Source organism: Talpa europaea, assembly GCF_964194135.1.
Source record: "Talpa europaea genome assembly, chromosome: 2".
Classification (NCBI taxonomy): Eukaryota; Metazoa; Chordata; class Mammalia; order Eulipotyphla; family Talpidae; genus Talpa; species Talpa europaea.
In genome coordinates this window covers 100,591,462-100,735,640 of record NC_140068.1, presented here as the reverse complement: position 1 = coordinate 100,735,640, position 144,179 = coordinate 100,591,462, and the positions used below count along the sequence as shown (strand labels likewise).

The 144,179-nt window shown below is 39.0% G+C and overlaps 1 protein-coding gene across 1 annotated transcript; it reads right to left on the bottom strand.

Annotated features, from left to right (window-relative positions):
• Positions 1 to 27,902: 27,902 nt before the first annotated feature.
• On the bottom strand, positions 27,903 to 100,970 carry LOC311188175 (E3 ubiquitin-protein ligase KCMF1-like; the record flags this gene model as incomplete). Its single annotated transcript, XM_084259339.1, has 2 exons — positions 27,903 to 28,602; positions 100,918 to 100,970. 2 exons carry the CDS (start codon positions 100,968 to 100,970, stop codon positions 27,903 to 27,905), a joined length of 753 nt encoding a protein of 250 aa, XP_084115465.1.
• Positions 100,971 to 144,179: the final 43,209 nt, after the last annotated feature.

The following is a 144,179-nucleotide window of genomic DNA, read 5'->3' as shown; positions in this document are numbered from 1 at the left end:
CCTCTTCAAAAAAAAAAAAAAAAGAAAAGAAAACAGTTAATATATCAAATTACAGGAAAAAAGAAGAAAAAAGGAAAATTTTAAAACTATTTTAACTTATTTAAAAACAAATGTTCTCTACCTTGATCCCAATTTCATATAATAGCACACCAAAATATTTGTGAAATAAATTTACTTTTGGACCATTTTACCTATTTTTACATAAAATCACATGGCAAAATAACCAAACAGCAATTTTGGTTGGCTCTGTTGAAATACTCCGAGAGAATCAGAGTGAACTCTTAAAATCCAGTCCATGTAGGCTTTAAAAACAAAGTTGGTCTCACCTGACTCCACCAGGGCTTTTTCTTTTTTGGAGTTGGCCAGTCCTGGCAATGGAGGCAGCTTCCTCATCATTTTCGGAGGTCTCTGGAACCCCACGAACAAAGCAGCAGTTTCTCCGCTTTTTGGTTTAGCTCTATGTCAACTTCCTGGAAGAATTGTACTCAAAGCCACACAAAAGGTAAAAACAAGTTAGCTCTGCTAGAAAAAGAAAAAAAAAAATATATATATATATATATATAACATTGCTGTAGAATCTGGTCAGTCAAAACAAGAAAACTTTGTTGAATCAGGGCAAAATGTGAAAATATTTTCAATATTATGCCAAACAAAACAGTAAAAATCAGGTGTATCTCCAACAGTCTATGCAGTCCTTTCTAGAAAAATTTTTACTCTCAAAAGTATCATTTTGAATTAATTGAGGCCTTTTCTTCTTATTTTGTGTAGAAACAATTCCTGCAGACATTAAGCCATTGAAGGATATAATATTGCAAGGCAACAATAATCATTGACAATTTACATACATATCAGGTATTGAAAGATTTTGTTTTAGAAAACCAATGTTAACACTTTTGTGCATATTAGAGTTTTACCATTTCCCAAGGGACAATGCTTCCCTTGTAGTGTAACTTTACCAGGTAAACCAGATAGGACAAATTTATCCAATGTCTTTCCCAGGAGGAAAGGGAGAAAGTTTGTGGAGTGTCTCTAAAGCTCTACCGAGGTTCCACAAAATCTCCTTTAATCGATTAAATGACAGGCTACTAAATTTTACTTTAATTTAGATTTTTGGGAAGTTGTGTCATAAATATTAGGAAACAGCAACAACAACCATATTTAATCTCTATAAAAATTCCAGCCCTAAGTATAATATTGTCAGTCAAATCATAACCTTTAGGGCTTCCCCTGTGGCACAGCGGTTGAGCGCTGGGTTGCGGAGCTGCCTGCAGCCTCTGCAGGTGCTGATTCAATCCCCGGCTGCTCCCCGGCCACCGGAGGAGGGTCCCACATGGCGCGCAGACCTCTCCTGCCGCCCGCTGCTCCCCTCAGCAGTGTACTTCGGTCTTTCTGCCTGTGCCGCCTGCTGCTCCCCTCAGCAGTGTACTTCGGTCCTTCTGCCTGCTCTGCTCCCCGCTCTGGCTCTGGTGAATTCTCTCACCCTCCTGCACTTCTGACTGTACCCAGTGCATGTATAAATATAAATAAATAAATCTTAAAAAAAAATCGTAACCTTTAATTGTCATCTCAAAAACCTTAGTAATTCTTCAGACACTAAAAGACATTATGTATCCAACATCATTAACCTAGACAAGAGCCAAAATTATACCCAATGCTAGTGTATAAGTACATGTTTTGAAACAACCCATTAGATTACAACTCAGTTACTATTAACAAAAATTATTTCAGCTACTGTGTTCCCAAAACACTAAAATAATATAAATCATTTGAGTATACAAAATTTCTTTTCCTAAAATTCCTTTCTCAGATCTTCAACACTTTCCTTAGCTTTATTATTTTTAATTCTTTTAGACCTTCAACATTTGGTTTAACACTTATTACTTTACTTTTAGGACCATTAAAATATCTATTTTTAATACATGTTTTTCTTTGTAAACACACATGTCTCTTTACATCGATTTAGGATTGTCACATCTTTTTTTAGCAGCAAGGCATTATAATACATTATAATACTGTCATCTCTTTGGACTAGATTACTTAAATGTGAACACACAGGTAATATGACATTAGAATTTTCAGCTTTCACAAATAGGTGCAAAAAGTAAACCTGAAAGTTTAGTTGTAGCTTTAATTTCTGTTATGACTAGAATTCCATTTTGCATGTCTGTTAACAACAAAATGGCACATACCAAGGTTTTTCTAGGCTGGCTAATAATCAAACAAGCACATTAGGCAAATCAATAAAAACAACAACAACAAAAAAAAAACAGAGCACCATATAGATAGTATGTACATTTTTCACATACATGTGACTCAGTAGGAAAGACAAAAGTACCTTTTATACCAGAAATTTCTTTTGAAATAAACATATTTAAACAAAGTAAATTATTAATACTGAGCATTTCTTTAAGGCATATATGCTTTGAATTATATCATAAAATTTGAACTAGTTTTTGTTTATCAAAAAATTGTTTGATCGCAATCTCAAAATTTGTTTTATGAGAATTTATAAAGGTCCATTTATAATTAATCCTCTGGAGGTAAAAAACAAAACAAACACCAAGACAGACAAACAGATACAGAGATCTTTTGATATACATTTAAAATTTTGGCCATGTGTATATATTTTAAGAGAGAGTTATTTTATCAATATTTGTGAAGATACTGAGAAGCCTGTTAATGATTTAATTTTAGTTCTATAACAACTCCTGTAGATCAATCATTTTAAATTTGTATTTTTAAGAGTTACTCTGGTTTTAAAGAAGCCATGCACAGAGAATTTACATTAATATTTTAAGATGAAAAATATAAAAAACGTCCTTTAACATTGTAAAAAAGCCTTTATAAAACATCTCAAACAACCTAGTTTTTGAGATGCCTTAACTTTTCATTTATGTTTGATATTCTCATTTACCAAGTTTTTTCTATACACTTTTATATTAAGAAGGTTTTTAATGAGTTAAAAGCTAAATTCTTTACATAAAATAAGTAGTTAATCTTAATTATTACCAAAGACCTTGGGATCGAGACCACAACAGTCATGACAGTTTTTACTAACTTTTTTAGATAAGAAAATATTTTTTGAGTTTATATTTTTAAGAAATGATCCTTTGGCTTTAGGTTGTCAACACTTTATCACTGAGAATGAACATATTTTTTACTTATTGATTTATTGATTTATTGACTTTATACAAGCACTGGGTACAGTCAGAAGCACAGGAGGGTGAGAGAATTCACCAGAGCCAGAGCAGGCAGAAGGACCGAAGTACACTGCTGAGGGGAGCAGCGGGCGGCAGGAGAGGTCTGCGCGCCATGCGGGACCCTCCTCCCATGGCCGGGGAGAAGCCAGGGATCAAACCGGCGCTGCAGAGTCTGTGGGCAGCTTCGCAACCCAGTGCTCAACCACTGCGCCACCGGGGAGGCCCGAGAATGAGCATATTTTAAAACAAAAAAGAACACCGTTATATTGAGAACGAGAGAAGAGGTAAATTTTTACATTCTGCCCGTTTTTAGGCTTTTATCAATATCTGAGGTTTAGAATTTAACTAAAAAAATGACTGTATTATCACTTCATATTTTACCAGGTTAATTAGTTTTAACCAAAAACTTAACCTTTTACAGGTCTAATAAGTAAATTTAAAAGCTTTTATTCAACCAATAAGCATTTTGTATAGCTTGTTTGCAAGCCCAAAGTAACTCAGCAGTTTTTACCTTAAACAATCTAGACTTTAAAATCAGAAAAACACAAGGAAATAGAACTTTTTTCCTAGAACGAACCAAAATAGTTTTTTAAGGTGGACAATAGAAGAGTCCAGTCCCCCACAACAAGAAGGGAGTAGAGACCTGCCAGTGATCTCAACACTGGAGAAAAAAATCCAGGCAGCTGCTTGTTGAGACCAAGGGCAGCCCCCACCTGTCCGCTGCAGTGGGTTTATACTATTTTAATAAAAACCTTTTAGTCATATTATAGTCATATAGTCATATTTAACCATTTTCTATCACTTGAACAATTGTGAATGAACTTTGAATACTGTTATTTAGAAATGCCTTTTTTAAAATTTTTTCTTAAAAGGAACAAATGGCAAAACTTTAGTTGGGGGATCCTAGCCTCCTCCCCAAATAATTAACAGGAAAAGTTTGAGGCATTTTTTTCCTCCATTTATAAGATCATGTCACATTATCTCTTACTTGTTTTTGAGTTTTTATATTTGACTACCCATCCTATGGAATCCACGGGTTACATTTTTTCACTACTGCTAAACATTCTATTTCTTTTTCCATTTATAAGACCGTGTCACCTTATTTTTATTTGTTTTCTAGTTTTTATATTTAACAACCCATCCTCCATTTGTATCTTCTTTTAAGTCCCATTCTTTGTCTCTAAGGTCTAGTTCAATATCATTTTTCATAATAACAACATAACTTTTTGTCAATTCAGTGTCCTCAGATTAGGTTTTGCATGTACTCTGCCCTGTGTCTGGCAAAGGCACACACTCAGGGAGCTCTTCACTTGAGCCTGTGAATTTCATTTTTTCCTCCTCCTCAGGGAGAGGGTCAGAGGGCATTACTTGGGGTCCATGGCAACCTGTGCCCCCTAAAGTAATTTCTTGTAAGTCTTCTACAGCTGACTTAAAGCCTGGTTGTTGTTGGCAACCTATATGCCAAAGGAGACTGCAGCATGGAATATTGTTCCTCTGGCAACAAGCTTGAGAAGGGTTTGGCAGAATTAGTAATAGGAGCCATAACAAAAGGCTGAGCCCCTTGGTCACTCATATTGGATTTTTCTAAAGGAAATCATCATCACAATCTTCTAAAGATTGCAGAACAGCTTGAGCTGCCTTAGCTAAAGTGTCATCATCAAGTTCATTCTCATGCAAAGATTCTTGTGTAGTTTGCACCAAAGTGACTGTATCAGGGCGGAGTTTTCCATCCACAGCTAACATAGCTACTCTAAGTATAGCCCATGTGGACCAAAACATTACAGAGATTGGCTCCCCCTGCTTATGTTTCCAGACCATTGTCTCTCGGACCTGGTTCCATGTTTCAATATCAAAAGTACCAGTATCAGGAAATCAAAGATTATATTCAGTAATAACATACAGTCAAGAATTTGAGAGAGATGGACTTTTGCCCCGTTTGCAGCCAATAAATATTTCAATGAAGAGAAAGTAGAAAGATGAGAAGAAGAATGCCCCATTCTGTTATTTTCCCCTTGTTTACTCACTACCTTATGTAAACTGCCACCCGCCTCCGTTGTCACCTCATCACTCTTGGTGGGAGGTATGACCTTCAAGTCCCTGTTCGAGCACCACTTGTGGACTTCTAGTGAGTCCTGGACCTGAGCACAACGGTGAGGGAAATCAGACATGGGGGACTGTCATGTCCAGAATGCAGTAAATCTTTATTGTCTTAGTGCTCATTATACTCTATTTTAATTGCAGCAGGTGTAACATCAAAGCATACCATATAATTATAACACATATGAATGATTAGTCTACTTTTTTACTATTATCTATTTACTTCAGACAGTAGGGTACCAGGCGGTTAGTTCTCACGCACATAATCTTATCTCCCCCTAGCTAGAGCTTGGGAAGTTCACTCATTATTTTTGTTATTCTAAGACTGTGGAGATGTAGAGGCTTGACTCCACGCAGGTCACTTTCTGGACATTCAATACCAGGTCCTGTCACTAAGAGGTTTTCCTCTGAGATGCATGTGTTTTCACATGCCTTAGGGACTCATGCCAAGGCCCTTCTACTCACTGCACAGGATCTCTCCCAACACCTAACAAAGGAGATGGAGGTCCTATACAAGAGTAACTATAAAACATTGGTAAATAAATAGAGGACCAAAGAATGGAAAGATATGCCCTGCTCATGAACTGGAAGAATAAACATTGTCAAAAGGGCCATCCTACTCAATGCATTTTACAGAATCAATGCAACACCAATGTAAACCTCAAAATCATTCCTCAAAGAAATGGAACAGACATTACTGAAATTTACACAGAACCACATGATGTTCCAAGTAACCAAAGCTCTCCTAATGAAAAAAGTGAGAAATTATGGCATTACACTCCCAGACTTCAAACAATACTATACAGCCATCATCATTAAAACAGCATGGTAATGTAACAACAACAAAAAAAAAATACACACAGAACAATGGAAGAGAATTGAGAGCCCAGAAATAAAACCACACATTTATGGATAAAGGAGGGAAGCATGTCTACTAGACCAAAGAAATCCTTTTCAATAAATGGTGTTGGGAAAACTGTACTACCACATGCAAAAAAATCAAAATAGACCACTATCTCACATCATATCCAAATTTAACTCAAAATGGATGTATGATCTGAACCATATAACCAACCATAGATAAAACACCGCATAATATCAATTTCAGAAATAATTTTGCAGATTCCTCCCTTTAACAAGGAAAACAAAGAAGAATATAAACAGGAGAAAATAATCATTCAGACTATGTCAAACTTGAAAAATTTGTAGAGTGACAGAGACAGTAACCATAATGCAAGACTCTCTACTGAATGTAAAAAAATAATTATAAAACATAAATTTGACAAGGGACCTGTCTAACATCTACAAAGAGCTTATACAATTCAACAAAAAGAAAAAAGCAACCCAATCAAAAAATGGGCAGAGATCTAAACAGGTAATCTCTGAAGAAGTGACACAGATGACTAACAGATCCATGAAAAAAAAATGTTCATTATCACATCATCAGGGGACTGCAAATCAAAACACATCAGATACCACCTCACCTCACATTTGTGAATGACCCATATTCAAAAATAAAAAAAAAAAGAAAGAAAGAGAGACAGAAAGAGAGAGAGAAGGAAGGAAGGAAGGAAGGAAGGAAGGAAGGAAGGAAGGAAGGAAGGAAGGAAGGAAGGAAGGAAGGAAGGAAGGAAGGAAGAAAGGAGGAAGGAAGGAAGGAAGGAAGGAAGGAAGGAGGGAAGGAAGGAAGGAAGGAAGGAAGGAAGGAAGGAAGGAAGGAAGGAAGGAAGGAAAGTGCTAGCAATGGTGAGGAGAAAAAAAAAAAAAAACACCACAAACCTTCTTACACTATTGCTGAGACTGTATACTGCTCTAGCTCCTGTGAAAAGCAGTGTGCAGTTTCCTGAACAGGAAGTACATGCAGATTTACCATATAATCCAGAAATCCTATGCCTTTTTATCTAACCAAAGAACACAACACTAACTTGAAAGTAAACATTCACTTCTGCTTATTGCAGCACTATTTACAAAAGTCACAATATGGAAAGTACCTAGATGCTCCAAAACATATGATTGGAACAAGATGCGATACACACACAAACATACACACACACACACACACACACACACACACACACACACATATATATATATATATATACATATATACACATATATACATGACTAAGACCAGCCTCGCAAATTGGGTGTCAGGGGTTCTTGAAGGATGGGACGGCTTCAGCGCAATTGAGGAATGAACCAGGCACATACAATGTCTTGTGTTAGTATCTCTCTCCGAGCGTCTCGGTAAGTCTTTATTTATACACTAAGGCAAGCAGTGAGATGACATCATCATATGCATAGAAGCAGAGCAAAAAAAAGCAATCAGTGTATTTTTTCTCCCATAGACATTTGGCTGCTACGTGCTCTCAGCAAGAAGGCAACCTTCAAGGTTAATAGATAAAAACTAAACCTTACACTAAAACTTATTATTTCTGTGTAGGCAATTACCTAAGACAGTGGATAGCCGCCAGTACACTTCTATCAGCTAAAGCCTAAGCATCAAAAGACTCTTCTACTCAAATGGCCTTTAGCCAGAGACCAGCTGCTTTCTGGTTATCAGTTAGCAGGGTTTTCTACCAAGAAACTTCTTAATATAGCTAACTTCATTTAAAAACATTCCTAAGAAACTTCTAAAAAAAGCAAAAGAAGGACTTACTAAAATCGTTTTCCTGGGTTGCTTGTCAGGCATGTTCATGTATAACAAACTCTTTCCCATTGTCAGGCAGGCCAAATTTACAGTGTTTGATTTTTAAACAGGTATTTCTTTGTGCCATTTACTTACAGTATTCTATACATATAATTTATTGCCCAATGTACTTTCCGAGAAGTTTTTTCTTATATGACCAAGAACAAAAAACAAAGGGATGCTTATAGGTTATGGATTAATCTTCAGCCCCACGGTGTGAGGCACAAGGAATCTTCAGCCGCATGGTGTGAGGCTCTTTGGGATCTTCGGCCCCACGGTTGAGGCCCTTTTTCTTCACTGCTTGCCAGTGTTTTACCTTGCTGGAGCAGCAAGGCCCCCCACATATACACATATGATAGAATACAACTCAGCTATCAAAAACACACACATGTCATTTGCAGGAACATGGATGAAACTTTGAGGGGATTGTGCTAAGCAAAATAAGCCAGAAGAATATAGATAATTACCAAATGTTTTCACTTATATGTGGAATATAAAGAAAACAAGCAAAGGGTCATAAAAAGACAAACATTAACCAATCCTTGAAAACTGTCAAAAGATCTATGGCATCCAAGAGAGGAGAGGAAAAAGAAGGGAGAAGGGGAGGGTTTAGAATACGGTGGGGGAGCACAGTGCACTATGGCGGAAAACTGTGGGTGCTTTGGTGATGGGAGAACTATTGAAGTGAAAATGTCTAAAGTTATGATGAAACAAAGCCTCACTATAGACTGAAAGTTACAGGGAACAAATGATATGCACTGCAGATTACCACATAAAAGTCTCCTGCTTCTGTATCCCAGCTGTCTTTAAAGTGATAATGTACCCCCACTTTAGGCAATAAATACCCAGTTGCCTGACTGCTTCGGGCTCAGACTTTGAAGAATAATCTCCTCTGGCCTGCCGGCATTTATAAAAAACTTTCCTTCTCCTCTCTGAGTGATGCTTGGTTTCCTAATGGAATTCTGCCATAACACTTTTGGTTCCCTGACCAGAAAACCGGCTCTGCTGGCCCATTGTACCACCAGCCTGGAGTTGGGGTGGTGGTCAGCAACTCTCCCTGAAAAGAATGAGGTGACACCTGCTGTCTTCTTTTGAGGGGTTTTCCTTCCTAGGGTGGGGGTCTACCAACCACCACTGCTGCAACCCGAGCTATCTCGGGAGGGGCAGACTGTGGCTACAGAGACTGAGTGGGCTTAAAACTGCAATTCTGTGGCATCATCACACAGCTTAACAGTGACTGGCCCACTCGTGGAAGTGGCTCTTGAACATGTGACCCACTTGTGCAGGCTCACCAAAATTAAGATGCACCAAAAGTCAGAGAGAGACACAGCCAGACAAGTGCCTTTGTGTTTTCCCCTTCCCTTGTCATGACACCAAACACAATGGGAGGGAATCAGAGTAAACCTACATTCCTTGACTGCATAACCTCACTGTGCAAGGCAACTGCAGTCCTCAGTTGCCACCACCACCCATCCATCAGGTCAACCTCCCTGCCCCCCGCTCCAAGGATGAGTTGCTGCTCCTTTATTATCCCTGCCAACTCTCCAGGTTCATCAGCCCCATGCTTGCCAGTGCCTGAAAACCCTCCATCCTCCAATTGGCCAAGGCACCTGCTCAATCCCTACAGCTTCCCCTCAGATATATCTGAGGTCCCCTGTATAAACATCATACTCTGGCCTATTTGGATAAGCAGGCTCTCATAGACTTCCTAAAGTCAATTTCTTTTGTCTCAGCATCACACCCTTCAGTCAACCTCTTTTTGCATTTGATAGAAAAAAACATGGATTTGCTGAAAGACTCAGTTGTTCTCATACTTTGTTCCAGGAGGCTCTTGCTGCGAATCTCACCACTTTTCTGGCAATGAGCTCTGGTTCATGCTCCTGCAGTATGTTGATGACATCTGCTTAGCTAGTGAAACCCAACTGGCCTGCTGGTATATTTAGAGTCCTGTAACTCTTTTGAAAACCAGGCTATTTGTTGGCAAGGCTGTGGAAGAAAAGGAAATCTCTTATGCTGCTGGTGGGAATGCAAATTGGTACAACCACTATTAAAAGCTATATGGAGGTTCCTCAAACTACTAAAAATAGAGCTTCTGTAAGAAGCCCCAGCAATTCCACTTCTAGTAATCTAAACATAGGACACAAAAACATTAATTGAAAAGGACACCTGCACCCCTATGTTTATTATAGCACTGTTTATAATAGGTAAGATATGGAAACAACCTAAACTCCTCAAAATAGGTGACTGGATAAGGTAGATTTGGTACATATATATACAATGGAATATTATTCAGCAATTAAAAAGGATCAGATCATGCCATTCGCCACACCATGGATGGAGCTGGAAGGGATTACACGCTCAGTGAAATAAGCTGGAAGGAAAAAGAAAAATATTAGATGATTTCACTTGTAGGAGGAATTAGGGGAACCGAATAAGGGACCAGGGGAAAAATAATGGCAATTAATTAAAAAAAAATAACAGGGAACTATTAATCAGAGATACACTGCAGGGGAGGGAGACAGAGAGATCAAAATGGGAGGGAATGTGTTCTTACACAAGGGACTATGGTGATGGTGCATGGGTGAACTGGTGATGGGAATTTTGCAAGGACTACACCTGAAAGGAGAAAGCATGCATTGTACAAAAAGAAAGACTGATGTAAAATACATATGATAAAAAATATAAATTTAAAAAAATTAAAAATCGGGTTATAACGTCTCCTGGACAGAGGCTCAAATATGCAGCTACTTAGAATTCCACATCACAAAAGGCCTTATATGTTTTGTCTTGATGCAGTGGATAGCAAAACCTATTTAGAACAGGCAGCTTTAGGGGTTCTGGGGTACCCATCTCCCTGTCCTGTAACAGATCTGGTGACTCTGGCAGAATGCAGCCATTCATGGTTAGTCACCCCTACTGAGTCCTAGGGCAAGTTAGGGATAATTAGGCACTTCAGGGGCATTGTGCCCCTGACTTCAGGAGAGTTATGGAAGTCTCCTGAGATAAAGGCAACAAATTCCAACGAGGATAATCAAACTCCCCAGGACTAGGAGCAACAGGAAATTTCAGAAAAAGGATGATACAGAAAAGTATGCTAAGATAAGGACTGGGACACAGAAACTTTGTTCTGGGCAGAGACATTCAGGTCATAAGTGAGACCACTGAGAGCTAACCAATCACAAAGAGACTGGTGGAGCTTTAGAATAATTAGGGAAAAAAGGTCTATATTCCCTGAGGCATGACTCCACTTGGGCTTCCTTGTCCCTCCCTGGCCTAGTTCCACCATCCTGGAAGTCCCAATTTCTGTTCCTTTTCTCCTTAATAAACTTTTTCTCTAAACAAATCTGCTTCTTCTTGCCACTTGCCTGATCATCAGCAAAATTCCTGCTGTGGCTTCATGAGACACCAACCTGTGGTGGTCTAGTGGCCAGGACTCAGCACTGCCACTGCAGCCAGGGATCTGTTCCTGGCTGGAAGACCAGGCCTGAAAACCTGAAATTGCGGTATCACAATAGGGAAAGGTGGCTTCCTCATGTCACTGGCTAACATCATTATAAATATGGTTTTTGATTTTTTTCTAGTGTTTTTGTTTCAAATATGTGTAGATTTACTGTTGAAAAAATGGTTTGGGCCTCATAGAAACTCTATATGTATATGTACAATTTGTTTGCAGTTACTTGCTGATAGGTTTGATTTTTTGAAAATTGTTCCATGTAGCAGTTTTACTCAAAACATCGCCGTAGGTTGGACTATGCAGCCAGATCAAAAGATGGCGTCTGAGGCCACTTGGAGGGCATCTCAGAAATTCAAGTGTTTGTTCTTTTGGTCTCCTACTGAGATTTTTGCTTCTGTCATCTTTCAGTAAATAATTTTATGTTGCTGGGACTTTGGACTTTTGTTTGAGACCTGTAGGGTAAATGGTTTTTCAGGCTTTTCTGCCCTTCCATGATTAGGATTGCCCTGCCTGATGGGGCACCTGCAGTTGTTACATTGTTGCAAGCTGTCTTATTTACTTGTGTGGGCCATGGGCAGAGTATTGAGATAGTCACCAGGAGAGGATGAAGCAGCAGGAGAGGCAGAAGAGAGAAGGGGGAAAAGAAAGCCAGAAGAGAGAGAGAGAAGCCCAGTGTGAAGATTTACCCCAGCGCCAGGAGGCCTGCTGGTACACCTGCCTGCCATGTATCTGGTTGCTATAATGCATGTAAAGCTCAATAAAAGCCTGTGAAAGCCATGGAGGGCTCCAGGACTCCTTCTTTACCCTGTCTGCCAACTCCTAGAAAACCTGCACTGTGCCCATCCTATCCTGCCACTACAAGACCTCTGCTGTCTTACAGGTCTGATTAATATCTCTAAAGGTAATGAAAAGAATTCATAGACTTTAGATAAGTAAGCAGAGAGAAGCAAACTTTATTTAAGAATGTGAAAAAGAAAAGTTTATTTAGAGGAAAATAAACAAAAGCAAAATCTCCAGGGAAGTGATGCCAAGGAGGAGCAAAAAACACCCTTATGGGCCTGAGTTTAGAGAATATTTAAACTCTTTTTTTTTTTTCTATTCTAAAATCTCATCATCTTATTTTGTGATTGATTCTCCTAGTGGCTGTGTCACTCCAGGTAGATGTGCCCATTGTCTCAGCTCTTATAAAGTTTCTCTTTTTACCTCCCCTGTCCAAGGTCTCTTAAACTCTCCTGAAGTCCCTGCATGCACTGTCCCTGCAGCTGCCTAATTAACCCTAACTTGCCCTGGGACTCACTATGACTTTGGTTTTTGATTTTGACTATTTTCTGATCTCTGCTTGGGGTGGGGTTTGCAAGTCAACAATAGAGCAATATTAATTTACATTAGCAAATATATGTGTGGGTGCTAAGGGGAAAAAAAAAGAGTAAGAATCCTTGAGCAGTGACTGATAATTACTGATACCCTTAATGGATTCTTAAAAATAACATGGGCTTTTACAAGGTCTGGATAAGAAAAATTAAAGAGATTTTATTTGAGTTTAAAAGGATTTGTTGCTGTGAATTTTGTCTACACAATTTGTTTTGAACAAATTTACCATTTAAATTCTGAATTTAGGGTCACCCCTGGTGGTGCAGCATTTGAGCACTGGGCTGCGAAGCTACCTGCAGCCTCTGCAGCACCAGTTGGATCCCCGGTCACTGGCGAGGGTCCCACATGGCACGCAGACCTCTCCTGCCGCAACCGCTGCTCCCCTCAGCAGTGTATTTCGTCAGTTTGTCTGTTCTGTTCCCGCTCTGGTTCTGTTGAATTCTCTCACCCTCCCTGCTTCTGACTCTACCTAGTGTTTGTATAAATAAATAAATATATATCTTTTAAAAAAATAAATAAAATAAATAAATTCTGGATTTACTTACTGATGTAAGACAAAATCCTCAGATTCTGCTTCCTACTAAGAAGATCTAACAGAAGTAAGAAAATGATTCCTTTGAATTAAAAGTTAATTGTTGATATTTTGATTTTGTTCTTTTGAGATCTTTTCAGAAAACTCAAGGATTACAAATGGTAGCTAACAAAGAGGGCTTCCTTTTGCTTAAAGTTAACTGTTAATTTTACTCTTAAGAGCTGCTGTACAGGACACCCTGGGATTGACTTTTAATGGGAGACTTAAACATTAAAGTCCTGAAGTGTTATGTAATGCCATGTGACACTTCTGTAATTCACAGAAAATTTTCTTCCTATTTCCAAAGTCTCAGGTTTGCAGGATGACAACCAGAACCTGTGATTACTGCTAACACTCCACAATTTTTTTTTGAAGTTTGAGATTTTTTTCTGAGCCTATGGAGTAAAACTGCAGTTGTGTTGTTGGGGAGAAAGGATGCCCTGAATGAATGCCATAGACACAGGTTTTGTGGACTCTACTCTGACTCTAGACCAAAGAGATCAAGACACTGGTAACTACAAATCCCATAATGTCATCATCATGGAAGGGAGGAAGGTGGAGTTAAGCAGCCAGGTTTGGTATAAAACCAGACATGTGGGCCTTGGGGGAGTCTATTGGCTCTGGGATTGACTCTTGGCTTCTTGCTGGTCTCAGCATGCCATTGGGATTCCAGGGCAGTGAAACTGGTAGGACACATTCATGAATTTCTCTGTAAGGTCAAGGCCAGGACAGGAGGGAGCAGAGAAGGGGAACTCGAAACTGATGCTGCCCCATATCCTGGAGACCACCAGCTAGAGCCAGTTTAACTGGATCTGATAATGCTGGGAAAATGACCAGTTTTGAAAAATGACTTCAGATCCACATTCTTCCTCTCCTGCCATTCTCCACTTCCTGCCAAGGCCAGATCCCTCTCTATAAAAGCTTACACATATCCCCCAACGGGCATGACTTCCCTGACCTTCATAGGAGGTCGGTGAACCTCACCCTGGGAGCATACAATAAAGTTTCTGCTGGTCAGAAACTTGGTCTGTTTTCTTCTTTTTCCATCATGCCAATCCTTTCATCTTGGTGCTGAAACCCAGGAAGGCTGTGACCCCTGATGCTAGGGCTGACTTCCTGTCCCTGGGACCTCTTCTCTTCATTGCAGATGCTTCACATCCACCACTGACCTCAATTGCTGGAGTGAGTCATCCTAACCCCTCCTTCCTAGGAGGCCCTCACCTCTGGCTATTCAGCTCCTCTCCTAAGTCCCTGTTTGGTCCGCTGTCCTGTAAACCGTGGGCCCATGTCAGCGACCCCCCTGTTTACACCTAGACCTGGATTGGGGGTGCCCATCCAGACTAGGTGTCTGGTTTAAGATAATGGGTGAGAGGTGGAGACATCCCCCTCATGTCTGTCTCCTGTCCGGTAGATCAGAACCGAATCGTGGGATGCTGTGATCCTGGTTCTGTGCCCCTTGTAGGCCAGGTCAGGCTTGTGAGATGCTGCATTCCTGACACTGTGCCCCCTGTTAGTTGGGAAAAGTAGCAGGGTTAGCCATGGGGTCTACCAATTCTAAGCCTAATCTGGCTACTCCACTGGGATGCCTCATCTCAAACCTCTATCCATTGGGACTAAGGCCAGATATATGCCCTAAGAATCTCATTTTTTATCTCAACACTGCATGGCCTCAAAACCAATTGGATAATGGCTCTCACTGACTGGAATGCAGCCCTTTCAATTTCACAGTCCTTATAGACCTAAACAATTTCTGTCACCGCAATGGAAAATGGTCAGAGATACCCTATGTCCAGGCTTTTTTTCTCTTGTGCTCCCGACCCTCCCTCTTAAAAACCTGCCATACTTTCCAAGTACTCCTTGCTCGAAACTCCTCTCACTCTTTGCCTTCCTGTGATTCCAGCCAAGACTCACAAAAACAAAAACAAACAAACAAAAAAACAAAAAAAAAAACCACCCTCTCTGAGCCCTTCTTCTGTGTTTTCTCATCTTCTAGATTCTCTGTCTCCACCACCTTCAGCTCCCCAGGGACCCCCACCATACCCAGGACCTGATTGCCCTCCATCCACAGTCCTCACCCAATCCAGCCCCCACTTTTCACCTCCTAGTCACCACACCCACTCTCACAGTTGTCCTTTTCTCTGTTCCCTTAGGGAAGTGGCAGGGGGTGAAGGAGTAGAGTCCACGTTCCTTTCTTTCTGTCTGATTTCTCCCAAATTGAAAAGCAACTTGGTTCTTTCACTAACAATCCCACCGCTTACACTAAAGAGTTTCATTATCTTACCCAAGCCTGTGACCTTACATGGCATGATCTACATGTTATCCTTTCTTCTACCATGACCTCTACCAAACCATATTTATTGGTCTGCTCAAGACCATGCAGATCAGGTACAGATGTGGCCATGCCCCCAGATACAGAAGCTGTTGCCCGCCAAGAGCCGGGGTGGGACTATCAGACTGACAAAGAAGCTGAGCGATGAGGTAGAGCACTCCACAACAGTTTTATCACCTGCCTCCTGGCTGGTCTTCAAGCGGCAGCTCACAAGGCTGTAAACTTTGATAAGCTTAGGGAAATCACCCAGTCTGCCTCCAAAAACTCAGCATCCTTTCTTTACCTCCTCATCAAGGACCTCCAGTGGTACACTAGACTAGATGCTGATTCACCTGGAAGTGCCACAGTTCTGGCTGCCCATTTCATATCCCAATAAGCCCCTGACATCAGAAAAGAGCTTTAAAAAGCTGAGGATAAGGGCCTCTCTGGTGGCACAGGCAGTTGAGTGCAGTGCTGTGAATCTGTCCACAGCCTCTGCAGTGCCAGTTCGATCCCTGCGGTCCTCGGAGCAACCCACATGGCAAGCAGACCTCTCCTGTCATGCCTACTGCTCCACTCAGTGGTGTATATTGACAGTCTGCCTGTTCTGTTCCCTGCTCTGTCTCTGGTGAATCCACTCACCCTCCCACACATCCGGCCTGTACCCAAGTTCTTGCATAAATAAAAAAATAAATAAATAAATCTAAAAAAAAAAAAGCTGAGGGTGTCCCTCAGACCACTATCTGAGGGCCTTTATAGTTTTCAACAACCAGGAGGAACAGGACAGTATAGAGAGACCCGTAGTCACCAGAAAGCTGAGCTTCAAGCTCAGGCCCTAACAGCTGCCTTGATGCCATCATACCCTGCTCCTCCAAAGATCGCAGCGCCTGCTGCCCAACAGAGGACAACAATGGGCTCCACAGCCAACAGAAGCTTCCTTCAAGTGTGGTCAGGAGGGCCACTGGTCCAAGCATGGCCCCAAACCCCACCCTCTGCCAGTACCATGTCCCATTTGCAGCATCCAGGGTCACTGGAAAAGTGACTGCCCCTCCGCGCCTGGCTGTGGTGGGCCAGTCCTACTGGCCCATGCAACCTTGCCACTGGCAGTTTTGGGTTTAGCAGCTGAGGACTGAAGATGCCCGGACTCATCAACCCCAATAAACTTCGAGGAGCCCAGGGTAATGGTCAAGGTAGCAGGTAAGTCCATCTCCTTTTTGGCCAACACAGGGGCTACCTTCTCTGTCCTCCCCTTCTACCCAAGTCAGACTAATCCTTCTCAGACCTCTGTTATGGGAGTTGACAGCCAACCCTCTCTGCCTCGGGCTACTGACCCTATCCCTTGTCAGATAGACAACAAGCCTTTAGTTAACTCTTTCTTAGTCATGCCTTATTGCCCCACACCACTCTTGGTTTGCAACCTGCTGACCAAACTTGGGGCTACTCTTTCATAGTTCTATGACCCTAGTGCCGCCCTCATCTTCCCATATCTCCAAACATCTCTAGACCCTTCTCAGGACTATCCACTATCTCCTTCAACTGTCGACCCTGTGATCAGGGATACCTCTACCCTGGTAGTGGCCACCCACCAACCTATCCTGATCTCCCTTAAAGACCCCCCTTCTTTCCCAGCCTGACCTCAGTTCTCTATCTCCCTAAATTACCAGCGAGGTCTCAAAGCCATCATCCAGCAACTCCTGGACACAGGACTTCTGGTTCCTACTAATTCACCATGCAACACTCCTATCCTACTTGTAAAAAATCCTGATAGCTCATACCAGCTGGTTCAGGATCTGTGTCTTATCAATTACGCAGTAGTCGCCATACATCCTGTTGTTCCTAATCCATTTATGCTTCTCTCACACATTCCTCCCTCAACTACTCATTTCTCAGTCTTAGATTTAAAAGATACGTTCTTCACTATTCCACTTGACCCAAAATGTTACCATCTTTTTGCTTTCACATGGGAGGACCCTGACAGAAAAACATCTAAACAGCTTATCTGTACGGTCCTACCACAAGGGTTTAGGACAAGCACATGCCGCGGACCTAGAAGCCTGTGATCTCAGACCCAGCACTCTCCTATAGTACGTAGATGATCTCCTCCTATGTAGCCTGTCACTGGAACAGTCAATTTCCCACACCACACAACTCTTAAACGTCTTGGGTACTAAGGGATACCGGGCCTCACCCTCAAAGGCACAGCTCTCCTCCTCTACTGTTACCTACCTAGGCCTTAGGGTCCTTCCCTTTACCAAACAACTCACCGTAGACCGTAAGAAGGCCACTCACTCCCTCCTGGCCCCTGAAAATGCTGAACAAATTCTGTCCTTTCTGGGTCTGGTGGGATTCTTTCATCACTGGGTCCCTAATTTCTCCTTCTTGGCCAAACCACTGCATGAGACTGCAAAAGCTACCCCTGAGGGAACCCTTCAGGTGCCAGCTGAAGTACATAGAGCCTTCCTCCTCCTACAGATAGAGCTACTTCAGGCTCCTGCCTTAGCTCTCCCAGATCCAGAAAAGCCATTTCTGCTATTTACAGATGAGTGACAGGATGTTGCCCTAGGGGTTCTGGTCCAACCCACCGGGCCAGTCCAGGGACCAGTTGCTTATCTCTCTAAACAAATGGATTCCACTGTAAAAGGATTGCAGCCCTGCCTGTGTGTGCTTGCAGTGGCTTCTCTCCTTGCTAGACGGGCCCACAAACTCACACTGGGCCAACCTGTAAATGTTAGTTCTCCACATCGGCTCCAAGACCTACTCACTCACTGGGCTCTCTCCCTTCTAACACCCTCTCTTGTGTTAGATTTCCACACTCTCTTTTTTTAAAACCCTTTTTTCACCCTATCCCAATACCCCATTCTAAACCCAGACACTCTTTTGCCAAAACCTAACTCTCCCCTGTCTTCACACTCATGTGTTCAGATACTGGAGGAATTGTGGTCACCTCACCTGGAACTCCCCTTCCACATCCAAATATGATCCTATGTGTAGATGGAAGTTCCTGTATGGATCCACAGGGAAAGTACAGGGCTGCCTATGCAGTGGTGACTGAACACCAGGTCATCAAGGCAGGCCTGCTCCCTGAAGGGGCCATGTCACAAAAAGCTGAGCTTATTGCTCTCACCCGAGCACTTACTCTCCCACAAGGAAAAAGGTCACCATATACACTGATTCAAAATATGCTTTTCCAATAGTTCACAGTCATGTGGCAATTTGGCAGGAATGTGTTTTCCTCTCCACCAAAGGATCTCCTATTATTAACACTAAACTTATTCTCAAATTACTAGAGGTGCTTTAGCTGCTGTCCGAGGTGGCCATAGTACACTGTAAGGGACACATATCAGACTCTTCAGAGGTGACATGAGGAAACAACAAAGCAGATGAAATGGCCAGGGCTCTGACAAACCCTGGTCAGCCTTCTGTTGCACCTGTACTATTTCTCTCTTTGCCCTCTATTTTACCCCTTTATAAGTCTAATAAAGGGACAAATCTTCTTTCTAAGGGTGGCACCAAAGGAGAACAAGGTAGGATCACACTTAACAACACATTGGCTCTCCCTGAGCAGCAAGCCTCTGACATTATCCAAAATGTACCTGAGAGACTACACATTGGACCGTGCTCACTGATTCATTTTCTTAAGCCTTTGTTTTTTCACCCTTCACTGGCTAAGGCCGTCTGGGAGACCTGCTCCCACTGTCAAACATGCTCCAAGGTATCCCCACAGGGGAATACGTCCTTCTTCTTTTGTAGGTCACCAAATGAGGGGACACCTTTGGGGACAAGACTGGCAAGTCGACTTCACCCACATGCCCTCTCACAAGAAAATCAGATATCTTCTTACTATAGTAGATACCATCTCTTCATGAGTGGCAAACGTCTCCTGAGTTCTGGTAATGATGGCTATTATTTTTCCTTGGGCATTGCCCTCCGTGCTATAACCTCTCCTTAACAGATTTAATCTAATAAAAGATACAAAGGTTTCTATCCAGTTTGTTCTCTCATAAGTCTAGACACTCACTCGGAATGAATAAACTTGGGTAATATACTTATTAAAGAAACTATTATTGTAGCTGAGAAAAATTGATATTATGAACGGGGTAGACCTTAACTATTTTACCTATGGTCCTAGATTTGGAACTTCACTCAAAATCCATGCCCTGAAAATAGTGGAGACATGTTTTTTTCTAACAAACTGTGGAGTTTCTTTTGAGAAAAATGAAAGGATACTAGTAGGCAAACACAACATATTCATTTAAAATATAAGCATAGTGGGCCTCCCCGGTGGCGCAGCGGTTGAGCGCTGGGTTGCGAAGCTGCGCGCGGCCTCTGCGGCGCCGGTTCGATCCCCGGCTGCTCCCCGGCCACCACAGGAGGGTCCCACATGGCGTGCAGACCTCTCCTGCCGCCCGCTGCTCCCCTCAGCAGTGTACTTCGGTCCTTCTGCCTGCTCTGCTCCCCGCTCTGGCTCTGGTGAATTCTCTCACCCTCCCGCGCTTCTGACTGTACCCAGTGCATGTATAAACAAAACAAACAAACAAACCAGCAAACAAATAAATAAAGCATGCCTCTATAAAAAAAAAAAAATAAAATATAAGCATAGAAAATATCACTAGTGGAGCACTGGAGATTTCTCATCTAATTATCTTTCACATTGTCCATGGTGTATAATGTAAACCTCACATGTTACTTTGGTGAAAATACTAATGTTAGACCCCTTTCCTCTCTTTTTTAAGTTATTTTTACTGTGGTTTTTGCCACAGATAGGTTCTACTACATGTTTCCCTTCTTTTCATTTTTCTGAGATAGTGAAGCATCTTCTTGGTACTGTCCTTTCAAAAGGACAAACAAATTATTAATATAAACAAACATCCAGTATCAGTTTGCTTCCATTATAGAAAAGAACATATATTAATTTTTATTGCATATGTCATATGCATACATAGATGATTTATTAATTACAAAGAACAGTGCAATGGAAATGGGTAAATCAGAGTAGTTTTAGCCTTCCACACAACACACAGCCCATACCTTGATATGCTATGTTTTCTACCATTCTGACATCTAGCAAACAATAGACAGGCCTTATGTTTTCAACAATGAATCAGTTCTGTGGCTGTAGGTACTTGACAGTATAAAGGGGGCTGGGCAGGGGAGTTGCTGTTCTGCTTCTCTCAGTGTTGGAGCTCTCTTGCTGTCTGCCTTTGTGTACAGTCCCTGTCTCAGCATTAAAGGACTACAAAATTCAACAAAGTCTCCAAATTCTCCTTTTATCTGCGAGAACTTGAAATGAACCTACCTAACCTGGTATGGTTGTAAAACAACCAATTTTATATCAATTATTCCTTTAGTAAATAATTAGGAGAATTCTATCAGAACAGCAATATAAAAATGCATCAAGTAATATAATATTGTCTAATTGGACTCTAAACTAATTCTTATTAAAATAACTGACATTTCTCGTCATAAAAATACTTTACTAAAAAATAAAAATAAAAATCTGTAAAATGGCAAGCAGAATTTAAATATCTACTTGCCTAGGCTCACTGGAAATATTTTGAAAATTATTTTTGGCAGTGATTCAAAATGTTATAGGACAGGGAGAGGGGCAGCCCAAACCCTGTAAACCTGCCTATTCTGAATGGGTTCTGCCATCCGCCGCATCAACACAAAACATATGAGACTTTAACGGGAAGGAACTTTAATACAATTAGGAAACAATACAGGAAAGGCAAAGAATCTAGTTTCTAAATTAAGTACCCAAAGTTACCCATCCCCTCGTGGGTAAAAGTCCATCCAAATAGGATTGGCCCAGAGCAAGGACCCAAAGCCTGCCACAGATCTAAAGCATCTTCCAGTGGGGACCCACAGAAAAGGGTCAGAAACAACCAGACAAGCCCAGAAGGAAAAGAGCAAAATTAACATCAAGATAAAAGTTGCCATTGTCACCTCCCCATGGGTCTCACCCACATCTATGTCACCCAGTCCATGACCAAAAGGCAAGCGCAGTTTCTTCACATGTCTCTAGGCTCCATGTGCCTCCTCCAGGTCTCCTTCTGGCTCCATCCTGCTTCCTTCCTCAGTCTCTTCTGCAGCTTCTTCTCTCCATGCTCAGCTCCACCCTCCCTTGGGTGGGGCAGGGAACCTCCCCCTTTCCTTGGGACCACCCTGTTACAAAACCAACTCTTTTTTTTATCTCAGTGCTCTCAATTAATTATGTACTTCTATATTTTATTTTGATTCTATTTATGAAAATTATTGATTTGGCATCAAGTTGCTTATTATCTTCTTTTGGAAAACATTGCTATTCAAAAGCAGTATTAGTTATCCTTAGTTCATATGTCTTCCTCTTATTGTCAAGAAGAGTTATTTGTACCTGACAAATTGAGAAGCAGTCCTAGTAACCCTGCATATAAATATTCTGCCAATAGTTTATTTTCTGTCTATATAGAAAGATCTGTTTAGATATTTCGTGACAATGGCATTTTACTATTATATGTGACCTCTTGTACATGGCTTCTTTCAAGCAGTATACTGTTTTTCTTTAATACATAGTTCATTCCATTCCATTTATTCAAATCTACTTTCTTATTGTTTATAAGATTTATGGGCCTCCCTGGTGGAGCAGGCAATTGAGCATGGTGCTGTGAAGCTGTCCACAGCCTCTGCAGTGCCAGTTCAATCCCCGCCGGCCTCAGAGCAACCCACATGGCGACCTCTCCTGTCTGGCCCGCTGCTCCCCTCAGCAGTGTATTTCAGTCAGTCTGCCTTTTCTGTCCCCCACTCTGTCTCTGGTGAATCCTCTCACCCTCCTGCACATCTGGCCTGTACCCCAGTTCTTGTATAAATAAAATAAATTTAAAAGACTTATATACGTCCTCCTTACCCAAATTTCCTTGTCATCTATTTTCATATAATATTATATATCACTGAGGAGGTAGCCAAACTGTAACTGGTAGCAGAAGCCAAAAAGTGTTACAGGTTTTGCAACATCCCCCTACTCTACCCCCCAACCCCCACTGTACCCACTACTCCCCCTCCCCCACCCCCTTTCCTTGCCTCCACCCAGGGGAGTGCTGGTGAGGATAGATAGCTCCAGGGAAAATGCAAAGTATTGGTGTGGGTGGAGACTCTGATAAGAAATACAAGGGACTCCAGAAGCAGCCCCCAGTACTCAGTGTTTGGAATTGAGCATTGGAGGATTCAGTGTTTAGGAATTCAGCATTCAGGATTCAGTTTTTGGATTTCAGCGTTTTCAGATCTTCAGTTATTTTGGGGTCAGCAATTTCTTCCCCCATCATGTTGATCTTCCAGAAGGCTGTTGTGGGCCTCTAAATGTTGGGAGGCCTCCAGCAGACAACCTGAGAGCAGAAATGTTCAGAGGCTTTCAAATAGCAGAGAAACTGAACCTGTTCTGTTTTACTGCTGTTACAGACAGACAGGGAAGTCTAAGACCTGGAGCTGGCACTTCACTGAGCTGCGTGAGTGTGGCTTTGTGTGGCTTTGTGTCAGAGGGTTCAGCTGCTGCAGCTGCTTTGAGTATCTCTTGTCTGGTGCTGTGGTGAGGCATCTCAGCAGCTCCATGAGCAACTCCTGTTGTGTATTCTGCTGTCTTCATGAGTTGGATCCCTGCCTATAGCCTGGCTGCTGCATGCTCCAGGTCCTCAGTGGCAGGAAGATGCCATCTTGGGATTTGTGTTTAGTATTTAAAAATACTGGACACTGCTTTGGGTGTGGAAAACAGCCATTTTTGGCCTCAGTAACTCTTTGTTTTTCTCTGGTTTGTTAAATAAACCCCATTATTGTTGTTTTCTGAACCTGCATAGTTTGGCAATTATTCTTCATAGGTGAAGAACTCAGACAGTGACCGATAAAATATTTGGGCAGTGTCCTTGGCCAGAATTAGTGCCCCATGCTGCCCTGTTATCAGAAACATTTGCCACAGCCCCATACATTATTATATAAACTCATGATTGGCTTTTTGTACTATTTGTTCATGTGAAATGAACAGCTGTTGTACTGCTCTAATTTCTACCCATTGGGAGGATTTCCCTTCACTACTGTCCTTTAGGATGTCCCAGAATGGTTCTGTACAGTTGCTAGTGTCCAGATTTTAGGTGGTGCCTACATGTCTCACAGAAATATCTTTAAACATGACCTGAGATTGATCTTAGTCTATCAACTAACTTTAGAGAATTCCCTATGAATTCATAGGCAAAGACTGTGTGTGTGAAGAGGAGAGTGTAGTAGGAGTGTGGACAATGAGCATTGGGTAATTTATTCATATAATTTACCTTTTTCATCAGGGCCTTCTGAATTTAATGTCATATATATATATATATATATATCTTTCATTTCATGATAGAGTGCTTCTGTTTATATCCAACTGTATGTCATTGTGGTTCAGATAACACCCAGTTCAAAGTTAACACATGTCAATGTTGTGGTCTATGGTTAAGTATTTAGTCTCTAATAAAGCCTAATAATAAAACTAAGAATTGCTGAAAAGGACAAGAAGCAAAGATTTGCTCTAACACCTTAAGGTACATACTATGCTTCGCCAATAGGGATCTGACAAAGTCTCAACATCATTCTGTTTCTGGCAATCTAGTCTTGATGCAGCAATTTCTTTTTTTTTTGGTCTCACTCAAACTAGCATTTTTTTCTAGTCACTTGATAACTGGATACTTTAGCACACATAAACGTGGGACACTAGGCATTGTCACTATTTTTTGGTTGTGAAAGAGTCCAAATGCAACAATTTATCCTTTACCTTAGAGGGCATATCTTGATATGCCTTACACCACTAGAATCATATAAGTCTTGTTGAGGTAGAAGGTGCAATGCATTTGGTAAATTCCTCATCCTCTGACATACTAATTAATACCTTACCAATGAATTGGAAGAAAATTTGCCACTTAGCATTCAATGAATCCAATCAGCATAATTTTTTCAATATAATTGATTACATTACTAGTGAAATGCATCAAGGAAGAATATGGTGACCAAATTCCCTGAGGATTAATTTTGACTCAGGTTAGGTAAGTTGATATGTCCCTGAAGGAGGGAAGGAAGGGGCATTGCTGTCCTTAAAAACTTAAAGCAATCTATTTCTAGTATTCTTTATCAACACATTTCAAGAAAAAAATATTTTCAAATCAATAGCTACAAACTAGAGCCTCTGTTAATTTGTTCAAACAATGAAACCACATCTTTTGTAGCAGCAGCAATTGGAGTTACCAAGTGATTAAGATTATAATAACTCATGCTAATTCTCCAACATCCATTTGTCTTCTGCATAGATCAAATAAACAAATTGAAAAGAGGTTAGATGAGAATCAATACCAATATCTCCATATCATTCAAATCCTTGAAGATATAATTAATGTATATTTGCAAATCAGTAGAAGAAAACAAATAATAAAAATCATAGCAGAAATACATGAAACATAAATTAAGAGTCAAAATTATCAGCAAAACGAATATGTGGTTCTTTGAAAAAATAAAATAAACTATGGCTAAGCTGAGTAATAAAATAAGGGTGAAATCTCAAATAAGTAGGATAGAAAAAGAGGGAAAGTTACAACATATGCTGCAGAAATTTAGAGGGTAGAGACTACTATCAAATTTTATATGCTAATAAATACAATAACCTAAAATAAATTGAAAAAATCCTTAAAATGACACAATCACCCAAGATTGAATAGGGAGGAAATAGAAATATGTAGCAAACCAATCACAAAGAAGGAAATTGAAATAGTAATCAAAACTTTCCCCAAAACAGAAGTCCAGTACCAGATGGATTCACTGGTGAATTCTAACAAATCTTCAAAACTAAACTAATACATATCCTTTTCAAAGTCTATCAAAAAATTGAAAAAAACTAGGAACACTTCCAAACACATTTTATGAGACCAATATTACTCTAACATCAAAACCAAAAAAGAAAAGTAAACTAAAATCGGATTCCTCTATGAACAAGATTCAAAAATCCTCAATAAAATCCTGACAAACCAAATCCAAAAATGCAATAAAAAGATCATATATTATGACAAGTAAGAGTCATATCAAGGACACAAAAGCGGTTCAATATCTGAATATCAGTCAGCATAATCCATCACATAAACAGAAAGCAAGATAAAAATCATATAATCATAGCATTAGATTCCAAGAAAATATTTGATAAGATCTAACATTCATTTATAAGGAAAATCCTGTAAATTCTAGGAATATATGGGACATACGTTAACACAGCAAAAGTCACTTACAACAAACCTACAGCTAATGTCAACATGTCAGGAAGACATAGTCTTCATCAATGCATGTGCACAATTCAAAGGAGCATTCATATATATGTTCACTATTAACAAATTTAAAAGTGTCATTGGCAACATAATAGTACTATGGATCTTCAACTTTTTTTTATCCAATGGACTGATTAATCAGAGGGAAATTACTAAGAAAACAATAGCCTTCAATGAAACAAAATTAGGCCAGATAGACTTAATGGAATTTTATAGGACACAGCACCTCAAATAAGCTGAGCACACACTCTCAATTTCACTTGGAACTTGTTCAAGATTAGATTACATATTGGATTATAAAACAAGTGACAGTAAACTGGTGAAGATTAGAATGATGCCCAGTATCTTCTCTGATCAAAATGAAATAAAATTAGAGATCACTCTCAAAAAGGAGGGAAAAACCTCAAATGTATAGAGGCTGTATGACATGCCACTTCATAGCTATTGGGTAAATGAAAAATCTCAATAATATTCTTCAAAGACATAGAATAAATATTGATGAAATTCATATGGCGTCACAATAAAACCTCAAATAGCCAAAGGCCTCCTGAGTGAAACAAATGAGAATGGTGGTATCACACTCCCTGACCTCAAACTATGATACAAAGCCATAATAATTAAAATAGTAAGATACTGGATTAAAAACAGACATGCAAACTAATGGAACCAAATAGCCTAGAAATAAAGCCACACATATATGGACAACTAATTTTCAAGAAATGAGCAAAGAATGTGCAATGGGATAAGGACAGTTTATTCAATAAATAGTGCTGGGAAAAATGGACAGACCACCACAAACAAAAGAATGAAACTAGACTACTACCTCACATCAGGCACAGAAATCAACTCAAAATGCACGAAAGTACTGAACATAAGACCTGAAAACATAAAATAGAGAAAAATATAGGTAAAACACTACCAAGGCATACATCTCTGTAACATTTTTAAAAACTCATCACACAAAGCAAAGAAAGTGAAGGAAAAAAAAAAACAACAAACCGCTGAGACTATATCAAACCAAAAATCTTTTGCAGAGCAAAACAAAGAGACACCCCACTGATTGACAGAACATTTTTGAACTTCATACAACTAATAAGGGACTGACCACAAAAATATAAAAAGAACTCTCAGGACTCAACAAAAACAAAGGAAACAATCCAGTCAAATAATGGGCAGAAGAACTTAAAAGACATTTTTCCAAAGAGGAAATGCAAATGGCCAACAGGCATATGAAAAAATGCTCAACATCCCTCATAATTAGGGAAATGCAAATTAAAACCACAATGAGATACCACATTATACCAGTAAGAATGGCACATATTAAACAACAACAACAAAAATTTTTGGAGAGGATGTGGTGAAAAAGGGACTGTCCTACACTGCTGGTGGGAATGCACACTGGTCAACTCATTATGGAAAGCTGTGTGGAGGTTCCTCAAAATACTAAAAATGGAGCTACCATATGACCCAGCAAGTCCACTCCTGGGGATCTACCCAAGGAAACGTAAACATTAATTCAAAAGGATACTTTCACTCCTATTTTTTTTTAAGGTAAACCATCCAAGCAGTTTTTATTCATTAATATTCATAAATACACACAGCAGCTTCATTAGAGATTTCACTTTTCCTCTTCAGTTTGAATGTGGAGTATTAGGAGAGCCTTTTGCATGTCAAGGTACAGGAAGCAGAGATCACCCCTACACTGCTACCTACATTTACCTGCTAGAAGTAAAAATTAGTTAAGTGGAAATGATTATCATATATATTTTCTCTCTTCCTTTTTGAATGTACACAATGTAACAAGAGTGACAGATCTGAAATTAACAATCACCAAACAAACCCAAGATAGTTGTTGTCCACTTTCATTGGCAAATACAGCACAGAGGACATTGTCTGCGAATTGGGATGTCATCAAAGAGGAGGTGGTGGAGGCTCATTTCCTTTATTACTCTCTTTCAAATTTAGGTTTTCTAAAGTAACATCTAAAGGCATAATATCTACACAGCCCATAGCACCAAAATCTGCCATCTCCCCCCGTTCATCCTCGTCTGAGGACGAGCTCTCTTCATGCACTAAAGTGGACAGAAGGAGCTCTTGGACAAACAGGCTGCGGTCTGCACGTTCACTTTCCATGGATTGGCGCTCTGTTTCATACATTTTAGGATCATTCAACCTTGTTAAAAGAAACTGGGAATTCTGGATAGTTTGTTGACTGCTTTCTGTGTTAGCTGTGTTGGTTGTTGCTGTGGATTGTGTGATTGTAGTGGTGACACTGCTTGTGTTAGTATGCCGGGTTGCGTTGCGTGTGGTCTCCAGTTGTTGCCTTGCTGCCTGGGCATGCTGCCGTTCTAATTGCAGCTGCATCTGCAGTTGTTGTAACTGAGAAGCAGAAGGGCCAGAAGAATTAAGCTGTCCTCCTGCAGAACGTCTCACTCCTGATAACTGAGATAAAAGCTCAGCTATAGGATCCATGACTTCCCTGTTGCTTGGAGAATATGAACTCTGAGAAGAAGAAAGTCCACCAGTAGAACTGCTAGTAAAGCGCATGTTTGATCTACCATCACGAGGACCTCCTAGTCCTCGGCCAGTCACCCCTATGTTTTTTGCAGCACTATTTATAATAGGTAAGATTTCAAACCAACCCAAATGACCAAAAATAGACGACTGGATCAAGAAGATGTAGTATATATATATACAATGGAGTACTATTCAGCAATCAAAAAAGATAAACAAATGTCATTCCTAGCAACATGGATGGAGCTAGAAGGGATTATGCTCAGTGAAACAAGTCAGAGGGATGGTTTCACTATAGGAGGCATATAGGGGAACCAAAAAAGGGATCAGGGGAAAAATTAAAAATGGAAAATACAACGCAAAAAAAAAAAAAATTAGAGAGGCAACTATAAATCAGAGACATCCTGCAGGGAAGGACAAGGGAGAGGGATCAAAGTGAGGGCAGGAAGAGCACAAGGGACAGTGGAGATAGTGCATGGGTGAATTGGTGGTGGAAATTCTATGGGAACTACACCTAAAGAAAAAAAGCAAACATTGTAAAAAAACAAAATGAGCAATGATGTAAAATACATATAAACAGATATTTTTCTTAAAAAGAAAACAATAATATTCAAACTTTCAATGAATTAAGTATCTAAGAATAAAATTTAATATATAATAATAAATTTGATAAATAAAAACCATTAATAAATAATAAAATAAGACATAAAATAAACAAAGAAATAGAAATATGTCACATTGGAAGAATTAACATTTTTAATATGGTCACTTTATAGTATACAGATTCAATGCAATCACTATCAGTTTCATGAAATTCTTCAAGAAATAGAGCAAACATTACTGAAATTTATATATATATATATATATATGTGTGTGTGTGTGTGTGTGTATGTGTGTGTATAACCATAAATGACTCCAAAAAACCAAAACAAATCTCACAATGGACAAAAGTGGTGTTATCATACTGGCAGACTTAAAACTATTCTAGTAAACTATAATAATAAAAAAGGCATGATATTGGAATAAGATTAGACATGCATAACAGTGGAATAGAATACAGAATCTATAAATTAGCAAACTCTTATATGGATAGTTAATATGACCAAGGAGTAAGTGTATGTAATGGAAGATGTAAAACTTCTTGGACAAATGTTGTTGGGACACCTGGGTAGGTAGCCATATGTAAAATATATACATTAAAATCTCAAATTATGCACAAAAAATCTCAACATTTATTAAATACTTGAATGTAAGATTGAAACCCTAAAATACAAAGAAGAAAAAAGGTAAAACTCTCCATGGCATTGACTTCACTGATGTCTTTGGGAACTCAACTCCAACAGCAAAGGAAAACAAGAGCAAAAATAAATAAATAGAACCCAGATATAAAGAGGCTTGCATATTAATTATTCTGAAGTTCAGTCAGTTTTCTTTTGATAGGTTCTTATTCTTTATTATTATACATTTTACTGCTTTATTTAAAATATTGTATCATACTTACAGTATTATATAAATCCCAAGGGTGCCTCTTTACCTGTACATAATTTCATTTCAGTTTCATTTCATTATAATAGTGCTATTTCTGCTATTGATAACCTTTGCCCAAGGATTCCTTTATTCTTATTTCTTATTATTTTATTTTAATCCTTTATTTTATTATTTTATTTTAATCCTTATACTATTCTCTATTTGTATTCTTATTCAAGGTGCTGACAATAAGGAACAGTGGAATTTGAAATTCAAAGAAATTGGAATTGTTAATGAAACTGACTGTACAAAAATAAGGAAATTCAAATAACTGGAGATACAATAGGATAAATACTAGACAGTACTGGCATAAGTTTTGAGAATTGTCTGCAAATGTATAGAGTAATATGTGGCTGACATATATGAATTTTTACTGCAGTTTAACCTATCACAATGACTATATGTGTCCACATTTGGAGTTTTGCCAACTCAATGTGATAGGACAATCACACCAGGAATTTTCATTTATTAATATATAATTACTTGAAATTATTCATAGTAATATCTAGATAGGAAAGGCTAGAAAGTGAAGTCAACAGGGATCAGAGGTTCAGGCAAAATTGAGAGACTCTGACAAGTAGAGGAAAAGGGTGGTTAACTCAGGATTTATACACTTGGTATAGTCTTAATATTCAACTGTGTATGTCACTAATACTATCCTGAGTGTATCAATCAGAGTTAGATTCAATTATAAGTGACACAACCCAATGTGCCAATGGCCTAAAGATATAAAGTTTATTTCTCACTTAAAAGAATTCTGGAATTGAGCAATGGAGTCATTTCCATGAAGTTGTCAAAAACCAAGTTCAATTCTAATTTCTCTGTCAGACATGTAACATTACATGGTCATAGATATTCTTTGAGTTCCAAACATCATGAAATATTCCAGTCAGCAGAAAAAGTATAGAAGGAAATACGGATACAATCTCCTTTTAAGGATACATCCCAGGAGTCATACACAATAATCCGGTTATAATTCATTGACCATCATTCAGTCACAAACAGCAAATGAAACTAGGAAGTCTAATATTTATACCATACTGTAACTGATCAATATATAAGGGAAGGTCTATAACTAAGGAATAAAAACCACTTTATATAGCAGTAAGTCTCCAGTCTGCTCCATAACTTCATCTTGAGAATCATTGAATAAAAAGGAAAAAGACATCAATAGGTTTTTAGGGGAAAATTGTGTCCATTATCAGGGCCCAAAGTAATCATTTTTCATGAAAGTAAAGGCATATTAATTGCAGTATCACTCTGTTCTTTTTCTTCCTCCAGACATATAGTTAAAGGTTTGGAGTCAAAGGACCAAAGCCTAAAAAATGGTCTTAGAGCCTCATTGTATTGGAATTTGTTCTGAGGAAAGGAGAAAATATGGGATTCATCTGTCATGTTATAGAAAGATATCTGCCCAGCTTCATGATCCAAGAATATCCTCACCTTACAGGGTTTACATCTTACACTAAGACAAGTTTCTGGGGAAGTGATGGCCCAATACATCTCTTCATAGAATCTTATAACCCAGAAGCCATTCTGTGGGGACAATGTGACCCTCCCTTGCCTTGTTACATTATCCCTACAAACCCCGAGGTCCCATGATTTCATGTCTCCAACCTCGATGTCCCAGTAAAATTTCCTTGAGCTGATTTCTGGTTTACCAAGCACACAAGGAAGGCAATCAAATCTTTGTGTAGAGGTAGATAGATCTTGACACCTTTCTTGATAAGTTACTTGTCTCCAATTTTCAGACAGGTAGAGGGAAGGATGGGCAGTTTCTGCATCCAGTATCACATTTACTGCAAAAACAAGTGAAATGTCATGTTTCTGAGAAGGGTTTCAATACAACTGGGCGAGAGGGTCCCATTTTGAAGATTCCATTGGTTCTGGGAAAATCCATCTCACCTCCACTCACCATTCTCTGAGACTACCTCAGTAGAACGTATTCCCTACTGTATCATCATGCACTCACCAAATTCAAACTCTTCTTTTCTCCAATCTGCAAGGAACAAATGAACATGAGAACACACCATCTAATTTATATATAAAGCTGCCTGTATTTCCAGAATATTGTGCATATAAATTCCTGAGGTTTAACGCAAGAATAATATCAACCTAGGAAATATTCTTTCATATACTCGAAACTTTCTACAATCCTTTATGTATTTTTTAAAGACTTGCCTCATCCCCATGCTGTCATCATCCAACAGCCCAACAGCCCACAGGATATATATATATATATATATATATATAGATATAGATATAGATATCTCACAGGATATTTTATATATATGTATATATATATCTCACAGGATATTTTATATATATATAATATATTTTGTTTGAGTATAAATAGGAAAGACTGTGAATCTGATCAAATATATACTTATTTTTTGTTTCAATTTTCTCTTACTTTAAAAGATAACTGCCCTACGTACAATAAAAAACAATGTCAAATGCAATTAACAATAACAACTGCTAAAATCTACTGTTTCAAATATATTATTATCTCTCAAATATTGTGCTATCTATGATCTTATGGAATGCAACTTCAGAGTTTCTTTGATTATCAGTATATTTTTGGAGTAAATAGTAGGTGTTCATTTAAAATATTGGATTGGGGGCCTCCCTGGTGGTGCCAGGGGTTAAGATGCAGCACTATGAAGTTGTCCACAGCCATTGTGGCACAAGGTCAATCCCTGGCCAGGGAGATAACCCATATGGCACAGCAGACCTTTCCTGTCTTGTCCGCTGTTCCTCTTAGCAGTTTGTTTCATTCAGTCCACCTGTTCTGTTCTACAATCTGTCTCTGGTGAGAACTCTCAACCCCCACACCTCTGGCTGTACCCCAGTTCTTGTATGCATTAATAAATAAATCTAAAAAAATAAAAAAAATATATTGGATTGTAGGATTTTCTTCATTGAAGGCAATGTTACTCACCAGGATATAATGGTGCATCCCTCCATACTGCAAAGAAACAAAATATGAAAAAGTCTTTACTTTTTCCTTTCCTGTTTTCTCCTTCCCTTTTCTCCTTGTTTTTGTTCCATTTTCCCCCAAATCCCTTAGATTGCCTCTTCCTAACCTGTATTACTTCAAATACCAATTCTTTTCAAACATGATAATAAAATTGATCAGATATATACAGGTAGAAATATGGCAGAAATAGAAGGTCAAAAGAATGGAAACAGAACAGGAAGGAGAGACCTTAAAATGTAAAATAGGAAGGGAGGAAGGAAGGAAACGAGGAAGGAAAGGAGAAGGGAGAAAGAAGGGAAGAAAGGAGATAAAGAAGGAAAGGAAGTAAGGAGGAAGCAGAGGAAGAGCGACATGCTGATCACTTCCAGTTTGCATTTCAGAGAAAATTCACTGAAATTACTAAAATTTACAAAGTTAATGCTAAAAGATTTTTTTTTCTTTTGCCAAACACAGACATTTTTGTTGCATTTCTGCATCCTATTTACTGCTATAGGGACAAGTCCTAAGAGAGATGCAGCAAGGAGATTTCTGAGATACAAACATTACTCACCTGACTTGTATTGAGCCTTCCTTTTGTCTAAGAGAAACACACAAGCACACATATGAGGCAGGTTATATTATTGCAATAAATAAGATGCAATTGAAGATATGCTGCATATTGGCCATTTCAAAAGTGATAACAGAAAAATCTAAAGTTTATACCATCTAAAAACTTTGCCAATTTGATTAATACAATCTGATATATATAGATAGATAGATAAGAATTTAAATAATTATTTTAATGGGGTGCTAAAATGTGGGAATATCTTTGGAAATAGCCTTAGATTTTAGATATATGATATCAGTGAGGTTTACCAGAGTAAAAATTCCTTATATAAAATATTTTGAAGGAAGGTAAATTTGTCAAATGAATAGTTAAGTGGAATTAAAATAATAATAATAATAATAATAATAATAACAACTACAATAACAACCATGACTGGAAAACAAAATCAACCAGCAAAATCATACACATATTTAAGTATATCTTGGATCATTGAGAATATATACAATAAAACAAGTGAACTACTAGTTTTCAATATTATACTTCTTATCAGTAATATACAGAATGTATAAGTGCATAAAACTCAGCAAATGGAGAAACATATCAGTCAGCAGTTTTGGATCTGAAACTTTACAGTAAGATCTGGGATACTATCCTATATAAAATAATCTCTCAGGCAATGTTGGATAACTCAAGCCAATGAAGCACTTTATTAGATAGAAACAACATTCTTCTTAGCCTAATGCCCTACACCTTACCGACTTATAAAGAAATTGTAGTAATCATCTGGAAGACAGTGGAAGCCTAGTATATAGTGAAGGAAAGTGAAAAAGCAAAATAATTCTAGGAACTAGTAAAGATTAAAGAAAAAAATTACCCAATTCTTTATGAAGTTTACCTGAAAAGCAAAGTGAAAATAAAAGTCATATAAATATCAAGTAAACACAAACCACAAAATTAGTTAAAGACTTCCAGGACACAGAAAAATTGTGATGACTATAATCACTATATGTGTGTATGTGTGTATATATATATATATATATATATATACAGAAAGAGAGAGAGAGAGAGAGAGAGAGAGAGACATATGCATATATATGCATGTATGTGTATATATGTATATAATCAGGCAATGTTGGATAACTCAAGCCAATGAAGCACTTTATTAGATAGAAACAACATTCTTCTTAGCCTAATGCCCTACACCTTACCAACTTATAAAGAAATTGTAGTAATCATCTGGAAGACAGTGGAAGCCTAGGTATATAGTGAAGGAAAGTGAAAAAGCAAAATAATTCTAGGAACTCGTAAAGATTAAAGAAAAAAATTACCCAATTCTTCATGAAGTTTACCTGAAAAGCAAAGTGAAAATAAAAGTCATATAAATATCAAGTAAACACAAACCACAAAATTAGTTAAAGACTTCCAGAACACAGAAAAATTGTGATGACTATAATCACTATATGTGTGTATGTGTATATATATATATACACAGAGAGAGAGAGAGAGAGAGAGAGAGAGAGAGAGAGAGACACATATGCATATATATGCATGTATGTGTATATATGTATATAATCAGGATATGGATATATATGTATGCATACGTATATATATGTACATGTATATACATACATATATATGAAAAAATGACAAACAATTACAGTTTCATATAAGAAAAGAAAAATGAATGATATATTTTTAAACTAACTGAATAAAGAATGGTGAAGGTGTGACAGAAAGAACTACAATTTTATCCCATATATGTTTCTCTATTGGATATTTTTTTTCTATTGGATGTTTTTAAGAATATAAATAATTTAAGAGTTAGAACACAATATATATATTTAAAATACAATAAACACTTTAAAATGAATATTCCCTTATGATGTAGTAAAAATTATTTTTAGGTATTCAAATCTTTCTGATTATGACAGATTTAAAAATGTCTTTAAATGAAAATGGTTTTGTATGGTAAGGTAAATACATACTAAGTTCTGAGAAATATTTTTTTATAAGATGTTACAACCATTGAGAAAGCAAAAGACATTTAGTATGTGTAGTCTTTTTACAAATTTGATGTATTTTAATCCTTTGCATTTAACACAAATTCAATAACATTTGATTCAGTAATCAATTGCAGGACATTCAAACTTAGCTTTAAAAATCTGTCCTCATCACTTCCTGGCCTTTTGGCCAAGATCAAGTGTAAAAATCTGTCCTCTCTGATTTTTATTCCTGTTAATTTATTTTTCAAATATTTATTTATAGGGCCTCCTTGGTGGCGCAGGCGGTTGAGTACCGCAGTGTGAAGCTGTCTGCAGCCTCTGCAGCACGGGTTCAATCCCAGCCAGCCCGCGAGAATCCCACATGGCGCAGCAGACCTCTCCTGACTCTCCTGCTGCTCCCCTCAGCAGTGTATTTCCTCAGTCTGCCTGTTGTGTTCCCAGCTCTGTCTCTGGTGTATCCTCTCACCTTCCTGTGCATCTGGCCTGTACCCCGGTTCTTGTATAACTAAATAAATCTTTTTTTTTAATCAGTATTTTTCTAAAAAAAAAGATTTATTTAGTTATACAAGAACCAGGGTATAGGCCAAAGGTGTGGGGGGTGAGAGGCTTCACTAGAGACAGAGTGGGGAGTGGAAGAGGCAGATTGACTGAAATATACTGCTGAAGGGAGCAGCAGGTAGTCAGGAGAGGTCTGCTGCACCATGTGGGTAGCTCCCTGGCTGGGGATTGAACTCATGCTACAGTGGCTGTGAGTAGATTCATAGGTTGCATCTTAACCCCTTGCACCACCCTGAAGGCCCCTCTCTTATTTTTATCATTTCCCTTAGAAGGCTAAATAAGGAATTGAGTGACATGATTTAATCAAGTCCTTTCTATTCTCACTAACTTACATATAATTAGAAAATTTCTCAGCACATGAATGCTGAGAAATATAAACAAAAAAAAATAAGAATAAAGGTGATGTTGATTACTGGCCTATGTATTGGAGAAAAATTTAATTTGAAAAATGAGTTAATGGAGAAAAACAAATGCTTTGGTCATATAAACAAATTGTTAGATGCCTGCTCTTTAAACTCTCATTTTATCTATTTCCTATAATGTGACTTGGCTTTATTGATATTCCTTACAAAATGTTCATTCAAATTTCAAGATATTCATTCATTTTTAATAAAATTAACACTTTGTAAAAAGGTAATATTTGTGAGTTCTTACAACTTCCAGAATTCAAATTTTTATGTGCTACATAACTTTTACATGTCCTTCATTCTTGGAGAAAAGTTATTTGGGGGTTATACCCACTGGGGAGTCCTTTTCTCATATCACTTTATTTTTTTATTTAAATTTTTTTTTAAGATTTATTTATTTATTTATACAAGCACTGAGTACAGTGAGAAGAGCGGGAGAGTGAGAGAATTCACTAGAGCCAGAGCGGGGAGCAGAACAGGCAGATTGATGAAATACACTGCTGAGGGGAGCAGCAGGCATGGCAGGAGAGGCCTGTGCGCCATGTGGGTCCCTCGCCGCCTGGCCAGGGATGGAACCGGCACTGCAGAGACTGCGGGCAGCTTTGCAGCCCAGCGCTCAAATGCTGAGCCACCGGGGAGGCCCTCATATTGCTTTAGTCACCTCACTAAAACATCTATTACAAAGCATCTCATGTCTCAAGTAGTAATCTTCCTAAACTTGATACCTTTACTATAATTTTACCTGCAAATAATGAAAACAATGTTATTTCACATTGATTCTTCTGAGGAAATCTTATCATTTTGAAACTAAATAACAGGAAGTTTCATATGGCAGTGAAAAGACTTGTTAAAAATCAGTATTTCTTGGAGAAAACTTACATGTCAGAAATTTAAAAAATATCTAAAATTGACATATAACTTATTAGAAAACTTCTAGTGACAGAAAGGGACTGTTTCCTTGATTCCAATGCCAAGTGAGCACAAGGTTAGGAAGGCAGGAGAACAACAACAACAAAAAGTTGAAATCATAAGCTTCCAAAGACTCCTTCATTCAAAAGGATATCAATTAGCACATGAGGGAGGTAGGATAGGACTTCTTCTGCATGTTTTGTTGAATTATATGAAAAACAGAGAAAAATCAGAACTTTAAAAAAATCTTTAAAATAAACTTTAAAAATATCTAAAATTGACACATAACTTAGTATTAAAATTTTTGCTACAGAAAGGTTCTATTTCCCTATTGAAATACCAATTGAGCACAAAATGGAGAACGGAGGGGAAAACAATTTTGAGTCTCTTTCACTGTTCACTCACGTTGCAAACTGACCCATGATTTTTAAAATGGGAAGCTAAGTTTCCAAAAACTCCTTCATACAAAGGGATAATAAATAGGACATGAGAGTAGGTAGGACAGGACTTACTGCAAGTACAGTAGCAATCATTTCTCTTTTGCAACTTATTCAGAGTAAAATGTGAAAATACATGCATATATAAGACACGTTCTTTAAAATGATGAAGAAACATTCAGCAAAGGCACCCATCTGTCCAAAAGTACAACTGTAGCAATAGCCATGTGAAACAAGCTATGTACATTATAAATGCATATTCCTAAATTAAGGTCTCAGGAATGGAAATTAATATAAATGGATGTATATATATCCATACATACATAGATAGAGGGATAGAGGATATTCAATTTCAATTATAATATTTGTAATATTATTGTGAATATCACAAGGAAACAATGTTTGTGTCCCTCACTTAAAATTATCTGTAGAGAATTTTTGCAATTTCCTTAAGACATATAATCCTTATAAAATATTTAGCAGTAGTTGTTGTTAGCTGAATTGTCACCTTTGTCTATAAAGATGAAAACAATGAAGGGCAATTAGTGGGGGTAGCTAATTCTTTTAAAGCAAGTAAATTACTTTATTTAATGCAAGAAAACTTGCAAGTAAAGCAAGGAAAATTTATGGGGGCCTCCCTGGAGGCTCATGGGACACTGGTGTAGATGTTTGAGACAGTGTAAGAGTTATATCCATGTTGACACTTTATCAGTGAATGTTGTCAGATATTTCAGAATAAAAAAGAATGAAATAGAAATTTAAGCCAATTCAGATTTTTTTTCTTCCCTTAATCAACTGGGAAATTATCATTTGAATAGTAATGTGTGCACAAACTGGGAAAACTTGACTGAGTTCCTAAATTTAGATATAGAAATCATGTGCCTATCAGCTTAGTCTCATCTCACCAATTTTTAATTGTCCTGTGACTAGTCTCTGCAAGACAGAAGAAGGAAATATTCACAGGAAGGTAGGTATGAAAGCACACAAAGAAGAAATGGTAGAAATTATTGAAAGCTAAAGACATAAAGCATTAAATAACTCACCTCAAAAATTTTGAATAGAAATGATAGAGATCCAGAAGAAGATAGGCTATAAGAGACACCAAGAAACAAGTTGTTTTACAAAAGTAATTAGTAGGTAAATCAGAAACTTACTTTTTTCATCTTGAAATTCTGAAAAAAAATAAAGGGAACATCAATGTGAATTTCAAGGGATGTAACAACAGAGAAAATTCAAATTAATGAAAAATGAATACTTAAAAGTAATCCTATCCATTTCCACATTGTCTTACACACACACACGCATAAATACACACATATACATACTTCTACTGAGATGAATGGTATCATTAATTTCTGTCATTGGATTAATAAATATGGATTAATAAATGATTAATATACATATATAATGAAGATACGTCAAAATAAAAATAAACACATACATCAACACAGAAAAGAGAGGCATTCAAAAAATGTTCAAAGAAACAAAAAACGAAGTGGTCACCTGTCCAAAACTATATCTTTAGCAGTAGTAGTATAAAACCTGCTATGCTTGGGGCCTTCCCGGTGGCACAGTGGATTGAGGGCAGCACTGTGAAGTTGAGGGCAGCCTCTGCAGTGTGGGTTTGATTCCTGGTCACCCCAGGAGATACGCACATGGCTCAGCAGACCTCTCCTGTCTCTCCCGCTGCACCCCTCAGCAGTGTTTTTCAGTCAGTCTGACTTTCTGTTCCCCTCTGTCTCTGATGAATCCTCCCACTCTCCCGTGCCTCTGTTCTGTACCCCAGTTCTGGTATAAATAAATAAATATTTTAAAAAAATCCTGCTATGCATAGTAGACAAATTATGTTTCTAATTTCACTCTCAAAAATAAAATATAATTGACATTTATATTATAAAAGTAGAGTTTAAAATTTAGAATTATAATGTTAGCATTTTTCTTTTGAATCATCTGTAACCATTGCTTCCTGTGTAAACTCATAAAAATTCAGAATTGTAAGATTTATTATTTTAACTATTCTTTGAGTTTACTTAATACTTCTGCAGGCATTTAAAAGAAATTGCATTTTATCATGTGTTATCTGTGTCAAAAAGCAGAATACAACAGAAATGTTTTGCTGAAATATTTTAAAGACAGAGAAAATTATGTCAAATATAAGATAGTTGAGAACTTACATTTTTTAAAGATTTATTTATTTATTTATTTATTTATACAAGCACTGGGTACAGTCAGAAGCGTGGGAGGGTGAGAGAATTCACCAGAGCCAGAGCGGAGAGCAGAACAGGCAGACTGATGAAGTACACTGCTGAGGGGAGCAGCGGGCGGCAGGAGAGGTCTGCGCACCATGTGGGACCCTCGCCCAGTGGCCGGGGATCGAACCGGCGCTGCAGAGGCTGCAGGCAGCTTCGCAACCCAGCGCTCAACCACTGTGCCACCGGGGAGGCCCGAGAACTTACATGTTTAAAGAAAGAAGAGTGATATCCAAGTTCACACTTGACCAATGAATGATTACCAGATGTTACACAGACTTTGAAAGGACAATGGACAGGGAACTTATCCTTGGCTAGTTTGGAGTCTTCTGTCAACTTAAAATTTGGAGAAGTATCCATTGCAGAGTAATAGACCCTTAAGCTATCAGATTATCTAAATTTAGATGTTTTCAATGAAATGTATGTTTGTGTGTCTGTGTGTGTACACAAAAAGAAACACAGAGAATAGACAACATGTGACTATGAGCTTAAAACCCCTCAGTTACCCACTTTTTAAATGAAGCTTCAGCAGCTATTTAATGCAGAAAGCTGTCATGTTTATGGGGGAGGAATGCTATAAAATGAAGAAAATAGTAATGGGAAAGTTGGTACAATGGGAAAAGGAAAGATAGAACAGAGGCCTCCCTGTGTGCCTACAAGTTGAGTCTCACTGCTATCACCACTATGACCTGAGTTGGATCCCCACACCCCATGCCCCCACATCCTCACCATGCCCAGGGAATTAACCCACATATTGTAGAGCGACCTCTCTTGTCTCAAACCCATCTCAGTAAATCTGCCTATCTGCTCCCCATTCTTTCTCTGGTGAATACTTTCACCCCCCTGACCTCTGACCTACACCCCAGATTTTCAATGCAAAAAATAATAAAATAATTTAAAAAATATCTTTAAAAAAAAGAAAAAGATCTTAAGATGGGAAAAGTCCAACACAAAAATGAAATTTTTAGAGTTCCAGCTAAGAGCATGTCAAACAAATGCATATAGATAAAAACAGCATGAGAGAATACAAACACCAAGAAAATGATAATTTTATATGAGATTGATAGAACAAAGATATCAGAAATTTGCATTTTCGATTTCTAAGAGTGTCTATAGATATAAAGGAAATATCAATGTGAATTTCATGGAGCCGAACCATAAAGAAAATTAAAATTTTCTGAAAAATTAACATTTATATTAATCCTATCCATTTTTACATGCAATCTGTCTCTTCTCCTCACACACACATATTTGGCTCAGAGCTCACTATTGGTAAAGCAATATTAGAAGTAGGAAATTTAACTAATTTAGCAAACTGAAAAAAAATTAGAACTATTAGACCAGTAATTCATATTATTCCATTTGTCAATTTTTGCATTGTCATTGATTTCAATCATGGGGTTAACATAGATTATTATCTCTGGAGTAAAGCAAGGAATCTCATTCTGCCTTTAATTGTATTAGGCAGTTCCCTTTAATCTGGTAGCTATACAGCATAAAGTTTACATAAATTCTGCAAAAGAGAATACTGAACATGCTCCCAGAAATATTGCAAGTTCACATTTCTGGAGGCCTATATTCACGATGCTTTTGTCTACCAATTAAGTCAAAACTTTGGGCCTCCCTATGGAGCAAGAGGTTAAGCACAGCACTCTGAAGCTAGCCACAGCCTCTGCAGCACTAGTTGCAGTTCAATCTATGCTTCAGACAGGGAGCTACCCTCATGGTGCAGCAGACCACTCCCGACTTGCCCGCTGCTCCCCTCAGCAGTATACTTTGGTCAATCTGCCTGTTCTATTCCCTGCTCTGTCTCTGATGAATCCTCTCACCTCCTGCACCTCTGGCCTGTACCCCAGTTCTTGTGTGCATAAATAAATAAATCTTTATAAAATAATTAAAAGCATCATGTATTTGAGTGCCTATTTTATCACAAGTCTAAATAAGGTTTCAGTAAATCACATGAAAGGAGAAAAATAATTAAGCGGCACTGAACTAAATTCTTAATCGTTATCTATATCTTTCTTGACAGAACTGGGGAATGTGAGTGTGTGCATGTGTGTGTGTGTGTATGTGTGTGGATGGTTGAATGCATAGGTAGGTAGTTAGGAAAGTAAGATAGATAGATAGATAGATAGATAGATAGATAGATAGATAGATAGATAGATAGATAGATAGAAGAAACCATGAGACAATCAGCTTAAAATCCTTCATAATGAAACTTGGGCAACTGTGCAATAGAGCAGGTAATACAATTTTTAGTAAACAATGATATGAAATGAAGAAAATAATTGGACAGTAGGGAACATAGGCAAACACACAGACAGAACTTAATGGAAAAAAAATTCAATATAAAAAATCAGACTTTTTAAAGAGATCAAAATTAAAGAATATCAGAAATCTTAACTTGTTTTCATTCTGGGAAAAAGGAGAAATCAATGTAAATTTCATGGTCAAGAACCCCAAGAAAAATTAAAATTAACAAGAAAATTCATATTTAAAATTAGCACTATGCAATTTGAAATGAATACTCCCACACACACAGACATTAGCTCAGAGCTCTTTATTATACAGAAACATTCTACAATAAAGTAAAAAAGGGGAAATGGAGACCATTTAATGAATTGCAAAGTTTTGGGAATAATTGATTCTGATGATTATATTTTTTAAAAAATATCCGTGATCATTTTGACTATGTTAAGTCCCTATTATGTAGTCTATTAGCATTAGTATCATCATTGATTACTTCTAAAGAAATTATTCAATCCTCTTTATTGTGGCTGCTATACAACATAAGGTTTCGATAGACATTGGGAAAGGGAATACTGAAATACTGCTTGTATAGGTAACATAGGTCAGGTTTCTGGGAGTCTAGTCACACCATTTCTGTGAAGCAATTAATTCACAACCCTATTGTATGTATGCTATTTATTTATTTATATTTATTTTTAACTGAGATAATGTTGGTATACCCATTCAGATATGATAACCATAGTGCAGCCACCATCAGTCACCCCTATTCCACCACAGTAGACCACTGCACTTCCTTCCCTCTTTGTCCTTTCCACTCCCCACACCCTCTTCTCTTAGTATTTCATTTCTATAGCCAACTATCCAGGGTTAATTTTTCAGCTTGTCTTTATCTATGAATTTAGTTACTTTATAGTCCACATATTCATGACACCATCCTGTATTTATCTTTGGCCTGACTTATTTTATTCAGGATTATCCTCTCTAGTGCCATCCATGTTGCTGGGAAAGGTGTGAGTTTATTTATTGCTGAGTATTATTCTTCTGTGTATATACACCATGTCTTCTTGACCCACTTATGTGCCCTACGGAACTTAGGATGTGAACATAATTTATTTATTGTAAATAGAGCTGCAACAAATATGGGAATGCAAATTTGCTTTCAAATTAGTGTTTTTCATTTTTTTGGCTAGATGCATAGGAGTGGAATTACTGGATTGAATAACAGATCCATGTTTAATGTTTTCAGATACCTTCATATTGCTTTCCATAAAAGCTGGACCAGTTTGCATTCCCACCAGCTGTATAGGACGGTCTCCTTTCCTCCACATCCTCTCTAACACTGGTTGTATCTGGTTATTTGATATGGGCCATTCTCAAAGGTGTGAGATGGTATCTCATTCTGGTTTTGATTTGGATTTCTCTAAGTGATTGTGAACATTTTTTTCATGTACCTGAAGCTGTTTTGTCTTTGGAAAGGTGTCTGTTTAGTTCTTTTGCTCACTTTTAATTGGATTATTTGTTCTGTTTTTGTGGAGTTTTGTGAGTTCTTTGTGTATCTTTTATATCAGTACTTTGTCAGATGTATGGTATGCAAATATTTTCTCCCATTCATTAGGGTGCCTTTACATTTTAGTTATGGTTTCATAAGCTTTTTAGGTTGTACAGAAGCTTTTTAGGTTGTTGTAGTCCCAGCTGTTTATGTTCTCATTTGTTTTCCTTGCTTTTAGAGGTGAATCTCTAAAGACATCACTAATACTTAACTAAATATTTTGCCTATGCTGTTTTCTATCTATTTTATAATTTTAGGTTTTACATCCAAGTCTTTGATCTATTTAAGTTGATTTTGGTGGATGGTGTGAGATTGTGGTCTAGTTTCATTCTTTTGCATTCAGCTGTTCAGTTTTAGTGGGCCAATTTTTGAAAAGGCTATCATTGTTCTAGTGGATGTTTTCAATTTTCATCTTAGAGTAACCATATCATGGGTTTATTTATGTATTTATGGGCTTTCAATTCTATTCCACTGGTCTGTGTGTCTGTTTTTCACTCAGTACCAAGTTGTTTGAATTATTGTAACTTTTAAATATAGCTTGATGTCTGGAAGTATGATACTTCAATTTTCTTCCTTCTTTGTCAAAATTTTTTTTTTTGGTTACTTGTGGTTTTCTGTTAGTCCAAATGAATATCAGCAGTATTTGTTCCAGTTCTTTGAAACATGCCATTGATATTTTATTGGGATTGCATTGAATCTGTATATTGTTGTGGGTAGAATGGATATTTTGACAATGTTGATTCTTTCAATTTATGATCAGGAGTACTTTTTCATTTCATTTTGTCTTCTTCTATTTCTTTCAAAAATGTCTGTCCTCCCTGGTGGTGCAGCAGGTTGAGCGCTGCTCTGTGGAGCTGTCCACAGCCTCTGCAGTGCGGGTTCGATCACTGCCAGCTGGCGAGAATCCCACATGGTATGGCAGACCTCTCCTGTCTCACCTGCTGCTCTCCTCAGCAGTGTATTTCTGTCATCTGCCTGTTCTGCTACCTGCTGCTCTGTCTCTGGTGAATCCTCTCACCCTCCCGTGCCTCTGGCCTGTACCACAGCTCTTGTATAAAAATAAATAAATATTTTATAAAAAAACAAACAAACAATGCCTTATAGTTTTTTTTTTTTTTGCTTTGTTTTTATATAGATCTTTTGCCTACTTTGTTAGGCTTACTCCTAGTCATTTTTTTTTCATGTGTGTAATTGTGAATTGGATAACTTTCTTAATTTCTTCCTCTTTTATTTCATTGTTTGTATTCAGGAAGACATTTGATAATATGTATATTACTTTTACACCCTGCCACTTGACTAAACTTATCATTTCAACTAGTTTTTGCATGGAATATTGATAAAACTATTTATATTATGTCATCTGCAAATAATGATAGCTTTATTTTTATCCCAATTTGGATTCCTGTTATATCTTTCTCTAGTCTAATTGCTATATTTAAAACTTCCAATACTATGTTAAATAGCAATGCTAAGAGTGGACATCGTTGTTTCGTAAAATGATATTAGTAAGAAAGCTTTCAGTTTTTTCACTGTTGAGAATGATATTAACTATGGGTTTTTTTTTAAATGGTTTTTATTATGTTAAACTATGTTCTGTTTATCCCAATTTTTTGAGGGTTTTCAACATAAATTGATATAGGAACTTATCTGATGCTCTCTCAGTCTTAATATAACCATGTGATTTTTATCTTCTTTTGTTGATGTGGTGAATTGCATTGATTGATTTTAGAATGCTGAACCATACTTGTGTTCCTGGTTTGACTCCCAATTGATCAGGTTGTATTGTCCTTTTAATGCATTGTTGGATTTGGCTAGCCAGAACTTTATTCAGTTTGTGTGTGTGTGTTTATTAGGAAGATTGGTCTGTAATTTTGTTTTTGTGTGCTGTCTTTGTTTTTTGTATTGGCTTAATGTTGGTTTCATAAAAATTAGTAGTATTCCTTCTTTCTAGATTTTTTGAAAGCTTTTTTTGTAATAAAGACATTAACTTATCTTCGAAGGTTTGGTAGAATTCCTTTGTAAAATGTTCTGGTCCTGAGCTCTTATTGGTGGGGGGAGAGTTTTAAATACTGTTTCAATTTCCTTGCTTATGAATTTTTTGTTCAGGTTTTCTATTCCTTCCCTATTCAGTATTGAATGATTGTATAATGCTCACAATTTTTCCATCTCTCTAGGTTATTGAATTTGTTACCATATACCTGTTCAGAATAGCTTCTAACAATCCTCTGAATTTCTGCAGTAACTGTTATGATTTCTCTGCTTTTGTTTTTGATTCTATTTATTTAAGATTTCTCCACCATTTTCTTTGTGAGCCTTGATAGAGATTTGTCTCTATATATAGTTTTTCAAAGAATTGGCTTTTGGTTTCATTGATTTTTTGGATTGTCTTTTTAATTTCTATTTAATTTACTTCTGCTTTTATTTTTATTATGTCTATTCTTCTACTGGCTTTTGGATTTGCTTGTTTTTGTTTTTTCTGGTTCCTCAAGTTGAGAGAGAAAATAAACTGTTCCAGCCACTATGGAAAGCTGGGTGGAGTTTCTTCAGAACACTAAAAATGGATCTGCCATATGATCCAGTGATTCCATTCTAGAAATCTACACAAAAGGCACTATAATGACAAATGCAAAGGAAATTTGTAGTCCTGTGTTTGTTGCAGGAATACCAACAATAGCCAGGATATGGAAACAACCCAAATTCCCCAAAATAAATGAATGGATTAAAAAGTTGTGGTATATTTATACAATGGAATTTTACATAGCAATCAAAACAGACAAACTGATGCTATTTGTGTGAACATTGATGTTGCTAGAAGGGATTATGCTAGCAAAATAAGTCAGAAGGAAAAATAAATAAATACATAGTCTCACTTTTATGTGGAATATAGAGAAACCAAGCAAAAGGTCAAGAAAATCTCAAAATTAGCAGACTGACCATAGATCTGAGACATACAGCAAAGGAGGGGGAGGGAGGAGGGTCAAAACAGGTGAAAGAATAACACAAGGGAATATGTTAATTGTTCATGGGTGACATGTGGGAGAACTATGGGGACAACATAAGAAAAATTACTAAAAACATTTTTTAAGAAAATTAATGCAATAGATAATCTCTACAAACCTTCTATTGGATTTTCAGAGGTTCATTCATATTCTAGACTTCTATTTTTAAAAGCCAATAAAGTTGCATATAGAGATTCCTGTAACTTATCATAATTTTTTTTAAGATTTATTCATTTTTATACAAGAGCTGGAGTAAGGCCAGAGGCACAGGAGGGTGAGAGGATTCACCAGAGATAGAGCGGGGAACAGAACAAGCAGACTGATTAAATACACTGTTGAGGGGAGCAGCGGGCAAGACAGGAGAGGTCTGCTGCACCATGTGGGATTCTCTCTGGCCAGCCAGGCTTGAACCTGCACTGCAGAGGCTGCAGACATCTTCACAGTGCTGCACTCAACCCACTGTGCCACCAGGGAGGCCCAGAAATAATTTTTTTATATAATATGTATAACTGTACATATCCTACTTGTTTGAAAGAAATATTTTTGTGTGTACTAATCATTCTGCTTGTATCGTTTTATATCATTTTCTCAGTGTTTAGAACTTCACTCTACTATTAATCACAATTCTATCTCCAAAGTGTCAGCTATACTTCAAATATATATATATATATTTTTGTTTTTTTTTTTTCTCCAAGAAAAAACTGTTTTTTCTCCAAGAAAAACTTATATAAAAAGTAACTTCTACAAAGAGGAAATACAAATAGCCAACAGGCATACGAAAAAATGTTCAGCATCACTTGAAATCAGGGAAATGCAAATCAAAACTGCAATTAGATACCAACTCACACCAGTGAGAATGGCACATATATTAAAAAAAAAAAACTAGCAACAGCAGATGTTGGTGAGGATGTGGAGAAAAAGGAACTCTCCTGTGCTGCTGGTGGAAGTGCAAACTAGTCCAACCACTATGGAAAGCTGTGTGGAGATTCCTCAACCTACTAAAGGTAGAGATTCCATATGATCCAGCAATTCCACTCCTCAGTATTTATCCAAAGGACACAGAAACATCAATTCCAAAGAGCACCTGCACCCCTATGTTTATAACAGCACTATTTACAATAGCTAAGATTTAGAAACAACCCAAATGCCCAAAAATAGATGACTGGATCAAGAAGATGTGGTACATATACACCATGGAATATTACTTAGCAATCAAAAAAAAAGATAAACACATGCAATTTGCAGCAACGTGGATGGAGCTAGAAGGGATCATGCTCAGCGTAATAAGCCAGAAAGAAAAAGAAAAATACTGGATGGTCTCACTCATAGCAGGAATCTAGAAAAACTAAATAAGGGAACAGGAAAAATAATAACTATAAGAAAGAAAAAAATCAAAATCAACAAACAACTATGAACCAGAGACACACTATGGGGGGAGAGGGGAAAGGCGGGATTGGGGTCAAAGTAAGGGAGTTGCAATTGTATGGGATATATAAAAATAAAGTTAAAAAAAGAAAAACATGCTGAATGTTTTCACCTATATGTGTAAAAAAATATATAGTTAATGCCTATATCCATTCCAAGAAATAAAATCTAACAAATTTTAAACAAAATAATATAAAAATAAAAAATGACATGTGACCCATTAATTAGGTTCACAATCAAATAGCAGCATATATATCTGCCAAAAAAAATCAGAATTGTATTATAAAATGTACCTGTCCTAATATAAGTGGTTTTCTAAATAAATTCAAAGTATAGGCAATGTTGCATAAGTAATAATGGGGGAAACTGAAAAATAAAATAAGACTGCAAACTTCATTTGAAAAAGTCAAATAAAGGGGCGGAGCAACATGGCGGCGAGGAGACGCTGCGAGTAAGATCTCCCATTAAAAAAAGTTAATAGGGAGGTAAAGCAGCAGGTCCCAGTGAGAACTGGGACAGATAAGATAAACGGACGACTCCTGCAAACTACCCGAAGAAGAAAGTTGCCATAAAAGAGAACCAGAAGGGAGGAAAGCACAGAACCCTGCTCCCCTCCCCCACCCACAGAGGCGGCACTCTCCGACCAGCAGAGAGGAGGAAAACAACAAACTAAAACGACCAACAAGAACAAACTACGCAGCAAGCGGGACTGTGAGTGGAAAGGAACTATTGCAGCCACCACAACCCGTGAACGGGAGCTGTGGAGAACCCTGCAGGATTCGCCGCAGAGGTGAGCTCCAGGCGCCATTAAACAGAGACCGCCCCCCTCCCAGGAGGAGACCAGCACCAGCACACAGCCCTGGGCTGCCCGGGGGAGCGAGCACCCACAGCCGGGGCAGACCAGGCGCGCAGAAGAGTGTGCCTGAGACTGGACACGCAGGGAGTGTGTCCTGCATCGCCATTCTAAAACAGGGACATTTCTTCAGTAAAGACTACCTGCAGAAGGCTCCCTCAGGAGCCAGAGGTGAGCGGGGGAAGTTCACCCACGCCAGACCCCCTCTGGCCTGCAGTCCAAGCCCAGAGGGGAGCAGGAACCCACCGCCGGGGCAGACCAGGCGCACAGGGGAGTGTGTCCCCACATCGGCATTTTAGAACAGGGACCTTTCTCCAGAAAAACTGCTTGAAACTGACAGATGGCTCCCGGAGGAGCCAGAGGGGAACAGAGAAGCTCACCCAAGATGCCAGCCAGTCCCAGCAACACAGTGTCCCAACGCATACGGCAAATTAGAAAACAGACAGTAGGGAGTAGAAGAACCACACGCAACCTAGCAACTCCTCAGGGAAAAAGCACACCACAAAAAGAAAACCAGCCCCCAGACTGCAACGACAGTAACTTGGAAGAACTTCTGAGCCTTCCAGAAAGAGAATTTAAAATTGCCGTGATTAAAAAACTGACAGAAGTCATAAAGGAAAACAATGATAAGGGAAAAATAATCAACGATCAGAAGAATGAAACTGAGTCCCTAAAGAGGGAAGTAAAAGAAATGCAGGAGATCAAAGAATTCATGGAAGAACTAAAGAATTCTGGGAAAAGCAATGAAAGCAGAATAGATGAAATGGAAGAACGAATAAGTACTCTTGAAGACACAGACATAAAAAGAACCAAAACAGAAAAAGAAAGAGAAGTACAAAGGAAAAAGAAAGAAGAAAGATTTCGGGAACTATCTGACTCCATGAGGAAAGGAAATATAAGAGTTATAGGAATGCCAGAAGGAGAGGAGAGAGATGTAGGAACAGAGAAAATATTCCAGGAGATAATTGAAGAGAACTTCCCAAATGTGAAGAAGGAGCTGAAAATTGATATACAAGAAGCAAGAAGAAAACCAAACTTCCACGACGAAAGGAGAAATACAGCAAGACACATAATAGTAAAGCTCCCAAGAATCCAGGACAAGGAAAAAATAATGAAGCTGGCAAGAGGGAAGAAACAGATAACATTCAAAGGAAAACCAATCAGGCGGACATCAGACTTCTCTGAAGAAACACTACGGGCAAGGAGAGAGTGGAGGGACATAGTCAACAGACTCCAAGAAAACAGATGCCAACCAAGAATACTCTATCCCGCAAAGCTCTCCTTCCTCTATGAAGAAAGAATAAGTACCTTCCCAGACAAACAGAAACTCCGGAATTCATTACCACTTCAAAAAATACAACAAGGAGTCCTAAAGCCAGAACCTCAGAGGGACGAATAACAATGAAAGAAGGCCAAAAAAAAAAAGTTATTAAAAGAATAAATAAATAAAGTCAAAGGAAAGACAAACACAATGGCAAATACAGATGCTAACATATCAATATTAACTCTAAATGTAAACGGACTAAACTCTTCAATAAAAAGACACAGAGCTGCAGCCTGGATTAAGAAACAAAACCCAACCTTTTGCTGTCCCCAGGAAACACATTTAGCTACAAAAGATAAAAATAGACTCAAAGTTAAAGGATGGAAAACAATCCTACAAGCAAATGGACCAAAAAAGAAAGCAGGAACAGCTATACTTATATCAGATAAAACAGATTTCAAACTCAAAAAGATAAAAAGAGACCCCAATGGTCACTACATTATGATCAAGGGGACAATACTTCAAGAAGAAATAACACTCATTAACATATACTCACCAAATGAAGGAGCACCAAAATATATCAGACAACTGTTGTCCTCTCTGAAAACAGAAATCAGAGAAAACATACGTAGTGGGAAACTTCAACACACCACTATCAACAATGGATAGATCAACAAGACAAAAAATAAGTAAAGAAACCAAAGCTCTAAATAAGGACCTAGAGCATTTGGGCTTAACAGACATCTATAGAACACTAAACCCCCAAAAAACGGAGTACACATTTTTCTCAAGCGCACATGGATCATTCTCCAGGATCGATCACATACTGGAGCACAAGACAAACATCAACAGATACACCAAGATTGAAATCATATCAACCATCTTTTCTGACCATGAAGGCATCAAACTAGAAATAAACCATAAAAAGAAGGCAAGGAACTTTCCTACCTCATGGAGATTAAAAACCACACTACTGGAAGACCACTGTACTAATGAGGAGATTAAAGAAGAAATTAAAAAATTCTTTGAATTGAACAACAAGGAGGACACCAATATCCTAATTGTATGGGATGCAGCAAAAGCAGTAATAAGAGGAATATATATAGTAATAGAAGCTCACATCAAGAAACAAGAAAGAACTCAAAGAAACAACCTAATCTCGAAGCTCAAAGATCTAGAAAAAGAACAACAAAAAAACCCCAAAACCAGTAGAAGAAAAGAAATAATAAAAACCAAAGCAGAAATAAATGAAATTGAAACTAAAAAAACAATCCAAAGATCAATGAAACCAAGAGCTGGTTCTTTGAAAAAATCAATAAAATAGACAAACCCCTAGCCAGGATCACAAAGGAAAAAAGGGAGAAAGCACAAATAAACAAGATCATCAATGAAAGAGGAGAAATCACAACGGACACAGCAGAAATCAAAAGAATAATCAGTAACTACTATGAACAGTTATATGGAAACAAGTTTAACAATCTAGAGGAGATGGACAAATTCCTACAACTCTACAATCACCCAAAGCTAGATCAAGAAGAAATAGAACACCTAAACAGACCAATTACAAGCAGCGAAATTGAAATGGTAATCAAAAACCTCCCCAAAAACAAAAGCCCAGGACCTGATGGATTTACAAATGAATTCTACCAAACATTCAGAGACGAATCAGTGTCTATCCTTCATAAACTCTTCCAAAAAATTGAGAAGGAAGGGACAATACCAAACACATTCTATGAAGCCAACATTACACTAATACCAAAACCGAACAAGGACAACACAAAAAAGGAAAACTACAGGCCAATCTCCCTAATGAACACTGATGCAAAAATCCTCAATAAAATTTTAGCTATCAGAATCCAACAATGTATCCATAAGATAATTCACCACGACCAAGTAAGATTCATTCCAGGGACACAAGGATGGTTTAACATCCGAAAATCAATCAACGTTATCCAACACATCTACAAAAAGAAATATAAAAACCATATGATAATATCAATAGATGCTGAGAAAGCTTTCGACAAAGTGCAACACCCATTCATGATAAAAGCCCTTGAAATTCTTGGGATAAAAGGAACATACCTCAACATCATAAAGGCCATATATGACAAGCCAACAGCCAGTATCATTCTCAATGGTGAAAAGCTGAAAGCAATTCCATTAAGATTTGGAACAAGACAAGGATGTCCACTCTCACCACTGCTTTTTAATATAATACTGGAAGTCCTAGCCAGAGCAATAAGACAAGAGAAAGACATCCAAGGAATCCAAATAGGAAAAGAAGAAGTCAAACTATCACTATTTGCAGATGATATGATAATATACATAGAGAACCCCAAAAACTCCACAGAAAAACTAATTCAACTCATCAATCAGTTCAGTAAAGTGGCAGGATACAAAATCAACACGCAAAAGTCAGTAGCCTTCCTATACACAAACAATAAATCTGAAGAAGAAGAAATAAAAAAAAACATCCATTTTTTAGGAACTCTCCTGCACTGTTGGTGGGAGTACAAACTGGTCCAACCACTATGGAGAGCTGTGTGGAGATTTCTGGGCCTACTAAACATAGAGCTTCCATATGATCCAGCAATTCCACTCCTAGGTATTTACCCAAAGGACAAAGAAACATCAATTCCAAAGAACACCTGCACCCCTATGTTTATTTCAGCACTGTTTACAATAGCTAAGCTTTGGAAACAGCCCAAATGCCCAAAAATAGATGACTGGATCAAGAAGATGTGGTACATATATACCATGGAATATTACTCAACATTCAAAAAAGATAAACACATGCAATTTGCAGCAACATGGATGGCGCTGGAAGGGATCATGCTCAGCGAAATAAGCCAAAAAGAAAAAGAAAAATACCGGATGGTCTCACTCATAGCAGGAATCTAGAAAACTTAAATAAGGGACCAAGAAAATGAATAACTATAAGAAAGTGAAAATCAAAATCCACAAAAAACTATGAACCAGAGACACTTTTTGGGGGGCGGGGGCGGGAGGGGAGGGATTGGGGTCAGAATGGGGGGGCTGCAATTGTATGGGGAATATAAAAACAAAATTTATTATTTAAAAAAAAATCCCTTTTTTTTATTGAAACAAAAAAAAATCAAATACTTGGGAATAAATCTAACAAAAGAGGTAAAGGACCTATACAAAGAAAACTAGAAAACACTGTTAAAAGAAATAGAAGAAGACACAAAGAAATGGAAAGACATCCCCTGCTCATGGATTGGAAGAATAAACATTATTAAAATGGCCATCCTTCCAAAAGCAATATACAGATTCAATGCTATTGCAATCAAAATTTCAATGTCATTCTTCAAAGAAATAGAACAATTATTGATGAAATTCATATGGAATCACAAAAAAGCCCGAATAGCCAAAGCTCTCCTGAAAAAAAAAGTAGGGAATGGAGGCATCACACTCCCAGACTTCAAACTATACTACATAGCCATAATCATCAAAACTGCATGGTAGTGGAACAAGAACAGACATACAGACCAATGGAATCGAATAGAAAATCCAGAAATAAACCCCCAGATTTATGGTCAACTAATCTTTGACAAAGGAGCAAAGACTATGCATTGGAGCAAAGAAAGTTTGTTCAATAAATGGTGCTGGGAAAACTGGGTCGCTACATGCAAAAGAATGAAGCTTGACCACTACCTCACACCATACACAAAAATCAACTCAAAATGGATTAAAGAACTAGACATAAGACCTGAAACCATAAAATATATAGAAGGAAATATAGGCGAAACACTACGTGATTTGCACATCAAAGACATCTTTACAGACACATCACCCAAAGCAGTGATAGTGAAGGCAAAGATAAACAGCTGGGACTACATCAAATTAAAGAGCTTCTGCACAGCAAAAGAGACAATAACAAAAACAAAGAGAAACCCCACCAACTGGGAGAACATTTTTGCACCCAACACTAATGATAAAGGACTGATCACAAAAATCTGCAAAGAGCTGATGAGACGCAACAACAACAAAGAAAATAATCCAGTCAAAAAATGGGCAGAAGAGCTAAAAAGAAACTTCCCTGAAGAGGAAATGCAAATGGCCAACAGGCATATGAAAAAATGTTCAGCATCACTTGTAATCAGGGAAATGCAAATCAAAACTACCATGAGATACCATCTTACACCAGTGAGAATGGCACATATTAAAAAAACTAGCAACAACAAATGTTGGCGAGGTTGTGGAGAAAAAGGAACTCTTCTGCACTGTTGGTGGGAGTGCAAACTGGTCCAACCACTATGGAGAGCTGTGTGGAGATTTCTGGACCTACTAAACATAGAGCTTCCATATGATCCAGGAATTCCACTCCTAGGTATTTACCCAAAGGACACAGAAACATCAATTCCAAAGAACACCTGCACCCCTATGTTTTTAGCAGCATTGTTTACAATAGCTAAGCTTTGGAAACATCCCAAATGCCCAAAAATAGATGACTGGATCAAGAAGATGTGGTACATATACACCATGGAATATTACTCAGCATTCAAAAAAGATAAACACATGCAATTTGCAGCAACATGGATGGCGCTGGAAGGGATCATGCTCAGCGAAATAAGCCAAAAAGAAAAAGAAAAATACCGGATGGTCTCACTCATAGCAGGAATCTAGAAAACTTAAATAAGGGACCAGGAAAATGAATAACTATAAGAAAGTGAAAATCAAAATCAACAAAAAACTATGAACCAGAGACACTTTTGGGGGGGCAGGGGGTGGGAGGGGAGGGATTGGGGTCAGAATGGGGGGACTGCAATTGTCTGGGGAATATAAAATAAAATTGATAAAAAAAAAGAAAAAGTCAAATAATGAGAATTCAATTAGAGTAAAAATCTTTGACAAATCCATTAACTTTGATTTTGTTGTGCCTATCCCATAAAATAAGGAATAAATATTTAAAGTACATCCCATCTGAAAATATAACTATAACTTAAAGTATACCATTGTTTTGGATTAAATGTGCTCTGCAAATTCATAATCTGAAGCCTTATTACATATTGAAACTGTACTTAAAAAGGGATCTCTATGAAAGTAATTAAGGTTAAAAGGGGACATGAGTAGATCTATGATCCAATAGGATTCGTGTTCTAGTAAGAAAGAATGCCAAAGAATGTTTTTGTGTATTTCCTCGTCTACCTCTTATACACTATCCCCATGAACACACACACTGAGGGAAACCAATTTCAAGACATAACAAAAAGTGGCAGCCTGCAAGCCAGGAAGACAATCCTCCCATCAAACAAAAAGACCTGGAAAACTGATTTTGGATTTACACCCTCCAGAATTGTGACAAATAAAATTTGAATATTTAAATCACCTAGTTGGTAGAATTCTGCCATGGCAGTCCAAGTAGACTATTATACCATGGGGAAAGTTAGGGACATTAAGCTTTAAATTAGTGATCTAGCACATTATTAAATAAAACTGTTAATAAGGCTAAAAGGAGGTGGGTTTTAATCACAACCTGTTACCCTTCTCAAAGAAGCAGTATAGACAAGTGGGCCACAACACAGAAAGAAGATTAGAGAAAAAGGAATTACACCCAAGGGGTGACTGTATACTTCCAAATCACTTACAATGATATAAACTAATGATACTTCAATTTTTTAAAAGCAACTATAATAACCATTTGCATATAAAAAAGAATTGTCTAGAATTAATGTAAAAGTCCATAGTTTTTTTTTTCATTTTAATGTTCTCACAAAATCAAACATAATAAATTTATATTATGACATTAGATTTCAGAATAAGTAAGGTATATGATTTTTAAGATGGAAAGGAAAGGAAAAATGTGAAAATGTAAAAGAAGGGATGAGAAAGGATAGGCTGTTACTGAAAAGAGAAACATGTCACATAGAATATAAGTGGGGATTTGAAAATTGGAGAACATTTGGAGAGGAGGAAATCAATTGCAGAGGATATAGAATAGAGGGTAAAAGGCAAGTATGACAATAAGGAAAATCGTTTTCAAGAGACAAACCTATCACTGAAAATTTTGCTTGAGAACATTACCAATATATTACCAAAAAATATTTTAAAGGAAAATAGAAATATACTTGTAAACATATTTGATGTATATAAAAAATAAACACTGAAATTTAAATGCACTGACTATGTCAAAGCAAGATTAAATGTACTAAAATGAAATGAATAATATATACTGGAACACAGAATTCCACTTCAGTAAATGGTGCTGAGAAAACTGGATAGTCACTGCAAAAGTCACTATCTTATACCATACACACACACACACACACACACACACACACACACAGAAAAAAAAAAAAAAACTCAAAATGGAAAAAAAAACTCTTGGATGTAAGACATGAATGTATAACAGACAGAGTAAAAAATAGACAAAATGCTCCATAATATACATTTCATAAATAATGTTGCAGCAAAGAAAACAAACGAGAATATGCCATGAGAGACTATATCAAACTAAAAAGCTTCTGTGTGGTGAGGGAGGAATATAACTAAAACAAAGAGACACCAACAGAATGGGAGAAAATATTTGCACACCATACATATGACAAGGGACTGACATCAATGATCAACATACAACTTAACAAAGACAAGACAAATGACCCAGTTAGAAATGGAAAGAGGAGTCAAATAGCCACTTCTCCAAAGAAGACATACAGATGGCCAGGAGGCACATGCAAAAATGCTCATTGTCACTTAACATCAGGGAAATATAAATAAAAACCACAATTATAGGGCCTCTCCGGTGGCGCAGCGGTTGAGCGCTGGGTTGCGAAGCTGCCGAAGGCTCTGCGACGCCGGTTCGATCCCCGGCTGCTCCCCGGCCACCGGAGGAGGGTCCCACATGGCGCGCAGACCTCTCCTGCCGCCCGCTGCTCCCCTCAGCACTGTGCTTCGGTCCTTCTGCCTGCTCTGCTCCCCGCTCTGGCTCTGGTGAATTCTCTCACCCTCCCGCACTTCTGACTGTACCCAGTGCATGTATAAACAAAAACAAACAAATAAATAAATAAATAAATAAAACATGCCTCTATTAAAAAATAAAATAAAAAAAAGAAATTAAAAAAAAAAAACCACAATTATATACCACCACACACCAGGGAAAATGGCCCACATCAAGATGTACAGAAACAACTGTAGGCAATGTCACAGAGAAAAAAGAACCCTCTTATACTGTTGTTGGAAATGTAGACTGGTCCAGTCCCCTTGGAAAATAGTTTGGAATTTTCCAAAAAGACTAAAAATAAATCTGTGATACAATCCAGAATTCCATGTCTAAGTATCTACTCCCCAAAACTCAGAAAACATTAATTCAAAAGGAAACCTGTACTGCTATGTTAATTACAGCACTATTTACAATAGTCAAGACATGGAAACATGCTCATAAACGGATAACTGGAACAAGAGAATGTGGTATATATATATATATATATATATATATATATATATATATACAGTAGAAAATTACTTAGAAATCAAAACAAACAAACACATAAGCTATGCCAATTACAGCAACATAAATGAAGCTGAAAAAGAATAATGTTAAGAGAATTAAGGTAGAAGGAGAAAGATGGTGTCACTAATATGTAAAGCATAGAAAAAGCAAACTAAGAATCAGAGAAAGACAACCTTAAAAGGTAACTCATGAAAGCTGACTATCAAACTGAATTATCCAAAGGGTGGGGGAAAGAGAGAAAGAAGCACAAAGGACTCTGGTGTGGACTATAGGTTATTTGGTGGCAGGTACCCTTTGGTGGTAATACCTGAGGAGAAGAATCTTAATGTTCCTCCAATTAAAGAAATAAATTATTATAAGAAATGTAACACATAACACCCTCTAAATAAAATAAAGTTTTATTATGAGAATAAAAAGATATAAAAGAGGGGCAGTCTCTGTTTTCTCTGACATAAAGTTAACTAAAAGAAAATAAGTAAATATAAATGAATTTAATTAAATGATGGAATGTTTCAGAGATATACTAAGTTGTTTTGTTTTTTTTTTCACATAGTACTTTCGGAGATTTGGGTAATTCAAAATTTCAACAAAAATATATTTATGGAAAACAAAATATAAACATTTTTAACATTCATCATTTTTTTTTACTTATTTCCCTCTGCATTGCTGTTTACTCAAAGTTAGTTTATTAATTTATTTACATGTTTTATTGTGGTAATGGTGTACAATGTTATATATGATTCAGAGGAGTAAGTTCTCATCTCTTCAGATGTTTCCCAAGCATAGTTAATAATGAAACTTGTATTACCTACCTATGCATAAATAATGAATGAGTATAAAGTTGGTAGCATAAAACAACATATATTTATTATCTCAGAGTTTGCATCACTGGGGAATTTATTTTTACTGTATATTTTAACTCAGGGATTTTTATAAAGGTGCAATAAAGATGTGGATAACAACTAGGATCATGGTTAGGAAACATAAAAGCTGTTGGATCATGGCCTCTACTAGCTAACTAGTACCTTAATACTGCTATTAAATCACTGTCATATATGTTTCCTCAGCATGGCAGTTTGCTTGGTCAAAGACAGTATGGAAGAGAGCTTGAGAGCAAGACAGACATCAGAAACTTTTGAAATTTAGTAATAAAAATTATATCAGTTCAAATTTCATTCTAAAAGCCAGCTCTCCAAGGGGGGAAAATAACACAGACTGAACACTGAGAAGTGGATTTTGGAGTAGATGGAAATTAGAGCTTAGCATTAAATTTGCATCAATTTTCCATGTTTCTGTTTTCTCAGGAGTAACATCTTTAACAACAAAAATATATCAATTCTTCTTCAAAAATGCTCATCAGTAGACTGACTGTAAGTAGGTGTTCAGTATAAAGATGTAATGGAAGAAGAACTACTTTTTTAAAAAGGATTTATTTTCATGTATACATACAAGAACTGAAGTAAAGGCCAGAGGGGTGGAATGGGGTGGTGCTGAGAGGATTCACCAGACACAGAGTGGGGAACAGAACAGGCAGAATGACTGAAATACACTACTGAGGGGAGCATTGAACAAGATAGGAAAGGTGTGCTGTGCCATGTGGGTTAGCGCTCTGGCTGTCTGGGATCTAATTCATGCCTTACTCCAGTGACTGCGGATAGCTTCACAGTGCTGCAGCTTAACACCTTGCACCACCAGGGAGGCCCAGAAGAACTATTTTCATTTTGAATAGCATTGTTTTTCCAAAACAACTAGCTTGTCAAGAAAACTTCCCTAGTCTCATCTGTCCCAATCATTCTATTGAGTTTATTATAATTTATTTTGTTTTGTTTTGATATTTTATCTTACCTTCGTTTACTTTTTTCCATTTTCCCCAAAATATATACACTGCAATGACCAGTACACACAGTCCAATGATCAGTACAGTTATCATAGACGCACTAACTCCAAGAACAATTTTAATAGTCTCTGAATCATTTTCTGAAAAACAAAGCAAAATATAGACATGTGTAGTTAGACTCAATTTTCATGTTTAGTCTTCTTTTACCACACAAGAGCCCACTTGTCCTTTTATATTCTCATCTTGGAAGGTTTGAGAATTGTCTCTGTATTCAAAAGAACAGAAACTGTTTTTGAACATCAGTTACTAACATTACATCACATAAATTTCTGCAGGGAACGTATCAAAACAGAAGTTACACTTTCTACCCTCAGGTAGTTTCATTCGAATGATATGATATGGTTGGATTTTCACAGATTATTCCAGTCACAAGATTAGATGCAGTAACAGAATAATGGCTAATACAAGTTTAAGTAATTTAATTTAACCAATGAAAACTGAACTGGAAAAATGACCTTGCAGAGACGTTTAAGGAGAGCTTTCACTACCCATTGTCAAGTATATGGTAACTATCTACGGGATTAACTACATTCTACATTAATATTCTAACTATAATTTTGAGAAAAAACTTGTCCCACTCATAACCTCCCATTCTACTTTCTAACTTTCTATGATTTCTTAATTTCATATTTCACTCATCTCTGTAATGCATAACTCTAGTAGATGTTATAAAAACTTCCATAGCACAATCATATTCTCACTTACATTCAATTCATATATTGTCCTCTTGACTACCCACATTCAATTCATATATTATCTTCTCAACTACCCTTTTTATTTTTGAACCCCATTTGATTACCAAGAAGAAAACAGGTTTACCTATTGTTCACACTAAATAATATTGGGATTTCCTTTAGTTACACATACCTTGTCAAGAAGTAGTTACATGTTAAAAATCTAATTTTTGCCAATCAGAAAGAAAAGATTGCCCCCACGTGGAAGGTTGCTCTCAGAATATTGTATTGACAAACTGCATTCAAAATATTTGTCTTATATTTTCAAATTCAATTTAGTTCTTCTGTGCCATGTTCAGTTTGAATATGCATTAAATTTCTAACCATAATCCCAAATTAATTACATTTTTCTCCTTTATGGCTTGTTTACACCTGAGTGACTTGAGAAAACTCATAAAAAGCACACTTCATAGTTCCTTATCACTTTACTTAGATTACTTTAAGTCCACAATTGATATTTCCAATGTATTTGAGCAAATTAATCACATCATCTAAATTAAATGTTTTCACAATTTGAAATTACTCTTTCCTAAAATCATAGTTAGAATTCATTTACTTTTGAACCAATATTTTATACTGCTGGGTTAGCTATGTCATGAATTCATAACATAGGATACCAAAAATATTGTATTTATTAAACATTTTATTTGGACTCAACATGCTGGGATAGGAAGGTTTGGGGAAAGAACTGTCCTCCAAGCAAATTTAAAAGGAAAAATTAGGGTATAAAGTACTCATAGGAATTTTTAAAACTTCATCACCAGCGACAGGGGACTTTCCCAGAGACAGTTAATGCTGTTTCTGGCTTGTTGTGGGGATTAAGCAGGGAGTGGTAAAGGGATGTATGTTCAGTGAATCAGTCATTCCAATCAACCTGGGGATGACACAGATGGGACAGCCCATGGCCTGGGCACAGTGAATCTATCAAGTGAATTTTTTCAGTGAGGGGTAAATACCAACGGAAAGGTACATACTTAGTAAGTCTTGATTTTTTGCAAAGCTCCTGGCTGCCGACAACATGTTTAGTAGACACCCTGCCCCTTTCCAAGTGGGAAGATCCAACAAAGACCTGTTGAAATGTGCTAACCCATGAATTTGGTCCTATCCCTTTACCTTACCGGGGCCCTTCATATCAGAGATCCAAGGAAAAGGCCCGCAGTTCACCTCCCAGTGTCTGACAGCCCATGCCCAGTGGCACATGCCCCATGCCAAAGAAGGGGCAGAGGGCAAAGAGGCAAGCTCTGTCATGGTGAATGGAGCTTTCTTTGGGGAGAGAGGCCGAACTGAGCTTTCTGGCTGGAATAGCCTCATTCCCAATCGGACTCAGAACAAGACTGTAGGTTTAAAGTTCCTTTTACTCCATCACCAGCAACCAAATTAAACAAGGAATAGAAATAAAACTAAATAAAATAATTCACAGTACCCCAACCATATAAAAGCAAATAAGGTAATGCAATACTGAAAAAACAAGAAACTTCCAAACACAGGATGAAAAACCTGACGGAAAATGATATAACAAGATATAGTGATATCAAGAAAAAGAAATTAGCACAAGAAAGATATTTTATAAAAGCATTTATTTCTTTATTTGTCTTATATCATTGTTAATTTTTGGACATTATTTCATTTCTCCCCTCAGGTGTAATCACCTTAATTCTCCCACCACCATAGCACTGGTGGTCCATCACCACAGTCCCTCCTGCTATTCTCTCACCTGTTTTGAGCACCCATCTTTAGCTTCCCTTGTTGTATACCTTAGATCTATTGTCAGCTTTCAAGTCTTTAACCTGTCCCTAGATTGGTTTCTATATATTGATAGTCTGCATATAAATTAAACCATTTGATATTTATCATTTTCCTTCTGACTACTTCACTGAGCAAAATCCCTTCCAACTTCATCCATGTTGCTGCAAATGACATGAGTTTATCTTTTTTTGAATACTATGTAGTATTTCATTGTGTATATATATGACTTCTTTTTTTTTTAGAGATTTATTTATTCATGTATTCAAGAACTGGGGTACAGGCCAGCTGTGCAGGAGGGTGAGAAGATACACCAGAGACAGAGTGGGGAGCAGAACAGGCAGACTGACTGAAATACACTGCTGAGGGGAGCAGCGGGCAAGACAGGAGAGGTCTGCTGCACCATGTGGGTAACTCCCTGGCCGGCCGGGATGGAACCCGCACTGCAGAGACTGTGGACAGCTTCCCAGCGCTATGCTCAACCCGCTGCACCATGGGGAGGCCCAACATCTGACTTCTTATAAATTCTTCTGTTTGGGAATAATTAAGTTGTTTCCATATCTTGACTATTGTAAACAGGGCTGCAATAAATACAGGATTTTAGGTCTCCTTTTAAGTTAGCATTTTTGTGTCCTTTAGGTAGGTTCCTTGGAGTAGAATCACTGGGCTATATTGTAGATACATTTTCATTGCTATGAGGAACCTCCAAACATCATTCCATACTGACTGTACCAGTTTACATTCCCATTAGCAGTGTAAGGGGTTTCCATTTTACATCACATTCTCACGAGCATTTGTTGTTACAGTTTTTTTGTTTTGTTTTGTTTTGTTTTGTTTAATATGTCCCGTTCTCACAGGTGTGAAGTGGTAGCTCATTGTCATTTTGATGTTCATTTATTGAACAATAAAATATGTTGAATATCTTTTCATGTGACTGTTCATTTGCATTCTTTGGAGAAGTATCTTTTTAGATCTTCTGCCCATTTTTTGATCATATAGTTTGTTTCATTATTGTTGAGTTGTGTAATTGGGGGATCCCCCCGTTTTCAGGGATATTGGCTTGGTGCCCAGAGTTCTTGCTTGTAAGCTAGGTGTAGGTTCATGCAGGGGGCCTCTCACTAAGGGCAAAATTCTTGGAATGAAGAACATACTTGGAAATCAGTATCTGCTGAAAAAAGCAGACAAATATTAGAATAGTGATAATATGCTTTTTCACCTGCAGGAACAATGGAACCCCTGAAGCAATAATATCTCCTTGCCACCCCACTCTAGCTTGCACCAGACAATAATGCATCCCCCATAATGCACCACAATGCATGCATATTCCTCCACATACTTGTATATCTTCTCTGAACCTGGTTCTAAATACATACAAGACTTACCAAACATCAGGCTGCACTTATTTTATGTGTAAGCCCCTCTGGGCCTCTCTCACTTCGACTTTGAAAATTCTTTCTCTCATCCTGCACTGTTTCCAACACTGGTGTCCCATGAGGCAACATATAATCTCTTTGTAGATCTTTGAGACCTACAAACTCCCTTATTAGTTGTATGATATGCAAATACTGTCTCCCATTTTGTGGAGCATCTCTTCATTTTGGTTACTGGCTCTTTCGCTCTGCAGAAGTTGTTTTTTTTTTTTTTGTTTTTTTTTTTTTTTTTTTAGTTTGATGTAGTCCCAGGTATTTATCCTTGCATCTGGAGATAAGTCCTTCAAGATGTTTCGGAGGTTTATGTTTTCTTCTATGTATTTTATGATTTCAGATCTTAATTCATGTATTTTATCCAATTTTACCCAATTTTTGTGTATAGTGTGAGATAGTAGTCTTGTTTCATTCTTTTTCATGTGGCAGTCCAGTTTTCCCAGCACCATTTATAGAAGAGGGTTTGCTTTTTCCAGTGTATGCTCTTTGTTTCTTTGTCATAGATTAGTTGACCATATATGTGAGACTTTATTTTGGGGCTTTTAATTGGATTCCATTCGTCTCTGTGTCTGTTTTTGTTCCAGTACCATGCCGTTTTAATAATTAAGGCTTTGTAATATACCTAGAAATATGGGAGTGTAATACCTATGTTCTTCCCTTTTTTTAAGATTTATTTATTTATACAAGAACCAGGTACAGGTCAGATGCAGCGGGAGGGTGAGAGGATTCACCAAAGACAGAGTGGGGAACAGAACAGGCAGACTGATGAAATACACTGCTGAGGGGAGCAGCGGGCACGACAGGAGAGGTCTGCTTCACTATGTGTGATTCTCACCAGCCAGCCGGAATGGAAGTGGTGCTGCAGAGGCTGTGGACATCTTCACAGTGCAGCACTCAACCGCCTGCACCACCAGGGAGGCCCTGTTCGTCCCTTTTTACTCAGGATGGCTTTAGCTATTTGGGTTTTTTTTATGATTCCATATGAATTTCAGTAACATTTGTTTCATTACTTTGAAGAATGTCATGGAGATTTTTATTGGAATTGCAGTGAGTTTGTACATTGCTTTGGGCAAAATGTCCATTTTGATATTGTTGATTCTTCTGATCTATAGGCATTTCTTTGTGTTTACTTCTATTTCTTTTAACAATGTTTTATAATTTTTCTTCTATAGATCTTTCATTCCCTTGTTAGATTTATTCTCAGGGTTTTTTTTTTTTTTGTTCGTTTGTTTCAGTTGTAAATGTGATGTTTCTCTTAATTTCTTCCTCATCAAAATGACTATGTATAGAAATGTTCGTTACAAATAACTTCTGAAACCATCTGGTCCTGCACTTTTGTTTTTCAGGAGGGTTTTGATTGCTGTTTCAATTTCCTTACTTGTGCTGATTTCCTCAAATATTCTATTTCTTCTTTGTTTAGCAGTAACTGATTTATAATTGTAAGAATTTGTCCATATCACTTGGTTGTTGAATATCATTGCATATAATTGTTCATAGTAATTCTTTTTTTTTTAATATTAAATTTTATTTTTATATTCCCCCATACAATTGCAAACGCCCCATTCTGACCCCAATCCTCCCCTTCCCGCCCCCCACCCCCCCAAAAGTGTCTCTGGTTCATAGTTTTTTGTTGATTTTGATTTTCACTTTCTTATATTCATTTTCTTGGTCCCTTATTTAAGTTTTCTAGATTCCTGCTATGAGTGAGACCATCCGGTATTTTTCCTTTTCTTTTTGGCTTATTTCGCTGAGCATGATCCCTTCCAGCGCCATCCATGTTGCTGCAAATTGCATGTATTTATCTTTTTTGAATGCTGAGTAATATTCCATGGTATATATGTACCACATCTTCTTGATCCAGTCATCTATTTTTGGGCATTTGGGTTGTTTCCAAAGCTTAGCTATTGTAAACAGTGCTGCTATAAACATAGGGGTGCAGGTGCTCTTTGGAATTGATGTTTCTGTGTCCTTTGGGTAAATACCTAGGAGTGGAATTGCTGGATCATATGGAAGCTCTATGTTTAGTAGGTCCAGAAATCTCCACACAGCTCTCCACAGTGGTTGGACCAGTTTGCACTCCCACCAACAGTGCAGAAGAGTTCCTTTTTCTCCACACCCTCGCCAACATTTGTTGTTGCTAGTTTTTTTTAATATGTGCCATTCTCACTGGTGCACCCAACACTAATGATAAAGGACTGATCACAAAAATCTGCAAAGAGCTGATGAGACTCAGCAACAACAAAGAAAATAATCCAGTCAAAAAATGGGCAGAAGAGCTAAAAAGAAACTTCTCTGAAGAGGAAATGCAAATGGCCAACAGACATATGAAAAAATGTTCAACATCACTTGTAATCAGGGAAATGCAAATCAAAACTACCATGAGATACCATCTCACACCAGTTCATAGTAATTCTTGATTATCCTTTGGATATCTGATGTATCTGTTGTAATTTCTCCTCCTTCATTTATTATCTTATTTATTTGAGTTTTCCCTTCTTTGTCCTTGTGAGCTTGATTAGAGTTTCGTCTATTTTATTTATTATTTCAAAGAACCAGGTTTTGGTTTCATTGATATTTTGGACTCATTTTTATTTTTATTTCATTTATTTCTGTTTTAATTTTTATTATTTTCTTTATTCTACTGGTTTATAACTTATTTTGCTCTTCCTTTCTAGTTGCTTAAAATGGGAGATTAGGTTGTTTCTTTAAGTTCTTTCTTGTTTCTTAATGCGGGCCTGTATTGCTATATACTTTCCTCTTACTACTGTGTTTGCTCTGTCTCGTAAGATTTGGGAGCTTGTGATCTCATTATCATTTATCTCAAGGTATTTTTATTAGTACTTTGATTTTATAACTTATTTTAATACTTCATTAATCTAGTGATCTTTTAGTAGTATGTTGTTCAGTCTCCAAGTAATGGGTAATCTCCATGCTTTCTTTTTTGTAGTTGGTTTCTCTTTTGATTCCTTTATTTCAGAGATTTTTGGTATGATTTAAATATCCAGGTACTTGTTGACATTTGTTTTATGACCCAGTATGTGATTGATCCTGTAGAATCATCTGTGTGTACTTGAGAAAAATATGTATTAATTTTTATGGGGGGTTGGTGTCCTTTAAATATCTCTTATGCCCATATGGTCTGGATCTTTGTTTTGGGCCATTGTGTCCTCATTCATTTTCTATCTCATTGATATCCACTGCTGAGAGTGGGGTGTTGAAGTTTCCTACCACAGAAATATTGTCTCCAATATCTCTTTTCAGATATGATAGTGTCTAATATATTTTGGTTTTCTCTAATTTGGTAAGTATATATTGGTGAGTGCTACATCTTCATGGTACATTGACCTCTTAATCATTATACAGTGTCCTTTTGTGTCTCTTTCCACCAAATCTGGGAGAGTGATGCCTCCATTACCTTCTCTTTTTTCTTTTTTTTTTCAGGAGGGTTTTGGCTATTTGGGTTTTTTGGTGGTTCCATTTGAATTTCATCAATATTTTTCTAATTCTTTGAAGAATAACATTTCAATTTTAATTGGAATAGCATTGAATCTGTAGATTGCTTTTGGTAGGATAGCCATTTTGATAATGTTAATTCTTCCAATCCATGAGGAGGGGATGTCTTTCCATTTCTTTGTATCTACTTCTATTTCTTTTAACAGTGTTTTATAGTTTCTTTGTATCGGTCTTTTACTTCTTTCATTAGGTTTATTCCCAAGTATTAGAATTTTTTCTGTTGTTTCAATAATAAAAGGAATGGTTTTCTTGATTTCTTCTTCTTCAGATTTATTGTTTGTGTATAGGAAGGCTACTGATTTTTGTGCATTGATTTTGTATCCTGCCACTTTACTAAACTGATTGATTAATTGAATTAGTTTTTCTGTGGCATCTTTGGGGTTCTCTATGTATATTATCATATTGTCCACAAATAGTGATAATTTGACTTCTTTCTTGCCTATTTGGATTCCTTGTATATCTTTTTCTTGTCTTATTGCTCTGGCTAGGACTTCCAGTATTATGTTGAAAAGCAATGGTGAGAGTGGATCCTTGTCTTGTTCCAGATCTTAATGGGAATGCTTTCAGCTTTTCACCATTGAGAATGATAGACTGTGGGCTTGTCATAGATGGCTTTTACGCTGTTGAGATATGTTTCTTGTATCCCAAGAATTTCAAGGGCCTTTATCATAAATGGGTGTTGTACTTTGTTGAATGCTTTCTCAGAATCTATGGATATTATCATATGGTTCTTATATTTCTTTTTGTTGATGTGTTGGATAACGTTGATTGATTTTCAGATGTTGAACAATCCTTGTGTCCCTGGAATAAATCCTACGTGGTCGTGGTGAATTATCTTATGGATGCATTGTTGGATTCTGTTGGCAAGGATTTTGTTGAGGATTTTTGCATCAGTGTTCATTAGGGAGATTGGCCTGTAATTTTTTTTTTTTGTGCTGTCTTTATTGGGTTTTGGTATTAGTGTAATGTTGGCTTTGTAGAACGTATTTGGTAGTTTTCCTTCTTTTTCAACTTTTTGAAAGAGTTTGTGTAGGATAGGCACTAATTCACTGCTGAACATTTGGTAGAATTCGCTTGTGAAGCCATCTGGGCCTGGGCTTATGTTTTTGGGGAGTGCATTGATTACTGCTTTAATTTCACTGCTTGTTATTGGTCTGTTTAGTTGTTCTATTTCTTCTTTGTCCAGCTTTGGATGATTGTATCATTCTAGGAATTTGTCCATCTCTTCTAAGTTGTTGAATTTGTTTACGTATAAGTGTTCATAGTAATCTCTGATCATTCTTTTGATTTCTACTGAGTCTGTTTTGATTTCTCCTCTTTCATTTATAATCCTATTTATATGTATTTTCTTCCATTTTTCTTTGTGAGCCTTGGTAGAGGTTTGACTATTTTGTTTATTTTTTCAAAGAACCAACTTTTTGTTTCATTGATATTTTGGATTGTTTTTTCAATTTCTAATTCATTTATTTCTGCTTTGATTTTTATTATTACCTTTCTTCTACTGGCTTTAGAGTTTTTTGTTTTTCTTTTTCTAGTTCTTTGAGATGTGAGATTAGATTGTTTCTTTGAGTTCTTCGTTGTTTGTTGATGTGAGCCTGTATTGCTATACATTTTCCTCTTATTACTGCTTTTGGTGCATCCCATACATTCTGGAAAGTGGTGTTCTCCTTGTCTTTCAACTCAAAGTATTTTTTAATTTCTTCTTTGATCTCCTCATTAGTCCAGTGGTATTCCAGTAATGTGGATTTCAATCTCCATAAAGTGGGAGGGTTCCTCATTTTCTTTTCATGATTTGTTTCTAGCTTAATACCTTTATGATTGGAGAAGATAGTTGAAATGATTTTGATTTTCATGTATCTGTTGATATTTGTCTTGTGGCCCAGTATGTGATCGATTCTGGAGAATGATCCATGCGCCCTTGAGAAAAATGTGTCGTAGGATTTTTTTGGGTGCAGAGTCCTATACATGTCTGTTAAGTCCATTAGTTCTATGTCTTTATTTAGGGCTCTAGCGTCTTTGTTTATTTTTTGTCTCGTTGATCTGTCCATTGGTGAGAGTAGGGTGTTGGAAGTCTCCCACTATATATGTATTTTCTTTGATATCTGTTTTCAGAGCCAATAATAATGGTCTAATACATTTTGGTGCCCCTTCATATGGTGAGTATATATTGATGAGTGTTATGTCTTCCTGATGTATTGTCCCCTTGATCGTAATGTACTGTCTGTCGATGTCTCTTTTTACCTTTTTTAATTTGAAGTCTATTTCATCTGATATAAATATGGCTGTTCCTGCCTTCTTTTTTGGTCCATTTGATTGTAGGATTGTTTTCCAACCTTTTACTTTCAGTCTGCATTTATCTTTTGTGGTTAAATGTGTTACCTGGAGACAGCAGAAGGTTGGATTTTGTTTTTTAATCCAGCCTGCTACTCTGTAACTTTTTACTGATGAGTTTAATCCATTTACATTTAGAGTTAATATTGATATGTTGGCATCTGTGTTTGCCATTTTGTGTGTTTATTTTTATGATTTTATTCCTTGCTTTATTCTGTTCTTGTTCATTCTTCTATTGGTTTTGGCTTTAGGATTTCTTGTAGAATTTTTTGGAGTGCGGGTTTAGTTGTAATGAATTTCTGGAGTTTCTGTTTGTCTGAGAAAGTCCATATTATTTCTTCATAGAGGAAAGAGAACTTTGCAGGGTAAAGTATTCTTGGTTTGACATTTGCTGTCTTAACATTTGCTGAATATATTACTCTATTCTCTTCTTGCCCGTAATGTTTCTTTGGAGAAGTCAGAAGTTATCCTGATTGGTTTTCCCTTATACATTATCGGTTTCTTCCCACTTGCCAGTTTCATTTTTTTCCCTTGTGTTGGAATCTTGCAAGCTTTACTATTAAGTGTCTTGCTGTAGTTTTCTTTTCATTATGGTAATTGGGAGTTCTTCTTGCTTCTTATATGTCTATATTCATCTCCTTTATCATGCTTGGGAAGTTTTCTTCAATTATCTGCTTGAATAATTTCTCAGTTTCTTTGTCTCTCTCCTCACCTTCTGAAATGCCTATAACTCTTACATTTCCTCTCTTCATGGAGTCTGATAATTGCCTAAGAGTCTCCTCATACTGCTTCGTTTTCACTTCTCTCTCCTTTTCTCTTTTGGCTCTTTTTATTTCTGTATCTTTGATAGTACTGATCCGTTCTTCCACTTCATTGATTCTGTTTTCATTGCTTTTCCCAGAGTTCTTTATCTCCTCTAGTAATCTTTTTATCTTCTGTGTTTCTTTTCTTTCCTTTCTTAAGGTCTCAATTTCATTCTTCAGTTCAGTGATTATTTGTCTCAAATCATTTTTTTTTCATTTTTGTTTACTTTCTGCCTTTAATCAGAATGATTATTAATTCTCTATCTGATAGGCCAAGATGTTCTTCCATTTCATTGTTGAGCTCTGGTGACTGTGTTTCTTTTTGTGGTGTGTCCTCCTGCTGGCTTGCTTGGTTATTTATATTTTATCTTCTCCCTGTTGTTTGCTTTCTAATTAGTTCTATGCGTTGGGACATGGGTGTTGGGACACTGGTGTTGGGGGGCATCACTTTGAAGTGCTCCTTTAGGGGTGTTGGAAACAGTTTACCAGACTGAGACCAGCACTGGTAAGCCAAAACTCCACCAGGGTGTTGATGCTGTGTTGCTGGGCTCTGTCCCTTACAGTTCCCTCCCTCTATATTTACTCAATTCCAACAGGGAATCAGCTAGTTGGTGATTTTGTTCTGGTCATGAGGTGCGCCAGAGACCGGTACTTGCTGACCTGTGCTTTTTCCCAGTAGGGAAGCGGAGGGGCAGAGGGGAGCACCTCAACACAGGGGCTCTTATTCAAGCCAGGTGCTGTGTCTGCCCCATGTTCACCAGGTGTCGTGCCCGCAGCTGTATGGATCCCATGCCCTGATATCTGCACTCTAGGTCTCAGTTCCAGGGCTATCAAATCCAAAACGCTGGCTGTCACCATGTGCAGTGCCCGCTGCTATGGTGCCTCCCATGCCCCAGATCCTGTGCCTAGCTCTCAGTTCCAGGATAGGGTCCTGCTCCACACCTTATTTCCCTCCTAACCCCCTTTTGCGTGGCCCACCCTCACTCAGCGCCTGAGGGTGTTTTTGGGATCCCTGGTTTCCAACTATGGGGTGTTGGTGATTTTTTATGGTCACTAGGTGGCGCCAGAGATCTTTGCTAGTGTCCTTCGGGAACTTATTCACCTCGTGGGTAGGGGGTACAGAGTGGGAGTGGCGTGGAGAGTCTCAACGGCTTTGGGGTGCTGTGTCTGCCTTGTGCCCCACCATCGTGGGGATCCCACGCCCTGAATTTCATGCCCAGGTCTCAGTTCCAAAGCCCTCAGGTCCGGGATGCAGGCTGTAGCCCAGTTCTGTGTCCACAGAAATGGCGCCTTTTGCACCAGGCTCCAGTGTCTGGGCGCATGTTTCTGATTACTCAGTGAGGGACATTCACCTCAATGAGGGCTCCCACGTGTCTCCCCACAAGCCTAGGTCACAAGTGAGGGGACCCGGGCAGCTGCAATCAGTGTATGCTTTTCAAGCATGCAGGTTTTCCGCAGAAGCTTATTGACTGCCTTAGGATGTTTGTAGGTCTCCCTGGAGTCTTTGTTTTTCTCTAATGGCACCTGGAGCCATTCACTCACCTCCAAGGTGAATTCTGCAGGGTTCACCACAGTTCCAGTTCACAGGGTGCAGTGGCTGAAATAGTTTCTTTCCACTCACAGTCCTGCTTGATGTGTGTTTGTTCTTGTTGGTTGTTTTAGTTTTTTTTTTCCTCCTTTTTGTTGGTTGGAGAGTGCCAACTTTGTGTGTGGGAGAGGGTAGCAGGATTCTGAGGTTTCCTCCCTTCTAGTCCTCTTTTATGCTAACTTTCTTCTTTGGGCAGTTTGTCAGAGTTGCCCGTTTATCTTCTGTGTCCTAGTTCTCACAGGGACCTGCCACTTTCCTCCCTATTAACTTTTTTTTGGGGTGAGGTCTTACTCGCAGCGTTTCCTCGCCACCATGTTGATCCCATCTCCTGTGTCAGATAATTCTCAGCAATTTCATTCTTTTTCCTTTGTATCTCTCTTTTCTTTCTTGCATCTTCAATGTTACTGATTTGTTCTTCCTTGTCTTTTATTCTATTTCTGTGGTTTTTGTCCAGATTTCTTACCCTTTGCATTGATTTTTTTCATCCTGTAGTTCCTTTATTTTATTTTTCAAGTTTCAATCTTGATCTTCTATTTATTGATTTTGTCTCTCATAATATTCTTTTCCTTCTCTGCATCTTCTTGTATATCTCTGATTTGTTTTTCAAATTATTTGTTTCTTAATTATGACAATTTTGAATTCTTCATTTGACAACAATAAATATTCCATGTCAATGTTACTGTGTTCTGGTGTCTGATTTTCTTTCTGAGGTGTATTCTTCCCCTGAGAGCTTACTCAACTATTTGTATTTTTCTTTCTCCACATTGTGTAATTTTGGGTTTTTCTGCTATAAATGGAGTTTGTGTTGAGTATGCATTTGCCTATTCCCCTAATATTGTGTGTTTACTGGGCACAGCTTGTTTCATTTGGGTGGTTGGGACTTGTGGACAGGAACTTTGGCTATTCTTATGCAGGATTGGGTTTTCCACTGGGTGTCCAATCTGCTGTGGTTGTGCACATTTCTTAGGTGAGCCATTTGTGGGGTATCATCAGCAGAGAATCACAACCCAGATACCTCACAACCATAAAGTTTCTGCAGGTCTGAGTAGGTATTGTCTGGGTCCCATCTGGATGGGCACAAGTAGGTTCTCACAGCAAGTCATAAGAACTTGACTGGTCTAGGCATGATCCAGCAGGTTCTTTTCATGAAGCCTCCAGGTGCTCTGGTTCCTTCCCCAGATGGGTCTGGGGTCTCACCTGTCCATGCCAGGGTTGGCAGGGTCTCTATTAAGTTAGTGAGAACTCTGCTGGCCTGAGCATGGCCATCTCTCCCATTAGGTCACAAGGACACTTGGTGCTCCGGCTCCTTCCTAAAGTGGGTCTGGGATCTTTCCTGTCCAGACTGGGCTGCAGTGTATTTTGTAAGTTTGTGAGATCTTTGCTGATGTGTGAACAGGCCAGCAGGTTATCATACGCATGGTTGTCTTCCGCCCCAAGGTGGGTCTGGGGTCTTACCTCTTTGTGCTGAGCCTGGTGTGGTCTCTTGTAAATTTGCCAAACCCCTGCTGCTCTGGGTGTTGGCTTTTAGCTCCTCATGTGCTCGGTTATGATTTTTCTGAGCATTATGACTCCCTCCGAGAGGTTTGTCTGGTGTCTCTTCTGTCCAGACTGGAAAATAGATTTATACATTTAAAAAATAACTTTTCTAAACTAAAATGATAAGACATTAAAAGAAATGTGAAATGAATTAGGACAGATATGTAAAGCATACTAAATACATATATATAGGTAAAAGACTTTTTCTAAAGTTGAAGACACAATATAAAAATGACGTAATTTGAAAGAGAAAGAAACAAGATTTAAGAAAATTGAGGAAAAATTATAATAAATAACAGACTTAAACAGGGCCACCCCAGTGGTGCAGTGGTTGAGTGCTGGGCTGCAAAGCTGCCCGCAGCCTCTTCAGTGCCGGTTTAATCACCAGCCACCAGCGAGTGTCCCACATGGTGCACAGACCTCTCTTGCTGCACCTGCTGCTCCCCTCAGGAATGTAATTTGTCAGTCTGCCTGTTCTGCTCCCCGTTCTGTCTCTGGTGAATCTTCTCACCCTCCCGCACTTCTGACTGTACCCAGTGCTTGTATAAATAAATAAATCTTAAAAAAAAAAAAATTGTTAAAAAAAAAAAAGGTTATTGGGCATCCAGCAGGTGAAGTGATAGAAAAAGGAACAGGAAGCCTATTTAAAGATTAATAGCTGAAAACTTCCCAAAACTAATTAAATAAATGAATATAGATGTCCAGTAAACAGAAAACCTAAATTTCTAAATTGAAACTATATTTGGTCAAGTCATAATGTTAACTTATTAAAAATATCAAAAAATCAAAGACAATACAAAAGTACAGTGGTTAAACATTCATTATATTCTTCCAAAGGAACTATCAAGGCAAAAAAGAGATAGGAATGATGCATTTATCCTTCTAAATGATAAAAACTGCCATAAAGAGAAGGCTCCCCTGGAGCCAGAGGGAGAAGGTTCCCTGCACAGTCAGAGGTGAGCTGAAGGCCCCTACAAGCCTCATCCATCTGGCAGGAAGTCAGAGCCCAGAGGGGGATCCAGAGATTTGGAACTCAGAGTGCAATCAGCTGCCCCACCTCCAGGGAAGTCTGTGGGACTTCAAGACACACTTTTGTAATTAAACACAAAAGGAGGAGATATTCTGTAACAGTGACCTTAACATACTCAAAGTACCACTACTTCACTAGACTTCTGGCATAACAGTATTTAACTTGTTTGGATTGCCAGTTTTTGAAACTCCTAAAAGAACACACCAAAAAGATGATGGCCAATACCAGCGGCACAGTGTCCCAACACATAAGGCGAATTAGAAGACAGGCAGCAGGGAAAAGAAAAACTACAAGCAAAATAGCAACTCCTCAGGAAAAAGACACACCACAAAAAGAAAACCACCCACCAGCTTGCAACAACCGTGTCTTGGAAGAACTTCTGAGCCTTCCAGAAAAAGAATTCAAAATCTCCGTGATGAAAAAACTGATAGAAGTCATTAAGGAAAACAACACTCAGAAGAATGAAATTGAGTCCCAAAAGAGGGAAATGAAGGAAATGCAAGAGATCAAAGGATTAACAGAAGAGATAAAGAATGCTGGGGAAAGCAGTGATAACAAAATAGAGGAAATGGAAGAATGAATAAGCACTCTTCAAGACACAGAAATAAAAAGAACCAAAACAGAAAAGGAAAGAGAAGTAAGAATGAAAAAGAACGAGGAAAGACTTTGGGAACTATCTGACTCCATGAGGAAAGGAAATATAAGAGTTATAATAATCCCAGAATGAGAGGAGAGAAACCTAAAAACAGAGAAAATATTCAAGGAAATAATAGAAGAGAACTTCCCAAATGTGAAGAAGGAGCTGAAAATTGATACACAAAAAGCAAGAAGAACACCAAACTTCCATGATGAAAAGAAAAATACAGCAAGACACATAATAGTAAAGCTCCCAAGAATCCAAGACAAGGAAAAAATAATAAAGCTAACAAGAGAGAAGAATCAGATAACATATAAAGGAAAATCAATGAGACTGACATCAGACTTCTCTGAAGAAACACTATGGACAAGGAGAGAGTGGAGGGACAGTCAACAGACTTCAAGACAACAGATGCCAACCAAGAATACACTATCCTGCAAAGCTTTCCTTCCTCTATGAAGAATGAATAAGGACTTTCCCAGACAAACAGAAACTCTAGAATTCCATTACAAATAAACCCCCACTCCAAAAAAAAATACTAAAAGGAGTCCTAAAGCCAGAACTTCAGAGGGACGAATAACAACAAAAGAAGGCCAAAAAAAAACAAAAAAAAAACAGTTATTGAAAGAATAAATAAATAAAATCAAAGGAAAGACAAACACAATGGCAAATACAGATGCTAACATATCAATATTAACTCTAAATGTAAATGGACTCAACTCTTCAATAAAAAGACACAGAGTCAAAGGCTGGATTAAGAAACAAAACCAAACCATTTGGTGTCTCCAGGAAACACATTTAGCTACAAAGGATAAAAATAGACTCAAAGTTAAAGGATGGAAAACAATCCTACAAGCAAATGGGCCAGAAAAGAAAGCAGGAACATCTATACTTATACCAGATAAAAACAGATTTCAATCTCAAAAAGGTAAAAAGAGACCGCAATGGTCACTACATTTTGATCAAGGGGACAATACTTCAAGAAGAAATAACACTCATTAACATATAATCACCAAACGAGGGAGCACCAAAGTGTATCAGACAACTATTGTCATCTTTGAAAACAGATATCAGAGAAAACACATACGTAGTAGGAGACTTCAACACACCATTATCAACAATGGATAGATCAATGAGACAAAAAATAAGTAAAGACACTAAAGCCCTAAATAAGGATCTAGAGCACTTGGGCTTAACAGACATCTATAGAACACTAAACCCAAAAAAATCTGAGTACACATTTTTCTCAAGTGCACACGGATCATTCTCCAGGATCAATCACATACTGGGACAAAGACAAACATCGATGGATAAACCAAAATTGAAATCATACCAATCATCTTTTCTGACCATGAAGGTATCCAACTAGAAATAAACCATAAAAAGAAGGCGAGGAACTCTACTACTCATGGAGACTGAACCCACACTACTAGAAGACACTGGACTAATGAGGAGATCAAAGAAGAAATTGAAAAATTCTTTGAACTGAATGACAAGGAGGACACCAATTTCCTAAATGTATGGGATGCAGCAAAAGCAGTAATAAGAGGAAAATATATAGGAATAGAGGCTCACATCAAGAAACAAGAAAGAACTCAAAGAAACAACCTAATCTCGAAGCTCAAAGATCTAGAAAAAGAACAACAAAAAAAACCCAAAACCAGTAGAAGAAAAGAAATAATAAAACCAAAGCAGAAATAAATGAAATTGAAACTAAAAAATCAATCCAAAAGATCAATGAAACCAAGAGCTGGTTCTTTGAAAAAAAATAAAATAGACAAACATCTAGCCAGGCTCACAAAGGAAAAAAGGGAGAAAGCACAGATAAACAGGATCACAAATGAAAGAGGAGAAATCACAATGGACACAGCAGAAATCAAAAGAATAATCAGAAACTACTATGAACACTTATGGAAACAAGTTCAACAATCTAGAGGAGATGACTAAATTCCCACAACTCTACAATCACCCAAAGCTAGATAAAGAAGAAATAGAACACCTAAACAGACCAATTACAAGCAGTGAAATTGAAATGGTAATAAAAAACCACCCAAAAACAAAAGCCCAGGACCTGATGGATTTACAAATGAATTCTACCAAACATTCAGAAACAAATTAGTGCCTATCCTTCACAAACTGTTCAAAAAAATTGAGAAGGAAGGGGTAATACCAAACACATTCTATGAAGCCAACATTATACTAATACCAAAACCGAACAAGGACAATGCAAAAAAAGAAAACTACAGGCCAATCTCCCTAATGAATACTGATGCAAAAACCCTCAATATAATTTTAGCTATCAATAAAATTTTATAATGACCAAGAAGGATTCATTCCAGGGACACAGGATTGTTCAACATCCAAAAATCAATCAATGTTATCCAACATATCAACAAAAAGAAATATAAAAACCATATGATAATATCAATAGATGCCGAGAAAGCTTTTGAAAAAGTGCAACACCCATTCATGATAAAATCCCTTGAAATTCTTGGGATACAAGGAACATACCTCAATATCATAAAGGCCATATATGACAAGCCAACAGCCAGTATCATTCTCAATGGTGAAAAGCTGAAAGCATTTCCACTAATATCTGGAACAAGACAAGGATGTCCACTCTCACCACTGCTTTTCTATATAATACTGGAAGTCCTAGCCAGAGCAATAAGACAAGAGAAAGACATACAAGGAATCCAAATAGGAAAAGAAGAAGTCAAACTATCACTATTTGCAGATGATATGATAATACACATAGAGAACCCCAAAAATTCCACAGAAATACTAATTCAACTAATCAATCAGTTCAGTAAAGTGGCAGGATACAAAATCAACACACAAAAATCAGTAGCCTTCCTATACACCAACAATAAATCTTAAGAAGAAGAAATCAAAAATAAACAATCCCTTTATTATCAAAACAAAAAAATCAAATACTTGGGAATAAATATAACAAAAGAGGTAAATGACCTATACAAAGAAAACTATAAAACACTGTTAAAAGAAATAAAAGAAGACACAAAGAAATGGAAAGACATCCCCTGCTCATGGATTGGAAGAATAAACATTATTAAAATGGACATCCTACCAAAAGCAATATACAAATTCAATGTTATTCCAATAAAAATTTCAATGTCATTCTTCAAAGAAATAGAACAATTATTGATGAAATTCATATGGAATCACCAAAAACCCCAAATAGCCAAAGCTCTCCTGAAAAAAAAAAGAAGGGAATGGAGGCATCACACTCCCAGACTTTCAGACTTCAAACTTTACTACAAAGACATAATCATCACAACTGCATGGTACTGTAACAAGAACAGACACACAGAACAATGGAATCAAATAGAAAATCCAGAAATAAACCCACAGATTTATGGTCAACTAATCTTTGACAAAGGAGCAAAGAATATGCATTGGAGTAAAGAAAGTTTGTTCAATAAATGGTGCTGGGAAAACTGGGTCGCTACATGCAAAAGAATGGAGCTTGACTACTACCTCACACCATACACAAAAACCAACTAAAAATGGGTTAAAGAACTAGACATAAGACCTGAAACCATAAAATACATAGAAGGAAATATAGGCGAAACACTACATGATATTCACATCAAAGACATCTTTACAGACACATCACCCAAAGCAATGATAGTGAAGGCAAAGATAAACAGCTGGGACTACATCAAATTAAAGAGCTTCTGCACAGCAAAAGAGACAATAACAAAAACCAAAAGAAACCCCACCAACTGGGAGATCATTTTTGCACACAACACTAATGATAAAGGACTGATCACAAAAATCTACAAAGAACTGATGAGACAAAAACAAACAAAATAATCCAGTCAAAAATGGGAAGAAGAGTGAAAAAGAAACTTCTCTAAAGAGGAAATGCAAATGGCTAACAGTCATATGAAAAAATATTCAACATCATTTGTAATCAGGGAAATGCAAATCAAAACTACAATGAGATACCATCTTACACCAGTGATAATTGCACATATTAAAAAAACTAGCAACAACAAATTTTGGCAAGGCTGTGAAGAAAAAGGAATCCATTTCACCACAAAAATAAAAAAAAATTGAAAAAAAGCAGTAATACAAGAAAAATATAGAGCAATACAGGCTCACATCAACAAACAAGAAAGAACTCAAAGAAACAACATAATCTCACATCTCAAAGAACTAGAAAAAGAAAAATAAACAAAAAGAAACCCTAAAGCCAGTAGAAGAAAGGAAATAATAAAATTCAAAGCAGAAATAAATGAATTAGAAATTTAAAAAAATCCAAAAATCAATGAAACCAAAAGTTTGTTCTTTGAAAATATAAAAAAAAAAATAGACAAACCTCTAGCAAGACTCACAAAAAAAAAAAAAATGAGGAGAAAACACATATAAATTGGATTATAAATGAAAGAGGAGAAATCACAACAGACTCAGTTGAAATCAAAAGAATAATCAGAGATTACTATGAACACTTATACACAAACAAATTTAACAACCTAGAAGATGTGGACAAATTCCAAGAATGATATAATCATCCAAATTGGACAAAAAAGAAATAGAACAACTAAACAAACCAATTACAAGCAGCAAAATTGAAGCAGTAATCAAAGCACTCCCCAAAAACAAAAGCCCAGGCCCAGACAGCTTCACAAATGATTTCTACCAAATGTTCAGCAGTGAATTAGTGCCTATCCTACACAGACTTTCAAAATATTGAAAAAGAAGGAATACTACCAAATACGTTCTAGGATGTCAACATTACACTAATACCAAAACCCAACAAAGACAGCACAAAAAAGGAAAATTACAGGCCAATCTCCCTAATGAATACTGATGCAAAAATCCTCAACAAAATCCTTGCCAACAGAATCCAACAATGCATCCATAAGATAATTTACCACTGTTGGGAGACACCCCCGCGTAGTGAGCAGAAGGGCCTTGACCCGAGTCCCTAAGGCATGTGAAAACACATGCATCTTGGAGGAAAACCTCTGGCTGACAGGACCTGGTGTTGAGTGCCCAGAAAGTGACCTGTGAACATCTCCACAGTTTGAGAATAACAAAAATAATGAGTGGACTTCCCAGGTTCTAGCTAGGGGCGATAAGATTATGTGCGTGAGAACTAACCACCTGGTACCCTACTGTCTGAACTAAATAGTAAATAGTAAGAAAGTAGACAAATCACTCACATGTGTTATCATTATATGGTATGCTTTGATATTACACCTGCTGCAATTAAAATAGTACATAATGAGCACTAAGACAATAAAGATTTGCTGCATGCTGGACATGTCAGTACCCATGTCTGATTTCCCTCACCGTCGTGTCCCAAGTCTCAGACTCACTAGAAGTCCACACACCACGACCACACAGGATTTATTCCAGGGACACAAGGATGGTTCAACATTCAAAAATGAATCAATGTAAAGCAACACATCAACAAAAAGAAATATAGAAACCATATGATAATATCCATAGATGCTGAGAAAGCATTCGACAAAGTACAACACCCATTTATGATAAAGGCCTTTGAAATTCTTGGGATACAAGAAACATACCTCAACATCACAAAGGCCATATATGACAAGCCCACAGCCAGTATCATTCTTAATGGTGGAAAGCTGAAAGCATTCCCATTAAGATCTGGAACAAGACAAGGATGTCCACTCTCACCACTGCTTTTCAACATATTACTGGAAGTCCTAGACAGAGTAATAAGACAAGAGAAAGACACACAAGGAATCCAAATAGGCAAGAAAGAAGTCAAACTATCACTATTTGTGGACAATATAATAATATACATAGAGAACCCCAAATAACTCCACAGAAAAACTAATTAATCAATCAGTTTAGTAAAGTGACAGGATATAAAAACAACGCACAAAAATCAGTAGCCTTCCTATACATAAACAATAAATCTGAAGAAGAAATCAAGAAAACCATTGCTTTTATTATTGAAAGAAAAAAAAATTCAAATACATGACCTATATAAAGAATACTATGAAACAATGTTAAAAGAAATAGAAGCAGACAAAGAAATGGAAAGACATCTCCTCCTCATGGAATGGATCAGAAAAATTAACATTATCAAAATGGCCATCCTACCAAAAGCAATCTACAGATTCAATGCTATTCCAATTAAACTTACAATGTCATTCTTCAAAGAATTAGAAAAAATATTGATGAAATTCATATGGAACCACCAAAAAACCCAAATAGCCAAAACCCTCCTGAAAAAAAAAGAAGGGAATGGATGCATCACTCTTCCAGATTTCATACTATATTACAAAGCCATAATCATCAAAACTGCATGGTATTGGAACCAGAACAGACACATGGACCAATGGAACCAAATAGAAAACCCAGAAATAAACCCACACTTATGGTCAACTAATCTTTGACAAAGGAGCAAAAACTATGCACTGGAGCAAAGAAAGTTTGTTCAATAATTGGTGCTGGGAAAACGGGGTCGATACATGCAAAAGAATGAAACTTGACTATTACCTCACACCATGCACAAAAACCAACTAAAAATGGGTTAAAGAACTAGACATAAGACCTGAATCCATAAAATATATAGAAGGAAATATAGGTGAAGCACTACATGACATGCACCTCAAAGACATCTTTACAGACACATTACCCAAAGCAGTGATAGTGAAGGGAAAGAAAAACAGCTGGAACTGCATCAAATTAAAGAGCTTCTGCACAGCAAAAGATACAATAACCAAAACAAAGAGAAACCCCACCAACTGGGAGAACATTTTTGCACACAACACTAATGATAAAGGACTGGCTACAAAAATCTACAAAGAGCTGATGAGACTTAACAAAAACAAAGAAAATAATCCAGTCAAAAAAAGGGCAGAAGAACTAAAAGAAACTTCTCCAAAGAGGAAATGCAAATAGTCAACAGGCATATGAAAAAATGTTCAACATCACTTGTAATCAGGGAAATGCAAATCCAAACTACAATGAGATACCATATCACACCAGTGAGAATGGCACATATTAAAAAAAACTAGCAACAACAAATGTTGGCAAGGATGTGGAGAAAAAGGAACTCTCCTGCATTGCTGGTGGGAGTGCAAACTGGTCCAACCACTATGGAAAGCTGTATGGAATTTCCTCAACCTACTAAACATAGAGTTTGCATATGATCCAGCAATTCCACTCCTAGGTATTTACACAAAGGACACAGAAACATCAATTCCAAAGAGCACCTGCACCCCCATGTTTACAGCAGCACTATTTACAATAGCTAAGCTTTGGAAACAACACAAATGCCCAAAAATGGATGACTGGATCAAGAAGATGTTGTACGTATACACAATGCAGTATTACTCAGCAATCAAAAAAGGTAAACATGCAATTGTAGCAACATGGATGGAGCTGGAAGAAATCATGCTCTGCGAAATAAGCCAGAAAGAAAAAGAAAAATACCGGATGGTCTCACTCATAACAGGAATCTAGAAAACCTAAAGAAGGGACCAGGAAAAAGAATAACTATAAGAAAGAAAAAAATCAAAGTCAACAAACTACTACGAACCAGAGACACACTATGGTGGGCGCGGCAAGGAGGTATTGGGGTCAAAATAAGGGGGTTGCAATTGTATGGGGAATATAAAAATAAAATTTAAAAAAAAAGTCCAAAAGACTATTGAAAAATCATAAATATAATAATTCATAAATTGGCAGGATATAAGATCAACAATAAAAACATATTGAAATTTTATATGCAAATCATTAATTTGAAGAAAAAGAACTTAAGGAAAACCCTCATATACAATCAAACCCAAAAGGAAGAAATACCTAGGAGTAAACTTGACTAGGAAGGTGAAGGTCCATTACATTGAAAATTACAAGACAACATTAAAGGAAATCAAAGATAAAAAAAGAAATGAAAAAATATTCTATGTTTATGGACTGGAAGTATAAACATTGTTAAATAGGCCATATTACTTAAAGCAATTCTTTAAATGATACTGTGAAACTTGGACAGCAATGTGCAACAAAATGAAACTAAATGTTTACCTAAATTCATATACAATAATTAACACAAAATGTGTTAAATATGTTGAAATCATGGAACACATAAAAGAAAACACAAGTGATATACTCCTGGACATAACTGCAGACATTTGTAGCTCCAACAACTGGGGAATAAAATAAAAACATAACAAATAATATTATATTAAATTAAAAAGAATTTGTATTGCAAAAGTTACCATACAAAAACAAAAATGCAACTGATGGACAGGAAGCAAGGCTTATAAATTACACATCTGACTAGGGTTTAATTTCCAAACTATATAAGGCACATATACAGCTCAATAACACAAAACAAAAATCCAATTCAAAAAAATCAGCAAATGTCTAAATTTACATGTCATCTAATAAAAATTCAAATATTTAGTATATAAATACATGGGAAATGTTCAACTTAACTTGTTATGAGGAATTCAAATTGAAATAAAAACTATATATCACCTCACTTGTATAAGAATGGCCTAGGGCCTCCCCAGTGGCGCAGCGGTTGAGCACTGGGTTGCGAAGCTGCCCGCAGCCTCTGCAGCACCGGTTCGATCCCCGGCCACCAGAGGAGGGTCCCACATGGCGCCCGCTGCTCCCCTCAGCACTGTGCTTCGGTCCTTCTGCCTGCTCTGCTACCCTGGCTCTGGTGAATTCTCTCACCCTCCCGCGTTTCTGACTGTACCCAGTGCTTGTATAAATAAATCTAAATAAATCTTTAAAAAAAAAAAAGGCCTATATCAAAAAATACTGGAAATGGCAAATGTTGGTAAGAATGTCTAAATAAAGGAATACTCATTTACTATTTTGAAAATGAAATCTATGTAGCTTCTTTGCAAAATAATGATTAATTCCTTACAAATATGGAAATGCCATATGATCCAGCAATATCATTACTTGATATTTACCCAAAGTTTAAGAAAATACTAATAGAAAAAATGTACTCCTATGCTCGCAGTAATCAGTAATATTATCACGCTAGTTAAGTCATTAAACTAAATAAATGCCTAATTACATACAATTGGATAATAAGTCAGTAATATATACTTCATGGAATGACTATTCAGTGATTACATTTAGGAGATATATATGTGTGTGTGTATATATATATATATATATATATATATATATATGATATATAGGTTTAGCACAATACCTTTGAAAATTCCAGTGGAATTATTAAGGACATAATACAAATAATATTAAAATGTGTATGGAACCACAACTTTCTCTGAAAAGTTAAAGAGATTCTGTGAGAAAAGAAGGAAAATGTATCACACTAACTAATTTCATACTTTATTCCACAGCAATAACAAACAAAATTGTAAGGTGTTATAACAACAGCAGGAAAAAAATAATAAAACAGATCAGTGGAATAGAACAGAGAGCCCAGAAATAAACTTACAGAAATATGGCGAAGATTTTTTGCTTTTTTTTTTTTTTTTAACAAAGGAGTCACAAATACAGAATGGAGGAAGGAAAACCTGTTTAACAACTGACTTTGAAAAGTTGAACAGTTGCATGCAATAAAGTCAACATAATTTCTTCTTAACTCCATACACAATAATTAATACAAAATGGATGGAAGATGTGAACACAACATATAAGAGTATAGAATACACAAAAAAATACATAGGTAATACCTTCCTGTAATCAACTGCAGAGATGCATTTGGGAATGCAATCCAATGACAAGGGAAACAAAAGAAAATATAGTCAAATGAAACCTATCTATACTACTAAGCTTTTATACACAAAAGCAATCACCACAAAAAGAAAAAGGCAACATATTATTGGAAAAATATATTTGCACATCATACATACAAGAAAGGGGCTAATTTCCAAAGATATAAAAAACTCATATAACTCAAAAATTAATAACACCCAATCAAAAACTATGGGGGTGATATAAATAGACATTATAAATAGATGTTGAGACTCCACCCACATAAAGTGGGATAGAGAAACAGGAACACTCTTCCTTAAAAACAACTATACAAAATAATATTGGCTTATAAGAAAATTCACATGCTTATTACAGCTATAGAATATTTCCCAGAACCTTCCCAAGAAAGGTAAGAAGGGAGCTGTGAAGGCTGAGGAGACTACAGAAAAGAGAAAAGCCCATTAAAGAAATCCTGACTGGAAAAGAAGTGAAGCTGTCACTATTCGCAGATGACATGTTAATTTACTTAGACAAACCAAAACACTCTACAAAAAATCCTAGAAATAATAAATTAATACATTTAAGTGTCAGGATATAAAATCAATACACAAAATCAGTAGCATTTCTACAGTCAAACAATGTATCAGATGTCAGGGAAATGGAGAACACAGTTCTATTTACAGTCATGGTAAAAAGGCTGTGAAGTACCTGTTCATTGAAAACTATAAAACTTGTTAAAGGAAATAAAAGAAGACACAAACAAATGAAAGATATTTTATGTTCATGGATTGTAAGAATTAACATCATTAAAATGGTGGTATTATCCAAAACAATTACAGATTCAATGAAATACCTATCAAAATACCAATGACTTTCTTAAGTAAATAAAACAAATATCAAATTTATGTAAAACAATGAAAAGCCTGAATAGCTAAAACAATCTTGAGAGAAAATAACAAAAATGGAGGTATCAATTTCCAGACTTCAAACTATATTACAAAACAACATTAAGCAAAACTATATAGTACTAGAACAAAAGCAAAATTCAGATCAATGGAATAGAACTAAAAGTGCAGAGATAAATTAATACAAATAAACAAATAAAGCACTGCATGGGAACAAATTATTTTGATTAATTTATCCATCACAGTGCACCTCATGTGAGGTAAGAGGAAAGCAGGGAGTGAATTCCTGCTTATCTCAGCTGGAGATGATGTGACAGGAGAAGCCCATTTCTCTGCATCAAAACAGAGAACACAGGTGGGGTGTTGGACTATGTAAGAGAGAGGATGTTGGGTCAAAGGCAAATAGAATTTCAAATGATGTTAAAATATTTCACTGAGCATGAAGTGCACAGATAAACTGAATCAAAAGAAGAAACAAACATTAATGGGATCTATTTTTAAAAACAAAAATGAAACAACAATCAAAAGCATTCCAGAAATAAAAACACTCAGGGCCAAATGACTTTACTACTGAATTCTAGCAAACTTTCAAAGAAGAATTTATAAGTATCATTCTCAAAATATTACATAAAACAGAAAAGGACAATTCCTAAGCATATTTTTCATGAAGCCAACATTACCCTGATTCTGAAACTACAGAAGGATGTTGGGGAGGAGGAGTGGGAAGGGGAGGGAAGGGGAAGGAACAGTAAAAGGGACAGAAAAATAATTATCCCTAAAGTTCTGATCCTTGCCTCTTGTCTGACGATAGAATCTGATCAATAACTTCTCCAATGTGTGATTATCCAGAAAGTCCCTAGTAAAGAAGAAAACAGTCTTCCTGCATGTGTAGGCATGCATTTTAGGCACAGTCATTGATCATAATCATAATCATCAGAAAGGGTTTTTATATTTGAGGTGGTAAATTTCACATAGAATAGTCTAAATTTTTCGTTTAGAAAAATTAGTTTAACAATTAGTTTAACATCACATCCAAATTATTAGTCCTAATATATTTGAAAGTAAAACGACTATAACCTCTCACAAGGTGTTCCATTCTACAGACTAAACATATTCCATTTATTTAATCATTCTTCCCCCATCGGAGTTTGTGGACCCTGTAGATTCTGGAAATTGTAACCTCATGTCCTTATCAACATTGATTCTCAGGGTTTTATGTGATACTGAATGATGAAATGATAGAATAAGATGATCAGATGCCCTCTGAAAATTACTTTATAGATGCACTAAAGCTGCCTAAAAATTTTATTGACACTATACAGAAGTTCTCTACAAAAATATCCAGATCTATCACTTTACTCATTATTAAACTTACCATTTCCGTTAGCCTCATCAGATGTGACTTGATTAAACAAAGTTGATACCATGATTAGAAGGGCAACTAACACAATCTTGTATAAATTAGTCATTTTGGTGCAAGTTGTGAAAACTGGAATCCCAGGGGGCTTTTCTATTGATTCTTGTAAACAATGTATTTCTTCACTTCTTTCCTGCAAGCAAACAAGAGAATTACAGTCCAGGTATGTTTCCCTTAAGAACCCTGACCTCCTTCACTCCCTCGGGATATAAGAAAAGACTGCTATCTTGTTTTGTCCATGGTGGAGAAAGTTGAGAGGGCTGTGGTGTGAAAGAGCTTTGCTCCTGGATCTGGTGTGCACTTTGAGCAAGGTAATCTCAAGGGATTGAAGGCAGAGCTGCCTGGTCACAGGCTTGCTCTCATCCTCCTCTTTCTTCCTGAAGGAGAACTGAGAAGCTAGAAGAGATGGAAAGATGCCAGTTCTTTAGAGGATTTGCCTGAATGAATTCTTTTGTGTTGTTACTGATTGAGGTCAGGGTAAGAGGTACAGGGAAGAATAAAAACTTGAGTGTTTTCATCAGATAGGACATAAATGTTCCTGCTCTATAGGTCATGATGGAAGGAAAACTAAGGGATATAGCTATGAAATAAGCACCATGGAATGAACTGAGAACATTATGCAATAGTGCTAGAGAAGTTAAGAGGACAAGAAAGAATAAGATTTAAGATCCATATGTAAGGTTGGGGAGGATTAAAACTTTTGTAGAACAATCCTTAGGATTTTCTAACAAGGAAAAAGAATGAATTAGGAAAAGGAATAAACAATGATGGACAAATCATGACTGTCAAAGATCCTTCTTCCTAGATTATTTGTCATCTCCATTGACTTTTTTTAAAAGATTTATCCATTCATTTATACAAGAACCGGGGTACAGGCCAGATCTGTGGGAGGGTGAGAGGATCCACCAGAGACAGAGTGGGGAACAGAACAGGCAGACTGATGAAATACACTGCTGAGGGGAGCAGCAGGCAAGACAAGAGAGGTCTGCCACACTATGTGAGATTCTAACCTGCCGGCTGGGATAGAACCGGCGCTGCAGAGGCTGTGGACAGCTTTACAGTGCAGTGCTCAACCACCTGCACCACCAGGGGAGGCCCTCCATTGACGTTTTCAGGACACCCATAACACCACCACACCACTACACACAGAGAACACAACCCTGCTTGTCTCCATGAATAAAAAAAAAAAATTCTACTTACCTCACTTAACAGTAAAAATATCAGTTTTCTGGATATATTAAACAGCCCTCTTGAATTCTTAAGCCCCCTAACATTACTGAGCACTAAACCCTGACCACCCAGTTGTCTTCCTTCTTGTACTGCAACCAACAGAGATATGAGTAGCACAAGGAAATGAGATAGCAGGGAAGGGGACTATAGACTGCACTTTGCTCTTCTATGTCCAGTTGACGGCAATAAAGATAGTACACGAAAAAAAAAAAAAAAAACTATTGCAGATTTTACAGTCAGCAAGTTTGTTTTCCAAAGATCCACCCATGCATTAAATATTTTCAGACCTTGAAACTACATTAGAAATTCTAATGACTGGTGTAGGCAAGAACTCAGGAATCACCCATGTTCATGTGTTGTTGGATCAGTTGCATTCAATTTAATCCGTAGAGACATAAAACTAAAATTTAAGGTTAATTACCTGAATTAACTAGCTCTTTCTTGATTCTTTGGATTTGACCTCTGATGAAAGATCCAAACTGAACTTCCATACTCTCACTTCCTCTCATTGATGTTAGTATCATATACTTTTTGGTCCTTGAGATAGTTTTTTTCATGCCTGAGAACATCCTACTAAAATAATGGTCATTTGAGATTGAAAATTTGGATGCCTTAGTAAGAAATGTTCTTTAACCTACCCTGCCTTCCCATTACCCAGTCTTTAGAAAACATGATCACACTCCTCTGCACAAGTGAGAAATGCAGAATGGTGTTATTTGAAGACTTATCTTTTAGATTAATGGACAAGATAAGAACATCATTTAATGGTCTTGCATGTACCAGGGACCACAAAAGATCAAGCTATTCCAAAAACTAGCCCCCCTTTTTGAAGAATTTCAGGAACATGAAAAAAAAATATGGCTTGCAAACACACAGACACAATACATCCAAGTGCTGTTTTCTCTGTTTCTCTAAATTAGGAGACTAATAATTCCTAGTAATTCTTACTATTGTTGAAATTGTTAGGTCCATGGCCAATGTAGAAAAAACAAAAATGAAAGTGAAAAAGTGTAGCAAAAAGTAAAAAGCAAGCCCTACCACAAAGGCTCTATTAAAAGTATCAGGAATGTCTAACAAGTAAATCATTTATAGATGCAAGCTGCTCAGGTGAGACTTTGAACACTGCTAAATGAAGCAGTGTGGATGGGTTGGTTTCTCCACTATTGACATTTGCTTAGCTATTTATTTGGCAAAAATAAATAATAAGGCATTTCTGGAGGCCCTTCATTTTAAGTCCTCACCTTGTATAGTAAAGACAACTGTTTCTGATTTACTATATTAAGACTAAGTCTCAGTGAGATATATAAATTCTCTGTACAATTCCTCTTGTATTTTAGATTTTGGCAATTCTGCTGATCTGTATTATTTTCTTCTTGATTTAGAGTTTATACTTAGGTTTCCTTTAGTGTGAATCCCATGATCTGTTGGCACCAGACCTCCAATAGATAAAGGAAATGCCATGACATGTACAAGGTATTCTCACAAGGCTTATTTTCAACAATATAATTTAATAATATATCAAGGAACAATAATTTATCCCTTCAAATATAAAGGAATAATTTCCTTCATGGAGAGCTTGCTTTAATTTTTTAGTCTCACTATATGTACAATATGGAAGATAAAATCTTACTAAATAGATTTAGAACAAATGAGCAATTAAATGAAATCCCTACTCCTTTATATTTATTAGTGTTGTCATTCTATTGTCATATTTTAGTGTAATATAGAATAATCTTTCATAAAAATAAAATTATTACTTTTTTCAAAGTTTGCTATTGATAATTTTCACATTTCCATTTGCTTTCCATAAATTATTTCCTGAGTATTATTAGCAGGTTGCCTCTCTGTCATCCTCTCTTGGAGCTCTTCTTGGTGTAATGTTGATCTTTGAACATGTTATTTCAGATAGCATGAGAAAGTCATGCAAAGTTTTTATTGTCTAGATAAGAATTATCATAGCAATAAAATTTGTTAGAGCCAATGACAAAGACATAGGAATATAAATTGGCTAACGTATTTATTCAGTCCACAGGGTTAAGGAAGGGAAGACATAATTTTCATTGCTGGAAAAGTAATTTGATGTAGAAACTATATGTGTTCCCATGTTGAAAACTTAGAGAACCTTGGAATTCACCAACATAAAGATAAAATATTGAATCATTTCAGAGGCAAAATTATGACAAAATGATGCAGAAAATTACAGAAAAGAACCTTACAAAAGATTATACAGGTCAGAAGAGCTTCAGGAAGACTGAAGAGCACTTACCTGGGTGGAGATGACAGAATGTATTTCTGAATATGACCATTTATCCACTTCAGAATATTATTTCTGCACAGATAGATCCAACATTGACTGTTGAGAACCTAACGTTGTGCCAGCATGCACATGGCAGGTTCTCTATTGATTCGAGCAAAGGAGACTCCTGGAGCCTGCAGTGGCCTTTTCAGGCTTTAATGATCTTTCTACACCAATTGGTTTGGGGCAAGCCCACAGGCTGACAAGGCTGGCAGACCTTCCAGCCCCCGGCCAGTCTTCACTCTGGGCTCTCCGGCCTTCACTCATATTCTCTCTGCTCTTCTCATGGCTTTGCTTCTCTCTCGGCTGTTCATTTGGCTTCTACTCTCGGCTTCTTCTGGCATCCCCATGACGCCACCCTTAAAAACCCAGTCTTAGCCCAGGTGAATCCCATCTACATACACCCACACCCTACTCCAGGTGTCTGCCATCAAGCATGCATTCAGGACCACAGAATTCCGTCATCTATCATCTATCCTAACGGCGGGAGGGCAGAAAAGCCTGATACTTTTTACCTTACCCTACAGTCCACCCCCTCAGGGTTTTCTGCCAGACAATCTACATATATACAATTTTGTTTCTTAGCAAACATAAACAATGCAGCCATGGCCCACAAAAGCAAATACATCACAATATAACAACAAAATACAACAGAACACAACTAAGTCCAGGCAGGGCACCAACCTAGTGGCAAAAGATAATTATCGGCACCAGCATGATCCACCAAATCTGCTGCTGAAGGCACTGCTCATACGAAGGAAGGGAATCTCTCAGACATCTCTGTCACATGCCAGGAGCCGTCAGGCTTCCTGACCTTCTCTGGCTGTAGTCTCGGCTACAAGCCACACACTGCATCCATCCACCCACAGGATGCACTCACTCCTGGATTGGGGATTCTCTACTCTTTGGGGGAAATAGCCCAACTCTCAGTGTTTCTGTCTGCAGTTGCTCCAACACTCGGCTTTCACAGCCACCAATGCGACTCGCAGACCCCTGCACTCAGGCCAACCTATTGCACAAGCACATGGGTCGGGATTTAAACTTCACATGCGGCCTCTCTTGGGTCCCCTCTTCTGCTTGGGCTCCACCCCAAGCCATGTTCCCCACCCATCCCCCAAGGATGGGTTCCTCAGCTCCTCACCCTCACTTGACAACAAGTGGGACATACCCACAGGTGATTTCACGAGACTCAGTGTCCTTCCTCAGCTTACTTAGTGCTTAACAGCCACTCAGGGCTCCCAAACTAAGCATCAGTACTAGTTTTTGCCTTCTCAGTTGGCTTTTCTCCTCTGCCTAGCTGCTGGGCATACACAGGCTGCTTTTGGCCATCAAAGCTCCACTGGCCAATCCCAGATTCCCATCTCCTGGGGTGTACAAACAATAGTACCCTCCCCCAGGGTCCCAAAAACTTAACTTGCCAAAGTTCCTCAACCTTCTGGCGGGATTGTCAGTCCAAGTCCATCAGTTCAAGTCCAATTAGGCCTCTCCCTGCCATCAGCACCGTCGAGCTCTCAATCATGGTCCTGTCTTCCCTGATGATTCTGTTGCCTCAGAGGTCTTTGGCTGGTCCTCTCGGGCGTCTCCTCCTCCAGCTGAGGTCTCATGCCACAGGTCCCGGAGCTTGTCCATCTCCTGTGTTGCCATGACATCTCCATCGTCATCACAAGCAAACAGTCTGTTACTCTTTAGTCCCTCCAGGTCTTCAGAGGGCTCCAATACCCATCTGCATGATCATCTTGCTGACTTATGCCAATTGTAAGGGCAGGACTGACACAGGGCAGGTTTTCTGATCCAGCAGTCTGGGTAAAGGAGGAGTCAGAGTCCTCAGTGGCTTTTGCAGGTATTTTTTATTGGGATTACCAGGTAGATGGCAGGCAGGGGTTCTGGGGGGCCAGTAGGCTGGTAGGCCTCCCAGCACCCAGCAGGTCTTCAGTCTGGGCTCTCCAGCCTTCTCTCGGCTTCTGCTTCTCTTGCTTCTCTCTCGGTTTCTGCTTCTCTTGCTTCTCTCTTGGCTTCTGCTGGCATCACCATGACGCTGCCCTTAAAAGCCCAGTTGAATAACATCTACCTATGCCCACACCCTACTCTAGGTGCCCGCCATCAGGCATGCATTCAGGACCACAGAGTTCTGTCATCTATCCTAATGGTGGGAAGGCAGAAAAGCCTGATACCTTTTACCTTATCCTACAGCTTCCTTCCCCAGGGTCCCCAAAAAATATCAAACTTGTCAAGGTCCTCCGCCTTGTGGCGGGATTATCATTCCATTTGTCCAAGTTCATAGGCTTCTTCACTTTGTCTACACTGGGGAGTTCCAAATTATAGTCCATCCTTCCCCGATGATTCTTGCTGCCTTGGAGGTCATTGACTGGTCCTCTCGGGCATCTCCTCCCACGAGGAGGAGCAGCCATGGCCCACAAAAGCAAATACATCACAATATAACAACAAAATACAACAGAACACAAATAAGTCCAGGCAGGGTACCAACCTAGTGGCAAAAGACAATTATTGGCACCAGCATGATCCACCAAATCTGCTGTACTGCCATAAAGCCTCTGGCAACGTCACAGGCTCACAGTCTGCTCCTTTCTCAGTCCCTCCAGAGGTCTTTGGAGGGCTCCATACCCATCTGCATGGATCATCTTGCTGACTAATGCCAATTGTAGAGGCAGGGACAGGACACAGTGCAGGTTTTCTGATCTAGCAGACCGGATAAAGGAGGAGTGAGTCCTCAGTGGCTTTTGCAGGCTTTTATTGGGATTTACCAGGGATACAGCAGCAGGGGTGCTGGGGTGCCTGCCAGCCTCCCAGCCCCCAGCAAGTACTCACTCTGGGCTCTGCGGCTTTCTCTCATATTCTCTCTGTTCTTCTCTGTTCTCTCTAGGCTTCTCATTCAGCTTCTACTCTCGGCTTCTACTGATGTCCCTGTGACACAACCCTTAAAAACACAGTCTTAGCCCAGGTGAATCCCATCTACATATGCCCACACCCTACTCCAGGTGTCCGCCATCAGGCATGCATTCAGGACCTCAAGAATCCATCATCTATCCTGATGGTGGGAGGGCAGAAAAGCCTGATTTTTTACCTTACCCTACACCTGGTAAACCCCAATAAAAGCCACAAAACTACTGAGGGCTCCAGGACTCCTCCTTCATCCTTCTGCTTAATCCTAGAGATCCTGCTCTTTGGCCTTCCTGATCCCACAATTGGTGTAAGTTGGCAAGATGGATCTGATGTAGACAGGTATGGAGCCCTCTGACGACCTTGGGAGGGACTGAAAAACAGACTGAAACTATGACAACACTGGAGGCATCATGGCAGCACCAGAGGTGGACAAGATCTGGGAGCTGTGGATGAAACCTTGAGTGGAGGAGGAGACAGCCTAAGAAGACCAACCCATTACCCCCAATGCAAGAGAATCATCAAGGAAGAAAGGACCATGATTTAGAGCCCATCAGTACTGATGCAGGGAAAGGCCAGTGAACTTGGACTACTGGACTTGGACTGACAGTCTTCCAGAAAGTAGAGGAACCTTGGCAGGTTGTTACATTTTGGGGACCCTGGGCAATGGCCAGAGTAGAGGAAGGGGCAGGCGTGAGAAGAGGCCAATATCGCCTGAGGGAGGAAGCTCTCACCAAGTTCTCTGCAGCCAGGCAGAGGAGATGTATCATAAAACCAACTCCTCAAGCCAAAAGCTGGTGCTGAGATTGGGAAGCCCTAGTGGCTGTTAAGCAGTTTAAATATGTTGAAGAAGGCCAGTGAGTTTCTTAAAATCATCTGTGGGTGATGCCCTGCTCACTGTTGAGTGAGGGTGAGGAGCTGAGGAACCCATCCTTGGGGGATGGGTGGGGAACATGGCTGTGGTGGAGCCCAAGCCTAAGAGGGAACCCAAGAGAGGCCACATGTGGAGCTTGTGTCCACGGATCCCTGGCCCATGTGCTTGTGCAGTGGGTTGGCCTGAGTGCAGGGGTCTGGTGTAGCATTGGTGGCTATGAAAGCCGAGTGTCAGAGATACCGCAGATAGGAAACCCGGGGGGTTGGCGATTACCCCCAACAGTATAGAATAGCCAGTCCCAGAGTGAGTGCATCCTGGGGGTGGATGCTGTGTGTGGCTTGTGGCTGAGACCACAGCCAGAGAAGGCCAGGCAAGTGATGGTAGATGCTATGAGTGGTTACCCATCCTCATATGAGCAGTGCCTTCGGCAGCAGATTTGGTGGCTATAACTGGTGCCATAATTGTCTTTTGCACTAGGTTGGTGCCCTGCTTGGACTAACTTGTGTTCTGTTGTATTGTGTTGTGTTCTATGTACTTTTATGGGCCATGGCTGCAGTGTTCATATTGCCAAGGGAAACATATATGACTTGTGTAGACTGTCTGGCAGAAAACCCTGAGGGGGTGGACTGTAGGGTAGGTAAAATGTATCAGGCTTTTCTGCCCTCCTGCCATTAAGATGGATGACGGAGACCTGCGGTCCTGAATGCATGCCTGATGGCAGGCACCTGGAGTAGGGTGTGGGCATGCATAGGTGGGTAAACCTGGGCTGAGAGACTGGTTGATAAGAGTGGTGCAGCAGAGTGTGGTGTGGTGGTGCGGTGTCAAGGATGGAGGAGTGTGGTGGAGTGTTGTAGGGTAAAGGAAAAATGTCAGGCTTTTCTGCCCTTCCGCCATCAGGATAGATGATGGATCCTTGCAGTCCTGAATGCATGCCTGATGGCGGACACCTGGAGTAGGGTGTGGGCCTAGGTAGATGGGATTCACCTAGGCTAAGAACTGTGCTTTTAAGGGCAGCGTCTCGGAGACGCCAGTAGAAACCGAGAATGAACAGAAGCCGAGAGAGAAGCTGGAGAGCCCAGACAGTGAAGACTTGCTGGCGGCACAGGAGGTGGACAAGGTCCAGGAGCTGCAGGACGAGACCTCATCTGGAAAAGGAGATGCCTGAGAGGACCAGCCCAAGACCTCCGAGGCAGCAGAATCATCAGGGAAGAAAGGACCACAATTCAGAGCTTGCCAGTGCTGACACAAGGAAAAAGCCAATGGACTTGGACTAATGGACTTGGACTGACAATCCCGCTGAAGATGGGGAAACTTTGGCAAGTTAATGAAGTTTTGAGGACCCTGAGAGTGGATGGTACTGTTTCCCCAGAAGATGGGAATGTGGGGGTGGCCACTGGCCTCAGTGGCCAAAAGCAGCCTGTGTACTGCCCAGCAGGTAGGCAGAGGAAAAAAGACCTATTTGGAAAGGCAAAAGCTGGTGCTGAAATTAGGAAGCCCTGAGCGGCTGTTATGCAGCCTCAATATGTGGAAGAAGGCCAGTGAGTCTCTTAAAATCACCTGTGGGTGATGCCCTGCTCACTGTTGAGTGAGGGTGAATTGTTGAGGAACCCATCTTTGGCTGTGGAGCTCACAGACAAAGAGAGGACCCAAGAGAGGCTGCATGTGGAGCTTGTATCCACAGACCCACGACCCATATGCTTGTGCAATGGGTTGGCCTGAGTGCAGGGGTCTGTGTGTCACATTTGTGGCTATGAAAGCCCAGTGTTGGAGCAACTGCAGACAGAAACCCTGAGGTTTGGCGATTACCCCCAACAGTATAGAATCGCCAATCCAAGAGTGAGTGCATCCTGGGGGTGGATGCAGTGTGTCGCTTGCGGCCGGGACTACAGCCAGAGGTTAGGAAACCTGTCAGCTCCTGGCATGTGACTGCAGAAGCCTGAGTGGTTCCCCCCTTGTATGAGCAGTGCCTTCGGCAGCAGAAGTGGTGGATCATCTGCTGGTACCAATGATGTCTTTTGCCACTAGGTTGGTGCCCTGCCTGGATTTATTTGTGTTTTGTTGTATTTTATTATATTGTGAGGTATACTATTTACTTTTATGGGCCAAGGCTGCAGTGTTCACATTGCCAAGAGAAACGTGCATGACTTGTATATAGACTGTACGGCAGAAAACCCTGAAGGGGTGGATTGTAGGGTAACGTAAAAAAAGTATCAGGCTTTTCTGCCCTCCTGCCATTAGGATTAATGATGAATCTGCGATCCTGAATACATGCCTGATGTTGGGCACCTGAAATAGGGTGTGGGCATGCGTATGTGGTACACCTGGGCTGAGAGATTGAGCTTATAAAGGCAGCATCACAGGATGCTGGAAGAATCACAGGAAGAGCAGAACCATGATGCAGAACCACGAGAAGCAGAGCAGAGAAGCAGAACCATGAAGAGAACCACGAGCAGAGCAAAAGAGAAGCAGAGACCACCAGAGGATGCCAGAGAGCCCAGAAAGAGTGAAGACATGCTGGGGGCTGGGAGGCCTGCCAGCTTCCCAGCCCCCTGGGACCCCTTACCAGCCATGTACCTGGTAAATCCCAATAAAAGTCTGAAAAGCCACTGAGGGCTCCAGGACTCTCTCTAGGACTTCTCCTTACCCCATCTGCTCGGATCATAGAGAACCTGCTCCGTGTCATCCTGCCATTATACCTCCCCAGTATTGAACAAAATTGCGACATCTTTACATCTGCATTTTGTTTGATTTCCCTGAAGTAGCACTCTATGTTCTATGGTTCTCTATGGGTGTAGTGGCAATGATGGGCCACTGAGCAGGTTATCTATGATCCCACAGACTGAGTAAAGGAGGAATCTTGGAGCCCTAGGTGGCTTTCTCAGGCATTTATTGAGCTTTACATGCATTGCAGCAACAAGGTACATGGCATGCAGGGGAGTCGGGGGGCCAGAAGGCCGGTAGGCCTCCATACCCTGGGCAAGTCTTCACTCTGGGCTTCTCTGACCTCTTTCCTTCTCTCACCTGCTTCTCTCCTGCCTCTCTCCTGCTTCTGCTTCTCCTGGTGACTAACTCAATACTCCTCCCATGGCCCACAGAAGTAAACAAGATAGTTTGCAACAATGTAACAACTACAGGTACCTCATCAGGTGGGCCAATCCCAATGGTGGGAGGGCAGAAAAGCCTGAAAACCATTGACCAAACCATTTACCATACAATGGGACGCAGAATTTTTCTCTTTAATCTGATCCTTAAGCTCCTTCCCTCATCCCAATGCCTCTTACTTAGTGTTATACCACCATCCTGGCCTGGGTAGGTCCATTGTTTCACACAGACGAAAACAGAATTTTGGAGTCTTCAGTATCTCCATCATGCCTTTAATGCTGAATCATGGGACCAGGTACACTGGCAGACCAGGCAGGGAGTCTGCGCCTGAGCATGCTGGCCTCAAAGTGATGCTGCTGCCATGATCACCAGGGTTAAGCAACCCTTTTGATCCCTCCCTTCTGGGTCCATATTTACATGTGCACATGCCCATGCCCTCTAGACCCAAGTGTCCATAATTACAGGTGCTTGTGACCCGTGCCCATGTTTCTCTGCCCCAGTATCCATGGAGCAACCTAAGAGGATTACAAGGCTGCAGGTGCTATTCATAGAAGCTAGTAGCAGGAAGGTAGAAAATAGCCAGATCAATTACACTTTCCTTAAACTTAGACTCAAATTTGTGCTGTATTTCTCAACCTGTATGATTTCTTTTAGTTTTATCTAGCAATCATCTATATTTTATATATTATAAACATATATAATTTATACATTACATGTCTTAGCAGACATATTCAACTATCTCTAGGGCATATCCTCTTGGTAATCTTCTTCATTTAAATTTCAGCATAATCAAACATGAATTCACTACTGCTTCTCAAATTTTCTTCTGTGGTTGTAAATTACATTTTCAAAGAATGCCAAACCATTCGTTTATGTTATATCTAGCACTTTTAATATTCTCTGAGCATGATTATTGTAGGGCAAATATTTATGAGGCTTTTCTGACCTCCCGCCATTAGGATTGATTATGGAACACTGTGGTCTTGAATGCATGCCTGATGGAGGGCCACTGGAGTAGGGTGTAGGCACATGTAGTTGGGTTCATAAGGGTGCATCACAGGGATGCTACAGATAAGAGCAGAGAAGCAGACCACCAGAAGAAGAAGAGAGAGAAGCAGAGGCGAAGAGAGAAGGCCAGAGAGCCTGGAAAGAGTGAAGACTCCCCAAGGCCTGGGAGGCCTGCCAGCTTCCTGGCCCCCCGGCACCCCTGCCTGCCATGGACCTGGTAAATCCCAATAAAAGCCTGAAAAGCCACTGAAGGTCACCGAGGACTCCTTCTTTACCCTGTCTGCTCGAATCATAAAATCCTGCCCTGTGCCCATCCTGCCACTACATTATTTAGAGAAAAAATGTGAAAAATATTTTTTTCTTTTTATTTATACATTTTAATATTTCAATAGACTATGTAATTTCAGAGGATTGTTTCAGGGAGTGTGGGTAGTTTTACAACATATCTCAATGTTGCATATCTGCAACCTGATATTTAAACATCCATAAAAGTTGGAATTGTCATGTTCCTACAGGCTTAAAATCTTGTAACACATGGTTCAATAACCAGAAAATATGTATTTGATAACAAGCATTTTCTTCTAGGAAGAATTATCTTCCCAGCACCTCAACATTCCAGCAAACTTACCCAATCATTTTCTCCCATTTACAAGCTTCTAGGGCAATGCAAAAGCAGGAGGGAAGAAACCTTCCCAAGTATGGGAATCTGCACTTTCTTACTCATTGCTCCTGAGGCACAAATTAGTCAAACCTGCTGTGACTTGCCTCTTTCTCTCACCAGTATTGTACTTATAATAGAAGTGGCAAACATGGATGGGGGAAAAAAAATTAAAACACCAATGATGGCAGGAGAAAATGACTATATCCTTGCCCAACCACAGAGGTGAACATTACTTTGATCAATGCACCAGAAGCAGGCATGCAGTTGAGATCACAACTGGAAGAACTTCAGACCGCCCCCCCCCCAACTCCTTGTGTTTATGCAGAGAAACTTGCACTGCTCTTATCATGATCCCCACTGGAGGCATTAGAAAGCTAACCTGGGTATATTCCAGGTATATGCCAGAAAATTTCCAGGGTGCAGACTCTAAAACTACCACCTAGTTGGAAGAGGAACCACAAACCAGAAAAATAGAGGAGCATTCTATGGCAACCCCACAGCCCTAAAGTTTCTATTTAAACTCCAGAACAATAGCTTCTTTGAGAGATATCTTTTGGGAGATCTGTCTCTCATTCTTTCACTTTCAATAAGCTATTGTAGTGCCAGCAAGGCACAGAGAAGGATCTCTATGATGCGGGAAGATGGATAAAGGAGAGTCCTTTAGACCTCGGTGGATTTTTCAGGTTTTTTATTGAGTTTTTATATGTAGTGTGGCAACCAGGTACATGGCAGGCAGGGGGTGTCAGGGGTCCAGGTTAGTGGCAGACCTCCCAACCCCCAGCAAATCTTCATTATTTCTGGGCTCTCTGGCACTCTCTTCTTGTGGTCTCTGCTTCTCTGCTTCTCCTTTGCTGCTCTACTGGTTCTGCTCTCATTCTTTGCTGCTTCCACCACTGCTGGCATCCCCCTGATGCCACCCTTATATGCCCATTCTCTCAGCCCAGGTGCGCACACCCATGCATGCCCACACCCTATTCCAGGTGTCTGCCATCAGGCATGCATGTTGTTCTGCAGGTGTCTATCATTAATGCTAATGGCAGGAGGGTGGAAAAACCTGACAATTTCACTTATCCTACAACTATAATGCTCATACTCATCTTCAGTATCTTGAGTTCTTATTGCATTCTTCTATGGGACACACAAAGACTCTCTGGAGTATACTAGTAATACTAGAGCCAAATCCTTTCCCTGAATAGGGAAAAATCCCAGGAAAGAAAATATCCTGTAAATAAGTCCAACTAGTTCACCAAGTTAATATATGTTCCTCAGCTTTTTCACTTTCTAAAACATATTTTCATGTTGTAATTTTACTCAGTTTGTAATTTCTGGATTAGGAGTACTATCTCCTGTTAGCACATTCTGCCCAGAAATATAAGTCAGTAAATAAAAATATTTTTAAATGAATTAAAGTGAATTTTCTCCTTCAAAAGATTTATATTGCATGAAATAGAATACAAAATTTGTGATTCTTTATATAAAAATTTTGAAGTATCAGGGAAATCTTTATTGAAGTATATATGCCACATTTGTATTCTAATTAATAAATGCCACACATATTTGCTAATTAATAAATGTTAATTACTAAAATACCTCTCTACCCCAATCCTCCTCTGTCTCTCTATAGCCCACTTGCAAACCTTAATGCCTAACCTCCTCACCTTTCACTGTACTGATTGCTGATCTGTTCCTGATGTTCTGACCTCTTGGCCATCTCTATGAAAATGCTTGTTTAATCAGTCTGGAACACAGTAAAGTGAAGATCTTAATAATTATCAATACAGCTTCCCGAGTCATTGTCCTTTAGGATTTCCTTTCCTCCATAGTTAGTTACCAAGAAATTCAAGCCACTAGCATTACTACTAAATATTGCACAGGAAAAAGGAATCTCATGGTCTTTATGTCAAATCCACTACCCCATGATTGCTGCCATCCTTGAGAAATTGTCCAGCTCATTTAACAAGCTGCTTGAAATTACCAGTTCTCTTGTGGCAAAGGTTCTTAATGTGTTCCTGTGTATAGTGTTTTCCTTTGTTAGAACACACACTGAGGTGAATCAGTGAAGTGGGATATTGCATTTATAACTTTGTGAGCTGGAACACTTATCTGCCTTAACTTCTATACCTAGAAAATTCTGATAATCTGTTGTTAACTAGGATTTATGTATCATTTGTTTTAATTGCTTAGCAATACTACATGATTAGTCTAACCAATTTATCCTATTTTTTCAGCACTCATTAAAGGACTATCTTTTATTTCAAGGAGGTCATGCCTCATATAAACATCAGACCATAAAAATTAAGATATGTTATAAGTATTACCACACTAACTTAACAAATATTAACAATGCAAAAGATTATATATCAAAGAATATTGGAGTAAAGTGTGGAGAATTACACCAGGAAATCTAAAAAATGAAAGAAAATATTACATTTATATAGGCTAAGATTATAGAATGTGGGTGTAAGTGTAGAGAAACAGTAAAAGAATGATAATCCTATATAAAACAAATTAGGTCTGAAAGAGATTACTCCAAAGAAGTCTTCAAGTCTTTGAGCCCCAGCAAAGCTGAGATAGAGCATGCAAATTTAGATGAGAGCAGAATTCTCACACTCTTTCCTCACAATTTATTTCAATGGCTCATTGTACCCCTATACCTAAGATATGGGACCCGCATACATTCAACTTAGAAAATCAAGCTGGAGGCTTACCTCTTTACAAAGTGAAATATTATTTTAACCTTCTCCAGGACAGGAAGTAATAAATTTTAAAATTACAGAAGGTCTATGAGAATTTTCATCTGATCTCTTAAAGGACAACAAAAATAGGCACTGGTAGAAAAATATTCTCCACATAGTTCAGGCACAAAGAATTATGTATTTTGTCTACCACACTGTTTACATACATGTAGGTAAAAATATTGGCATGGACTAAATGTGTATCCCCAAAATTTAATGTTGAATTTCTAAACCTCTGATGTGATATTATTGGAAGTAGGACTGTAAGGGCTAGGAAGGACATGGAGCAGGTTTTCTGATCCAGCAGACAGGGTAAAGGAGGAGTGAGTGAGTCCTGGAGACCTCGGTGGCTTTTGTAGGCTTTTATTGGGATTTACCAGGCACACAGCAGGCAGGGGTGCAGGGGGCCGGGAGGATGGCAGGCCTCCCAGCCCCCAGCAAGTCTTCACTCTTTCTGGGCTGTAGGGTAAGGTAAAAAGTATCAGGCTTTTCTGCCCTCCTGCCATTAGGATAGATGAGGGAACCATGTAGTCCTGAATGCATGCCTGATGGCAGGCACATGAAATGGGTACACCTGAGCTGAGAGACTGAGTTTATAAAGGCGGCATCACAGGGACGCCAGTAGAAGCCAAGAGAAGAGAAGCAGTAGAAGCAGAGAGAATGCCAGAGAGCCCAGATAGAGTGAGGATTTGCTGGGGTCCTGACCCCCCAGCACCCCTGCCTTCCATATGCCTGGTAAATCTAAATAAAAGACCTGCAAAAGCCACTGAGGACTCTGACTCCTCCTTTACCAGTCTGCTGGATCAGAAAACCTTCTCAGTGGTCAGTCATGACCCTACAATTGGCGTAGTCGGCAGGATGATCCATGCAGATGGATATTGGAGCCCTCCGAAGACCTGGAGGGACTGAGAAGTAACAGACTGTGTTTGCCTGTGATGACGCTGGAGGCGTCATGGTGGCACAGGAGATGGACAAGTTCTGGGACCTGCGGGATGAGACCTCAGCTGGAGGAGGAGACACCCAAGAGGACCAGCCAACAACCCCTGAGGCAGCAAGAATCATCAGGGAAGAGAGAACCACGATTCAGAACTCACCAGTGCTGATGGCAGGGAGAGGTCAAATGGACTTGGACTGATGAACTTGGACTGACAATCCCACCAGAAGGTGGAGGAACTTTGGCAAGTTAAGTTTTTGGGACCCTGGGGGAAGATGCTACTGTTTGTACACCCCAGGAGATGGGAATCTGGGGGTGGCCAGAAGGCCTTGATGGCCAAAAGCAGCCTGTGTATGCCCAGCAGCTAGGCAGAAGAGAAAAGCCAACTGAGAGGGCAAAAAATGGTGCTGATGCTAAGTTTGGGAAGCCCTGAGTGGCTGTTAAACGTTAAGTAACCTGAGGAAGGCCAGTGAGTCTCGTAAAATCACCTGTGAGTGATGCCCTCCTCATTCACGAGTGAGGGTGAGTAGCTGAGGAACCCGTTCTTGGGGGATGGGTGGGGAACGTGGCTTGGGGTGGAGCCCAAGCCAAAGTGGAGACCCAAGAGAGGCTACATGTAGAGTTTGGATCTGTGACCCATGTGCTTGTGCAGTGGGTTGGCCTGAGTGCAGGGGTCTGCATGTCTCATTGGTGGCTATGAAAGCCGAGTTTTGGAGTGACCACAGACAGAAACCCTGAGGGCTGGCGATTACCCCCTACAGTAGAGAAGAATTGCCAATCCCAGAGTGAGTGTATCCTGGGGGTGGATGTGGTGTGTGGCTTGTAGCCGAGACCATTGCCAGAGAAGGCCAGGAAGTTTGATGGCTCCTAGCGTGTTACAGTAGATGCCATGAGTGGTTCCCCTCCCTCGCATGAGCAGTGCTTTTGGCAGCAGATTTGGTGGCTCATCTGCTGGTGCCAAACAATTGTCTTTTGCCACTAGGTTGGTGCCCTTGCCTGGAATTATTTGTTTTCTGTTGTATTTTATGTATTTTGTTGTTCTGTTGTGATGTTTTTGTGGGCCATGTGTAGGATAAGGAAAAAATGTCAGGCTTTTCTGCCCCCCACCGCCATCAGGATAGATGATGGGTCCTTGAAGTCCTGAATGCATGCTTGATGGCAGACACCTGGAATAGGCTGTGGGTATAGGAAGATAGGATTCATGTGGGCTAAGACTGGGCTTTTAAGGGCAGCATCACGGGGACTCCGGCAGAAGCCGAGAGAAGGCCGGAGAGCCCAGAGTGAAGACCTGCCGGGGGCTGGGAGGCCTGCCAGCCTCCCAGCCCCCAGCACCCCTGCCTACCATGTACCTGGTAATCCCAATAAAATCCTGCAAAAACCACTGAAGACTCAAACTCCTCCTTTACCCAGTCTGCTGGATTATAGAAAACCTGCACTGTGGTCATTCCTGCCCCTACAATTGGTGTAAGTTGGCAAGATGATCCGTGCAGATGGTTATGGAGCCCTCTGAAGACCTGGAGGGACTAATGAGTAACAGACTGTGTTTACCTGTGACAACGCTGGAGGCGTCATGGCAGCACAGGAGATGGACAAGGTCCAGGTGCTGCGGGACAAGACTTCGTGTGGAGGAGACGCCCAAGAAGACCAGCCAATGACCCCTGAGGCAGCAAGAATCATGGGAAGAGAGGACCACGATTCGGAGCTCACCAGTGCTGATGCAGGAAGAGGCCAACGGACTAAGACTAATGGACTTGGACTGATGAACTTGGACTGACAATCCCACCAGAAGGTGGAGGAACTTTGGCAAGTTAAGTTTTTGGGACCCTGGGGGAGGATGCTATTGTTTGTACACCCCAGGAGATGGGAATCTGGGGGTGGCCAGTGGGCCCTGATGGCCAAAAGCAGCCTGTGTATGCCCAGCAGCTAGGAGGAGGAGAAAAGCCAACTGAGAAGGCAAAAGCTGGTGCTGATACTAAATTTGGGAAGCCCTGAGTGGCTGTTAAGCACTAAGTAAGCTGAGGAAGGACAGTGAGTCTTGTAAAATCACCTGTGGGTGATGCCCTGCTCGTTGTCGAGTGAGGGTGAGGAGATGAGGAACCCATCCCTGGGGGACGGGTGGGGAACATGGCTTGGGGTGGATCCAAAGCCAAATGTAGAGTTTGTATCCAAGGATCCCCGACCCATGTGCATGTGCAGTGGCTTGGTGTAGGGTAAGGAAAAATGTCAGGCTTTTCTGCCCTCCTGCCATCAGGATAGATGATGGATCCTTGAGGTCCTGAATGCATGCCTTATGGCGGGCACCTGGAATAGGGTGTGGGCACAGGTAGATGGGATTCACCTGCGCTAAGACTGTGCTATTTAAGGGTGGTGTCACGGGGACGCCAGTAGCAGCAGCAGAAGCCGAAAGAGAAGCAGAAGCCTAAAGAGAAGCAGAAGCAGAAGCAGAGAACGCCAGAGAGCCCAGAGAGAGTGAGGATTTGCTGGGGGCTGGGAGAACTGCCAGCCTCCAGGCCCCCCAGCACCCCTGCCTGCCACATACCTGCTGAACCCCAATAAAAACCTGCAAAACCAATGAGGACTCTGACTCCTCCTTTACCCGGTCTGCATGGGATCAGAAAACCTGCACTGTGGTCATTCCTGCCCTTCTATTGTTGGTCTGAGTGCAGAGGCCTGCAAGTCGCATTGGTGGCTATGAAAGCCGAATGTTGGAACAACTGAAGACAGAAACCCTGAGGGTTGGCGATTACCCCCAACAGTATAGAATCATCAATCCTAGAGTGTGTGCATCCTTCAGGTGGATGCAGTGTGTGGCTTGTGGCTGAGTGTAGGTTAAGGAAAAATGTCAGGCTTTTCTGCCCTCCCGCCATCAGGATAGATGATGGATCCTTGTGGTCCTGAATGCATGCCTGATGGCGGGCACCTGGAATAGGGTGTGGGCATAGGTAGATGGGATTCACCTGGGCTAAGACTGTGCTTTTTTTAAGGGCGGCATCACGGGGATGCTAGCAGAAGCCGAGAGAGAAACAAGGGAAGCAGAAGCCCAGAGAAGGCCAGAGAGCCCAGATAGTGACGATTTGCTGGGAGCTGGGAGGACTGCCAGCCTCCTGGCCTACCAGCACCTCTGCCTGCCATATGCCTGGTGAACCCCAATAAAAGACCTGCAAAAATTCACTGAGGACTCTGACTCCTCCTTTACCTGGTCTGCTGGATCATAGAAAACCTGCTCAGTAGTCCTTCCTGCTCCTACACTGTGACTACACCCAGAGAAGGCCAGGAAGCCTGATGGCTCCTGGTGTTTTACAGTAGATGCCATGACTGATTCCCCTCCCTCGCATGAGCAGTGCCTTTGGCAGCAGATTTGATGGCTCATCTGCTGGTACCAGTAATTGTCTTTTGCCACTAGGTTGGGGCCCTGCCTGGATTTATTTGTGTTCTGTTGTATTTTGTTATATTGTGATGTATTTGCTTTTGGGGGCCATGGCTGCATTGTTAATGTTTGCTAAGAAACTTGTATATATGAAGACTATATGGCAGAAAACCCTGAGGGGGTGGATTGTAGGGTAAGGAAAAAAGTATCAGGCTTTTCTGCCCTCCCACCATTAGGATAGATGAGGGAACCCTGTGGTCCTGAATGCATGCCTGATGGCGGGCACCTGAAGTGGGTACACCTGGGCTGAGAGGCTGAGTTTATAAGGGCGACATCATGGGGATGCCAGCAGAAGCCAAGAGAAGAGAAGCAGCAGAAGCAGAGAGAATGCCAGAGAGACCAGATAGAGTGAGAATTTGCTGGGGGCTGGGAGGACTGCCAGCCTCCTGGCCCCCAGCACCCCTGCCTGTCATATGCCTGGTACATTTGAATAAAAGACCTGCAAAAGCTACTGAGGACTCTGACTCCTCCTTTACCCAGTCTACTGCATCAGAAAACCTGCTCAGTGGTTAGTCCTGCCCCTACATGGGCTCTCCGGCGATTTTTGCTGCTCACGTGGTTCTTCATGCTTCTCTGCTTCTATCCATCTTCTGCTGGCAACCCCGTGATGCCAACCTTAAAATCCCAGTCTTAGCCCAGATAAATTCCATCTACATATGCCCACACCCTATTCTAGGTGCCCACCATCAGGCATGTATTTGGGACCACAGAGTTCCGTTATCTATCCTAATGGCGGGAGGGCAGAAAAGCCTGATAGTTTTACCTTACCCTACAAGGACCTTCCTTAGGGAATAAATGAGCCCTTATAAAATATGATAGGTGGAGCCCTCATGATGGGATCAGGGTCCTCAAATATGGTAGAGATAGTAGATAGCCTCTCTCTCTCTCTCTCTCTCTCTCTCTCTCCCCTCCTTTCTCCCATGTGAGAACATGGCAAAAGGTTATTTTCAAATAAAAAAGAAAACCCTTACCAGAAACCTTGACCTGTCCATGCTCTAGAACTGTGAGTAATAATTTTATTGTTTACAGTCTCCTAGTCTATTGTACTTTTTTAAGCAGCCAAAGCAGACTTAAACAAATAAGCTTACAGAATATTGAACAATATACTCAGTAGGGAATGAAAGTAAATGGCATATTTTTTTTTTTTTAGTAAATATAGAATGAATATTAAATGGGATAGTACTGTCAGGAAGATACAATATGAACTTTCTCAATATTACAAGATCTGTTAAAACATACACACACATACACATTAGCACACACACAAAGTAAACATAGTCAATGATGAAACATTAGATAATCATTTCCTAGCATCAGAAACATGTCAAGGATGTACCTTTCCCTACTGCAACTTGATAATATTCTGATGCCCTAGGTGGTACAATAGCGGGGAGGCCCTAATATACCTAAGTTCATTGAACTCTTAACACTATCACTGAGCTATTCAAATTTGAAATAAGAAACAATACTGGGCCTCCCTGGTGGTGCAGTGGATTGAGCACCATGCTGTGAAGCTGTCCACAGCCTCTGCAGTGCAGGTTTGATTCCCAGCCATCCAGGGAGATACCCATATGGCACAGCAGACCTCTCCTGTCTCTCCTGCTGCTCCCCTCAGCAGTGTCTTCCATCCGCCTGCCTGTTCTGTTCCCTGCTCTGTCTCCAGTGAATCCTCTCACCCCCTGCACATCTGGCCTGTACCCCAGTTCTTGTATAAAAATAAATCTTTTAAAAAAATAAAAAATGAATAAATTTTAAATGGGAAGGTAAGATAGCCAGAATTGCTAATACAATACTGAAAAGAAGAAAAATATTTTAGGACAGACACTGCCTGATCTCAAGATTCTATAAAAAATGCAATTAATACGACAATCTGATAATTGTGAAAAAATAGACATAGAATTTATATTAAGCATATACAACTATAGGACAGAAATAAAAGATACCCAGGAATACACAAATATGGCAAACTGATCTTTAACAACATTTCAGTTCAAGGAAAGAAGGGTAATCTTTCTAACAAAGGTGCTAGGAAAAATGGGCATACACGTGAAAATACTAACATCTTTATGAAAATTAACTCACACATTAAATCTATGAACCATAGATTGAAATGTAAAAAAAAATTATAAAACTACTCAAAAATATGAGTTTGACAATGAGGTTGATCAGTGCACATCAAATTAGTGCCATCAAATTAGTACCAATAAAAAAAGACATATTTGAAAACATTTGACTAGTTTTTTACAAAACTGTTGAGATCATCAAAACAAAAAAAAATATTAGGCATTGCCACAATATCTAAGAGCCAAAAGAAATATGGTACACAAACATGTAATATGCTATTTTAGAAGAAAAGGAGACATTAGATAAAATTAAAGAAATATGAACATTCTCTGAACTTTAAGTTAACATAAGGAATCAATATAGGTTTGTTATATGTCTCTCTCTCTCTCTCTCTCTATATATATATATATATATATATATACATGTATAAATGTATCAAAACATAATTGAAAAACATGTAAATAATTAAAAGTATGATGATGACATATATCAAGTAGCGAATAAAGACAGAAAATGAGGTGTTCTAAGATGGCAATGTAGGAAGATCCTGAACTCAGTTTATCCCATAAACACACCAAATTGAAGTGACATATGGCAAAATTCCCTCTGTAAAAAGTGAAAACTAACAGAACAGCTGCTTCATCTCAAATGAGAAAGAAGTCATATTGACAATAGGTAAGAGAACCTGAGACTTGATCTCCCCCAAACACTGTTCTAGATATGGTAACTCGTAATCAGGTATAATTTCAAAAATCTAATACTTTTCCCTAAGAAGCAAAGAATTTTCACTCCACACCAGTCACCCCAACTCTTATGATCTGAAACTGGAAGATGAGTCCCCCAAAGTACCTGTATTTAAAAATCAATGGGGTTGAGACTATAAGAAGTAGGGGTCTCTAGCAAAAATTAGAGAGTGTTCTTGAAGTGCTAGCACACAGTCTCACTTTTCCCAGGATCCAGCACAGAGTTTGAAAAAAATCCCTAGGATATGAGAAGAAAATTCATTTGTTAATCTTAAATCTTATGTAAAAGGAGCTTGTGCCTATTAGGGTCCTTTCTGCAAATGGAGATGCTGACACATTTTTACACATTTCTTCCGTCTCTCTCCACAGTGACGTTATCTACCTGAGGGGCGTTTTAACACTTCAGTGTCCCAGATTATACCATGGCAGTCCAGGAAACAAACTTTAAGCCAGAGAAGCTAACATTCCTGGGTACCATGGGGATATAACAATTAGAGGCAGTCATTGGGAGACTACCACACTCAGGACACTGCACACATAGCAGATCATAGCATAAGCTGAGTTTTTCTGACGACTAGTTTTCTGTTTAAGAGTTTGGGCCTGGGACACAGATTTCTAGTCTTACATATTTCTAGTGGCGGACAACAATGCAATCAAGAAATGGAGGGTGGGGGACTCGATTTTTGTGCTCTCCTTCAGCCTTCTTCCAGATCATCAGCATCTCCCAGAAAGGAATATATTCTCTTTTTGGTTCCTTATTTTTTTCAACTTGCTTCTGGGGTCTCCACTATATCACCCAGATCTGATGGCCAGTGGTACTTTTGTTTGTGTATGCCATAAGACTATAACCAAGGGGAAAAGTGTTTTTAAACAGCTAACACCCTCAAAGTGAACAAGAGACAGTAACTCAGGGACTCTGTGAAAGAGGCTTATAATTTCATGATCATAGGTTTAACATAAGGGGTAAGTTTCCAATTAAAGACAAAGCTAAGGAATGACTGTAAACTTTTCAGAGACTATGGACATGGATGATAGTCTAACACACTCTCTACCATCCTCTAAATCAACTGTATCCCTTGAAGGGGCACTCTTAAATATGTCTGGTATTCTGGATTTTGTGACCACTACTGAGGTGATGCTCCTTCATCACCTGGCCCTGGAAGATAAAGTGACTTGTGTTTCTGGGCAATAAGGAACTGTAACAACTAAGAAATCATTCTTGGTGGATGCCACCTTTATACTCTCACGTTGTGTTGTTCACTAATATCTCCCATAAAGGAGCATATGTACATTTTGACCCATTCTTTAGCAGCAGTCACACAGAGAGGATCTTAAGAACTCCTGGTATAGGGACCAGGTGGATTTACAGTTGCAGTCCCATGAGGCGTGCCAGGCTTCTCAAGTTGTCTGACAAAGGCCCGGGCATGGGGCAGATTCCTGAAAAGTCAGGAATCTTGTTAGCTGACTCCAGAGATAACAGTTAATTGATAGTTGAAGTTAGAGACAGTTAATAGAAAATTGAAGTTAGAAACAACAGTTGACAAGATAAATAAAAAAACAAAATATGGAGAGGACAAGATAAATAAAGAAGCAATAGGTAAAAGTATTTCCTTGAGGAAGTAAAAGGAGTTTCCCTTTAAAATCTTGGGGTTAAAAAAAGGTCAGTGCAACTTTGGGGTACTGAGATTCGTTGGGTTTTTTAATTCATTTTAATAATGTACTACTTTTATTAAATCAGAATAGATTAGTTATAGGAATAAGAAGTTTTTTTATTTTAGCAGTAATTGGGCTTGATTACCAGTATATAAGGTGATTATGTTTTTTAATGTTTAAGATTTAGGAATTTTATACATTTTGATTAATTAATAATTTAACAGTTATAAAGGAATTAGGTTTTAGTCATATAAGTTTTTTGTTGCTTTGCTCTTTTTTAGCATTAACAGAATGATTAATGGGCAGTGGAAAATAAATGATTGTTAGTGGACATTTTTTGTGGTAATTGTATTTACTTTTATTTCTTTTTTTTTCATTTTATTTTTACAGACCCCATACAATTGCAACCCCCTTATTTTGACCACAATTCCACCTATGCCCCCGACAGTGTGTCTCTGGTTCATAGTTGTATGTTGATTTTGATTTTTTCATTCTTATACTTATTATTTTTCTGGTCCCTTATATAGATTTTCTAGATTCCTGCTATGAGTGAGACCATCCGGTATTTTTCTTTTTCTTTCTGGCTTATTTCACTGAGCATGATCCCTTCTAGCTCCATCCATGTTGCTGCAAATTGCATGTGATTATCTTTTTTGATTGCTGAGTAATATTCCATTGTGTACATGTACCACATCTTCTTGATCCAGTCATCTATTTTTGGGCATTTGGCCAGCAAAAGAGATAAAAACCAAAACAAAGAGAAACCCCACTGACTGGGAAAACATTTTTGCACACAACACTGATGATAAAGGACTGATCACAGAATTCTGCAAAGAGCTGATGAGACTCAACAAAAACAAAGAAAATAATCCAGTCAAAAAATGGGCAGAAGAGCTAAAAAGAAACTTCTCCAAAGCGGAAATACAAATGGCCAAGAGGCATATGAAAAAATGTTCAACGTCATTTGTACTCAGGGAAATGCAAATCAAAACTACAATGAGATACCATCTCACACCAGTGAGAATGGCACATATTAAAAAAACTAGCAACAACAAATGTTGGCGAGGATGTAGAAAAAAAGGAACTCTCCTGCATTGCTGGTGGGAGTGTAAACTGGTCCAACCTCTATGGAAAGCTGTCTGGAGATTCCTCAACCTACTAAACATAGAGCTTCAATATGATCCAGAAATTCCACTCCTAGGTATTTACCCAAAGGACACAGAAACATTAATTCCAAAGAGCACCTGCACATCTATGTTTATAGCAGCACTATTTACAATAGCTAAGATATGGAAACAACCCAAATGCCCCAAAATAGATGACTGGATCAAGAAGATGTGGCACATATACACAATGGAATATCATAAAGGCCATATATGACAAGCCCACAGCCAATATTATTCTCAATGGTGAAAAGCTGAAAGCATTCCAATTAAGATCTGGAACAAGACAAGGATGTTCACTCTCACCACTGCTTTTCAGCATAATACTGGAAGTCCTAGCCAGTGCAATAAGACAATAGAAAGACATACAAGGAATCCAAATAGGCAAGGAAGAAATCAAACTATCACTATTTGTGGATGATATGATAATATACATAGAGAACCCCAAAAACTCCACAGAAAAACTAATTAATCAATCAGTTTACATTTACCTTTATTTATTTATTTTTTAATATTTTATATAATTCTTACATCATTTTTTTTCATCTTTGTACAATGTTTGCATTTTCATTTTGGTTATATTCCCCATACAATTGAACCCCCCCCTTATTTTTTTTCTTTTTAAAGAGGCTTGTATTTATTCATTTATTTATTTGTTTGTTTGTTTGTTTGTTTATACAAGCACTGGGTGCAGTCAGAAGCGCGGGAGGGTGAGAGGATTCACCAGAGCCAAAGCGGGGAGCAGAACAGGCAGACTGATGAAATACACTACTGAGGGGAGCAGCGGGCGGCAGGAGAGGTCTGTGCGCCATGTGGGACCCTCCTCCGGTGGCCGGGGAGCAGCCTGGGATCGAACTGGCGCTGCAGAGGCCGCGGGCAGCTTTGCAACCCAGCGCTCAACCGCTGCAGGCAGAAGGACCGAAGTACAATGCTGAGGGGAGCAGCGGGCAGCAGGAGAGATCTGGGCGGCATGTGGGACCCTCCTCCGGTGGCCGGGGAGCATCTGGGGATCGACCCAGTGCGCAGAGGCCGCAGGCAGCTTCGCAACCCAGTGCTCAACCGCTGTGCCAGCTGGGAGGCCCAACCCCCCCCTTATTTTGATTCTAGTTCTTCCTCTCCCTGCACCCTCCTCCCAATTGTGTGTCTCTGTTTTATAGTTGCTCGTTCATTTTGATTATTATTTTGTATTGATCAGTCTTTTTCCTGGTCTCTTATTTTGGTTTTCTAAATTCCTGCTATGAGTGAGACCATCCGGTAGTTTTCTTTTTCTTTCTGGCTTATTTCTCTGAGCATGATCCCTTCTAGCGCCATCCATGTTGCTACAAACTGCATGTGTTTACCTTTTTGAATGCTGAGTAATATTCCATTTGCATATATGTGCCACATCTTCTTGATCCAGTCATCTATTTTTGGGCATATGGGTTGTTTCCATATCTTAGCTATTGTAAATAGTGCTGCTATAAACATAGGCGTGCAGGTGCCCTTTGGAATTACTGTTTTTGTGGCCTTTGGGTAAATACCTAGGAGTGGAATTGCTGGATCATATGGAAGCTCTATGTTTAGTAGGTCAAGAAATCTCCACACAGCTCTCCATAGTAGTTGGACCAGTTTACACTCCCACCAACAGTGCAGGAGAGTTCCTTTTTCTCCACAGCCTTACCAACATTTGTTGTTGCTAGTTTTTTTAATATGTACCATTCTCACTGGTGTAAGATGGTAGCTCATTGTAGTTTTGATTTGCATTTCCCTGATTACAAGTGATGTTGAACAAATGCCATGAGTTTTCATATGCCTGTTGGCCATTTGTATTTCCGCTTTGGAGAAGTTTCTTTTTAGCTCTTCTGCCCATTTTTTGACTGGACTATTTTCTTTGTTTTTGTTGAGTCTCATCAGCTCTTTGTAGAATTTTGTGATCAGTCCTTTATCATTAGTGTTGTGTGCAAAAATGTTCTCCCATTTGGTGGGGTTTCTCTTTGTTTTTGTTATTGTCTCTTTTGCTGTGCAGAAGCTCTTTAATTTGATGTAGTCCCAGTTGTTTATCTTGGCCTTGACCACTTGCTGTGGTGATAGTAGCCATTTTACGTAGTTCTAAAGGTAATACAGCTGAAGGCAAAGATAAACAGCTGTATTTCCTTTAAAACTAAGTAAAATGGATATTATCACTGCAGCAAGTGGTCAAAGGTACCCAGGGCAGTTTAGCAGGTTTTGAAAAAAATGCCTAAGATGTTAGCCTTTCTTCTTCTTCTTCTTCTTTTTTTTTTTTTTTTAACATGAAAGCACTTGCTTATGTACTCCCATGGCTTGCTTGCTTGAGATGTATAAATAAAGAATTGCTGAGACCCTCAGCAGAAGATACTTGCACCAGACAGAGTGTCTGTGTCTCCTCCTTTCCCTCATCCCCCTCGTGTTGCCGACTCCGTCCCATCCTTCAGGAACCCCTGACACCCAGTTTGCCGAGGCTGGCTCCCAGAAGTCCCAAATATTTGCCTATTTTTCTTAAGTTTTAAAATTTTTCTTTCTTTTTTTTTTTTTACTGTATTTGGTTTATCCCATAGGTGCAGTTCCCACAGTTCTCCCACAACCACATCACCCATGAAATATCACTGCAATATTTTGTGCTTATCCATACCCTGTCTTGACTTCCTGACCTACTCCTACCCTGTTGCATGCCTCTGATCTAAGGTCAGCTTGAAACCCTTGTGTTTTATTTTTTGACCTTTTGTTTTGTTTATCTATATTCCATATATAAGTGAAGCTATCTGATACTTATCTCTTTCTTTCTGACTAATTTTGCTTAAAATAATCCCTTCTAGCTCTATCCATGTTGCCACAAATGCCATGAGTTTATCCTATTGATTGCTAAGTAGGATTCATTGTTTATATACACTGTAACTTTTTTGATCCATTCATCTGTTTGGGGGCTTTTAGGTTGTTTCCGTATCTTAGCTATTGTAAATAGTGTTGCAATAAACATAGGGGTGCATATTTCCTTTTGAATTAGGGTTTTTGTGTATGAAGCATTTGCCTACTTTAAATGCTACTGCGCAGTGTTCTTGATTTTTTTTTTTAAAGATTTATTTATTTATTTATTTATTTATTTATTTATTTATTTATTTATTTATTTATTCAAGCACTGCGTACAGTCAGAAGCACGGGAGAGGGAAAGAATTCACCATAGCCAGTGTGGGGAGCAGAACAGGTAGACTGAAGTACAATGCTGAGGGGAGCAATGGGTGGCAGGAGAGGTCTGCGCACCATGTGGGACCCTCGCCGGTGTCCGGGATTGAACCGGCATTGCAGAGGCTGCAGGCAGCTTCGAGCTCAGTGCTCAACCGCTGCACCACTGGTGAGGCCCTGTTCTTGATTTTAATCAAAGTAAAACTATGTTTAACTGAGATCCATCCCCCCATTTGGGACACTAACAGGTCATGGCATGGCACACTTTAAATTAGTGGAGATATAAATACATAAACACATTCATACATACATACTTTGCTGAGAAAATCAGAAAAGTCTAAAGGACAACTGAAAGATCAGTTAAGGTTGAATGATGATTCACCTACTATACTGAGGCTACTCCATCAAGAATGGTGAAGTACTATTTTGAATGATGCATAGAAACAGAGAGTCAAGCAAAACAAGGGAAAAAGTGGATACATTTCAAATGAAAGTATAAAATTAACCTGGGGGAAAAATAGTGAGAAATGGAGATAAGTTATTTACCCAGTAAAGAGTCCAAATAAAGGTCATATAGATACTAAGCAAACTTGGCAAGGAATAAATGAACAGAGTAAATACAAAAAGTACCAAAAGGTAGTCACAGAACTCAATAAAAAAATAACTGCACTGAAAAATTCACAAGAGGGTTTCAATAGCAGACTAAATGAAAATGAAGAAAGGATCAATGATCCAGAAGACTGGGCAATGATATTCATCCAAACTTTGGTAAATGTGAAAAAAATAAATTAAAAAAATGTAAAGTTAGCACCCACACAGACCAGCAGAGGAGTAACAACCTCCCAAGAGACTGAGCCAACACCCTCACAGAGAAGCAGAGGTCTTGGGACCTCCCTTGCAACCCCTCCTGCACCTGCCAAGACCAGCAGAGGCCTCACAACATTACCCAAGATCCTGCCACCACCAATCCACACTGGTGAGACCCCAAGCCCATGACAGAGGAGATGACAGAATGGTCAGAGGACACACAACCTCCTACAAGACCCCATCAACAAGAACACAGACATACAGAGACCTTGTGTTCTCTCAAGACACATGGAAAGTGGACCTCAGACCAATGAGACACCAGACTTATGTGGGGAAGGTGTCAGAGTGGCCAGAGGCCTCGTGATCTCCTGAGAGACCCCGCTAACTGGTTACACAGACAGGTGAGTACCCTGACCAATGAGGGGCATGGAGTCATGCCCAGAGAAAATACAAAATGCAGCAACTGGGTCCAATACATATGACTTAATAAAAATAAAGCAAATAACACAATTTAAAAATGGGCAGAAGAACTAAACAGACATATCTCCAAAGAAGACATACAGATGGCTAACAGGCACATGAAAAAAATGTTCATCATGACTTATGATGCGGTAAATGTAAATCAAAAACAAAATAAGGGGCCTCTCTGGTGGTGCAGGAGGTTGAGCGCTGCACTGTGAAGCTGTCCACGGCCTCTGCAGCATGGGTTCGATCCTGGCCGGCTGGCGAGAATCCCACATGGCACAGCAGACCTCTCCTGTCTTGCCTGCTGCTCCCCTCAGCAGTATATTTCATCAGTCTGCCTGTTGTGTTCCCTGATCTGTCTCTGGTGAATCCTCTCAGTCTCCCATGCATCTCATCTGTACCCCGGTTCTTGTACAAAAATAAATCTTTAAAAAAAAAATAAGATAATACCTCACACATTTGAAAATGGAGGTTTCTCAAATGATTAAAAATGGATCTGCCAATTAGCCCAGTAACCCCATTCTGTGTTATGTACCCAAAGAATACAAAAACTCAAATTTGAAAGGAAACTTGCCCTCCATTTTTACAATGCAATCATAAAGATAAAATCATGCCATCTGCAGTAACTTGGATGGAACTGGAAGGGTTTATGCTAAGTAAAATAAGTCAGAAGGAAAAAATATACATTATCAGATGGTTTCACTTTATTTGTATATATTTTTGAAGGTTCATTTTTATTATTTATGCATGCAAGAACTAGGGTGTATGCCAAAGGTTCTATATGATTCATTCTAAGATTTCTGGGAATCCTGTTCAGCTTGAATATGTTTCATTTACTTCACACAAACCAAAACCACAAACTGAGACTAAGTGTGTGTGTGTGTGTGTGTGTGTGTGTATTTCCTAGGTAGAACATAGGATTAAACAAAATAATAAAGGAGAATTCTGACCTTTCTGTCAGCTTATAATAAAATTGGAGGAGAGAGCTGACTTAACCTTTCAATGACTTAAAAGTGTTAAACAATAAGGAACCAGAATTTAAAAATATAGAAAATATTTCAGTATATCCATGTTGAAAAGAATAGGAGAAAAACACAAAGGTCATTTCCAAATAACAATTTGATAAGGGAATTAGTCATCTATGTTAACAGAAGTCAGGAGTTATTTTTCAACACTATGGAAGAATAACCCAAAGTAAATTCAAACATCATTAGGGCTGTCACTCCCATAACAGGTTCAGAGTACAAGATTCTGGACTGTGACTTGACAGAGTGGTTTCAAAGGGTGGGGTTACACCTCAGGTTCAGGGATGCCAGAATGCCCCTCATGTTACATGAGTGGTGCCCTGATATAGAACAGTATCATAGGCTGCACTTCACAGAGATGTAGGAACATGGCTGCCTCTGCCAAGATTTAAAAAGACAGAGCTATTTCTCAGAAATGTAAGCCTAATACGGGACTTCATCCTGAGAGAGATGTGATCCATGCTCAGAGAAAGAGAGAGCTGCTGTGGGTCAATCCTACATGATCATGAGGATTATGTAACCATTTCAGAGAACTTGGAAAATAACATGGAATCAAACAGGACAAGAATACTTAAATGTTTAAATCACACAAAGTAAGTAATTTAAACTTCAGCTGTATCTCTCCTGATTTTTCTTTTTTGAAATGAAATGTGTTTACTATGTATGTATCTGTACCACTAACATATTTTGAAACCACCCAACATGTCTTGTTTCATATTTGGAAAACAGTTTGCCTTGTGATTTATATTGATAGTTTCACCAATATCTGATTCATATGACATTTAAAAGGACTTTAAATTTTATTTTTTTTAATTTATTTTTATTTATTTATACAAGCATGGGTACAGTCAGAAGCGTGGGAGGGTGAGAGAATTCACCAGAGCCAGAGTGGGGAGCAGAGCAGGCACAAGGACCGAAGCACACTGCTGAGGGGAGCAGCGGGTGGCAGGAGAGGTCTGCGCGCCATGTGGGACCCTCCTCCGGTGGCTGGGGAGTAGCCAGGGATGGAACTGGCCCTGCAGAGGCTGCGGGCAGCTTCGCAACCCAGCGCTCAACCACTGCGCCACGGGGGATGCCCGACTTTAAATTTTAAACTTTAGCATTCATGCAACAACTTCTGGGATTTATGAGATGAAATGAATAATTTTGCATGTGAAAAGGACATGGAATTGAGGGAACCCTCAACATTTATTTTAAAGTAGCAAAGAACAATTATATCCCAATAAATATGATTAAAGAAAATAATAAAGATCACAAACAGAAATTAATAAAATGCAAAACAGAAAAGCAATCCATTATAACAGATTTTAGAGGAATAAAAATGAATTTTAAGATATTATTGAACACCTGTAAGTCAACAAATTGTATAACCCAGATAAAATAGACAAATTCTTAGAAACACAGGACCTATCAACACTGAATCATAAATACATGGAAAATTAAATAGTTATAAATAAAAAGGTAATTGAATCAGTAATTTGTCATTTCCCAATAAAATCACAGAACCAGATGTCTTCACTAGTAAATTCCAGCAAACACTTGAGAGTGAACATCGATCCTCCACAATCTTTCAAGATATTTAAGACAGGACCTCCCCGGTGGCTCAGGGGTTAAAGTCTCACTACTATCAAGCAATCGCCAGCTATTGCTGGCATGAGTTCAATCCCCAGCCTGAAAGCTAACCCACATAGTGCAGCAGACCTCTCCTGTCTTGTCCACTGCTCCCCTCAGCAATGTATTTCAGTAGATCTGCCTGTTCTGCTCCCCACTCTATCTCTGGTGAATCCTCTCACCCCCACACCTCTGGTCTACACTCCAGTCTTGTATGCATAAATAAAAATAAATCTTCAAAAAAAAAAAGATATTTAAGGGGAGGAAGTACTTTACAACAATTCTATAAGGCAGGTACTACTAGCCTAATACTAAAGTCAGATAAGACATTAAAGAAAATTAAGGAGAAGTATACCTGATGAATATTTATTAAAATCTTAACAAAGACTATAAAAAATTCAGCAATACACTAAAATGATTATAAGCTCTGACTAAAATATATTTTTATCTAGAATGTAAAGATGCTTCAACATACAAAAACTAGTCAATGTAATATATCACATTAACTGAATAAAGGAGAAAACATTATTATCTCAATTAATATAAATTAAACATTTGCCCAAAGTCAGTGTAGTGTTCTGTTAAATATATTCAACAAACAAGAACATAATGAAATTATATCAGCATAACAAAAACACACATGAAAATTCTATTGCTACAATCAAACTCATTAGTGAAAGATAAAAAGATTTGCCTCTAGTACTGGAATCAGGAAGGATATCCACTTTGTCACATCTTTATAAAACAGTAGAGGAAGACCTAGCTAGCCAGAGCACTCAAGAATGAAATTGGAAAGAAAGAACTAAAATTATAATAATAAATGTAGAAGATACAAAACTCTCAACAAAAATAACAGGAACTAACAAATTCAGTAAATTTGCAGGGCATAATATCAACATACAAAAATCACTGCTGTTTCTATACACAAACAAAAAACTATTCAAAAAGGAAATTTGTTATACAATCCCATTTGCAATAACCACAAAGAATAGGATATTTAGGTACAATCTTATCAAAGAGTTGAAAGACTTGTAAACTGGAAATTTAAACATTGATGAAAAATATTTAAAAAGGCAAAGTAATAGAAAAGGCATCTTATGTTTATGTATTGAAATAAATAAATAATTAAAATGTTCATAGTATCTAAAGTGATCTATAGATTCCATGAAACCGCTATCAAAATTCCTATAGAATTCTTCACAGAAATAGAAAAAAAAAAAAAAAAGATGAAATCCAAACGGAAACTCAATTCAAATTCAAAAGTCTGAATAGCTAAAGCAACCTTGAGCATGAGAAGTTGATGGCAGTTGGCCTATCTAATTTGAAAATACATTGCAATGCTGCAATAAAGAGATAATTTGCTGAACATGGCAAAACTATGAAACTCAAAACTATACCATACTGGCATAAAATCAGACACATAGTCCAACAAAACAGACTCAAGTCCAAAAATTATTCCATATATGTATATATACGGGTAACTAATATTTCAAATGGAAGTCAAGGATACTCAATGGAGAGAAAAGTATATTTAATAATGTTGCTGGGAAAAGTGGTTCCTTATCATATACAACTCAAAAAATAAATCTAAACGGATTAAAGGTTTAAATGTACTTCTGGAAATCACAAAACTTCTAGAAGAAAATATAAGAAAAATATTCGTTGATATGTGTCCTGACAATCATGTTTTGTATTTGACAAAAAAAAGGAGAAGCAACAAAGCAAAAAGAGAAATTGGGACCACATCACCCTAAAAGCTGTTGCACAGTGTTTTGCAACCATCCCAGGCTGGGTAGGTTCATTGTCAGTTCTTGCAGCTGAAAAGAGTATTTTGGAAATGTCAGTGGATTCTGGAGGCATTTAATACTGAAACAGGGACTGTATACAAAGGCAGACAGAGAGAGAGAAAGATTCAAAGATAAATAGCAGAATAACAGAATGGCAATTGAGACCCCTTTATATATTTTTGTGACAATAACCACACAACTGATATGTTGTTGTGCATACAAGGGCCAAGTGTTGTTTGCTGCATGTCCAAAAGTTGGAAAATGTAACATTTCAAGGCTATGGGCTGTCTGTTTTTTGGAATTTGAAAAATAGACTGATTAACTCATTTTCCTTACACACAGTAAAGGAAATGTTGAACAAAATTAAAATGCAAAGTGCAAAATGGGAAAAGCCTTCATAAAGCACATATCTGATAAGAGATTAATGTAAAAATGCATACAGACCTCATTAACTAAAATCAACATACCCTTCTTATTGGTTTCAACCAAGAGACATGGGTTACAATCAAGGTACAGCTGGACTGGCCTTGTGAGGAAGGTGTATCAGCAACAACAATTTGTTTCAGAGCAAATGAGCAATTTCCAAAGGGCACACTTCACGGTTTATATCATTGTTAAAATTACCAGCTCACTGAAGATAAGATTCTAAACAGGGTAAATTTTAATAATCTCTTTGTATTCCTCAATACATAGACAATATAAAATAGATACATCAGTTGGACACATTCTAAAATTCTCTGTAAAAATTACTGAACAGGGCCCCCCCTGTTGGTGCAGTGGTTGAGCGCTGGACTGCAAAGCTGCCTGCAGCCTCTGCAGCACCAGTTCGATCCCCCGCCCCCACAGAGGGCCCCACATGGCTAGAGAGACCTCTCCTGCCATGCCCACTGCTCCCCTCAGCAGTGTATTTTGTCAGTCTGCCTGTTCTGTTCCCCACTCTGGCTCTGGTGAATTCTCTCACCCTCCCACGCTTCTGACTGTCCCCAGTGCTTGTATAAATAAATAATCTTTAAAAAAAAATACTGAACATGTAAATTGTTTTCCTTGCAAACTACATAAAATTTTCATGTGATGTTTAGAATGATTTGGCTTTCTTGGAACTATCCAACAACTGTATCCAGGTGCAAGTTCTTATTCTTAATTCTTTAATTCAATTATTTATGCTTGGTGCTATTTACATGTCAGTAAACTCAAACAACACAACAGTCAAAGTGTGGGCACAACTGAACTGTCCCTTGACAGATAAATCAGTGAGGAACATATGGTGTTGGTGCGGGCCATGTTACTCATGCTGTCTAACAAGGTCGGGGCATGAGGGAAAACTCCTGAAAAGTCAGGAAGCCCAAGGTCCAGGCATGAGGAAATTTTCTGAAAAGTCAGAAAACTCCACAGCTTGCTCCTGCTCCTTCCTTTCATTTGTTCGTGGCAGTTATTGAAACCATGGAAATTTTCTATAAGCTTCAGAATATCACAATGAGTGTTGGCATCAATGCCAGTTTCGGTAATGCACAATTCAGTAGTTTGAAAAATGTACCTTCCAACACAATTGATACTGATACCTGTTTCCAATAATACTCCACCGTGCTCCAATTTGTCGTTTTCTTTTTTTTTGTATTAAAATTTTATTTTATTTTTTTTTCTGGTGTTAGTACATTATTTTTTTAATATTTTATTTTATATAATTCTTACATCATTTTTCATCTTTGCACAATGTATGCATTTTCATTATGGTTATATTCCCCATACAATATGGTTATATTCCCTTATTTTTTCTCTAGTCCTTCATTTTCCCTCCCCTCCTTCTTCCCCCACCCCCCACATAGTGTGTCTCTGGTTTATAGTTGCTTGTTGATTTTGATTTTTACTTTGTATTCATTAGTCTTTTTCCTGGTCTCCTATTTAGGTTTTCTAAATTCCTGCTATGAGTGAGATCATCCGGTATTTTTATTTTTCTTTCTGACTTATTTCGCTGAGCATGATCCCTTCTCGCTCCATCCATGTTGCTGCAAACTGCATGTGTTTATCTTTTTTGATTGCTGAGTAATATTCCATTGTGTATATGCACCAATTCTGCTTGATCCAGTCACCTATTTTTGGACATTTGGGTTGTTTCCATATCTTAGCTATTGTAAATAGTGCTGCTATAAACATAGGCATGCAGGTGCTATTATGCTATTCCAATAAAATTTTCAATGACATTCTTCAAAGAAATAGAACAATTATTGATGAAATTCATATGGAATCACCAAAAACCCTGAATAGCCAAAGCTCTTCTGAAAAAAAAAAAAAAAAGAAGGGAATGGAGGCATCACACTTCCAGACTTCAAACTATACTACAAAGTCATAATCATCAAAACTGCATGGTATTAGAACAAGAACAGAGACACAGACCAATGGAATCAAATAAAAAACCCAGAAATAAACCTACAGATTTATGGTCAACTAATCTTTGACAAAGGAGCAAAGAATATGCACTGGAGCAAAGAAAGTTTGTTCAATAAATGGTGTTGGGAATACTGGGACACTTCATGCAAAAGAATGAACCTTGACCACTATCTCACACCATGCACAAAAAGCAACTCAAAACGGATTAAAGAATTAGACATAAGACCTGAAACCATAAAATACATAGAAGAAAATATAGGCGAAATACTACATGGCATGCACATCAAAGACATCTTTACAGACAAGTCCTCCAATTTGTAACTCAGTTACCATGAGTAACATTGAGTTCTCAAACAAACCATGCTTGATAGAATTGATGGAACTGAGCCCTGTAAAAGTCCCCACTAGAGAAGGCCCTGAGGCGCCCTGGGAGGTGAAATGGTCTGAGAAAAACACACCACATACTGTTCCTATGGTACTGGGACCCCTTGATTCTATATAGAAAATAGGAAGCTGCCCTAGAATTTACAAAGCCTGCTTAGCCTTGTTTTAGTTACCTAGCTTGACTGCATAAATCGCGTTGTGTATAGCACCTGTATCTATTCTCTGAATAGCATACATCACCTACGAAAATATGTAACCAAGTTAATGTAACCAAGAAACCAAGTTAATCACAGACTGGGAAAATTAAGAAAGGACTGTGCACTGATTGATGATCAAAATAAATTCTGAAACAATGTAAAAGTAAAATCACAGGATTGCATGATGTAATGATCAAATAAAAAATTTCTGATATATAAATAAAGACCCTCTGAGACCCTCAGCAGGAGATGTCTGCACCCTGATCAAGTGTCAGTGTCTCCTCATTACCTCATCTACCTCATTTCCCCCCTCCCTTCATCCCTCCATTTCCCCCAATGCTGTTTCGTCCTGCAGGAATCCTGCCTGGGTCAGAGTTGGACTCCGGCATGGTGTGTGTATAGGATAAGAGGTAGGAGACAAAGAGAGAGGTATGAAGGTGATCAAATTTCAAATTATAAGATAAATAAGTACATCTTGCCTGTGAATAAAATTGTTTCATTCAATGTTGTTTTCCTTACAATCTCTGCTTTCAATAACCTTATGGCAACATGAAGAGAGGACATAATTTTATTAGTGATATACACCATATAATTGTAGATGATCCTGATGTGTGATATATTTGAAAGTTGGTAATAACATCTACTCTAAGAATTTTTATCACAAAGGAAAAAAAAAAGTGCTGTATGTCAAATATAGTTCAAGGAAACTGAAAACAACAACTTGACAAGGATGTCATCTCATAGCTACTTGGATAGCTATTACCCAAATACCAAAAGACAGAAATAGGGGAGATTCTGGATCAACATGGCAGCAAGGAAATGCTGTGAGTAAGCTCTTCCATAAAAACAATTAACAGGGTGGAAAAGAGGCAGGTCCCTGGAAAAATCAGGACACAGAAGATAAACAGTTGACACTAGCAAACTGCCCCAAGAGGAAAGTTGCAACAAAAGAGGAGTAGAAGAGAGGAAAGCATTAGAACCCTGCTACACTCCCCCACCTACAAAGTCGGCTCAAAAGTCGGCTCACTCAGGGGAAAAAAAAAAGAAAACAAAAAACAAGAACAAACTAAAGATCAGGTGGGATAGTGAGTGGAAATGAACTACTGCAGGCATTGCAAACTGTGACTATGAACTGTGGAGAACCATGCAGGGATTGCCATGGAGGTGAGCTAACCACTCCAGGTGCCATTAGAGGAAGATAAGGAATCCTCAGAGAGACCTACAAATAGTGAAAGGCCAGCCAGTAAGCTTGTGTGGAAAAGTGCACGCGTGCTCAAAAAGCATGCATGGATCTCGGCTGCCCAAGTTCCTGCACACGCAACCTAGGATAGAGAGATGTGTGACACACATCCCTGAAGTGAATGACCCTCACTGGGTAATCAAAATCCAGGTGCCCAGGCACAGGAATGAGGTGCAAAAGTCACCATTTCTGTGGGCACTGGACTGGGATAGTGCCTGCAACCTGGATCTGAAGGCTTTGCAATGAAGAACCATACACCAAATTTGGGGCATAGGATTCCCACGACAGTGGATCACAGGGCAGACACAGCATCCCCACACCATCGAGGTACTCCAAGCCAACCCCTGTCCCCTATCCCCCAGTTCCCCAGAGACCCACAGGGGAAAAAGCACAATTCTGGAAGGATACTAGGAAAGATCTCTGGCTCCACATATCAATCAGAACAAAATCACCAACTTCCTGATAGTTGGAAGCCAGGGATTCCAAAACCACCCTCAGGTACTGAGAGGGGGTGGGCCACACAAAAGGGGTTAAGAAGGGAAAGGAGGAGTGGAGCAAGACCCATTTTGAAACTAAGAGCCAGGCACGGGATCCAGAGCATGGGACACACCATAACAATGGGCACTGCAGAGGGTTGTAGCCAGCATTTTGGATCTGAGAGCACTGGAATTGAGTACTAGAGCACAGAATTCAGGGCATGGGATCCACACAGCTGCAGGCACAGTGCCGGGTGAACAAGGTGGGAGACACAATACCAAGCAAGAGCAATAGCCCCAGTGTTGAGGTGCTCCCCTCCCCTCCTCTGTTTCTCAGAGAACTACAGGAGGAAAGCAGAGGTCAGCCAGCACAGCTCCCTGGCATCATCTAGTGACCAGAACAAAATCACCAACTAGCTGACAGCAACACAGACACAACACCAACACCCTGATGGAGTTCTGGCCTAACAGTGTTGGACTCGGTCTGGTAAACAGTTTCTGACACCCCTGAAGGAGCAATCCAAAGAGGTGCCCGCCAACACCAGTTGCACAACATCCCAAAACATAGACCTAATTAGAAAGCAAACAGCATGGAGAATGAAAAATACAAGGGAAGGACACATCACAAAAAGAAAACCAGATCTCAACAGTGACATGGAAGAACTTGTCTGCCTGTCAGATAGAGAATTTGGAGTCATCATTATTAAAAAGTATAAATGCGGCAGCCCCTGCTGCTGAACGCCAGTGAACATACTGGAAAGAGGGAGGCTTTTACTCAGACACATAGAAAGTCAGAGTAAATAAGACCCCCTTCCCCTGTGCGCTGGACTGGACATTCAATGATGGATAAGATCGGGGGCAGACTAGAGAAGGTACTGGCCAGCCGTATGTCTGCGACTCCTGATGACCTAAGACAGGCGCAGTCCCCGAGGGGCTTCATATGAATAACCTGTGGCATTCAAATTAGACAAATGGTTAAAGGCCTGTAAGCCTAATCCAGGCATCAAGCCCACAGTAAACCCCCCCCCCCTCCTGGCTGAAAACATGGTTGCTGCAGAGCGTTGCCTACAAACAAGCCTGATGGAGCCACCAACAAAATGGTTTAACTATTAACCAGTTGGTCATTGTTCCTGCACAAGAAGTACCATAGCAACCAGTCTATAATTATACTCTTTTCTTACCTACTTTTTCTATACATGTGTAAAATCAGTTTCAGGAAATGCATGATGAAGAAAATAGTGTGGGGTAAAAGCAGTTTCAGAATAATGCTTCTCACATGAGTCAAAACCACAGAAATTAAATGCTTACGTAGAAACAATATTGTTCGTGATCACTAAATGTAAAATATAACAGTAGTTAAATATTAATACTTTCTGATTATTAGTGGTATTGGGAAAGAAACAAGAAAAACTAACTTTAAAAATGCTGTTTTGTGTAATCAACAAGAATTGTGTAGAAATAGATTGCTGTAATCGGAACCTTGCGATTGTTTAGCGTTCCATGCCATGGAACATCGATCACATGTACCTGAACGATAAAGTAGATGTCTTTTGTATGACTAAACTTCTCATGCTGAGAAAAATAACTTGTATGAAATCATCCATTGTTTAAAAAGGGTATAAAAGTGTAAGATGATTTACAGCACATTACATTCAGATCTTCACTCTTGAAATGTGTCTGTCTGTCATTACTGTGCCGAATCCTTGACCGCCTAGCTCAGTCTCTCATCCCTGGGTCAGCCTTGCTAATCTACCGCTGCGCCGGTCGGTGGCATGTAAAGAAAATGAAAAGGAAAAAAAATGATATGAGACAAATAATGAACTGATGAGCAAAAATGAGACTTTATGAAAGGAAATAACAAACATAGGAGACTAAAAGATTACTGGGGGAGACAAAGAGCTCAGAGAAAATATAGAACAATACAGGCTTACATCAAGAAACAAAAAAGAACTCAAAGAAACAATCCAATCTCACATCTCAGAGAGCTAGAAAATGTACAACCAAAAAAAAAAAAAAACATAAATCCAGTAGAAGAAAGGAAATAATAAAAATCAAAGCAGGAATAAAAAAAATAGAAATTAAAAACAAAACAATACAAAAGATCAATGGAAACAAAGTTGGTTCTTTGAAAATATATACAAAATAGACAAACCTCTGGCTAGGCTCACAAAGAAAAAATGGGAGAAAACACATCTAAATACGTACATAAATGAAAGAAGAGAAATCACAACAGACTCAGTAGAAATCAAAAGAATAATCAGCGATCACGAACACTTACACATAAATTCAACAATCTAGAAGAGATGGACAAATCCCAAGAATGATATAATCATCCAAAGGTAGATAAAGAAGAAACAGAACACCTAAACAGACCAATTACAAGCAGCAAAATTGACACTCCCTCTTTGGATTCCATGTATGTCTTTCTCTTTTCTTATTGCTCTACCTAGGACATCCAGTATTATAGTAATACTGTAATATTACAGTGATACAGTAATCAAAACACTCCCCCAAAACAAAAGCATTGGCCCAGACAGCTTCACAAATGAATTTTACAGAATGTTCAGCAATGAATTAGTGCCTATCCTACACAAACTCTTTAAAAAAAATTGAAAAAGAAGAAATACTACAAAATGCATTCTACAAAGCCAACATTACACTGATACCATAAACCAAAGACAACACACAAAAATGAAAATTACAGGCCAATCTCCCTAATGAACACTGATGGAAAAATCCTCAACAAAATCCTTGCCAACAGAATCCAACAATGGATCAAAGGGCTAATGCACCACGGTCCAGTGGGATTTATCCCAGGGGCACAAGGATGGTTCAACATATGAAAACAGATCAGTGTAATCTAACACATCAACAAAGAATAAAAGAAAAATCATACGATCATAGCAATAGATGCTGAGAAAGACTTTGACAAAGCCCAACATCCATTTATGATGATAGCCTTTGAAATTCTCAGGATAGATGGAACATACTCAAAATGATAAAAGTCATATACAACAAACCCACTGCCAATATTATTCTCAATGGTGAAAAGCTGAAAGCCTTTCCTTTAAGATTTGGAACAAGACATGGATGTCCTTTCTCACCACTGCTCTTCAATATAAAACTGGATGCCCTAGGTACAGCGATAAGAAAAGAAAAAGACAGACAAGGATTCCAAACATGGAAAGAAGAAGTAAAACTATCACTATTTGCAGGTAATGATAATAGACATAGAGAACCCTAAAAACTCCAGAGAAAAACTACTCAAAATAATCAACCAGGTTAGCAAAGTAGCAGGATACAAAATCAACACAAAAAATCAGTATCTTTCATATACACAAACAATCAATCTGAAGAAGAAGAAATCAAGAAAACCATACCTTTTATGATCTATACAAAACAAACAAACAAAAAAAAAAACTTTGGAATAAATCTAACAAAAGAGGTGAAGGACCTAAACAAAGAAAAATATAAAACACCATTAAAAGAGGGCCTCCCTGGTGGCGCAGCGGTTGAGTTCTGGGTTGCGATGCTGCCCGCAGCCTCTGCGGCACTGGTTCGATCCCCAGCTGCTCCCCGGCCACCGGAGGAGGGTCCCACATGGTGCGCAGACCTCTCCTGCCGCCCGCTGCTCCCCTCAGCAGTGTACTTCAGTCCTTCTGCCTGCTCTGCTCCCCGCTCTGTCTCTGGTGAATTCTCTCACCCTCCCGTGCTTCTGACTGTACCCAGTGCATGTATAAACAAAAAAAACAAACAAACAAATAAATAAATAAAAACATGCCTAAAAAAAAAAAAAACACCATTAAAAGAAATAGAAGAAGATGCAAAGAAATGGAAAGACATCCCCTGCTCATGGACTGGAAAAAATAACATTATTAAAATGACCATCCTACCAAAAGCAATTACAAATTCAACGCTATCCCAATAAAAATCTCAATGACATTTTTCAAAGAAATAGAACAAATACTGATGAAATTCATATGGAACCACAAAAAACCATGAATAGCCAAAGCCATACTGATGAAAACAAAAGAGAAAGGAGGTATCACACTTCCAAACTTCAATCTATACTACAAAGCAATAATAATTAAAACAGTTTGTTATTGGAACAAAAACAGACACAGACCAATGGAACCGAATAGAGAGCCCAGAATTAATGCCACACTTATATGGATAACTAATCTTTGACAAAGAAGCAAAGAATATTTAATGGAACATGGACAATTTGTCCAATAAATGGGGCTGGGAAAACTGGACCAACACATGCAAAACAATGAAACTAGACAACTACCTCTCATCATGCACAAAAATCAACTCAAAATGGATGAGAGAACTGGACATAAGACCTGAAACCATAAAATATAGAGAAGACAATATAGGTAAAACACTACAAGACATACATCTCAGTAACATCTTTAAAGACTCATCACCAAAAGCAAGGAATGTCAAAGGAATAGATAAACACCTGGGGTTACATCACATTTAAAAGCTTCTGTACAGCAAAAGAGACATTAACTAAAACAAAGAGATGCCCTACTGATTGGGAACAAATTTTTGCACCTCATACAACCACAACTGATAAGTGACTGATCACAAAGCTATGCAAAGAACTCACAGGACTCAGTAAAATAAAGTAAACAGTCCTGTCAAGAAATGGGCAGAAGAACTTCAAAGGCATTTCTCCAAAGAGGAAATGCAAATGGCCAACAAGCATATGAAATAATGTTCAACATCCCTTATAATCAGTGAAATGCAAATCAAAATCACATTGAGATACTGCCTTACACTAGTACGAATGGCACACATCAAAAAAAAAAAAACAAGCCACAACAAATGCTGGGGAGGATGTGGTGAAAAAGTCCTCTCCTACATTGCTTGTGGGGGTGAAAACTGATCCAACCACTATGGAAAGCTGTATGAAGTCTCCTCAGACTACTAAAAATTGAGCTACCATATGACCCAGCAATTCCACTCCTAGGGATTTACCCAAAGGGCACAAAAACAGTGATTCAAAAGAACACCTGCACCCCTATGTTTATTGCAGCACTATTTACAATGGGTAAAACAACCCAAATACAAAATTAGATGACTGGATCACAAAGATGTGGTATATACACACAATGGGATATTATTCAGCAATCAAAAAAGATAAACTCATGCCATTTGCAGCAACATGGATAGAGTGAGAATAAATTATGCACAGTGAAATAAGTGAGAAGGAAAAAGAAAAATATCTGATGGTTTCACTTATAGCAGGAATATAGGAGAACCAAATAAGACATCAGAGTAAAAGAATAATAGCAATACAAAACTCAACAAAGCAAAAACAGACAATTATAAATCAGAGACATATTGCAGGGTGGGGAGGGAGAGGAATCAGAGGGAGGGAGGTTGGGAGGAGCACATGGGACTTTGGTGATGGTGCAATTTCCTGGTGAAGGAAATTCTATGGGAACTGCACTTGAGGGGACGGGAGAAGAAACTATTGTTTAACAATGAACAATGATGTAAAAAATAAAAATTAAAAAATACATCATTAAAAAAGAATAAAATCAAGAAAACTATTCCATTTAAAATCACATCAAAATAAATGCCTAGAAGTAAGCTTAATGATGGAGGTAAAAGATTTACAAACTGAAAACTAGAAGATATTGTTAAAGGAATAGAAGATACAAAGAAATATAAAGAGATTTTTTTTTCTCAAGGATTGGAGGAATTAGTATTATTAAAGTGGTCACTTTCCCCAAACAATATACAGTTTCAATGTAATCCCTATCAATTATCTGATGGCATTCTTCAAAGAAATAGGAGTACTACTGAATTCATATGAAACTATTAGACTCCAAATAGCCAAAGCGAACTTGACATAATGATTAAGTGTGATGTCATCACACCCCTAGATTTCAACCTATACTGTAAAGCTGTAATCTAAGCAGTATGTACTGGAACAAAATTACATACACAGACCCAACAAATAAGCCCACACATTTTTACACATTTAATCTATTACAAAGAAGCCAAGAGCATACATAGGAGAAAGGAGTTCTCTTCAAAAAATAGTCTTGTGGGGGCCTCCCCGGTGGCCAGCGGTTGAGTGCTGGGTTTCGAAGCTGCCCACAGCCTCTGCAGCGCCAGTTCGATCGCCGCCACTGGGCAAGGGTCCCACACGGTGCACAGACCTCTCCTGCTGCCCGTTGCTCCCCTCAGCAGTGTACTTGGTCAAGTCTGTGTTCTGTTTCCCACTCTGGCTTTGGTGAATTTTCTCACCCTCCCACACTTCTGACTGTACCCAGTGCTTGTATAAATAAATAAATAAATAAATCTTAAAAAAAAATAGTCTTGTGAAAACTGGAACCCACCTGTAAAATGAAACTACATAATCACTTCACACCTTACACAAAAATTAACACAAAAGGTATTTAAGATATGGATATTAGGCCCCGACCCATAAAATATATTGACAAAAACATAGGCAAAACCCTCTATGACAATAGCTTCATGATGTCTCTGTAGCTTCATCTTCAGTGGCAAGAGAACCAAAAGAGAATATAAACAAATATGAATACATCAAACTGAAAAGCTTCTGCAAAAGAAACTATCATAAAAATAAAATACACCCTACAAAATGATAGAAAAGAATTGTTCATCATAAATCTGAGAAATGGTATATGTCAAAGACATACGAATAACTCATAGAGGGCCTCCCTGATGGCCTATATGTTAAGCCTCAGCACTATCATTGCTACAACCTGAATTTGCTCCCTAGCCAGGGAACAACCCACATATGGTACAGAAGACCACTCCTTTCGCCTGCTTTTCCCCTTAGCACTGTATTTCAGTAAATCTGCTTGTTCTGCTCCCCACTCTGTCTCTGGTGAATCTTCTCACCCATGCACCTCTGTCCTACACCTCAGATCTTCTACACACAAATAAATAAAATTTAAAAAAACAAACTGATAGAACTGATAAACAAATAACCCAAACCAAAAAAAAAAAAAAAAAAAGGGCAAAAGTGCTAAGTAGAACTTAACCAAATACGAACAGATGGCCAACAGGCCAACAGGCACTCGAAAAAATGTCCATTGCTTTCATCACGGAAACGCAAATCAAAACCAGAATGTGGTAACATCTCACACTTGTGAAAATGACCCATATCAAAAAGACCAGGAATAATAAGAGTTAGCAAGGATGTAGAGAAAGAAGAGCTCTTATACTCTGTTGCTAGGAATTTAGACTGGTTCAGTTCCTGTGGAAAACAGTTTGAAAATTTCTCAAAATACTAAAAATGTATCTATAATAAGATCCAGTATTTTCTCTTCTAGTTATCTAACCGAAGAATGAAAAAACATGTATGCATGCAGTCCTATGTTCATTACAGCACTATTTACAATAGACAAGTTATTGACACAACCTAATTTCACAATGGCACATGATTGGATTAAAAAATATGGTATTTATACACAATGGAATATTATGCAGTTATAAAATGATAAACTCTTATAATTTGTGAACATGTCAGTTGAACTGGAGGGAATAATATTAAGTGAAATAAGTCAGAAGGAGAAAGGCAAATACAGGATGCTTTCATTTATATGTGGAATATAAATGAAACAAAGGATGAGGCAAAACCAAACCAATAAAAAATCCTAGAAATCTTGTGAAATTGAGACTACAAGACTGTGAGGGAGTAGATAAAAGTGACAAATGGTCACAATGGATTAGGGGGGATGATTGTGGTTGTCTTGGTGGTTGCTGTTATGTGATGGTGTGCACCTTAGGAGGTATGATCCTTTGACTCTGAATCATATACGGTGTTGTAAACCAATATAACCTAAAATAAAAAATAATCTTATAAATCTAAATTAGAGTATCTAATGGATACTTTAGGTATGAAATCAGAAACAACCCACCTTGCATTCATTTGTTGTTGTGCCACTTGCATTCAGTTCATTATCTTAGCACACAAATTAACTCCTAGGGAACAACATCTGAATTTACTAGATCTCTATTTATTCCTTGAATTTGATACCTGATTGAAGACCCTGAATGTCACTGTTGATATTGTTCTTCAAACTGAGGTCTATATCATGCAACACTTTGGCCTTGGACTTTATTTTTAAAGATTTATTTATTTATACACAAGAACTGGGGTGTAAGTCAGAGGTGCAGGACTGGATGAGAGGATTCACCAGAGAGTGGGGAGCAGAATGGGCAGATGTACTTAAGCACACTGCTGAGGGGAGAAGCAGGTGAGACAGGAGAGGTCTGCTGCGCCATTTGGGTTAGCTCCCTGTCTGGGGGTCAAAATTGTGCTTGCAGTGGCTGGTGATAGCTTGATAGCACTGCTTTAACCCCTGTGCCATCAGGGAGGCTCCCGGTCTTAGAAATCTATAGTTTCCCTCCACTCAGAAGGACAATTAGGGTAACAGTACAAGTTCCAAACACATTTGGCTCCTCTCATAAACCATACTCAAGAATCTATAGGTACAGAATATCCTGCAAAATTCTTATAAATGTAAACTGAATTTTAAAGACTGTTATTTTATATTAATAGAATATTAAAAACAGATTTTCATGATCATATATGCAGAAGTGACACAAAAAAAGAATGAGCTTCTCCCAGAACTTCTGACCAGCTTTGGAGAATTTTGGGAAATTTAAAGAAATTATGTACATGAGCTTGCAAATGTACAGATATCAGGGAATCAAAGTGATGGTTTTCACAGTCTTCTTAGCCTATGAGCTAGCAATTTACTCTCTTAATATTCATCAAGTTATTAGTACTATGCTAATGTAGAAAAGAAAGCCAAATAAAGCCAAATATGAAAAATTTAAGCCAAAAATATACACGATACCCATCCTTAGCATTTTATTGAAAGTACCAGAAATTTCTTTTTTTTTTTTTTAAGATTTTATCTATTTATTTATACAAGCACTGGTTACAGTCAGAAGCACAGGAGGGTGAGAGGATTCACCAGAGTCAGAACAGAGAGCAGAGCAGGCAGACTGACAAAATACACTGCTGAGGGGAGCAGCGGGCACGGCAGGAGAGGTCTGAGAGCCATGTAGGACCCTCGCCAGCAGCCGGGGATTCAACCGGCGTTGCAGAGGCTGCGGGCAGCTTCGCAGCCCAGTGCTCAACCACTGCGCCACCAGGGGAGGCCCCAAAAGTACCAGAAATTTCTATCAAGAATAACTTACTTTAATTCTAAACTACTCAAGTGAGAAACATTGGCTTATTTCTGACTGGAGCAGTAGGTTATGGCTCCTCACTTGTGAATCCACTACAAAAGATAGAAAAAAATAAATAATGATAAATTTATTTCATGAGGATCACTGAAATTTGCTTCACTGTATATCCGTACCCCACTGATAAAGACAGTTTGTTCTACTTCCATAATTGAGACTCTCCATAGCTCCCAGTGTTATATAAATCCTCTGTATAGCTGTCCTTGCATTTAGGTCCTCATAATTTTTCCTGAATTATTTTTCCTTTCAGTTTTCAGATTTTGTACCATTGTTAGTGTGACTTCGATGGTCCAACCTGCTAGTGCCAAAATGCCAGTTGAACACAAGCTTATTTTAATTTCATTAGTTTACACTGCTTGCCCGGTGCAAAACAGAAAAAAACACATGTAAATGCTTTTAGAACAAGACAAGTTGAATTACTGAAGTTCATGTGTCTTTTATATATACCATCTTTATGACCTTTCATCACCTGTATTCTCAAAATAATAAAAAATATATGCGTGCCTTCCCTAGAGGTGCAGGCGGTTGAGCGCTGTGCTGTGAAGCTGTCCACCGCCTCTGCAGCACCGGTTCAATCCCGGCCGGCTGGTGAGGGTCCCACATGGCACAGCAGGCCTCTCCTATCGTGGCCCCTGCTCCCCTCAGGAGTGTATTTTGTCATCTGCGGGTTCTGTTCCCCGCTCTGTTCTAGTGAATCCTCTCACCCTCCTGCACATATTGCTTGTACCCCAGTTCTTGTAAAAATAAATAAATAAATCTTCAAAAAAATGTGCACCTTATTTTTCAGAAATTTGCTGATTTCTACATCTCTGTTTGTCATGAATTTGCTACTGAGTAAATTAAATTTACCACACATTCATTTTCTACTTCCTCCCTTTATTTAAAACTTATACAAATGTTTTTAATACTTAAAAATGATTGCAACAATAAATGATTTACAACTAATAAGTAGCAAATATAACCGAGCTATAAATTGGTAGACTTTTATTATTTAGTTCATGAATTTAGGGAGGTGGAGATATTATTATTGATAGGAAAGTTATCAGATGCAGGAAATTTTTATGTATTGCAGTGCTAAAAACATATATTTTCCTAGTATTCCTATAAAAAAAGATAAAATATTAGGCAAAACAAAGAATCTTATTAAATTCAAACAGAACAAATCCTAGAAATAGTCCTGCAAATTCAGGCTAAGGAGAGGGAGGGAAGTTGGGAGTGAGAATAAATAAGGAAGAGGGCCCTACTGCCTATGGTAAAGAACTATGAATACTTTGGTGGTAGATGTGGTGTGCTGTAAACCAACAATAAAAAAATAAATAATTATTAAAAATTATTGAGACATTTAAGTAACAAAATTCTGTCCAAAAACAGGCACACAAGAGTAAGCAGAAAAAAAGAGATTTGGAAAGAGTAATAAACAAACATGCAGGTTTCAAAGAAACTTTTATAAAGACTGAAGAACATGGACCTCCCTGGTGGTGCAAATGGTTAAGCACCACACTATGAAGCAATCCGCAGCCTCTGCGGCACAAGTTTGATCCCCGAGCGGCCAGGGAGAAACCCACATGGTGCAGCAGACCTCCCTTGTCTCACCCACTACTTCCCTCAGCAGTGTATTTCATCAGTCTGCCTGTTCTGTTCCCCACTCTGTCTCTGGTGAAATCCTCTCACCTCCCGGATCTCTGGCCTGTACCTCAGCTCTCATATGCATAAATAAATAATTCTTTTAAAAAAAAAGGACTGAAGAGCAAATACTGGGAGACTTCAAACTAAACTACAAAGCTATAATAATTAAAACACCATGGTACTGGTACTTGCCGGAAGCCAGTGATGGCAAACTGTCATGTCAGGTCCCTGCAGGAAAAGATGAAGCTCCCCAAAAAACAGAGGGATGATGGGGTGGGAGAGTGAGGAAACACACACTTGATCAGAGTGCAAGTATCATCCTGCAGAGGATCTCAGCAGCTCTTTATTTATACATTACAAGCAAGCCATGGGAGTACATAAGCATATGCATTAAAGCAGGAAGACAACAATCATCACATCTTTTTCAAGAACAACCAGGGGTCTATTTGCCCTCCTGCATAGGTCATGGCATTTATCATTCTTTGTTTTGAAGAAGGCACAGTTGCTAAACAAAAGTGTTCTTAGAATAGCCATTTATCTTAAATAACCAAACAATCATCTTATTACTAGCAAAAAAAAAAAAAAATTTATGTGACTGAAACTAACATCTCTATATTTACCATAGTGAACAATTAACTAAGGGCTAGGGGGATCAAGGGACGGGAAGTTACTGGGGGAAGGAAGACAAAGGGATTTTTTTAACTAACCTATCAACTTAAAACTAACATATAACCATATGATTAAAGCAAAAACAGAAGGCTTTCATATAGAAATCATTATCTAATTATATGTGGTTTTGTTTTTTTTAAAGATTTATTTATTTATTTATTTATACAAGCACTGGGCACAGCAGAGGTGCGGGGGGGGGGGGGTGAGAGAATTCACCAGAGCCAGAGTGGGGAGCAGAACAGGCATAAGGACCAAAGTACACTACTGAGGAGAGCAGTGGGTGGCAGGAGAAGTCTGCGTACCATGTGGGACCCTCTCCTGGCGGCCGGGGATGGAACCTCGCAACCCAGTGCTCAAGCGCTGTGCCACCGGGGAGGCCCAAATTATATATTGTTTTAATAAAATATTGATTCAATATTAAGGAACCAAGGGCCTGGAGGGCATCCCTGCTGGGCAAGCTGCACTGACTTTTCGCTAAACCCAAGCTCTCAATTAAGGGAGGAATTCTCCTAATCAAACAAAAGAGTTTTTCTACCTATTACTCCTATACTTATCTTGTCAGCCTAGTTTCCGTATCTAACTTTACGCATCAAGGGGAAATTCCTTTTTCTATAAGATTCCTGATTGTTGTTTCAAGGAACTACAAATATTTCATCAGAGGCAAGGCTGGGGAAGATTATACCTTTTGGTTCACAGAATAGTTAATACGTGACATATCAGTTGCTGTAACATTGACTATTTCAAGTGCACTGTTTATGCTACCATGGTTATTAGCTTAATTAGTCACAAAATTGTTGTTGACTTATTCTTGAATGCATATTATAACAACTGCCATGACAATTGTCACATTCAGGGGAATCAGCCATAAACAAACAGGAAAGATCCAGCAGGAGTCAGCTATGGAGCCTCCTGGCTTATCAGGAATTTCCTTATACTCGGGGCATGGCTCACACCAGTCACCCAACTGCCATCTCTAACTTCAAAGCAAAAGAATTTCCTTCTCCGTATGGACCTTGCCTTAATAGATCACAAATCAATATCAAAGACTTGGCCGGGGAATATTTACAGCCTTTTGTTCCCAAAAGTTTTTAGGAGTGACATATCACTTGCTAATGGAAGCCCAAATGTTGAACCACTGCCTTTTGGCAAATAATTACTAATCATTTAAAACTGTATTATTTGTATCACACAGTGCCATTGCCATCAAATTGGTTATTCAGTAATTGATTACTCAACATTTGCAGTTTTGCTATTAAATGTGTATTTTAACAATTGCCACATAAGGTGGAAACCAGCCATATACAAATGAGGAGAATCTAGAAGGAGTCAGCTAACAAGATTCCTGACTTTTCAGGAATCTGCCCATTGCCCAGACCTTTGTCAGACGACATGAGTAGCATGGCTCACGCCAGGTCCCAAAACTGGACACTGGGAATTTCTTCCCACAGGAGTTTCTAACTGGTCTTAAAACTGGGCTCTGAGAGGTGATCAGGCTCCCCTTCTGTCCCTTGGGATGGGACTGGGTCCCTGGGATTTCAATGTGCCCTGAGGCCTCTGGCTCTTCCTTTCACCTCTCCCCAGAGTCTGCTCAGGGTATGGCAACAGTGGTCAGTTGACCTCTACCCTAGGAAGAAAGACCCATCAAATGAAGACAGGAGGAACCACCTAGGGATGTAGTAGAAATAAATTCTATCCTTTTACCCAGGCAGGTTAAGAACAAGTGGTACTTCAGGAATGGTGAGGTCAGGAGAAGCTTGCATGAGGTCTCAGACCTGGGTAGCCCCATAAGGGTTTCTTTTATACACAACCATCTTACATTGATAGCATTGGTTAGCAAGCACAACTATTTGCTGTAAAACTCCTAGACAAAGGGGGAAAAGATGCAGACATTTGGGGGATGGCCTTTGAGAGATAAATCAGCTTGGCCAGCTATCCAACCTTGTTAAAATGTAACCTTGTTTAGATAAGCTAACACTTAGATGGAAAGCTCTCTAAGGAAAAAATTATTAAGTAAGCAAACTTGTTATTTACAATTGCATTGGATTATTATTTTCAAAGATTTATTTATTTATTTATACAAGAACCAGGGCACAGGCCAGATGCACGGAAGGGTGAGAAGATTCACCAGAGACAGAGCAGGGAACAGGACAGGCAGACTGACAAAATACAGTGCTGAGGGGAGAAGCAGGCACTACAGGAGAGGTCTGGGCACCATGTGGGACCCTCGCCAGTTGGCCAGGATCTAACTGGCACTGCAGAGGCTGCAGACAGCTTCACAGTGAGGCGTTCAACCACCTGCACCATCAGGGGAGGCCCTGCATTGGATTATTTACTGCACCAGGCCTAGGACCCTTTAGCAGGGAGCTGGAAAGATTTATTTGCTTCGCAGTTCCCTTTCAGTTTTCCCCAGGGAGTCATTAGCCACCACCTGGACTCTAGACTGGTGGCAAAATGGGCCAGCACATTTGTTTTCCTGATCAGGGTACTAAAAATATTAGGGCCGAATTCTGTTAGGAAACCAAGCAGCACTCAGAGAGGAGGAGGGAAGTTCCTTATCAATGCCAGCAGGCTCAGAGGAGATCCTTGTCCAAAGTCTGATGCCCGAGCAAATAGGCAACAGGATATTTATTGCTGAAAGCCAGGGTACATTATCACTTTAAAGCCAGCAGGGATACAGAAACAGGAGACTTCTAAGGGTTTATCTGAAAGAAAGACTAAGATAAGAGCTGTTTGGCTGGACAGAGATGCTCAGGGAAGTACAGACTCTGAAAGCCAGCCTGTCACAAAGAGGATGATGAGACTTTACAATAGAGAAAAAGGTTTTAAGTATCCCCTATACACAGGCCCATTTGGCTTCCTTGCCTCTCCCTGGCCTGGTTCCACCAGCCTGGGAGTCCCACTTTATTTATGTTCCTTTTCTCCTCAATAAAATGTTTCTTTCTCTAAAAAAACCTGCCTCTTTCATTTGCTTGCCTGAGCATCAGTGAAGTTCCTGCTGAGGCTTCATGAGACACCAACCCATGGTGGTCCAGTGGCTAGGGCTCAGAGCTGTCCCTGCAGCGTAGGATCCATTCCTGGCTGGGAGACTAGGCCTAAAGTGCTGAAATTATGGTATCACTGGCTTGCTGTGGTTTTGTCTAAACCAGGCTGGTTGAAAGTTGCTGACCACTTTCTCCAGTGCTCTTGGAATAGAGTATAAAGTGCTTGTTGCCAAGCCTCATTTAAATAAGCCCCCTTCTAAGATTCTGCCACCTCAGGAATTTGAAAAGCTGGAAAAGCCTCATTCACGGAAACCTGAAATATCTATCCTGTTGTAACAGTGTGGTCCCCAGGAAAAGGGGAAGTTCCAGGTTCTCTGCCCCACCCAAAGGAGGATGGAGCTGAGCAGGGAGGACAAGAAGCTAGAAGGAAAAGAAGAATGGAGGAAGCAGGATGGAGAGCTAGAAGACCTGGAGGAGGCACATGGAGCAGAGAGACACTTGAAAAACTGTGCTTCCCTTTAGATCCTGAAACAGATGTGGGTGAGAGACCCGTGGGGAGGTGACAATGGCAGCTGTTATCTTGATTTTGTTCTTTTCCTCCCAGACTTGTCTGATTGTTTCTGACCCGTTTCTGTGGGTTCCTGCAGGAAGGTGCTTTAGACTGGTGGTAGGCTTTGGGGCCTTGCTCTGTGCCAATCCCATTTGGGTGGTGGACTTTTACCAGTGAGGGGACAGGTAATTTTGGATGCTTGATTTAGAAACTATATCCTTTGCTTTTCCTGTGTTGTTTACTAATTGTATTAAAGTTCCTTCTCATTAATTTTTTTTAATTTTTTTAAAGATTGATTGATTGATTGATTGATTGATTGATTGATTGATTTATACAAGCGCTGGGTACAGTCAGAAGTGCGCGAGGGTGAGAGACAGAGTGGAGAGCAGAGCAGGCAGACTGATGAAATACAGTGCTGAGGGGAGAGTGGGTGGCAGGAGAGGTCTGTCGTGCCATGTGGGGCCCTTGCCCGGTGGCCGGGAATCAAACCAGCGCTGCAGAGGCTGCAGGCAGCTTTGCAGCCTAGCACTCAACCACTGCGCCACCGGGGAGGCCCCATTAAAGTCTTCCCATTAAAGTCTTACATATTTTGTGTTGATGTGGAGGATGGCAGAACCTGTTTAGAGCAGGCAGGTTTGTGGGTGCTAGGGTGCTTCTCTCCTTGCCCCACAACACTTTCATCAGCTGGAGGGGGCCTTTGACTCCTCCCTATGCATCTGCACCTCTCTTGTGTCCTCCCTTGTACCCAACTGGAGACACAGACTATTCCCACTCCAGTGAATTCCCCTTAAGTATTCCAATTACCTCCAGCTCCCCAGAACCACTGGTTCTCACACCCCAAGTTGTTCAGCCTAAACACATGTCACAAGATGCTGACAGGGAGTCCCTCCAGGTGCTCCTTAGAGAGACTCAGGGTCCAGTTTATTATGATCTGGATGGCACTATTCGGAGAGGATGGAGGTTACTCATACATTTATCAGCAGACTTTTAGGAGAGCTTGTTTGAATCCTTCAGGCTGTTCATTCCCTTTGACCCTGAGACTCGTGACAACCAGCAAATGATAAATGCTGCCTTTGTGAGTCAGGGTCAAGGTGATATCCTAGGAAAGTTACAAAATTGGAGGGATTTGCTGGAATGGACATAAGACAATTAATGGAAGTGACTACAAAATTTTTTGTTAACCAGCTCCAGGATGCAGATTAAAAAATAAAGGAAGGAAAGAAGGAAGGAAGGAGGGAGGGAGGAAGGGAGAGAGGGAAGGAAGGAAGCCTGACCTCATAGCTGCAGTGCTGACTGAGCACCAGCTTCAACCAACAACCTCTAGAGGTCTGGATAGAGACAGGTGGAAGATGCCAACAACTCCCTCCTCCCCCACACTCCTTCTGGTCTCCCCTTAATTGGGACCAGTGTTCTCTCTCTCACCAGTCTGGCTAATGGAAGAATGGATGCCCCAGGTCACAAGGTAGGCTGCAGAGACAAGTCCAGGATGGCTGTAACTGCCCCAATCAGCATAATTGAATTGACTTCAATGAATCAGGATGACTAGGGACCACCAGCTTCTGCATCAGACAGGAAGAGCTTATGGTCAAAATTTGTGTTGAATATCTAGTAGACACAGAGTCAGGCTATACATGTATACCCAATTTCTTAGTTTTGGCAAAGCATCTTTATGAGGCCATAAAAGTGCAGGGACAAAGGATCCCTTCATTTGGCAAAATTTGCATTCACCACTCTCCACAAACATGGTGGCTTTGATGGAGGACGAGAATCAAAAGATTGGAAAGGAGGTATCCCAAGACCAGAACAGGACTCACACAAGGAGGTGGGGGTATAGGAAAATACCATGACCATTAACCCAGCTGTAGAAGTCAGACCCTTAGGCACCAGTGCCTTGTCACAAGGCATAAGATCCCAGCAGGATCAGATGCTATAGGGAGTGGAGCATAGACCTGAGGGTAAAGATACGGAGATTGGGCCCATTCTGGAATCTCTGGTCCCTTTCTAGTTTTGCCTTGTTATCCAAAATCAGCAACAAACAGGCCACTCCAGAAAGAAATGAGCCCCTCCCAAAGAGAAAAGGACTGTATCAGTGCAGTTTCTAAAAGGCTTGCGGCAGCACTCCATCTGCCTGCCTGTGCCTATGCAGGTGCATCTTCTTTTTTTTTTTTTAGAAAGTAAAGTTTATTTATTTATTTATTTTTAAAGATTTATTTATTTATACACGCACTGGGTACAGTCAGTAGTGCACCAGAGCCAGACCGGGGAACAGAACAGGCAGACTGACGAAGTACACTGCTGAGGGGAGCAGTGGGCGGCAGAAGAGGTCTGTGCACCATGTGGGACCCTCGCCTGTGGCTGGGGATCAAACCGGCGTTGAGAGGCTGCGGGCAGCTTCGCAACACAGTGCTCAACCGCTGCACCACTGGGGAGGCCCCAGGTGCTTCTTTTCACCAACTCTCTCCCTCTGCAGGGCAGCAGCCTCCTGCCTGTCTGTGACCTGTACCATACAGGGACTTCTCCTCACTGACCTCCCTCAGCAAAGGCAGCTCTCCTCAAGGCTGCCCGCCTGCAACCATGCAGGCCTCTCTCAGCAAACCAGTCCCTTTCAGGGCAGCTCTTCCTGCCCGCTTCTGTCTATGCAAGTGTCCTTTATTCCTCCATCCCTCTCCCTAATAAACCTGCTCTTTAAATACAACTAACGTCTCTGTCTCATGGAGAAACTCTCCTGGGAAACTTGCTGTTTGATGCTGAAACGGAAGCTCTGGTGAAACTTTTCCCAGAGTGAACCCAAGAACTCCGCACTCCAAACCCACAGACTCCAGAAACTCCATTACCTTGTACAAGCAAAAAGGGATCATAAATGTTGGGAGACAAACTCCAAAATTTGGAGTTAATACTAGAACTTCTTGAGGTGGTGTGGGCCCTGGAGCAGGTTACAGTCATGCACTGACATGGACATCAGAAAGGTAACTAAGAAGGCAGACAGTGAAGCCAAACAAGCAACCCTGGAGGCATTGCAGCCAGCAGTTATTGCTGTGTCAGCCCTTCCAGGCCACCCTGACCTTCAGCTGCCCCTTTTCTGGATCGATGCTGCCACTATTCCCAACAGGAACAAGAAGGGGTGGAAAAGGAGCAAAGGACATTCAGGGCTGGAGGATGGAAATGTAACCAGAGGCTTATTCCAAAGACGTCACAAGTGGTGCCCCCTGGAGAAGGTTGCTGTGAGGAAGGATAGCCCCAGGGAAATTGCAAACAAAGAATCGCCTTTTGGGGTAGAAACTGTGATAATAAATGTAAGCGACTGCAGAAGAAGCTCCAACATAAGGGGTTCGGAATTCAGTGTTTTAGGATCTTCAGGATTCAGGGGTCAGCAATTTCTGCCTCCACTATGTCAATCTTCCGGACAGCTATTGCAGGCCTCTGAAGGATGTGGAGAAGCCTCCGACAGCCAACCTCAGAGAGGAAAACTTCAAAGGCTTTGCAAGTAACCAAGTGAGTAAAACTGTTCCTGGTTTGGCTGCTGTTACAGCCTGGCAGGGAAGGTGAAGTCCCTGAGCCAGGCACCTCGCTGA